General features: G+C 39.3%; 1 protein-coding gene and 1 pseudogene across 4 annotated transcripts; one reads left to right on the top strand and one right to left on the bottom strand.

The window, feature by feature from the left end:
- Positions 1-16,810: 16,810 nt before the first annotated feature.
- Positions 16,811-83,324, bottom strand: GUCY1A1 (guanylate cyclase 1 soluble subunit alpha 1). 4 transcript variants are annotated; one of them, XM_045798767.2, is made up of 10 exons: positions 83,041-83,324; positions 82,571-82,644; positions 50,562-50,930; positions 46,920-46,981; positions 43,438-43,496; positions 41,131-41,840; positions 39,089-39,574; positions 34,949-35,092; positions 31,175-31,329; positions 16,811-22,839 (listed from the first exon to the last, which is right to left on the bottom strand). In XM_045798767.2, the coding sequence occupies exons 3-10, from the start codon at positions 50,814-50,816 to the stop codon at positions 22,638-22,640; spliced, it is 2,073 nt and encodes a 690-aa protein (XP_045654723.1). In that variant the 5' UTR covers positions 50,817-50,930; positions 82,571-82,644; positions 83,041-83,324; the 3' UTR covers positions 16,811-22,637. The 4 variants fall into 4 exon arrangements, with proteins under 4 accessions (XP_045654723.1, XP_045654725.1, XP_045654724.1 ...); XM_045798769.2 differs by lacking the exon at positions 83,041-83,324 and adding an exon at positions 82,770-83,022; XM_045798768.2 differs by lacking the exon at positions 83,041-83,324 and adding an exon at positions 82,792-83,022.
- Positions 83,325-102,038: 18,714 nt separating this feature from the next.
- LOC123793084 (ragulator complex protein LAMTOR3 pseudogene) lies at positions 102,039-102,435 on the top strand (annotated as a pseudogene).
- The last annotated feature ends 11,426 nt before the right edge of the window (positions 102,436-113,861 follow it).

The raw sequence follows: 113,861 nt of genomic DNA, 5'->3' as shown, positions 1-113,861 counted from the left end.
AGTTTTGTTTTTGTTCTTTGAAACAAGACTTATTTTGCAAATAGTGTTAATTTGGCTATCTTTGGTAGAAATGGGAGCAATTATAGAGAGAAAATTTTTTTCAATAGTGCATTTTTTGTAGATATTCGATTTGGATACTATTCATTATAAACTGGACTAAATCCTGATTTATTCTAGTATCCTCCAATGCCTGGCTACAACTCTCTCAACTAACATTTGATTTTTTTCCCCCCATCTTTTTGACTTAGAATCATTTGAGAACTAAAACTATCCTTTTCCCTAAAGCCCTGCAAACTGAATATAAACAACTTGATGTAAACTTCAGAGAAATTGCCACAGTAGTTGATATACAGATGATCTTTGTGTCTATTGCTCTCTGGGCCACTCAGAAAGATCCCCAGACTTTTAAACTACAAACCAGGACAGTCGGTCAGATTGCCACTGCTTGCCCTCACTCTATCTGAAGATGCTTGGAGCCTGACATCTAGAAATCTTGACTGGCTACCTTTGAGAACTCAGAAGCCAGTTTATAATTTGATCCAATCACTAACTGTTGTTTTCTTTCGTTTCCATAGAAATACTTTTCATTTAATACCTGACTACTGGAACCAGAGGCCTAACTTTGAGAACACAATTGCATCACTCTCTTCTGAAATGAAGTGAAGTGACCTATTGTCAGGAGTAAGGGACTAGTTCAAGGACATGAAACAGTATACCAGATCACCTTCCCCGAAGCTTCAGAGGAGGGAACTGTCAGGGCCAAGGGCAGGTGGCCCCCAGATGAGCCACGTGGCATGCAGACTATTTGAGCTGAAGGCAGTTGAGACCCTACAGTTTCCTGAGAAAATTTCCTCCTCCCTTAACTGCATGGAAGAACCTAAATTGGGGACTTTTTCCAGATTAAGGGTTAATAGCAGACATAAATGTTATCTGAATGATCCATCTGTATGGCAGGGCAAACTTCTAATTATGAAACATCTGCTCTTCTTATTACCCTGTGAATTGTATTCCTTTCTTCTCAAGTTCCGACCAATACCCCCCTCTCCTTAGTTCAGGATGACAAATATGCCATATTCCTGTCTTTGGAATTCCTATGTCTGTGCAGATTCCCTGTACATATGCTGTTCAATTTAATTATCTCCTGTTAATCTGTCTCCTGTCAATTTGACTCTTGGTCCAGCTAGAAGTACCCTTGAAACGGAAAGGAATTCTTGCTCCCTGATGCCCTCTTCTCTGTATACCCCACGCTGAGACGAATTAGTTATGTAGGAACAGAAGGAGCTTAAGGAATTGCTTAGTCAGCCCTAAAGTTAACACTATTTAAACATCAGTTCAATGCATGAAAAATAAATAAATAAAAAGGCAATATGTGGCCTTCAGAAATATCAACTGAAATGACTCACAACAAATTAGTTGAGTAAGTTAAATATTTTTTTTTTTAAGATTTTATTTATTTATTCGACAGAGAGAGACAGCCAGCGAGAGAGGGAACACAAGCAGGGGGAGTGGGAGAGGAAGAAGCAGGCCCACAGCGGAAGAGCCTGATGTGGGACTCGATCCCGCAATGCCGGGATCACGCCCTGAGCCGAAGGCAGACGCTTAACCACTGTGCCACCCAGGCGCCCCGTGTAAGTTAAATATTAAATGTATTATAACTACTGTTTTCAAGCCTTTCCCAAAGATGTGACAATAATAAACCTTAGGCTGGTGATGAAAAGGAACACATTTTTGAAGGGTGTTCTCAGGTCTCTGCATGTGTTTTTCAAGGTTTTGGTGTTTCGCCAGTTTTTCCTACCATGGAATCAGGGCTTCTATTTTGGGATCATTTCATGGAGGAGAATGTTCTTTAATTTCAACAATTCCCATCTGATTTATATTTGTATGCTCCTTAATCTGCGTGGTTCAGAGCCCAATGAAGATTTCTTGGTGGAGCCGCCAGTACTTGAGTACACGTGTCTATTCTAAAACCGTTCACAATTCTTAAAAGCCTCTAGATATTTCATCAAAGTGTTGATCTTTCCTAGTCTATGTTCAGTTACATGACTATTACTGATACAAAAGGAAATAGGAGAGAATGAGCTGCTAATTCGCTCCTTTGAATACTTCTCTTTTTATCTTTTCTTTATTGAAAAGAAACCACAACAAAGAACAAAGTCAGCTCTGGGGACAATATGGTGTAGTAGTTCATTGCATACACTCTTCAGTCAGACTGCTTTTCTCCCCCACGGTTTAGTAGTGGTGTGAACATTGGACAAGTCACTTGAGTCCTTTGAATACAGTTTCATCACTTATAAAATGGGAAAAATACTAGGTCAATACACTCCAGGGTTGAGATGATTAAAAATAGTGCCCACCTCACAGGTTTATTGTGAAGAGCAAATCGTTAATACAAATGGGATGCTTAAAGCAAGAGTGGCACCCATCATGCACTGAGAAACCATCAGCTAATCTTATTTTTGAGGTTGTTGCTGTTATTGCTGTTTTTAAAATCAGCCATTAACATGACTAAACCCCATGAGTGCCCCCTACAGAAACCTAGGCCTGGCCAGCCCTAAAGTTCACTGGCCTCCACTGGCAATGGACGCATAGCAAAAAGAGCCAAAACACGGCAATTAGAAGATCTGGATCAGCCTTGTCAGTTACTGCTTGGCAAGTTAACCTGAATCCCAAATTCCCAGTTTCACAATGGTGGTAACACTGCCTGGCCCACTTTCTTAAACTAAGGTACTAGGAGAATCAAATGAGACATGTTGGAAGGCTTCTCATGAACCTCGAAGAGCTACACCACTCTGTTACTGATTGTATGGAATTAGTAGTTGAATGAACCAAAGACTCACATAAGAAAACACTGAATGACAAGTGACAACTAGACAATCTTTTGGCTGTGTAGCGGCCAAGGGCAGGCTCCCCCAGGATGGGCCACTTGGCTGTAAACATTGCGTTGAGTTAAAACCAAACAAAACCCAGCAGATTCAGAAAAAGGTTTTAAAGCCCCCTCTCAACTGCCTGCAGGTAACTGGAGGGGGAGAGCTGTGAGCAGAGATTCCTCTCTATCTAAGATACTTATTTGCATAATCGTATGCAAACTATTTCTTTGCTTTGTCTTCCAAACATCTCCTTTCACCTTCTTCCTAACGGTCTTCTCCTCTACATCCTCAGATTCTTACCCCTCTCCTTAGTTCATATAAGCCTCAGGTTGCCTCACTGTCTTTGGAATTTCTTGTCTATGTGGATTCCCCATGTGTATGAAATTCACTCTGATTTCCCCTGTTAATCTGTCTCATGTCAATTTGATTCTTGGTCCAACTAGAAGGATCTTGAGGGCATAAGAAATTCTTTCTTCCCAACAGCTGCATCTACCTTTGACATTCATATTGCTGTTCTTTTCTTTTTGGTTGAAAATAAAATCCAAACATAACTAAATGATACAATAATGTTATGCATTTTCTAACAAACACAACACGAGTAAAAATAATAAAAAGGAAAGAAATTGTCCATTGATCCATTTACCTAGAGCATGAGCTTTTTTTTCTGAATGGGAACTTTATCAGCAACATAAAAAGTTAAAATTAGCCCATGCCAATATGATAAAATAATACTCATTTCCATTGACATTTACAGCAAAACAATTTCATTGAATGTAATCATGAGTATGTTTACAAAACATAAGTATTTAATAAAATGTCACTTAGACTGCATTTTGAAGGATCTTTATGATTTCTGGTGTCTGTATATAATGGCTCCCCACATGGCAAAGAACGTCAAACTGGAATGCAGCAACAAAAAATCCTAAACTGGTTTAACCAGATTCAAAGAGCTGGTAATGAGGTTTCACTTGAGAAGCATCAATACCCTCTTGAAAAGATTAGAGTGTGAAACAACATTTGCTCTACTAGAATGATTTTAATGCTGTTTAGTAAAAAAAAAAAAAAAAAATCTTTCCTCTAAATAACTTTTGCAGTTTACCAAGCACTTTCATGCACATTATCCCCTTGTCTATGAGGGAGATGGTCTTGTTCATTTTAGATGTGAGGACCCATTAGCCCAGAGGAATAAGGGACACATATGATGATAAGGGCCACGGCTCTACTCATTGACCCCAAAGCAGATCATTAGATTCCAAACCTATAGCTCTTTCCTCATGACATCATTCTTTTCCTTTATGTGTCTGGAGAAATCAACAGTTGGTGTTCGTTTATTACAATGCATGATAGAATGAAAAGAAATCAAAAGAGAAGTTATTTGCAATGAGCTATGTAAATTGGAGGAACTTGTCATAAACCTCACTTTTCTTGTCTTTAAAACAAGACATTATAGTTAGTAACTTTTATACTTTCTGTAGGATTTTGGTAAGGATCAAATGAGTAGATACAGATTAATGCATTTTATGTATGGTACAACTTAGTGCACATTGGGTTTGCTATCTTTATTATATGATTTTCTGTCTGAATTAAATGAATTGTGAACATTCTTGTGAGAAAATACCACAAAGGAGATATGAGACTGCATAAGACTTCTGCATAAGACTTCTGGCCTTTGACCCTACTATGACAAGCTATTGAAATGGCTAAACCTGTGAAAATAAGGCAACCGTGAAGAAGAAATATGATAATGTATGTAAATGACATAGTACAGCGTTTGACACACAGTAAATACTCATCAAATGCGCATTTACAATCCATTTAAGAAATGTATTCATAAAAATGTATATAGTCCATTTTAACATGAAGTAAGATAACACTTGACTCTTAAATGACATCATAGAGAATAGAAGCCATGGTTTCCTGATCCCTTCCTGTCACTCCAACCCCACAGATAGGAGCCAAAGTCAGCAGAATAAAGCTGTTCTTCATTCTATTACCTTAAGGGAATGAAAATCAAACCACGCAGGACTATGTTTTTAAATTTTATCTGTCAAAATAATGTGCATTCATCTTATTGGCCTTTCCTTTCCTTTCCTTTCCTTTCCTTTCCTTTCCTTTCCTTTCCTTTCCTTTCATCTCTGCCAAGAGACCCATTTAAAAAAGGCCACAAATAAATGGCAATAATTTTCAAGATCACTCAGACCTACTTTCTTGGCCTGCTATGGAAATCTGTGGTTTCTCTAGTGTCACTTAGGTAAAGGTGATTTTAGTGAAGCCAAGAGTTATCCCATATGAAAAAGAAAAAAAAAAGTGGTACAGTAGAGAGAAATGTGAACTGAATAGGGAGTCCTGAGCTGTGATGTGGCTCTTCACACATATGTAACAATTGATATATTGTGGTAGGCAGAATCATACCCTCCCCTCCCCATCCTCTTCCTCTCCTTCAGATGTTCATGTCCTAATCCCCAGAGCCTGTGAATGTGTTACCTTATATGGCAAAAGGAACTTTGTACACATGATTAAGTTAAGGACATTGATATGTGCAGAGTAGCTTGGATTTTCTGAATGGGCTAATATAATCACAAAGGTTCTTATAAGAGAAAGACAAGAGTATCAAAGTCAGACAAGACGTAGTGATAGAGGCAGAGGTGGGAGTGATTCAAAGAAGGAGCCATGAGTCAAGGAATGCAGGTGGCCTCTAGCTACTGGAAGAGACAAGAAAATGGATTCTTCTCTAGAACCACTAGAAGGAATGCAGCCCTGCTGACGCCTTGATTGTAGGACTTTTGACCTTCAGAACTGTAAGGTAATAACCTTTGGTTTTAAGCCACTAAATTTTTGGTTACTTGTTATAGCAGCAATAAGATACTAATACAGTTTTCTCAGTATCTTCTGAATCAAATTCTGAGATCTCTTGAAGACCTTGTTAAGGACTGAAGATTTATGTCCCCTAAAATCCATATGTTGAAGCCTCTTCCAATTCCCAACGTGATGATATTAGGGCCCTTGGTAAGGGATTAGGTTTAGATGAAGTCATAAGGGTGGGGTCCCTGAAAGAGAATTAGTGTCCTTATAGGAAGAGGAAGAGGCCAGCCATGTGAGGACACAGCAAGAAGACAGACATCTACAAGCAAAGAAGAGGGCCCATTTCAGGAAATGAATTTGTCAGCACCTTAATCTTAGACTTCCTAGCCTTTAGAACTGTGAGAACTAGATTCTGATATTTAAGCCACCGGTCTATGTATTTTGTTATAATAGCCCAAGCTGACCAAGACAGACCTCTAAGTTATATTTCTTTTTTTTTCTTTTTAAATTTTTATTTAAATTCTAGCTAGTTAACATAGCGTACAATATTGGTTTCAGGGGTAGAATTCAGTGATTCATCACTTACATACAACACCCAGTGCTCACCATAAGAAGTGCCCTCCTTAATACTCGTCAACCAACTAATCCATCCCCCACTCACCTCCCTCCATCAACCCTTAGTTTGTTCTCTATTATTAAGAGTCTCTTATGAGTTTGTTCCCCCCGTCTTTTTTTATAAGTTATATTTCTATACTAATCTTTCAGAAATGTCAGTAAAAGTAGCAAATGTCCCACTCTATTCCATGTATATACTATTACTATGTGTATCGATCTCTTCTTCTCCTGTTGGCTATGTTGTGTTTCACTGAGAAAAGGATCATACTGATATAGCTTATATATACTTTAGGACCATGGGCCCCTCTTCCCATTGTTAGCCACATTCTTCTTTGAAAGAATGATCTTTCCCCAGAATTAATTGACATAGAAATTGTTAGTCTGGGGGCGCCTGGGTGGCACAGCAGTTAAGCGTCTGCCTTCGGCTCAGGGTGTGATCCTGGCGTTCTGGGATCGAGCCCCACATCAGGCTCCTCCACTGTGAGCCTGCTTCTTCCTCTCTCACTCCCCCTGCTTGTGTTCCCTCTCTCGCTGGCTGTCTCTATCTCTGTCGAATAAATAAATAAAATCTTTAAAAAAAAAAAAGAAATTGTTAGTCTGTCCATCAGTCAAAGTTCTGCATTGCAAGCAACAGAAACTAGCTATGGCTGACTTAAACACAAAAGGAAACATAGGAATACTGGGTAATTCACAGAATCACAAAGAAGACTGGAAAAATAGTGGGAAAAACATCAATTACATGTAATTCAATTCATTTCCTGCATGAAAAGTGATCCAAAAGGTATTGATTTGAGTCAGTTGTATATATTACATAAGTATGTAAATTTGGGGAGGTTTCCTTTTTATAAGAAGATAGATGGCATTATTTAATAGTTTTTGACTTGGAGAACTAAAAAATTATCTTTGCTCTTTGCACTGGTAGGTGCCCTCTAGGGTCTGTAGTTTTTTCCTGCCAGTCTTCTCAGAGCTAGAAGCCTTCCTTCCACCATTACCAAAATATTTGGTCTGTTTCCCAACACTAATTACTTTTTCTATTTTTTAAATTGCATTTGAACCTCAGAAATATGTAGAGGGATGTAGCTCATCCTGAGAGTTGAGAATGAGGTTTGAGAAAAAGCCAGTGGTGAAACTAGAAGGCTGGGAAAGGAAAAGGGAAGCAACATATGAAACTAATCATCTTGGGGGTAGGGAAAAATTCCAAAGGAGAAGATGAGTCACATTTCAGTGATGAGTGTGTGAATAAAAATCAAAAGATTATTTATCATGAATTACGCTAAAGATACGGACTATACATTTGAGAATAAATGCAGTGTAAACCAATTGGTTGGGCTTTTCTAGGTCTCAATTCTACCATTTTATCTTCTGATTCATGGCTTGCCTATTACTCCTTGGCACAGATTCTTAGTAACTGTCATTTAGTCTTGGTCCCAGATGTAACCCGATAGTGTATGGTCTGGCATTTTTTCGGGTCTCTTTTACTCTAGACTCTGTGTACTGGACAGTGCCTATCATCTCCCTAACCTACTGAGCCTTGGAGAGCTAGGAATAAGCAAGGTAGAAGGAATCTAAGGAAGCTGCATGTTCCTTGCCCCGGTATATATCACTATGGTCCAGGAAGTAGGGGAACTGTGGGTTGAAATGCTTACGAAGTAACCGATGTGGTTAGAGAAATATTAGTTGTTAGCACATCTTGCCACCCAGGGATAAACCCTAACAGTTATCCCAACCCTTTGGGAAGAACTATAATAGGTTACTGGGATTGAAAATGCTGATAAAAATTTCTTGAGAATTTTGTGTAAATGCAAATCCCTGGGCTCCAAACCTAATTGTTAAGTCTGTGATTGTTTCCCTGGGATTCTGCAATTTTAACAAGCATCTCTTTCCTCCAATGATTCTAAAGCAAGTGGTCCACGTTTGGAGGTCCACTGTCTGGTTCCCAGGTGAAGTCTAATGCATGGTACTCTTGGTCTGCTCTCACTTGGTATAAGGGTTGTAAAATGGCACCCAATGTGCAGGGAACACCCTGTAAAAAACTACAAGAGATTGTTACGCAGGTTGCGTCAGCGGCAAGAAAATTCTGTACAGACTATTTCCAGCTCTGGCAGTGATGAGCTCCTGTTAACAGTTGTTCTGCAAGATTTCTGCTCTTAGTGCAAAACTTGTCCTTGAAAAAAATTGCCCTCCGTGTGCAATTGGTTGGGGGGGGAGGGAACGAGCATGCAAGAACTGATTGGCCAGAGCATCTGATTAAAGGAGAATGAACCCCTCCAGAGTGCCTTCATAGCCCATACAGCAGCCAGAGAGATGTGGTTCATCTTTCCTGGAGATGAAGGGTTCTGGGCCCTGGTCCAGTGGGTTTAGCAGATGAAGGACAAATTCCAGAGAGCATCATCAATGGTTGTCCTGTTCTGGGAGAGGGAGAGGGGACATCATGCTCTTCCCCTGGAGGCTTAGATGCGTTGCCACATTAAGATTTTACCTTCATTGTCACCTACTCTCAGTGCTACATTGCTTCCAGACCTGAAGATGGGCCAGATGCGGCCAAAAACATTCATTCTCCTGGCTATGTGGAACTGCCAAGTAACGTGGGGCACAAAGTGCAGAACACTGCCCAGTACTAAGCATGTCCTCAATAAATCTTTACCCTGGGAACCACGCTGATCACACACGTGATCAATTTCTTCCCCTTCCTTGCAGTGAGGCTGGCCATGTCACTTAGTTTAAGCTAACAAAGTGTGAACAGAAGGGACACGTGTCACTTCCAAGCCCAAACATAACAACCTGCCACACAAACATTCCCATTTTCTTTCCCCAGCTGCTCAGTGGGTGTCTATGCTCAGGGTGTTGTGAAGATGAGAATTTTGTCTGTCCGGGCCCTGAATGACTAATGAAGCATCACCCTCCTACCCACCCCCCCATTTTTTTTTTTAAAGATTTTATTTATTTATTAGACAGAGATAGAGACAGCCAGTGAGAGAGGGAACACAAGCAGGGGGAGTGGGAGAGAAAGAAGCAGGCTCATAGCTGAGGAGCCCGATGTGGGGCTCTATCCCATAATGCTGGGATCACGCCCTGAGCTGAAGGCAGACGCTCAACCACTGTGCCACCCAGGCGCCCCCACCCCCCCCCCCATTTTGTAAGAGATAAACAGCTCATGTGGGCTACTAACATTCTGGGTTTTATTTATTTGAGGGTTAGCCTACCTTCAGTAACACAGCACTAGCTGAGGGTTTGCAGACTGGATCGCTCACCCTAGTAATACTTCTGCCTCCTGTACCATATGTAGCCTTCGCAGGACAGAAAGCTGAGGAAATTATTTGCCCTGTACTCTGTCCTTCCAAATGGGTGTGGGACTATGTCTTGCCCTGTGTTAAGAATCGAGATTCCAGTTAAGAGGATTACTTCTCCCGTAAACAGGAAGCAAAGGTGTAATCTGGGACTTTATCTGGTCTCAAAATCATCAGGCAGAAAGTTTATCATGAGTCATAATGTTCAAGTTATTGACACAACACCTCTCTGGGGACTGAACCTAAAACTATTAATATCTGTACTACTGGGCCAGCTCCAGGATGCAAACCTACCACCCTGTGCCATCTACAATTTAAGTAGAGACACAGAGTTATCTCATATCAGAACTAGGAGAGAACAGTACTAACATAAATCTCACTTTATAGAAACTGTGTTCTTGACAACTACATACAGTTCTGAAGACCATAAATCAAATCACATTTAGACGTATCAAGGGTAGATATTTAATGAAATCCTAATATGAGCTATGAGTTATGAAGGAAAGACTCTTTTGACATGGAGAACATTCAATTTTATGATAATTTTCATAGAGGAGGTTTGCTATCCTAGTGAAATATGCAAGACGCACAATCTCTAAAGCCCACTGGGTCGGGTAGGTAATATACACATGATGAGACAGATTGGGTACATTAAAGTCAAAAGGGAGTTTTGGGGAATGCAGTGAGCCAGTGAATATTTTTCCAACCCAAATGAGGCAGCTGCTACTCAGAAACAGCCTTTCATCGATAGGATAGATTGTGGGCCAGTAACACTAAGTACACTGAAATTCCTTAGTGAGATCTATGATCTAGATTTCTATGCAGAATCACCTAATTTTTAAATTTTGGCATTCTGTCCTAATCTTTTCCTACTTGCAAGCTAACAAGTTAGTCTGAGGCAGTTCCAAGGATGCTGGCAGAAAACGTCAGACTCTTGGGACGGTGACTAAGGACTGTATTACTCACAGCAATAGCAATAGCCAGTTTCCTGAGTCCCAGTTCCCCCCCGGGTGAAGCAAAGTGGGCCGGGAGGCACCTGTGCATGCAGTGGGCTATATTATAACCTAGGAACCTTGACTTTAGGGAACCTGAGTCTTTTATCCTGGACTGTAGTCATGCCTCCCTTTGATCCAGAGGGACCTACTATCTATATCTTCCCAGGTAGTTTGCTATACAAATAACCTTGAAAAAGACAGTGTGGAAAAAAGGCAGTCAGAGCCTCTAGTTTTAAGACATGCATAAATATGAGGTGTCCATGAAAAATTATCTCCCAGCAATATTCATGGCTAGTTTCTATGCCATGTTGGCTTCTGGTGGATTTTATAAGTATAGCACTCTGATTAATCTAATTGAAAGAACTGAGTCCAAATCTGTTCAATTTGGCTCATACAGCATTTAATTATAGCTAGTATTAACAGCACTCTGGGCAGCAGAATGAGGCCACGCTGAATACTGACCTCAACCTCGCCCTGGAATCCCAGACCCAAACAGCTGAACAAGCCCCATAAACCACCAGGTCTAATTTAGAAGGCCAGGTGGCTTTCTCCTCAAGTTTCTGTAGTGACCTCTCCACTTGGTCATGCTAGAGGTTGCATAGACTCCACGTTGACCTGCAAGGGCAAAAGCTAGGGCAATTTTATTATCCTTCATAATCACCCAGACCAGTGAACTGAGGTTGGGTGTGAAGCCTTCAATGGCCTATGTGGTGACTTTGACTTCAGCTAAAGTTGGGGGAAATTTTATTGCACCATTCTAACTGTATGACTCCCATCACAGGGACATCCACTTGCGGTGTATGCATAAATAATCAGTCAGTTATCCCTCCAGGAAGCCTCCCTGAGTAATCAAGGATGGTCCCACTTTGGAGAGATCTCTGTACTCCCCTGCAGGTGTCTACTCCTGGCATCGCATTAAACATTTGAAGGTGCCATATTCCTTCCTTCCTACTCTGCACCCTTACAGTGCAAGTCACTGTGTTTCCAGAATGAAGGAAAATTAATGCTGTGCTTCCACAAGACGAGTACAGTCCCAGGTGGCATGTGGTGCCCTGGAAAGAAGATGGTTTTATTCACCATTCTTGGGATCTCGCAAGTGGAACCTACTTTAGTCAGGGGAAACAGATTGGTAATGCCTCCTCTGTTGCTTCCCAGAAAGCTAGTAGACAGTGAGGTTCCCAGTTCAGTTTGAATACATGAGTCTAGTCTTTGTGGAAGCACTGAGTGCAATTGGCCCAACCTGTCCTATAGATCCGTGCCACCAGCCAATGGTATTCATTAGGTCCACGGAATGACTGAGCAACAACTACAGGAATGGGGTGGGAAAGACGGTCTGTGTAGGATATGCACGTGCTGGAGCCATCCCCTTGTCTGATGGGTTCAGTAAGGTTAAGGGAATGGTAATTAATTAATGTTCAGAGTTTTCTCATAGGAAATGGCGGGCCACTAGTCCGCAAAATTTAAGGCATTTAAAACAATTTGGAGTCAAACTAAAACATTTTCTTTTATGAGGAAGGATCCAGGGGTGGCTCTGGATGATAAAGATCATTAATACTCTTCTCTCTGCCACATCTCCTGGGGATCAATGCGTTTGCTCCCCACGGGTCAGGGTTATTGCTCCTCCCTCATTACCGTGAATCTAGATCCTATTTTAGGAGCTATAGCTTCAGCTTTTTGTAAATCTTCCCCTAATTTCACCCAGACCATTCACCTGGAAAGGCTAGATGGTGAAAGACAAGGGCATTTTTAAATAAAATTGAATGAATTTGAATGAATTCTCCCCCTTGGCCTATATGGGGACTCAGCAAATTTATACTCAATCAAGAGGTCATCCTATGATATAGGACCATGTTAACCCAACAAGGGAATCCAAGTGGTTAAAGCCAAATTAAGTCTGAATTTTCTAGGTCCCATGGTACCTGGGCCTCCAATCCAGAGGCCGGACAGCCATGCTGGCCTGGGATTTCTGTTAGGAACAGAAAGAAAATCATGCCCAGGAAAAGTCAGAGCCAAGTCCTGAATTTTTAAATTAGGTCTATTTGGCAGCTCCTTATGCCTTTCATTCTGTTCATTACCCAAGAAGCAGCCTAGAAGAGATGATTTCTTTCTTGAGACAACTGCATTCAGTAATCAAACTTCCTTATTAAGGTGTGTAAACCAAGAGGAGGTGATGAGAGTAGAGTCAAAAAATTTTTAGTCCATTTTTGAGAAGTTCATTCTAGTGGTCAATGATACAAGTACTTGTGGATGGTGGGAAGCATGGAGTTGAATAATTTGAATATCAGCACATGGTTGAGTAGCTTTTGCAACAAAAAGTACACCACTGTTAGACTGTCAATGTTCCAAGAAAGCTACAACAATACAGATCTTATTTTTAAGGGCTACAATAATGTAACTGCAGTTAGCTGGTCCAGCTGGAATGCAACACTGTGATCCAAAAACAGTGTCAACATCGGTGATGCACCACTGATAGCTTCAAGAAGGGGTCAAAGGTCTGAAACGGATTGTTGTGCCTGGCCTGTGATGGTGAGTGTGTTGTTATGTTCACTACAATGATCCAGGGTAGTGATGGTGGAAATGTGAATGGTGCAGTTTCATTCAGTCTCTGCATTCCATTCCCCATCTTTCGAGAACAGGTCCTTATCGCAGGCATTTACATGAATCATTCAGCAATTGTGTTTTGTTTTGACTGTTCATGGCCCCAGAGAGGGTATCTTTAGACTGCTAATATGTAGCAGTTCAAAGACTAGGACATTAGCAACAACCCAAGCTATACAAGGGCACCACTGGATTTTAGCGTAGCTGAACCATCAGTGAGCCAGGCCCGGACACGTAGGAAACCTCTGTGGACCAAGGGCTCGGCTGAGTCAGTAGCTGTGCTGTAAGCAGCAGAGTGGGATATGAAGTTTCTCCCACAATGACAGCTGCCACTCTTCCATGGAAAGCTGAGATGCCGCTGGGGTTAGGCTAGCTGCGTGCTTGAACACCCCGTTTCTATTTACCAAGTGAAGCTTGTGAGCCATTCCCACCTTGTTAGTCATTGAGTCTGAGTCAACCTACTCTGAAGTGGAAATATCAGGCCGGACAGTCTCAAGACCCTCATGGGTAAGGCACTCTGTTTTGACAAGAGCCTAGTGGCAAACTAACAGAGGTTTGATAGGAAGAGTTGTTTGGTAGCTCTTTCAGGGAAATAATGAGTCTAAACTTCAAAGAGGACTTCTGGGCAAGGCTGACTCCTCTTACCAGAGGCTGTAATCACCAAAACTATCAGAGGAGAGGCTTGTAGCTCAAAGATGTGGTTAAAGTTGCAGGGCACCAAAGTTACTAGCATTTATCTACATGCTGCGCTTAGCGATCAGAACTCCTTCTGGCATTTAGGAAACAAGGAAATATGTGCATATAACACACCAATTCCTAAAATTCATTCCGATATTGATGGGACAACAATGCACTGATTTAGCCTAAAAGGCCCCAAATGCAAGGCAATTTGCTTTCCTTCTCCACTATGATTCCTGCCTAAATTCCATTAATTGAATTCACTGCCCCATTCCAACAAGGCCAGGTAGGATGGTGACTTGTGTACAACACAGGTATAAAATTTTGATTTCCTTCCTTATTCTTCCCCAAAGGCCCCCAACCTTCAAATATTTAGATAGGTGCTTATGAACTTTGATTCTCCATGAGTGTAGGGAGACCCTGGTATCACCTGTAATTGTCTTTCTCCTCAAAGCTGCTGAGGTCAGAGTAGAAAAGAAAGGATGGGTAGGGTAAAGGGGTAAAGAGGGCGAGAGTGGCTCTAATCCACTAAGCAAGGAGCATTTGCTTTTAGTTTGGAGCACATAGCGGCAGCTCACGGCTTGACAAAATAAGCTTCCGAAGTCTGACCTGGGCAACATCAAACAGGTGGGGATCCCTTGACTCCGAAGGCACAGCTACACTGTATTCCAACTAGGGGCATGGGGTTTGCTCACTTTAGCTGACAAGCGATCGACTTGGACAGCAGCAACTTCTTTTTATGGAGATCACTTTAATCTGGGGCAATGGTTGCACCTTTACTAAGAAAATGTCCTTAAAACCTTGACCGATTTAAGTGCAAAGTCTAGAAGAGCTTTCTGGGACTGCATGTCTGACTTCAATAATTGATCTATGTCAGTCTCTCATTCTCCAGTGAGTCACTCTGATCAGGACTGTACATCTAATTTAGAGTATTAAAGGTCCAAAAATAAGCTAATGCCTGTATTAGTTGCTAAGATTGCTGAAACAAGTATCTGACTGGCTTAAAAAGCAGAAATTTATTGTCTCCCAATACAGAAGACTGGAAGTCCAAGATCAAGGTGTCAGCAGGGTTGGTTCCTCGTGAGACTGTGAGAAAGAATCTGTCCCATGGCCCTCACTTAGCTTCTGGTTTTTCTTGTCAATAACTCACATCCCTTGACTTGTAAAAGCATCACCTCAATTTCTGCCATCATCTTCATATGGCATTTTCCTTGTGTGTCTGTGTCCAAATTTCCCATTTTTATAAGGATATCAGTCATATTGAATTAGGGATCTATCTGTTCCAGTATGACCTCACTTTAATGAATTATATCTGCTCTGACCTTTTTCCTAAATAAGGTCACATTCTGATGTACTTGGGATTAGGACTTCAACAGATGAATTTGGGATAACACAATTCGACCCGTAACAATGCTTTACTGTGGTTTCCCATGGGAGTTTGTCTGTTTCAGGGAAATCTCCCCAAAAGAACTACGCTCCCCTATGGCAGTCAGGACTACTGAAAAGAACTTCAAGAACTTTGTCGTCTCTGAAAAGCTCTATTAGCATGAGACTGTAGGAAGGGCTAAGCTTTAGGACTTCCCAGTTGCTGTCATTCTTCCTTAACAAGCACTGTGCATCTAGCACGCTCGTCTCCCAAGTGAGCTAGCTGAAATTCTAATAATTCACTTGGTTCATGCTCATAGGGCATGCAGATTTCCTTCCTTTGCTCTGAATGTAAATGTACATCTCAGTAACTATTGTCTAAAGAAGGTTAAAAACTTCATTTAACCCAGGACTGATCTTTGCGTCAGTTCTGATAATGAGGTAGACTTGAGGCTGGCAGCCTGATTGGGAGGAAGTCTTCTCACTTGGAGGAGTACAAGCAACAACCAAGCCACTGTTCAGAAAACTGGCCTTGACCCTCCTTTAGGATACTTGACATGCAAACTCCTCCCTAATTCTCCCTCATTAGCGGACAACAAAATGGTGGACCATTTATCACCCTGCTGAACATACGATCTGGTCACCATGTTTGTCAGTGATTCCCACCAACTCTTCCCTCAAATCCTACTATCAGCTCATAAGACCTTCATACTCCGTCTTCCAGGAAGCCATGCCTCTGTCAGCATCCCATCCTCATTGCCAAAACTGTTGAATAACTATGAGGAGTGAGATTTTACTTCAGTTGCAAATTAACAAGTTAAACTGCCACAGTTTCATAGATGTTGGAAGAAGACACAAGATTCCTGGGTCAGAGATTAAAGACTTCATTTTTCACAACTATGATAGCAGACAGCATCAACTTTATCTTGCACTGGTTCCCTGGGCCCCAATTTCCACAGGACCATGTGAAGAGAACCAAGTGACCCCTGTACACACAATGGGTTGTGTTATAGGAAAGAAGCCCTGAGTTTAGGAACACAATTTTTTATAATGGTCACTAAATATGCCTGCCTTTTTGCTCAAGGGAAACATCATCTTGATTTTCTAAGGCGGTTTCCTATACAAACATCCTGAAAAGATAATGTAGGCCAAAGGCAGTCTGTCCTCCTGTTTCTCTACAAAATATAAAGGCAGTGATGAAAAATTGCTTTTTAGTAGAAAGTAGTTGAGACAAATTGTCCCCAGAGTGTGTGCTACTAACCATTACATTGGATAGGCGGAATACAGTTTTATTCTTAAGTTTAGGTTTTTAAAAAAATTTGACTTGATGGGTGATTTGAAAACTTGGATATGAGTTTTGTTGAAAATAGGAACTTCACGTATCTAAAGAAATGTATTTTGATTACGGTAGTACCGTATTTGACAGTAACTTTTTGCAAAGGGGTAATAGTTGTTGGTCCTGGTTTTCCACACTCTTGTGTTAGAGGTTTCTTACATCTGTAGCAGCAAGACCTACATCAGAACAAATGTGTTTGTATGACTTGAAACAACGTTGCTTTTACTTGACTCGACAGTTCATTTTTTTCTTTTTAAACAGCACTCATTTTAAATTTTAAAAAGGTTTTTATTCAACACTTTTATTACAATATTTATGTGGCAGCAATATCTAACAAGCTTCTGAGACACAGGAGAACTTTGCAACTCTGCCAGAAGCAGAACTCAAAATAAATGTGTTATTTAAAGGGACTGTGAAAGTAATAATAAAAGGAGTGTTGTTAGTATCAAGGAGGTTTTCAATGCAAGGTCCAACAGTTGATTCTATTTTACATAGAAGAAAAATGAAAAGAAATACTTAAATTAGAAAAAAATAATTGGGATATTTATAGCAATGGACATTGACCAAAAACTGGAGAAAAACAGGTTGATATGTTAAATATTTGCTGAAAAGAAAACTTTGGTTGCCTGTATGTGAAGCCCCATGAATCATTCCACAGAATAGGACAAATAAACTAATTCCCTTTATTCCTCAAAAATCAAAAGTGGTTTCACCTAAAGCAAAATTCACTGATTTCTCCTAGTTACACACTTCTCATTTCGAGTAGTATATACATTTTTTCCTCTCTTGATAATAAGTTCTTAAGTTTGAGGGTTATGCTACCCACTGGGGAGTTCTAGCAGTAGAATCCAGGGAGCCCCTGAAACTCTGGAAATACAGATAAGTCTTAGGGTATAGGGTCATATGTACATTTTAGAAAAGGTGGTGGTCTGTATCATTCATCTTTTATCCAGTTTTCATGGTGATATGTGACTCAGTGAGAATGAAGACCCACTAGCCTATTGCAACAGTTTGCAAAGTAAAATATAAAGATGATTCACTGGGGCTAAGTGAAGAAAATACTAGAATTTTTATTTATATTGCTCATTTAAAAAATAAAATAAGCTTTACCACTATATCATAGTATATCAGAATGAGGACAGCATAATTTATTTATAAATCATAAATCTTAGTAATATTTACACTTAGGCTTATATATTTATAATATATTGCCAGTGTGATAAAATATTTTACTGATGTAAAATGTACTTTTTTTTTTTACTAATGTAAATGTACATTTTACTAATGTACTGGTGCGCAGGAATCCAGAGATTGAAGAACATTGCTCTAGATGAGTGAATATCAAGTTGTCACAAAATTTTGCAAGACATCTTTAATTAACATGTGGGAGGAGGTGAAGGAACAGTACATTCTCAAATACGAATATATTTTTATTCACTTCGACTTTCCGAGACACAATTTATTTGGGAAGAAGACAGCTAATTGTGACTGAACAGTGCCTAGATGCTGTGTATCCCTGCTTCACTGGGCATCACTATCACCGAAGGCACAGAATTCCATGACCACTGTCACTATAACTTTCCAGAAGGCTTCAGTTTCACCTCTCTTATTCCCACGTGTAATACACTGGATCGTTCAACTGCTGTAGCAGCATTTCTGTTTCACTTAGTTTTAATTTTCTCTGAGACTAACCCAGAGTTCTTTCCTTAATACAAATGGATTTGGCAACATTTCAGACTAAACAACCATCTTAGCAGATACTTTAAGGTTTGGCCATTACGCAAAGTAATTTTTCTGCCAAGCCAATTTCTTCACAATCTGTAAGGTTTATTTGCAATGTAATATTTTGACAAAAAAAAAATGAAAGGCAGCACAACCCTATCCGAAATCTTCTACCAGAATATCTGAGAAATCCTAGATCTGCCATTTAAATTTTTTCCTGATTTCTATCCCAGTGTTTAAATCAAAAATATTAACCTTTTCCTGAAATGAAATTCATTATGGTGGGAAAAGAGTCTGCACTGATGATAAAAGAAGCCTGGCTTTTAGAATATCACCTTTTCCCTCCTTTTGCCTAGTTTATTTTTATTTTTTGAAATGAGAATCTATGCACTTATAATCCTATGCTATTTTCAAAATTTTTAAATTATTTATTTACTCATTTTTGCAGGCTCTGAGTAGAAGAAATGGGCATAGGTAGATGAAAAAGTGCGTAGATTGTGTGAGCTCGTCAAAACAGATGCAGGTGTCACAGGTTAACAAAGCTGCTTCGCAGGAAATATATAGACGGCAACAGAATGTTCGAAGTGGCTGAAAGTAAGAATACCAAATGGGTGCACATCATCGAAATAATAAAAGGAGCACTTAAAAGGAAGCTGCACTTTGTCTAAAATCTGGAAGCAAACATACGAAGAGCAGAAGGAAACTGAGGGCAACAAAGACGATGAAGGACTAATTACTTCCATAAGCTTATGCTTTTCAGGACAGGAGTGATTCTTCCCCGGCTCACTAGAGAATGCAAAGACTTCCCAGGCTTTGAGAAGAATCCCAACCACAAATGTACATTTTAACACTGTACACTTTGATTAAAGTACATTTTGGTATTCTTGGCTTAATAAAGGAAGCTGGCCCTGCTTTTAGCTTGTATGTAGACGAGGGAATTGTCTTTCTTTATGGTCTCTGCAGCATTGTGTTCTTGCTTTAAAGAAGATAAGTCCTTCAACATAGGAATTGTAACTCCCCGGGGCCTAGCTCCTTCCAGTGCGCACCCCTTCATCCCACACACCCGTCATATCCCCCAATCCTTCCCCCCTTCAAATCTGCCTTCATTTACCTGTCCAGGTGCAGCCGTCTAAAGAGTGAAGTAACACCAAAGTGTGCAGTCAGGCAAAACACACTTTACGCTTTATTGTTCAGTAACGGTTAATGATTGATCGAGCCACCCCAATGACTATGGTAGATTCCTTTTCACTTTTGAACAATGATTTATCCAGGTAAAATCAATGCACTTAAAACTACTGCAATAATTCATTAACCCATTCTTTTTGGGACCATTAACTGTTGTTTTAACAGCGATCTGAAAATTGCTTTAAAGCATTATATAGCCCCAGACTTCAGTGGGGCTTTGCATGCAAAGCTCCAGTTGGGCACTTCCCCAATTGGGGAGTCTCAGGGAGCTATGTTTAACCCCCAGACACTACATGGAGTGGACACTCCCCTTTGTTCACCTCATTCATTTGCTAGACCCGCCATGGAGACCTGTCCTAGTCTATGACTGCTTCTGACTTAACCATACGACATGCTTGGAAGGGTCTGCCTGGGTATGACTGGCAATATGAGGGAGAAGTAATTTGGAGGAAGGGGTAGTAAAATGTTAAAGCAACTTCTCCTTCCTTCCCATCAAAGGATCTGAAGGACTAATGGCCTTTAGGGTGATATGAAATTCTAATACCAGACACGCCAGCTTTATGTTCATACCTGTGTGTTCAAACCCAGGAAATAGCATGAATCATTTTCTTTTGAGCTATAGAAGGAACAAGAAGCCATGGATGGAAACAATAAGACCAGAACAGAAGGAACAGTTCCTGGAATTCCGGGAATTAGGAGAAACAGGTTGGTCGGGAAGCACTCTTGGGACCCACATTACTTTATAGGATAGTTAACCTGGCAACAATATTCAGAACCCTCAGCCCCCAACCCTGTCATAGACCCTCTCTGTCCCTTCTTTCCTCATCCTCAATTCCACTCCTAACTTCAGGGCTGCTAGTTTGATTCCTTGCTTTCCTTGAAAATTTACCCTTTAGGCTCTCTGTCCCTGGTTCCCAACAGTGGTCTGGATCTCAAAATGTACCCATAATTGCTACCTTCCAAAGTGGATAAGCTAGAGAGGAAAAAGGGATTCCTTAATTTTTCTTAGCAACCACACTGTGAATTTTGAATACAGTCTATTATGGAAATGTATGTTCATCGTAAGATCCATGAAGTATTCCATAATTTATGAGCTTTTGTAGGCTGGCCGAGGGTATCTATCACAGAAGATTTAATTTCTCTGTGAAATTATATTTTTGGTAACTTTTAATAAAAAGTTAATAATAAGATTTCAAACTTATGGAATAGTTACAGGAATAGTACAAGGAATTCCTATATAGCTTTTCTCGTATTGCTTACATTTTCTTCTATTGGTTTTGTATGTGTGTATACAGAGAAAATATTTTTTGAATTTTAATTAACTTACAAACTTAGAACACAAATTATTACCAGATTGGGGTCTGTTTAAAAATTGGATAAAGAAGACATTGTGTTTTATGCTTTTTAATTTCCTGTAATTTGTATCATTTTTGTTGTAATAAGGGTTCAGTTCCGGAAAGATGAATATATTTAAGTCTTTATTTTTCTTTAAAATGTTTTTATTAACTTCATACAATTGTGAGACTATAACTCTATTTTCCCATGGCCTATGGTACTTTCCAATAATAGGATTGGTATTTAACAAGATACAATCAGTGCTTCAAGATGCTGGGATATCATTTAGTAAATAAATTGTCGTGTCTGTCATAGTAAACTTGGGATACCAAAGGCCAATCAATAATAACTTTTTATTCCTGAGGTCACTAGTTTAGTGTATCTATGGCTCTGCTAATATTGATTTAAAAATTATGATGTTCATCTTTCTCCTGCTTTGAAATTGAGCTCTTTTTAAAATCAGATCCTTATCCCAAATCAAACAGTATAGATTATTTAGTTCTTCAGAGAGCTTAGACTAGTATCATTAAAAATAGAAGTTCCAGCTCTAGAAAAATGTTTAAGAATTTGCTTAATGAAATCATAGCATCATTTTCTTCATCGATACTAACATTCTCTTTAAAAAAAGTCATTGAGATCATTCAACTAGAATAAAAAAATTCACAAATGTGTTCTTAATTAGAGAAAAAAACTTGATGATTCTTAAGATATATATACACACATCAAAGTGTCCAATACAAATATTTAAAAATAAGCTATTAGCAAAAAGAACGAGTCTCATTTCCCACTTCTGAACTTAGATTTTCTCATTGGAACTTTATACGGCTCAGCATGGCAATGAAGAACATCTGCTGAAATAGATCCAAATTTCTGTGTGTGTGTGTGTGTGTGTGTGTGTGCGCGCGTGCGCATGTGTGCGCGTGTGTGTATGTTTAAATGTTTTACTTCTGGACATTATGGTATAGCCCCTGGATTCTCATTTTACTCTCATGTTGCTTCTAATTAAATTAAATTAGAATGATATTATTGCATTTTAATATAGGCTATAACCCTCTTTTATCTTGAATTTATGACACAAAAATGAATTAATAGGAATTAAATTGCTAATATGAATTAAAATAGCCTTTACCAAAGTGCGGAATAGAAAAATGTCAAACAAAAGGCGGTATTTATTGATATGACACATTATGTTATGGCAGATATTTCTATAAAACAATCCTTGATATTTATAGAACTATTTTATATTCATATTGCATCTAACCCTTAATTGTTTATTTTCTTTAAAAAAAAAAAGAAAAAGAAAAAGTGCGACAGAAAAAAATATTCAACCTATTTTGTTATATACACCAACAGTGAAATGAAGAAATGTGATAAAATGCAGAGCTGAAAGGTTCAAAGAGCTTACGGTATCAAAGACTCTAATTTCTATTTGGAAAGCTTTTTGGAGGCAACACTATCACAAATGCACTTTCACAACCACGGCATTCCAGGGCACAAGACTGCAGGTCACTCCGTAGCTTAAGCAGGTCAGGGCACTACAATTACCTGATAGCTGTACAATGTGCAGAATTTTGAGTACAGTTAACAAGTGATGGGTGTAGTAACAGAAATATCTCCCAAAGTGCCATTTTTGAGGTTTCTTTCCTTTTTTTTTCTTTTCCCCTCTGAAGACTTGAAGTATCGTAGTGAATACAATTTTGTCATGTTAAGTGGAAGAAAAAGTAGATCGTGACTTAGCTCCTGAAATTTTAATACTGTTCTTAGTCATCTGCAATCTTAACGTGCTTTCAGAGATTCCACACATGCTCATAGGAGTCAAAACCCGAAGACTACTAATCAGATATATATTTTGCTAATCTATTCCTGAGGCTTTGCCTAAGAAATTGGCATTGCCGTCTTCGACATCTTTCTTCTGGAACCATGGTTTTGAATTTGTTACTGGTTGATAAGCTTCCAGAAAATGACAGATTCCAGGAATTTCACTGGGGAAGTTTGGTGGAAGTTCCTCCCTTGATCGAGGGGTAAACACAAAACCAGGGCAGTCTTTGAGTAATCTGAAAAGATTAAAATAAAAATATTAATAAAGATTAAAATAAAATATTAATATTAAAATTTAATACTGATATAACTGTCTATGCAAGAAAAAGCAACCTGACTAAATCAATATTCCTGAGAATACAGATCCTCCTGGGTTTATGAAGGGGTTACATCTTGATAAGCTGAAATTATATCATAAATTGAAAATACCGTAAGTTGAAAATACATTTAATACACCTAACCTAGGAACGTCATAGTGGGGCTGCCTCAATGTGCTCCGAACACTCACAGTAGCCTGCAGCTTGGCAAAATCCTCTAACACACAGCCTACTTTACAAGAAAGCATTTAATATCTCATGTAATTTATTCAGTATTGTATTGAAAGTGAAAAACGGAATGGTTGTAACCGTAAAGGGATGTTTACTCCCGATTGTGAACGAGAGTGTCATGTGGCATATCGCTAGCTAGGGAAAAGATCAAAATTCAAACTACAGTTTCTACCGAATGCATATAGTTTCCCCACCATTGTAAAGTTGAAAAATCATTAAGTTGAACCACTGAAATCTGGAGACTGTATTAATAAACCAACCATTTTCAGTGTGATTGACAGAAAGATCCTAATGATTTTAAAAACATCTTCACAGAAGAACAATGAAGAATCAATGCACAATAACAAAAAAAAATTCTACCAAATAATGTATTTCACTCATATTAGGAAAAATAATTATAAAATATTTTTGTAAAGCTATAATCAATAATTCAAATAACAGTAAATTCAGAGTAATGGAAAAACATGCAAAACAATCCAAAAGTCTAATAATAGCAAAAAACCCCCAAACCCATGCATAAACATAGTGTTATAGAATAAAGCTTCCTAAATTGAAAGAGAAAAGACATTGTCCATTTATTGATTCATTTATGTGGTAACTATTATGGAGAAGTAACCAAGGGCAAGAAGTTGTGAAAGAAAAGTTCTATATAAGAACTTTCTATAAAAAGTTCTATAAATGCATACATATATATGATATAGATAATATGAAAATAAAATTTGAATCCCTCAATAGAATTTTTATGAATTCTAGGTTAGTAAGACTAAAAGGAGATTTAATTGGACGAATTGACACTCTTCTTACTATCCGGTATTTGAAATATTTCTTCTTAAATTTATCTGTTTACCACGTTTTATTATTTGCTACTAACTACTTGTCCATTGCGGTAAACTCATTTTATTGTATTCGTTTATTTTTAGTTTTTTAAAAAGTTTTTATGTATATCCCAGTTAGTTAACATACAGTGTAATCTTCGGTTCAGGTGTATAATATAGAGAGTCAACACATCCATACAACACCCACTGTTCATCACAAGTGCACTCCTTGATCCCCATCACCTATTTCACCCATCCCCTCACCCACGTCCTCTCTGGTAACCACCAGTTTGTTCTCTGTGGTTAAGGATCTGTGTCTTGGTTTGCCTGTCTCTCTCTCTCTCTTTTCCCCTTTGCTCGTTTATTTTGTTTCTTAAATTCCACATATGAGTTAAATTCATTTGAAGTTCCAATCCTACTGATGAAGTTACTGCCTTCTCTTTCTATTTGCTTCCCTAGCTTTCTGTCAAACGGAAACTTAATAAGCATCTCTCTAACCTCTTATTCAGGTATATGTATTCAGGATGGAAACTGTTGACAGTTCTGGGTCCTAAACCAGCTTCCACAGAAAAGGACTTATATCTGCCCAACCAGACCATGGCCTCCTACTCATCAGTTTGTGATGTCATGTCTAAATGTCACAGAATGATGGTGCCACATTACATTTGGTACTGTGACACCCTTCTATGTACTGAAGAAACCACCTGAAGAGAAATCTGGGTTTCAAAAATGGCAGACCTCCAGTAGACAAGACCATGTGAGTACTCAATTAGCTAATTTTTAAAAACTCATCAATAAATATGCAATCTGCAAAATAATTAATGAAATGATGCTTTAGTCATGTTCCACAAATATTTCAGTGCTTATTATTTATAAGGCATAATATCTGGTAATATATAATGAGAAGTTACAGAATTCCATAGTATTAAAAGTAGCAGCTTCAAAGTCTGGTAGATCTAGCCTGGAATAGCAGCAAAGACGTCAGTTTTCTAGCCTTTAAGATGGAGGAATAGTAGTACAGGTCTCTTAGGACAGCTGTGGAGATTAAATAAATAGATGAAACATGATCGGTTAAGCATCAATTATCAGTTAACACTCATCGTATTGGTAACACTTAGGGAATAGAAATCTTCATGTAGTGTTGGTGGGATGTAAATTGGTAAGCCCAGTTTGGACAGCTAATTGATGCTTAGTAAAGCTGAACTGAGAGAGCCTATGATCTGGGAATACCATTTGTAGGTATATTACAGATCTACATGGCTTATTCATACTCCAGAATACATATTATACCACAGGCACGTACAGTGACATGCTAGACCTGGCTCATACTGGCTGATGAGAGCCAGCTGCTAAACATTCAGGAATTTTACTGGCCAATTAAATCATCTGTAGCTGAAACCCGCTCCGGTGGGAGTACATACACCATAGAAATCGGTAAATGCTAAAAATCAAAGATTCTCCACTTTACTCCCAATGCTGGTTTGCCCGTACACCGCGGCATTAGGAATAGTTTAAATAAATGAACGAGGTTTACAATTCATCAAAAAAAGAAAAAAATCTCAAAAGCATAATATGCAGCAGATTTAAGGCAAGTCGTGAAAGGATATGGACAGGTTGAATGGGCTTCTAATTTTCTCGGGTTTTGTTTTTCGACCTGGAAGAACCTAAATGAGAGTTACACTCTTGGCCTCTCTCTGCCCGCTTTCTTTCCTGGCGGTGAGTTTGCGAAAAGCTGCTGAGCATACGCTTCTCAGTGCCTTCCTGCCTCTCTCTTTGGGAGTCCGCCTGTCTGCGGGAAACGTATGTTCTCAGCTGCTCCCACAAACCTTAAGGGGCACAGGGTCCAGCATGTCAGATAGCGGGGGAGGGGGGGCTAGAATATATTTTTTTAATAAAACAGGGATCTGAAGCAAAAATGGCAAAAGACTGACATTTATTAAATATTAGTATTATCCACATGGGGGTCATATTTTCTTTGATTTTTTTCTGTAGATTTAAAATGTTTAAAAATTAATTATAAAAATGCATAAAAACTATAAAGTTTTGATAAATAACAACATATAAAATTATAGGTAATCAAGAGCTTTCCTTTTTCTGTCCACATCAACCCAACATCTCCTATTGAATATGGTAATCACGATCATAACCTTACATTTAAGTTTATATAAAATATTCAGCACTTAGAAGTGGCCTTAAAATGCACCATTTGAATTTAAGTGCCTTGCTCACGAAGATACATCTGGAGAGCTCTGTGTTTAGGACTGTACGGCATGTCCTCTGAGTACAAATTCTATGCTTTTTAAAGAAACTTACAGATAAACACAATTAGAGCGTCAAGGAGTTAGAAATGTTCATTAAATCATCTTTAAGAGAAAAATCAGATTTTTTAAAAAAGATTTATTTATTTAGTTGTCAGAGACAGAGAGCGTGCAGGGAGGAGAGGCAGAGCGAGAAAAGATTCTTAGGAAGACTCCATGCTGAGTGTGGAGCCCGATGCAGGGCTCAATCTCAGGACCCTGAGATCACCACCTTGAGATCACAACCTGAGCTGAAACCAAGAGTCGGTCGCTTAACCAACTGTGCCACCCAGGTGCCCCCAAAAGATCAGAATTTTTAAGGAAAACAGGTTGGAAAAATAAAACCATTTAGGTGAAAGCCTGATGGAGGTCAGACCCAAGAAAAGCAACAACAGTCTCAGGGCAGATGTCCACATATGGTGGGAGATTTTCTTTACTCTCTCTCGACCAGATACCATTTTCCCCAAATTGCTGCATTAACTCTCCTATTTTCTGTCATCTCTTCCATATTCTCTTTCTTCTCTTTGTTCCTACCCATTGTAGAATTCAAGTCCTGTTCCTCTGTTATTAGGTTCTCAGATCTCTCTTGCAAACAGGAGTTCCTGGGTCTACTCCCCACCCACCCTGGGCAGTATCCATTTCTATCCCCTACCTGCCATTTTTTTCTTTGATGATCCCTGGATCACTGCGTAAACCCATCTCATTAATCCGCTGACCTGCAACTTGGACAGTATTTAGTCTCGTCTCAGTTTTCTGCACTTCAGTAAGATCAAGCAAGAATGCAGAAAATTGTCCCCGAAAATAAAATTCCTCATGACATTTAGAATAAAGGAATGAATAACTGTCATGACACAGCAACATTCTAAATTACTGATTAGAATTGGAAGTGAAAGGTAAGATTTGAAGTTAAGGATTTTTGTGCGTGTGGGGTATGTATTCCATGTCCTAAATTTACAAGTGTTTCATAAGTATATCAAGGAAGGTACATTTGATATTATTTTATTGTTTGAGAAATGTCACCCCAGAATTCAATGTATTACCAGTAAAGTTCTCCAAGAAATAATTAGGTTTTATATTTGTACACCTGCCAGTAGAGTCTACTGTTTGTCCCGAACTTCGATAGAACTGAAATTATGTCTCTATTTTACAATCCAATTATTAAATTTCACAAAGCACGGACTTTTGATTGAAATTTAAAGTATCAATTCTCTTTTAAATATGTCTATCATTTGGAAAAAATGAAGTAGCTTTTAAAAGAAAGCATTTCACAATGTGGTTAAACGTATTTCACATTACTTCCTTCTTGCCTAAATAAAGCATTTTAACTAACACTTGCCCTTTAGAGACGATATAAGTATTTCCTATATGAGAGTAAGAGGTTAAGTAAATTGAAAAAGGAAAACAATAAACCATACGATATTTGTCTACAGAAGGAAGAAATAAATTTAGCAAATGCATTGATGTTCAGTATTGATTAAATTTTCATTATCATTTATATATGTGCATAAAAACACATACTAAGAAATAATAAAAAAAGACACAAATGTCAATAGTTACTGTCTCTGGATAATGAAATTATGAATTATTTTTATTTCCTTTTTAACGTTCTGATATTGTAAATTTTCTAAAATGAGCATATATTACTATTATAATCAAAAAATAATTCATTAAAAAAAAGGTGACATGATGCATGGTGTCAAATCCTGTATGTGCATGTCTAGTAACGTTGCGTATCGATGAACCTAAGGATTAAGCTACGAGCCTTCTCCTGTGGCTGAAAATGTGTATCAAATTGTCATGATCCTCTGCTGGAAGACACGAGATCCCAAATTACATTTTGGGAGTAAAATGAGTAGCTGATATCAGTGTCTCCTATCAAGATTTAAGACAACCAGACTGAGATAGAAACAAAGGAAGAATTTGAAAAAGTTTTGTCTTATACTGCTTAAAAACAATTAAAAGAGAAGAAACAGAAAATACACTTTTTTCTATGCAAAGGTTTGGTTTCAAGGCTAGATATACACCCAAGGACTCCCCATGGTGCCCATGCATATATATTAGTTACTGAACACTCAACAGCAGTGAATGGACTGGCAACTACTCCTATGCTATCACAGGATTATTACCCACAAATTCTCCAGAAAGCAGAGTCCTATCCTCTAAGGACTTGAGTTCTTATCCCTACCTGGCCTATCAGGGAAGACTCTAGGTCTATTACCATTACAATGATGGTCTCTGTGGACTTTTCCAATGCTCATGCTATAATGACTCATTTTCACATCAAAGAGTGGACTGTCAATCAAGAAATACTTGCTGTCCTACTGTGTGCCAGGCACTGATCTGGGAACTGGGGGTATAAAATGCAGACCACGGGAGGCTGACACTCTACAAGGGGATGCGGGCACTAAACACATAAAGAAAACACCGTTTCAGACACAGGTATGAGCTAAGATGAAAAAATAAAACAAGGTGAGGCGTGTGAGATGAAAGCTGTTCCTCTAGCTATGGCAGTTAACTAACCAGTGTCACTTTGAAGAGGTGACATTTGTCTTAAGGTCTAATTATGACGAAGAGGAAGAAGCAGGATGATCCAGGGAAGAAGTGAAAAGCAGAGGAACAGCCAGTATCCTTGATTCTGGAATGGGTTTAGCAAGTCTGATGGAAAAAAGGGAAGGCCAGGGTGGCAGGGTATCAGTGAGCGAAGGAGAAAGTGGAAGAAAATAAAGTGACACAGGCTGGCAGGACATTGATCAAAGAGGACACTTTAGTCTGTGTAACATACTTAAATTTTATTTTGGCTGCAATGGGAAGCCATTGGAGGAGTTTAATGTAGGAGTGACGAGATCGGGTTTATACTTCAGAGAGACAGCCTGGCTACTGTGTGGCGGGTGGACTGTGGGGAGGAGATGTACAAGAAAGCTGGCAGAAGAGTGAGGCTGATCCTGGGTTGGCTCAGGTGGGACAGAGGAGGGAGGCTTGCCTTGGGGTGCAGTCCTGATGGAAGTGAGAAAAGACGTATTCAGGATATAATTTGTAGATGGACGTGGTAAGCTGTGAGGGGGAGAAAGCAACGATCACTCTGAGATTTAGAGTCTAGGGAACGCGGTAGATGGTGCTGCCATTTTAAGGACATTGATAAAGCGAGGCTCGGGGGGAAGTGGATTTCATCAGGCTGAGGTAGGTGGGAAATCACTTGTTCCAAGATGATCATGTTAATTTTAATTTGTCAATTAGTCATCCGAGCAGAAATTTAGAATAGGCTATACAAGTCTGTAGCTCAGTGGGGAGTTGTGGGATGGGCTAGCGATTAAAAAAAATAAAGGTGAGTCAATAAAGTTCAGACACAGAGGACATTGTGGGCAGAGCTCTGGGCACTTCGAAGGTTTGGTGGGGAAAGTGGAACAACACAAAACACTGAGGCGGTGAAGTCACGGGGTAATGAGAAAACCAGGTGAGGGTGGTGTCACAAAAGCCTGAAGAAGAAAACGTTCAACAGACGGAGTGCTCAGTCTATTCAGTTGCCATTGGATGTTGAGGAAGATAAGGGGAGAGAACTGACCATGATTTTAGCAAGGGACACCGATGACCCCGATAGGAACCATTTCAGTGGGGTGCAAGGGACACATGCTGATCGGTGTGAGTCAGAGAGCCAACGGGAGGTAAAAAAACAAAAACACCCGAAAAAACCAGAGACGGTGAGCACGAACAACTTTTGCAACGAGTTTTGCTGGAAGAAGGAACAGAAATATAGTGGGGTAGTTGAGATACACTTGGGAACAAGGAAGATACTATTTTAAGAGGTTTGGTAGTAAGATATGTCTGTATTCTGATGGGAATAATCGTTTCACCAGAGAAATTAATCACAGAGAGAAAGCAGGTATTTTCAGGAGATAAGTTTTTGAGGAAGTGAGATGCGGCAGCACTCATAGCAGACCTGGTGGAATCTTCTGGAAGAGGAGCAGGCCAGCTGGTGGCACTGTCACCTCAAGAGCCCAAGAACAGGGCTCCGGGGGGGCGGGGGGGGGGAGCTAGGTGGATGGGATTGGCTCCAGGAAGGTGGTGCCGTGCTTATCTGATGCATTTTTGTGTTCTCCTGTGAAATATGAAGCGAAGTTATTGACTTAGAGCCAGGGCTGGAAAGGAAAGGCTGTGGGGTTTTAAGGTCTCTGGAGTTTAAGGTCTCTGGAGTTTAGCTGTTTCTGAGAACGGGAGTGATAACTTGTTTGGTATAGTTTGGTACGGAAGCTACCACACATATCTGGAAAACGTTTTGTTATTCACGTGTTTCCGTTATAATTGGATTCTTAAAATAGCACCTGAGTTAAGGGCATGTTGAGGACCCTGTCCTACAACTTGTGGGGACCATGCTAAATCTGGGTGCCCTAGTGCCAGGATGGTACTGCTGTCGGAACAGGCATCAAAGTATGGAGAGCACTGAGGCACCTGGGTGGCTCAGTCATTAAGCGTCTGCCTTTGGCTCAGGTCATGATCCCAGCGTTCTGGGATCGAGCCCCGCTTCGGGCTCCCTGCTCAGCGGGAAGCCTGCTTCTCCCTCTCCCACTCCCTCTGTTTGTGTTCCCTCTCTCACTGCCTCTCTCTCTGTCAAATAAATAAAATCTTTTTTTTAAAAAAAGTATGGAGAGCATTAATATGCGCTTTGAGAAGAATAATAGTGGGGGAAGATAGGACATGTGTCAAGGATTACCCTTGGGTTACAAATATCTCAGAGTTGTTCTCATGATGTGGAGTAATTTTTAAAAGGGTGAGGATGATAAAGTTATTGCTTTTCTCTTTCTTGTCAGATTATCTAAGCAAGAAAATGTTATGGAGGATAATATAAACCAACGGGGAAAAACGACAGCTGTGTATAAATGAAAAGAATAGATTTCAGGCATTCAATGCAAACCATACCTGTACGTTGTTGGGCTGACATTGATTTTTCGGGGTACACTGCAGGACTCAAATTTGTTCGCCAAGGTGACGTTGTTTCCAAAAAGACAGTAACGAGGCATTTTAACGCCAACGACTCCAGCAAACACTGACCCAGAGTGCAGCCCAATTCGCATCTGAAAGCCAAAAGTAACACAATGTCCCTGTCATTGGTAAAACACTTCGCGCTCGCTTTTCAGTACTGGATGAATGCCCTTTACACAATTTTACCCTTCACTGTCACTACACCATCCCACTCTTCCACACGGCCTCCTGACAGCTTTCCTCTACTCGCATCCAATTAAAAATTACTGGTACAAAATCAGTCGCACCTCTGAACCCTTCTCCGCTACGTACTTGTCTGTTACACAAAGCGTCTTTGTTTCAGCTGCCGTCAACGCCTGAAACACATTTCCATGCGTACGCATCACAGTCACCAGAGTGACAAGGCGAAGCATCTGTGGGCTGTTTACAGGAAACTGCTCTGCCCATCAAGGGAGACAGACAGAATTCCTAGCCCCCAGGTGTTGTTTCCCAATGCACTGTCAGAGAAGGGCAAGAGACCCCGGCTCTTAGAATATAAAGAATAAAAAGAACTTTATGGCAAACACTGCCCCGCTCTTTAATGACAAACGTCAAAGGAGAAAGGCATTGCGATGTTTAAGTAGAACAAGACAGGCAGCACAGTGCTTAGACCGCATCACAATGACTACATGGACACTTTCGTTAAACCCACTTGGATGCATGGAAAACCCGGGTTGTGCCATCTCTTGATATAAGGTGCGGTCTGGGAGTTGTTGGGGTAAAAGTTTAGGAGTTTTTAAGTTACCGGTGATTTCGAGAACAATTAAAACAATATCTTAAACTGACATCTTCTATAAGATCTGAATTCTTGATGATCTCAGGGGATGTACAAATTCTGAAATTGCTGCTATGATACAGTAAGTTAAAATCGAGATATTTTATATGACAATTGGTCACCATGTTCATCTTTTTCAAGTCCTCTGTTCAGCTGACCGTTTAAAAAAAGTTTCATTAGATACATGCACTTTATTTATTTTTTTTTTAAGATTTTATTTATTTATTTGACAGAGAGAGAGACAGCCAGCGAGAGAGGGAACACAAGCAGGGGGAGTGGGAGAGGAAGAAGCAGGCTCCCAGTGGTGAAGCCTGATGTGGGGATCAATCCCACAACGCCGGGATCACGCCCTGAGCCAAAGGCAGATGCTTAACGACTGAACCACCCAGGCGCCCCAGATACATGCACTTTAAACAAAGGCCAAGTACTCAATGATTTAATGTTATTCAGAATTCAGAAGACTCTAGATTTGCCTGGTTTTGGGTATCTGCTAATTTTAGGTATCTGCTAACAATGTTCCAGAATCATTTGCCTATAAGACGTCAAATCACGAACTCTGCACAATTTTCAAACAGAAGCACTATATTATAAATCAGAGACCTGCATTCACAACCGAACTCTGCTAACGATGCATAGTCTGACTTTCTGTGAGTCTTTTTATGTCCCGCTCATTATTTCCTCAACTATAAAATACAGGATTGAATTAGTTTTAGAGTCCCTTCTTTGTCACAATTTCATTTTAATTAGCAAAGCTTAGATATCTGTTACGTCTGGTATTTTCCTCTTTAGGAGAATACGGTTTTACACATATACCAACTGAACAATATGAACAAGTCTATTTTCTGTGTATAAATATGAAACACAATTTAAGCACATAATTTAGATTAGGCTGCTCTCTTTGGGCACACTCCTGGTTCAAGCAGTTTCTCTCTCTGTGCTTAGTTATTCTAGACTTGTCTATGATAAATTTATCATAAAACTTTTTTCTATTTCATAATCAATCAATTAACCCAAACAAAGCAGATAAAGTAAATGCCCCTTGGTTTCTCCCATGCTGCTCTCCCTCCCTCTTTCCCCTTCTCCAGTTCTGAATTTCACTAATTTCGTTCTCAATGCTGCAGCGTTTTTATCAGGGAACTCTTCAAATTCACAAGCAATTCCCCAATTTCATTTCAAATTCACAAGAGAATGATTCAAAGTGTAAGATGCACATCCCATCCTGAATGGAAACCTGCTGGGGGAGCCTTCCATTTGGGGGCCACGTTGGACACAGCACATGTCTCATCATAGATGTCTCGGGAATAGGGAGGGTAACAGGAGTCTGTTTCCAAGTTCACTTTGCACTTACTGACTTTCCCTGCCACGTTCAGCCCTCTGGTTTCTATCAACACTCCACCTGCAGCTTTCTAAGCTGGAGTGGGTGGATGTTAGTAAGGAAATCAGCAGTGATAGATGATTTATACATATGGCATGTTGGAGAAACACATAGAGCTTGAAAAAAAAAGGAGATATTTCCTATTCTTTCAGTTTGATTCCATTCCATCGGGTAGCAGGGTACGAAGGAGAAAAATGCTGGGCTCAACATATGGCTTCTATTACGAAGAGAGCCAAGGCTACGCTTCTAATTATTATAGTTTTGTATTTTACATTTTTTTCTTTCTTTTCTCTATTATTAGCATGCCAGATAGGATTCTATATGACCTCAAAGTCCCGTTTCTTTTTCCCTCTTTCTTTCTTTCTTTCTTTCTTTCTTTCTTTCTTTCTTTCTTTCTTTCTTTCTTTCTTTCCTTCCTTCCTTCCTTCCTTCCTTCCTTCCTTCCTTCCTTCCTTCCTTCAATTTTATTTATTTAGTTGAGAGAAAGTAAGAGAGAGACCATGAGCAGGTGAGAAAGGAAGAAACAGGCTTCCTGCTGAGCAGGGAGCTGGACAATGTGGGGCTCCATCCCAGGACCCTGGGATCATGACCTGAGCCAAAGGCAGATGCCCAACGGACTGAGCCACCCAGGCGCCCCTTAAAGTCCCATTTCTGAGGGTCATCAATTGAGGACTGTTTTATGAAACTTAAGTGGCAGATTCACTACAAGTAGGACAAATAAATGTAATCTTCTTATATTTTATTAAATTAATGCCTAGCATGGTAATTTCATCTTCTCATCTGCAATAAGACATTATTCTGAGATAATCTAGAAGTTTTAGAGTGTTATGTGCTTTGGAAAATATTGGAGTGGATTAGCAGTCAATTTTCATTATAGTGTAACATCCTCCCCTGCAGGGATTGGAAAACTAAAAATGACATGTTCCCAACTCCCTTGCGTTTTCAAGATGCGTTTCGGTTTAGTGCATCAGATACACCTGCAAGAGACTTAGAAGCCGGGATTTCTGCTGTGACCGCACCCCTGCTGCTTCTAAGAGCAAGCACAGTGGTGGCAGCCTTTGGGTTTTCTATGGCATGAGTAGCAGAGAGCCCAGGTTCCAGTCACTCATCTGGTGAGGGTCAGGATGCAGGATTTCCATGTTACTGATTCAAACTGTAGTAAGTGCAGTTCTGTTCTGCAGCCAGTAACAGACGCAGCAGCTTTCCGAACACCGCGGTTTCCTGACTGCGGCTGGGGTGGGATAGCTCTGGAGCCAACTTCTTGATCTTGGAAAAAGCAAGGACTCTGAAGCACCGCGTTGGGAGCCCTGTTTTGAAGGTTTCATTCATAGATGGCTTCTTTAGTCCTCTGGGTGATTCTGTAAGCCACTTGATACCCTATCATAAATATCTTCCAGCTTCAACAACTGAAGAGGTTTTGCTCTCTGCCACCAAACCCCGGCTGATGCACTCTTCTTTGGATAACTAATTAATAAGCACGTGCTCTCCATGACATTGCTGGGCAATATAGGATCTGCCTTACCTTGATGGGTTCTCCGTGGGGAGACATCACTTCGTCAGAGAGCTCCATCATCTTCAGGGCCATCAGCGCTATCTGAACGGCATGGGTGTCGCTTTCTTTGTGCAATCCCCCGGCCACACAGTATGCATCACCAATGGTCTCCACCTACACGTAACAGATTTTCCGTATTACAAATGCAAGTTCGGAAAGAATGATAGTGCATGTCATAGAGCAGAAACCGCAGTGTTCAGGCCCCCTGGAAAATCAGAGTCAATCAGACCCTCTCAGAAATGGCTTTCCCTTTCAGGAAATTCATCAGGTTTAGACGCCTTACATCAGGCGCTGCTCTGGAGTGCAGTGTGGTCCTGTGAGCACGTCAGGAGGCGGCTTCTACTCCCAGACTAGCGGCTGACGCAACACATCATTTCACCCGTTTTCCCCCTCACCACCATGTAAAATGCTCTGTAGAGGCAAATGATGTAATGTAAATGATATTTTGTGTTTATAACAAATTGCTTAAAGATCCTGGAATCACTTGATTTGATATGCTCTTAGCGTAGAGTGTTTGGACAGTCACTGCTCAATTAATGTCATATGAATTTAGTAAGAATGTGTGGTATAAAACTAAAACAATATACTTTTTCAAAAGGATTTGAGGATTCTCATAGCAACTATAATTGGGTCTACATGACTATCAATCACTAAGTATAGAAATCAAGATGTCAAACAATGGTGTTTGGAAGGCTGTTGAAAATCAAGCTGCTATATAAATTCCAAGTGTTATCATTGTCATTGCTGTTGCTGTAACAGGGTATTTTCATCTGCCCGTGATGCTGATGGCGAAGCTACGGGTTAATTTCAATCCACAAATAATCCACCAAATCATAATCATTGCATTTTTCTTCTCCTCTAAATATTTACTGTAACTTAATAGATCATATCACTCCTCTTACCCAAACCTTCTAGAATGGAGGGATGGAGATGAGAAAGGAAAAAAGAAAGGGAGACAAACCTTCAGTGATTCTCCATTTCACTCAGAATCAATGCCGAAACTCTTTAAATGCCTCCAAAGTTCTTCTGACCTTTCTGTTAATCTCTGATTTTATTTCTTCATCCACCCTCTTGCTCATTTTGTCCCAGTGCCATTGGCCTCCTGTTATCCCTCAAACATACCAAACATGTTCCCACTTGCTACTCCTTTGCCTGGGACAATCTCCTGCAGACGGCCACTTGGCAGGACCCTCATTTCCTCCAGTGCCTGCTAAAACATCGCCACAGGAGAAATGCCTATCGCAGCTGCCTTCTAGAAAACGGCAATCACCCTTACCTTCTGCACTTCTCCTCCTTAACTTCATCCAGAATAGCACACCAATTGGAATGCTATCAATGTACTCATCTGTTCATTTTTCCTTCTTTCCCCCAGTAGAATGGTAGCTGTCTTGGTTTGTCTGTTTTATTAACTCCTAAATTACCAGTGCCCAGTATATTTGCTAACGAATGAATCAGGCAGCCATGCCTCTTTTAAGATTTTCCTCAGCAATGAATATAAGAAGTGCCTAAAATAATGGCTAACGTATCTCAGGTGCCCAATAAGCGTTACCTCATCAGAAGAAGTGGTGCCTCGCTCCTACTTGGTGTTAGGTGCCTATTCTCTATGCTATCATAGCACCTCCCATGCATGAGTTCCTAATCGGGCATTCTCCTTGTCACATGGAAATCTGGCATTGGTCAGCCCTGCCCTCCTCTCGCCACCCCCCCCCCCCCATATGAGATCTTCTCACTCAGGTTGGTCAATCCTGGATGACAGTAAATATCTGCTAAAACAATCAATAAATGAATACTGAATACATTGAAATATGAACAAAAGACTAAAGACAACAAGAAAATGAAATTAAATAAAGTCCTGGTACAAACAGGTCCTGGGCGTGGCGGGGTGGGGGTGAGGGGGAAGCTAGACTATTCCTTGGAAGCCACCACACTCACAGGTGAGCATATGATGACATATTCTGTGCATCTTACATTTATCTCCTGGCGAAGACCCTTCCTGATCTATTCAGAGCTGTCTCCAGGTATTTTCACGCAAAATCAGAAGTGAAGAGAAGGTGGAAATAAGGACAGAGCTGATAATTCACTATCTAGTTTGGGTTGTGGTTGGATTAACCACGGAACTCTGTGGCTACTATCCCCGCGGTGAGGGGCACAGATTCTGAATACTTGATTGGAATAACTGAACCGTTTTAGTTTCAACAAGTCGACATTTGTAGAAGAGGGCTACTGCCTCTGCTAGCAATCGCAGCAGCTGCCAGGGAGAGCGAGACTTTCTTCTTAACAGTTCTGAGAGGAGACAATGTCAAGACAGAAACTATCTACAAATAAATAGAGTAAATTCCACAAGAGGCCATCAAGCTTAGCCTAACTAAAGCCAATTATTTTATCAGTAATTATACACGGACCTCTTTTTTTTTTTTTTTTCCCAAGGGGATCATGGCTCTGTCTGGAATTTCCTGCTGGAAATTTTTTAAAGGAAGGTTTTATTTCGAGCATCTAGATTGGAACAAAGCAGAGGCTTATGTATTCCCATAAGTAATATTTGTTTTCTCCTCAATAATGTACTTATTTTGGGGTGCCTGCGTAGCTCAGTAGTTAAGTGTCTGCCTTCGGCTCAGGTCATGATCCCAGCGTTCTGGGATCGAGCCCCCCATCGGGCTCCCTACTCAGTGGGAAGCCTGCTTCTCCCTCTCCCACTCCCCCTGCTTGTGTTCCCTCTCTCGCTACCTCTCTCTCTGTCAAATAAATAAATAAAATCTTAAAAAAATAATGTATTTATTTCATGTTGGGGGAATCTCCAAAATGCCAGATCGTATATGGCAAACTAAAAGGTGATCCAAGCCACACAAACGAGAAGGATGCTTTATTCTTAATGCGAGTGGCTAAAATAATGCAAAAGACTTAAAATTAATAAAAAATAGATTTTAATTCTAGAAACACAGAATCACTTCATTAGTTCTCTTATGGCTGATCAAGTTACATTAAAAAAAAAAAAAGCTAGCGCACGTTAGGGATAATTACTGAGCCTCCCCATGCCTTGAATGATGCCCAGTATGTGGCAGGTGTTCAATAAATCTGCTGCATCATGAATAACAGATACTATTTACCATCATCTTTGCAACAGGCCTGTTCATGAAGCTTATGGGACATAATGTATGTTATTCATGCATATAAACTCTGTAAGTGGATATTACTTCCTCTGTTTTAGAAATGTGAAAGGCGGGGCACCTGGGTGGCACAGCGGTTAAGCGTCTGCCTTCGGCTCAGGGCGTGATCCCGGCGTTATGGGATCGAGCCCCACATCAGGCTCTTCTGCTATGAGCCTGCTTCTTCCTCTCCCACTCCCCCTGCTTGTGTTCCCTCTCTGGCTGGCTGTCTCTATCTCTGTCGAATAAATAAATAAAATCTTTAAAAAAAAACAAACAAAAGAAATGCGGAAGGCTTTCACTTTTCCAGTTTACAAAGCAAGTAGAGAACAAGATCTGAAGACAGGCCTCTGTTTGCACCAACGTCTCTGCCCTCTGGCCTCTCTTCAATAATGCCTTATAAGTCAGTGTTCTTTCCTCTTAGCCATGCAAAGTACCATGTCAACTCTATATTGAGTTAATCTATTTGAAGATAGTTCGTATACTACTCATGTTTCTTCTGTACTTTTACAGAGGCTAATTTTTCCCAATACAATTATCTCATTAATAAGTGAGACCATTAATTAATTAATATGGAATCATCTCATGCTTGCTAATTCAACTCAGTTGCCACAGTCAAGTGTCACGTTCACTGATTTTTAAACTGTATCTGTTCCCATTTACTGACTTTCAAACTGTATCCATTCCCGGGTCCTACACCCCATCCTCCACTCAGCCTATCACCCCTCCATTCTATGCTTATTCTTTGAGAAGACAATGGGGCAGTCCTTTCATGGAATAATTATCTCCCTTTCGGAGCTATTTCTGGCTGGAGCACACCCACGTGATTAACACACAATGCCTGCTCCCAGGATGCGGCTTGCAGAGAAAGCCTTTCATCTGCAAGGTAACTCGGGGGTCCTGGCTGCAACACTTTGTCTCAGTGACTTCTGCCTGTCCAACGGGCCTGGCCCTCCTCCACCCCTACCTTGTAGACATCCAACTCGCCGCACTGCCGGTCAAAGCGAGTGTAAAGCGCATTGAGCATGGTGATGACCTGCAGGGGTGAGCACTGGGAGCAAATGGCTGTGAACCCCACGATGTCTGAGAAGAGCATGGTGACGTCACTGAACTTCTTGGCTTGCACAACTTGCCCTTGCCACAGCTGCTGCGCGACCTCGCAGGGAAATATGGAGCACAGGAGATCCACCGTCTTCTTCTTCTCCTCCTCCAAGGCTTGGTGGGCTTGCTCAAGGGTGGCCTTCAGCTTGCCCAGCCTCTTCTTCAGGCCATCTTGCGCTCTGGCCTGCTCCCCTATCAAGACGACATCCCTCAGTGCATTGTGAATCGGGATGTCCGAGAGGTAGAGCCCTCGTCCCGTAAAATCTTCTAATCTGTCCACACAGGGTGACCCCAGGAACAAGATGGCACTGGATTCGACAATGTAGATCATTTGGCCTTTGAGGTCCATAACCTGGGAAGCAAAGGCAAACCCATTGTCGTGGTTATTTCAGTTTCCAACACCTTTCTGAGACAAAAGAAAAGGCAGAAGATACAGTGAGGATCCCATTATGTTTAAACTCGATTTTTTCCCTACCTGCTGAAAAGGAACAGTATGCTTTCTTATAGTTCTGATTTACTGTGCATTCTAAAATGCATGTGGACATTTGAGGAACGGCTAGATTGGAATAACTACATAGAGATCATGATTTTCAATAAACCATGCAAAAAAATCCTTGCTTCGAGGCTTTCTCACTAGGGGGAATGCTGATGCTTCTGCTATTATTTTCTTTTTTTTTTTTTTTTTAAAGATTTTACTTATTTATTTGACAGAGATAGAGACAGCCAGCGAGAGAGGGAACACAAGCAGGGGGAGTGGGAGAGGAAGAAGCAGGCTCCCAGCAGAGGAGCCCGATGTGGGGCTTGATCCCAGAAAACCGGGATCACGCCCTGAGCCAAAGGCAGATGCTAAACGACTGAGCCACCCAGGCGCCCCTCCTATTATTTTCTTTTAATAGTAGCAGATAGTGTAAAGGATTGTACCGGGGAAGCCTTGAGAGATGTGAGTGGCCGATCATCCTGGTTTACTGTATGAGTGAGAACAAATATGTCTAAGTGTGTTCACCGCAGCAGAGTCAAAATCAACCAAAATATCCTTCAGTAGGGGGCAGGTTAAATTAAGTAGAGGACAACCATATAGTGGGATTCCATACAGCCTTTGGAAAAGGGAAATGGGACTTCATGACATAGAAGAATGTCTGAAATGGGTTGTTTAGTGAGAAAAAGGAAGTGGCAAGCAGTATTTTGTTTTGTTTCACACAAAAAATGAACATCTTTAAGTATTACCTATTTTGAGCCTTTAGCTACATTGCTTTTATGATAAAAAGTGGTAAAACTGTTTTCATTTGGGGAACAAACTGCCCATCTCGGAATTATGCACGTTTAAAAGTTAGATGCACGTAAGCCTGAATATGACCTTTGCTTGTACCATCAACTATGATTTTGCAAACTCTTTCCTTGGACTAAATGATTCTCCCAATTCTCTACCATGAGAAGAACCCCCCACAACATTCTCTAACAATTAAAAAAGTTATTGCTTTTCCATGTCTTTTAAATATTGATTAAAAAATCCGTTTAGTTGTCTCCTCTAAGAAATAGTCGTTTTTGTTCATTTGTTGCAGAATAATGCCTCTTGTTACCCCAAACTGCCAGCTATTTGATGATGATTGAAAACATATTTTTATATAAATATTTATCTAATTCGGTTTATGAAATACTCTGAGAGGATTTTAAAAGGTAGACCACATCCAATAAATATTTGTAAAGTAATGAATCAAAGCAGAAAGCAAATGAATGAAGAAAGAATTTTGTTTCAAATTTATAATTTGAAGTCTTAAAATTAAATTAGAATTGTCTTAAACAAATGTTTTATCAAAACATTTGAAGTGATGCCTATCTTTTTACCTCTTTGTTTCTAGTCCTTAAGGAATGATTTCTCTCATACTCCAGCTACCGTGACATTTTCCTTACCCTTGAAGATTTCTTCACAGAGTTGTCCCACCGCCGCACGCGGACGACAAACTGCATGTTCAACATAGCCATGATTCCACTAAACGTCTGGTTGACTTTGGGAGTCAGAATTTCAAAGTACTCTTCAAAATTCGGCTTTCCTTGAAAGTCCCTCCGGTTCATCAGCCTTCTAATGCCATTGCCGAATTGCAGGATTGTCAGGTCTTTGTCAAACATGAAATGGAAAGGAAACGTCTTACAGAAGAGGGAAGCGGGAATCACCAGCGAGGACTGGGGTTTGCCCGGAGACAGGGATGGTTTGGTGCTTTTGATATGAAGGGAGTACAACAAATAGGGCTGATTGGCGAACTCGCTGCAGTCATTTCGGAAGCAGGGAGGCAGGAGTGACACTTCGACTTCGGTTTCGTACAACACGCGAGCAGCGGCCTTAATGATGCCAGGAAGAATCAGGGATGTGATTCTCTTCGGGAAAAAATAGTACACGTTCAAGAAATCATGATCTTTATCCAGGCACAGAATGGAAGCGTCCTCAAACCTGCCTCTCTTTTCTGCTTCTTGGCAGTGGCTGCTCTGTTTCAGAAGGGTGCTGAAGCTATTTAAAAAATCTTTCAGAGTTCCTCCAACCACACCTAGGATGTGTTCATCTTCCTCATAACATATTTTGAAAAGCTCTTCCCCAAGAGATTCTTTGACGATTTCCACTGGAACTCCTGAAAGCAAAGAACACATTTCTCTGCCACATCAACTCTATCATTCTTGGAAGAGCTGTACAGTTACTACTATTTTTTTTAAAAATTTAAAAAATACTTATTTATTTATTTGACAGAGAGAGAGAGCGAGCGAGCACACAAGCAGGTGGAGTGGGAGAGGGAGAAGCAGGATCCCCACTGAGCAGGGAGACCGACGTGGGGCTTGATCCCAGGACCCTGGGATCATGACCTGAGCCAAAGGCAGACACTTAACTGACTGAGCTGCCCAGGGGCCCCAATGGTTACTACTATTTTTAACACGATTTGACTTGAAGATTTAGCTCCCTTTATGGCTGGTAAAAAGAGTTTCAACCAAAATTAACCATCTATATTCAGATTATCTACATCGATGAGTTTCTACAACTCTGGAGACTCCAAACATAAATTCCCCATCAGGTAATTACAAAAGAATGATAAATTAAGTATAATACACAATTTTTAATCTCCCTGAACAGACTGATCTTACAAAAGAACAATCAGTATTACAGAATCAGGTTCATTTCAGAAAAAGCTCTCCCATCATTATGTTAATGACAAACAGTACATCTTGACAAGGGGGCACTGTCCCACCTGGAGGGCCTCCAGCTGTAGGAATGTCAGATAAGAATGAATTTAAAATCACCGGTCATGAAACTCAATTTTGTCATTTTTCTCTAGAGATGATATAAAGTCATTTTTAAGTTGTTTTTTTTTTGTTTGCTTGTTTTTTTGCTTTTTTGGGTTTTTTTTGGCAAAACAAAATTCTTGTTGCTTAACGTTACCTGAATGAATATTTGTTTGGTATTTATTTACTTCCTATAACTTCTCCTTCCCTAATCTCCTTTATTCTTTAAATTCTGTGTATCATTTTTTTTTCTCATCTGCAATTTGGAAAAACAATAGCGCCCTTTTCATAGCACTGTTGTGATGTGGAGAGACTATGTTTAGAATAGTGCCGGGCTCCCAGGAAGGGCTCCGTATGTCAGTCAGCACTGTCATCGTCATCACTAAATTCTTAATAACTTGTACCTGTAGAAAGATTTAACCCATTGGTCCATGTCCTTCAACTTTGAAAAGGACAGTATGACAAAGTTATTCATCTACTTGCTTCCCTCAAACTAATTATTAATATGAGAACAATGTTAATCCTTTTTCCCAGGATTGCTTCCAACCTTTAAAAAAATTCTTTATTTTACTTTGTTGAGTAAAATTTTTCATGCATAAGTGAGGAATACTTAGCTAAGTTCAAGGCCAAAGCATGTAAATGTCTGTGAGTCAGCTTCCCATATGCAGCTTTATCTATGTCTCAGCAAGTAAACATTATAAAGAAGAGGAAATGTTTTCGGTCAAACAAAAATACACTGCATGAAAAAGAATTATTCTTTATATTAACACAATACATAATACTGAATACTGCCCATTGGAAGTCACCAAAAAATAAATATGAATATTTTAGGAGAAAATTTTAGTTCTACAGATAACTATTTTTTACTAATAGAAAATATTAGTTCGTAGGAAAAATATTAATTTTGTAGGTATAATTACTCCCTAATTACATATACTTAAGCAATTCTATTACCTGCTGCAATTGCTTGGTCTGTAATTATTTTTTCCAAGTCTTCTCTTTCCAAAGATTTCCTGAAAATATATCAATATCTTCAATTATAAACTGACAAATGAATGCTACAACTTCTAATCAGAAGATGTCCACACAGACATGACGACAGAAAATAGTCTGAGCTGCCTTTTCTGTGGAGGCAAATATTGACTATCAAGTTTACAAGAAAGGAGCAGTGACATGTGCAACCCCAAAATATACCTGATTTGGAGTGTTTCATCATTTTTTGAAGCATATTTACCTTTTAAGTTAACTTTACTTGGGCTAATACTATTGAGGTTTACACTGGCAGGGGACCAGAAGTATGAAATGGCCAAGTGGGGGATGGTAATAAATCCACCAGGTTTTTTCTGGTAACACAAGGAAGAGGAAAAATTTACTCATTGATGGATTTCACTTTTTATATTTCACTGTCTTTTTCCTTTTCTTTTCTTTTTAAAGATTTTATTCATTTATTTATTTGACAGAGAGAGAGAGAGAGAGTATAAGCAGAGGGAGCAGCAGGCAGAAGGAGAGGGAGAAGTGGGCAGAGGGAAAAGCAGACTCCCCACTGAACAGAGAATCCAACTCAGGACTCCATCCCAGGACCCTGGGATCATGACCTGAGCTGAAGGCAGATAGATGCTTAACCGACTGAGCCACCCAGGCACCCCCACTATCTTTTTTCTAAAGCAAATACCTAGCATATCTTGCTTCTGAGTTTAAGGTTCTATATATTTATCTCGCAGGCATTATTATAGTGAGCTATGTGTACAAAATTAGTAATTAAAGAAATCTATTCTTTATTCAATTACTGTGTGGTTTCTGTAGCATAGAAGTTGATAATATTTTGACTGATAAAAAGTTTTGGTTATTTCCACTGGATGACTTATTGATTCATGTTTGCCTTATTTTTTTTTTTTTTATGATTTCTAATACCGATGACTTATTATGACCAAATTGGCCAAATTACTAACACAAGTTAAAAGACACCTAAGGTTCTATTTGTAGTTCAATTTGCCATTAGATAAGCCAAGTTTACAAGCAGGCAAAAATCTAAATTTTAAACAGATCTCAATGAAACACAATACATGTAGAGAAGTTTCAAAAGGAAATATTTTCAAGAAGGAAAACTGCTCAGTCCACTACTTTACCACATAAAGGTACATTGCTTGTAATTTTTTAAAATGCTAGGTAGAAATACTTTCTTATCTAAATTGGTTGAGGCTCACTATATAATTTTATGTTTAGTTTGAGTCTAGATATCCCCAAACCTCTTGTTATACATTATTTTATATTAATCATCTTCAGATTTGCTTATTTTTCTCATTTAAGCAATTTCTATTTTGTTTTGTTTTACCAAAGAATGAGAAAATTTCTGCTCAGGGAACCCTAATTCTGCCAATTCCTTGCACCTGTGATATGAGATGTGTGCAAAACTTAGTCCAAACAGCACATAATGCAATTAAAAATAAGTCCCCTATCTTTACCTTCAAAAAAACAAAAGGACTAAGCTTGCATATGTGCCAGCAGATGTGTGTGTGCTTGTAGACACACACACACACACACACACACACACACACACACACACACACACCAGCCATGCACAGATATAATGATGTGATCAAAAGATCCTAGGAATAGAAACAAAGCAAAAGCGCTCTGTGAAACCAACCCAAAAAGATATCACAATGACTGTATTGAAATTCATTCACTTAAAAGGTGGGGAGCAGGGGGCTCCAGTCTTCATTTGGGGACAGTTTATTGTTTAATATATTGATTTTTTTTGCTTTTCAAATCATATAAGATAATAAACAGTCAAAAAAAAAAAAGTTATGTTCAGTGGTTGGCAGGCTGAGAGCAGTGGAAATGGCAGCTGACTTTCCAAAATGAAGATGGGGGAGAAAAGGAAATGAAAAATATATCCAAGAACTAAAAAAGCAAAGCAGAGAGAAGCCATTTAGCATATCAGCAGGCAGTCATGAGAAAAAAGGTTTGTCATCTTATTTCAACAACTGAATAATTATCATTAGCACAATTTAAAAGTATGATCAGCTCTTTAAGAAATCAAGGAAGTGGTAAAAAAAAACTTTTCAGAATTAAAAAAAAATTTTTTTTCTTTTCTTTTTTTTTAGTTTTGAGGTATTTTTAAAGAGATACACTCCTGGGAATACAACCTAACTGAACCCCCGCAGCATCTAGCTTAGGAACATTTCAGAACACGAAGCCCTGAGAATCAATTTTGAGCCAACTGGCTGCCAAGGTCTTAAGCAGACAGACACAGAAGCGTAGCTACAATGACTTCTGGCTATCTTATCAGCTTGACTGAGAATTAAGGTCAGAGGCATTCTGGAATGCTTTTCATATCACTTGTGTAAACAAAGCTTCTGTCAGACACATAGATTCACACTCTCTCCTTCTGGACTCTTCCTGACCCCTTCTTGGCTTGCCTGCTGCCTGCAGTCTTGGACCAGTTAGTCAACAGGGAAAATTAAGGACAGATAATCCACTCATGAGAAATAGATGAATGAATGTCTAAAATATTCCTCACTATGGTGTGGGTTTGCAAAGCTGCCGTGTTCAATTCTGCACATTTGAACCCAAGTATTTATTCTATTATTTACAAATGAAATAATCCTTGAGAATTCCAAGGAATCAAAAACAAGGCCAATCAAATTATCCGCCAGCAGTAAATGTGCCAAGATATATTTGAAAAATGAACTCTATAAAGCAGATTTTTAAAAAAATCTTATATACTAACGCTTTATAGAAAGCTTTCCTTAAAAATGTTCAAAGACAGAGTGCAAGAAAAAGGTATAAATGGAACTGATTCTGTCAGTGCGCACAAATATAACCAGCTGGTTATGAAAATGCAGAAACACGTCCTCCCCCAGGATTGATAAACAGCTGCTGCCTCAAGCCCCCTGAGTCAACCCCTCCCTTTTGACCACCCTCCCTACTTCGATTCTTCTTCAATCTCCTGATGCAGCCGCTGAAACTTTAACGCGTGCGGGAGTTGCTGCAGCCCCCGCGCTGAGACCCTGCTCCACCTTCTGGCAGGAGTCTGTACTGATCACCCGGGATCCCTGCCTTACCTGTGAAGTATTGACATTACCTCTTTGTAGGAAATAGGCCTTATGGCTTGTTCAAAGCTGCCCTATACTATACGGCAACATGGTTAAAATCATGGGCTCCCGAAAAACCCAGGCTTGAGACTCAGTTCTACCTTTTCCTAAAAAGCTGTAAGTCCTGAACATTTTATATAAATCTAAGTTCAGGGATGTATTCAATGTGAAAAATAAATGCACTTACTTTCAGATTAGTGGCAATTAAAAACCCTTAGTCCAGTTCCTCGCACACCACAGTGATTTGAAACGGGTCAATGCATTCACTAAGTGGTGGCTGTTTGCAGGGAATCAGTAAGTGGAACGGGAGGTTCACACAACTCAAGTGGTTCGATTTACCTGCTTTCTTTTAGTTGGTGTTTCGCCAATGTCCTCTGAAGTGCAAGGTGCAGCCGCTCCAACTAAAAATGGAAAAGAAAAGTTGTAAACATTCCCTTAAACAATAATTTACTTGAAGACAGGTATTTTTTTTTTTTAAGATTTTATTTATTTATTCGACAGAGATAGAGACAGCCAGGGAGAGCGGGAACACAAGCAGGGGGAGTGGAGAGGAAGAAGCAGGCTCATAGCAGAAGAGCCTGATGTGGGGCTCGATCCCATAACACCAGGATCACGCCCTGAGCCGAAGGCAGACGCTTAACCGCTGTGCCACCCAGGCGCCCTGAAGATAGGTATTTTAAACATTTGTCCTGGAAGTTTCTGTCAAGCAGACACGTGATGAATTTACTGATGAGTGTGGTGAATTTATGCTTTGGAAACAGACTGGTTTCCTATAAGTTTCTCAACTCTGGGAAGAAACAATGAGCTTTGACTAATTTGAGTCTGGATGATGTGGGCTGTGGCTCACTGGCTTTGCCCTTTGTGGGTGGTCTCGCTGAGAGCCACAAATAGGGTCAAGCTGAGTTGGAACCCAATTAGAAGACTCCAGTTTGATAATGCAAGGTCTTCCACGAAGAATTGTGGGCACCACTTCCTCTGGGTCAGGAAATCCTCTTGGATGTGCTGCCAATGCTTCAATCTTAGCAGGGCTCAAGCCAAGCCAATTCCTGTTCTCTTCACAAACCCTACACTCTGCCCCTCCTGCTGATTTTCTCAACCACAAATGGGAATTTATGTTTCATATTTCATTTACATGTCCTGGTCTGGAAAACTCTGGAGCTATCTCTGTCTTTCCCCTTTCTCTAATCCCTTAAACCCAAGCTTTCACCAAGGTCAACTGATTGTTGATTTGAAACAAATCTTGCATTTACCTTAACTTATACTAATCTCCTTTCTTTGAACTAATCATTTTCATCAAATACTTATACTTTTACTTTCGTTTATTGATTTCTGAGTATTTCAGGAGTTTCCCCACATTGTAAGTTATTTGTGTGTAAGCCTCCATATACTTTATGAATACCTGAAGATATATTAATCTCTCTTAACGGCTTGTTTTCTCTAGCTAGTTGGTAAGTAGGACGTAGATAGAGCATTGGTGAACAGGTCTGCCAATGTTTTGCATTCCCTATAAAAACCATATGTATCTATATGTGTATATATATATATATATATATATATATATATATATATATATATATATATAACTGTTGATTCTTTCTGTAGTTTGCCCAGAGGAAAGTGGAGAATTTTCTGGTTACATTCCAAGTTGGGAAATTCCTTTTTCCCTAAGAACTATTTATATCTCTCTTAACAGTTTCCACTGGTCAAGTGAGGTAACAGAGTTAAGCAAAATAGAGCAAGCTTCTGTTTTAATAAAGTGAGTTATGGAAAGGACTTTCAGTTTTAAAGTGCATATAGACCTTACAGAAAAAAAATTTAGGATTTCTTGAAAAAAACAGAAATGAACAGTTTGCATTGGATGAGCAATAACACCTTTTCAGGCCCTTCTATTCGACTACTCTGGAATGACATCTCCCCACTCTAAGTCTGCTAAGGATACTTGCCCCCTCCCCCGCCAAAAAACCCTCAAACAAACCCAAAACACCACGACTATGGAGTTAAATCTAATTATCTAAAACAAGAACTATAATGCTGTCAAGTGCTGTTTTGAGCCTCTTCTTTAGGTTGCTGATAGAATTGAAACATTAAATCTGTTCACATAAAAAAAATCAGTAAAAAAAAAATTTGTATTTGATCAAAGATGCTGACATTTGGACAGCTGAGGAAGTAAGCTACACTGATTGCCACACAGTCCAAACACGTCAAGCACTGGGACATCTACTGTTATGATGCAAATACCCTCAGTTGTCAGAATTCTAGTCATTAATGCCAAATGTACGCCTTTACCCCCTAGAGTTCCTATAGCTTTGTCTTCCCTTCCATATGATGCTCTAGTCAAATTATGATGTTTATTCCTATGAGTTCACAAACAACACAGATTATTCTAAGTAAAGAAAAAAGGTAAAATATAATTTAGAATTGGTATTTAGAATGTTTTTAAAAGAGATTCCAACATGTGTCTGACTTCAATGGCAGGAATTCAGAATTTATCCAACAAGATAATGAAGCCAACATGGTAATGACAGGACCCAGGGAAGGCATGGAAGCTTTCCAGCTTTCCTATCCTCACCATCTGTTCGTCTCTGTGCGTCTCACTCTGTTCTTGGAAATGAGAGTCCCAACCACTTCCCAGACGATGATGCCAAACAACTCCCTGAGAAGGACGACATCGCTCATCCCAGCCAAAGCTGGCTGTCTAGTAACTGGGGTGGGGTGAGAATAATGAAATATTTCCATTTCAAAGGCCATTAACCAAAGCACTATTGTGCTAATGTTGTATTGGAAGTAAGTTCCCTCAACTTTCTGTTGATTCTAATTTCTCCATCTTCAAGCTTCAATGCTAGTCTCTTCTTTCTCAGTCACTCTAGCCATACTGCTGACAGCAGTAATGCTCTACCCTTGGAAAGCTGTGTGACTTTAGTCAGGTCGTTTAACTTCCCTAAGTCCCTCCTGGGAATGAACCAAGATTACCTCTGAAGTTCCTTTAAGTTTTAAAAGTCAGCAGTCTGCGCTTCTTCAGTGCTCCGGACAAAGCAGAGAGGTGGTGGTGGGTGAATTAAAAATGTTCAGTGGATTATTATAGCTGGAGTCGGATTAGATCAACATCCAACCTCCCAGATTAAGTGAGTTTATTTAAAACTGTGAACGCCGCCAGAGGGAGGAAGACATCATGAAAACTTGTCAGCTACTCTTCTCATTAGCCCTGCAGCGGAAGAGGAGCTCTCCACATACCCCTCTATTCCTAAAATATGTGACCTCATTAGGTACGTGCCCAGTCCTCAAGGTTCTCTTATAGGTGGATTAACAGAAGGTGCTCCAAATCTCGAAGTGCCATGAGGCTACGCAGCTCACAGAGCTATATCATGAAGTGTCCGAGCTAATTTGCAAGCACACGGCCATGACTCTGACTCATGGAAGCAGGTCAAGTCTGGCTTGCGCAGAGACTTCAGACGCAGAACCGGAGGAGGAAAAGGGAGATTTTCCCATCTCAACAAATTGGCAGGGAACATATGATGCTCTTTGGAATTAGAAGAAAACGGACAGAAAATAAGTTATTCTTCAAGGAACTTAATTTTAAGAGAATAGCTAACATCTACCAGGCACTTATGGTATGGCAAGAGCCATACATTAATTCCCTTCATGCTCATTGAAACTCTAGGGAGTAGGGCCTGTTATTACTACCATTTCACAGACAAGGAAGCTGAGGATAAGAGGGGCTAAAGAGTTGCTCAAAGTCATAAAGTTCATCAGAATGCACAATCCTGTTAAAAAAGAATTCAAGATCTTAAATATTTGAAGGTTACATACAATTTAAGAACGTGATCACTTTCAAGAAGTGTTTTTATACCTTTCCAGGAAATAGTCTACATCTATTATAGCCTTGCAGGTGAGAAAGCAAGTGTTTACATTTTCTTTTCCTTAAAAAATATTATTTTACGATTTTCAAAATATCAGTAAAATCTCAAAAGGGTAAGTACTCACCTCAGGAAAAATCAGTTTGCAAATACTCTCCGCTAACGTGTGTAGATAGACTCGGCTCCTACTGGTCTTTCTTTGAGGAAGACTTCTTGGTACATTCTTCTCGGGGACATCCTGACAGATTGCCAGAGTTGCTTTGCCACTCTCTGAGCTTCCTGCTACCTCTTCTCCTGGCTCCTTGGGAACCTGCCCAGGTGCCAGTAAGGACAAAGGGCACTCCCCTGTGATCTTGAGATCCTTCAGCTTCGTGCAGAACATGGTGTTCGGTGCCCCTCGCCCTGCCACGGAGCACCCCTGGGTGAGCTGTTCTTCTTGTGTGGGACTGACAAAGGGAAGCCACTAGCAGATCAAGGATACTGGGGACTGGCGTGTCTACGGGTAGTAGGAAGTCAAAACAGAAAGAGAAGTGATGTTGTATACTTATGAAAACCAGAAAAGCACAGGTGTAAAAAAGCAAAGACCATACATTTATATGTCATTTTCAAGTAAAAAGAAAACTCTTGTGGACACGTCAGTTACAAAATGGATGAACCATTTGGTAAAGATCTTTTTTTAATAGGTGTGCATTTTAGTATATAAGTAAAATACTTGGTTTTAGTATTTTTCAAATGGAACATAATTTTCTCCCAAATGTCCCTACCACAAACTATTGGCTTCCATTTTTATAGCCCATTTGGTCTAGTTTGATTCCACAAGAGTGGAACTTTATGGTTTTATGACAAAAGCCAAGAATAAATCTATGTCTTAGAGCTAAGTACTACATTCTCATTATGCTGTCCTTTCTGAAAAATCAGGATAGCAGAAACCAGTGTCTCACAATATTTAAAGGAAAAAAAAAATATGTAGTGATGCTTAAGTATAGGATCTGAAATACTGAGTTTCAGATGAAAAAGGATTAATTGAAATGATTACTGCCAAAGCAGATACCCATTTCTATAAATAACAAAGTAATTTTAAAATATCATCCAAATGAAAAACAATAGTATTTCTTCAAAGAATTCCTGATCCCTAAGATCATGCCTTTGGATTTGCAGGTGTCTCTGGATCTGAATGTAGATGACACTGGAGTAAACCAAGAAGGCATCTCCTCCCAGAGGCCCACTGAAATCATACACATAGGAATTCCGGCATATTTCCCTCATACTTTTGTTTGTGTTAATGTTGTGACCGTGAATCCCCACGCACAATCCACAACCCATTGATAGTCATTTGTCACTGAAGCTGTCTGGTTGGGAATTCACAGTGTTAACAACACTAATGATCTTGATTAACTGGGATCACCAACTGTTTCCATTCTTTGAAAATCAAAAAACACAAAAAGAGTGCAAAAGAGCCCAAGTTTACTTACTTCCAATGATGTGCCTGGCCCAGTGCTGGGGATTCTGTATTTACAGTTAAGCCTCACAGCAACCATATGACACATTATTATTATCCCCAATGTGCCAGAGGCTCAACAGTTGAGGTTATTTTCCTTCATTTGATGGGCTTCAAAGTGACAGAGCTAGGCTTGAAATGTAGGTCCATGTGATAGCAGAGCCGATGTATTTTCTATGAACCCAAACTCCTAGACCAGTTTCTACATAATCAGGCTTAGTTCATAAACTAGGATTCACTTAAAGATATGGCTTACAAGTTTCTATTAAAAAGCAAAAAAGACCATAATTCTCCTGCTCAGAGGCTGGGGGGTAGTAGTTGAATTATCCAGGTTAAAGCCTTACATTTCAGTCTTTAGAACTGGAGTTCAATTATTTCTTTTCTGTGTGCCTCAATGCTCTTAATATGTTCTTAATGTGTATAAACAACAGCTTGTAATTTGTCACAGATAAGTTCTCTAGTAAGTTTAGGACAACGGACAATTCGTTTTCTGAACTGCGACAAATAAGGTAGCCAAACTCGTCGTCTGATGGCCTTTGGGGAGTGTCATGGGTTATTAGGTATGGGGGAAGATTACAGATGCTGACAGGCCAGTCGAAGCTGCTGCTACTCTCTGTTACTTAAAGTCTTTCCCCAAATCTGTGATCACATGTAATTTATGAATCTTCGAGGAGACACAAGGAAGACCCTATCTATTCACGAGCAGAAGCCTTTTTTTTTTTTTTTAAAGATTTCATTTATCTATTTGACAGAGATAGAGACAGCCAGCGAGAGAGGGAACACAAGCAGGGGGAGTGGGAGAGGAAGAAGCAGGCTCATAGCGGAGGAGCCTGATGTGGGGCTCGATCCCATAACGCCGGGATCACGCCCTGAGCTGAAGGCAGACGCCCAACGACTGAGCCACCCAGGCGCCCCACAACGTTTTTTGCCAGAAAAGAATAGGGAGTTCTCTTAGCAGGCTACTGAGTGACCCAAAGGTAATTTGGTAATAGGGGGAATGGTTACTCAGAGTCTGAAAGACCTAAAAATCCCAGGCTCTCAACCACATTTATTTTCAGATTCAATTCTGAGAAAAGATATGTTTCTCAGTCTTTACTGCATCTGAATGTAACTATTACTATTCACTAACTCCCATCCTCATACATGCTTTAGATCAGTGGACAGTGGCTCTTTCTGTAAAGGGCCAGAGAGTAGACAATTTCAGCTAATTTGTGGGTTTCAGATAATTTGTGGGTTTCTATCAGCGACTTAACTCCTGCCATTGCAGCATGAAAGCAACCACAGCTGATATACCAAAGTATGGTATGGATGTGTTCCAATAAAACTTTATTTGCAAAAACAGGCTGTGGATTTGGCCCTCAAATTAGCCCTATCGATTTGGATCAAGCCATAGCTTGCGGATCGCTGGTTACAGAAAGATGAGCAGGTTAACTGAAGCATTTTAATCCAAATATAATTCTGCCTATGGGACCAGAGTTACTTCCTCATCTCCTCTACCCACCCGCCCTCAAAATATAGCAGCCTATGGGGATCCAGTTTTGTACAACCTGAAAGTAAAAAAAACCAGCATACTAGATAATATTAAACAACTATAAAAATCATAATACCATTATTTTATATTAATTTTCAGGAAGAAGAGCTATATTAACTGAATGCCATGATTTCAATTATATCAAAAGATAACTATAATAACTAGAAGAAGAGAGCTCAAAAAAAAAATAGAAGATTTTAGATTGGATCCGATGAAGGTATAGAACTGCTCCCTAAAATAAGTTATTCCGGTACATAGCAGAATTTTAGTTTGGGACTTAAAGATTTGACATAATACTGTTTATGATAAAACCTCCCACTAAGTTTAACCTTCTCATTAATGTTGGATTTCACCCCTTGTCCCCAAACCCAATATTTTGATTCTCAGCCTCCTATTCAATCTCACTGCGGAAAAATAAAACAGACCACTCAACCCTGAAAATCTTTCTTTTCTTATATTGCACAGCACTGTAATTTCCAGAAAATGTGTCTAACACTGTTTTTTATTAAGTAAAAACAGCAACAGGAAACAAGTTGTGCTTACTTTAAGATCAGTTAAGTGTTTAGTCTCATTAAATCACATATGTATAAACAAGCTAATTAGCATTCTTCATCGGCTCAACTGATGAAATTACATTACGAAGCAGATGCACTCAGTGCTGATACCTTGGAAACCTATGTTTGTCTTGTGTTTGCCTGCTAGGAATACAAAATACGTTCTTCAGCTAAACGAATGATGATTTTCATGTGTGACATTAGTAGTGACTCTGGAAATGGTTTCGTCAGTGGCTGAACTCGGTACACAGCTGGTTGTAGAAATGGGAGTAACACCGTAAGGGAAAAACAAATTAATTAAAGTAATAAACTTGGTGACAAGGCCTTGGCGAGCAGTGGGATATATGTTCTCAGAAACTCGGAGAGGTATTTGCCATCCCCAAGGTTGATGATTAAACAGCCTTCCAATGTATCGAATGCTCTCTCCCTTTTACTAGTAAGTGATTAACTCTGCTATGGTGAGAATAATGACCCAGCGATGGGCCTCTTATTAATAGGCAGGATGCATGATTGTTCAAGTAAGGGGGCTGTCTGTCATTTCAACTCCAGAGTTACACACAAAAATCTTGTTTTACTTATAAAAAGACCTGAGAGAAAACAACTTATAAGGACTCTGACACAAAAAATCTCTTTTACAACAGCAGGTCTTAAAGAGCAGATTTCAAATTAGAAATTGGGGTAGGGGGAGCAGTCTAAGAACTAAGTCTGCATAGTAGAAACAAATAGTTATATCCAATGTCCAATTTCAGGCCTAGCACCTAGCCAGGCCAAAATCTGTGGTGAAAGAGATATAAGTGTGGTAAGATCAAATTCCAAAGTCTTGGGGCGCCTGGGTGGCACAGCGGTTAAGCGTCTGCCTTCGGCTCAGGGCGTGATCCCGGAGTTATGGGATCGAGCCCCACATCAGGCTCCTCCACTGTGAGCCTGCTTCTTCCTCTCCCACTACCCCTGCTTGTGTTCCCTCTCTTGCTGGCTGTCTCTATCTCTGTCAAATAAATAAATAAAATCTTTAAAAAAAAAAAATTCCAAAGTCTTAATTTTTAAGAGTAGCTGAAAGGAGAAGAGAGCTTGGAAGCAAAAAGTGCCTTAGTGAGGATAAAGTTTGCATACAGCAGCACAATTCATCACCATTTTCGTAAACTGGTGTCAACCTTAATTTTCAGGTAGACCAGAAATCTAAAAAGTTCTTATTCTTTAAAAATTTAAAAAAATTAAACTCCATAAGTCAGCCTTTTACAATGTGTTTTTCATTTTGCAGTGGGAAATATTTATAGAACTTTCCCCTGTGATATATCAGGAAAGCAGGACAAAGTACTAGAAAAACTGGTAAGAATGTCCAAGTCACTCCAGGACTAAGTTAAAAAAAAAAAAAAAGCCAGCCAATGTCAGACTCTTTCACCTCATGATGGCTCCCTAGCTTTACCATTATCCCTGATCCCTCTATGGTCACACTTCTTTTTTTTTTTAAGATTGTATTTATTTATTTGACAGAGAGAGAGGGAGCCAGCAAGAGAGGGAACACAAGCAGGGGAAGTGGGAGAGGAAGAAGCAGGCTCCCAGCAGAGCAGGGAGCCTGATGTGGGGCTCAGTCCCAGGACCCTGGGATCATACCCTGAGCCGAAGGAAGACGCTCAACGACTGAGCCACCCAGGTGCCCCTATGGTCACACTTCTTGAAAGATCAGGCCTTAGGTGCTGTGTTCACTTTCTTAAAAAATAATTTATTCCTAAGTCTACAGTTCCCTGGCTTTTGCTTCCACTGCGTTATTGACACCGTGACACGATGACCTCTGAAAAGTTAAAGCTCACGAACTTTTGGCTTTTAACATACTTGACGAATTCTCTCAAGTACCATCTGCTCTTCCTTTTTCATAATCTCCACTCCCACAGATTCTTTGATACTTCTACTTCATTCACTTTTCATTCTATTCAACAGGTATTTGCAGTGGGGCCTACTACGTGTCAGGCATTCTTCCAGGCACAGGGACAGAGCAGTGAATAAAGGACATCGCCTGCTCTCTTGGAGTTCACAGTCTGGCAGGAGAACTACTTCTGACACATCAGTTCCATGTGTGACGCGTGCTGCAGAAGGGGAAGGGCATAGTGAGTGCTCTTGGAGTGTAAATCAGGGATCCAAACCCAGTCCCGGGAGGAAGAGACATCTGAGTTGAGCTGTGACCCTTACCCAGGTAAAGAGAGTCCCAAACAGAACAGCATGCTTCGGGGCCAACACAGACCTAGCCATGTTCTAGGAACTGAAATAATTCCAGCATGGCTAGAGCATGGGGTCAGGGAAGAGCAAGGTGATGGTGGAGGGAGCTGAGACAAGCAGAGGTCAGGATTGTGGAGGGCTCTCTAAACCTTGTTGAACAAAGAAAAACTATTCTAAGAGCAACAACCTGAAAGACCTATATGTAAGAATGTGAATAGATCAGATTGTATTTTTAAAGGATTATTTGGAACGGAGAATGAGAAACGTGTCAGAGTTGGACAGGTGGCTGATCTGGATTGCACTAAAATAATGACCTTAGCATGAAAACGTGGGTCAATTCCAGAAGTATTTCAGATAAAGAATCTACAGCCTTTAGCTACGGACTGGATATGGGGGTTGAAGGACAGCAAGGGCATATTCCTCTGACTTTAATTCTCAATACCACAGCCAAGAAAAGACTCTAGGGCCCATGGAGAGCAATCAAAAGAGTCATAGTCCATTTCCCACGACTTTGGTTATTCAATCATAACTGGGCCCAGAATTTGGGTTTTCACTATTACATAACACCTTGTGGGAGTCCGCGTGCTCCAACTCTCTTGCTAAAATCTCCTTTTGGAAAGTAATTTCTCCTTCTTCAAAAGCCCAGATGTGGGAAAGCTGACTCCAGTTCATGTTACAGAACAGAGCGTTCACCTTCCAAGACCACATCTGCATGCAAGTATAAGATGTTTCCAACTATATTTAAGAGTGAAGGGTACTTACCTTGAATTTTTGTAACTAGAGAGCCCATACTGTCAACCTTCCCAAAACAAAGAAGTTAACTCTAAGGGCAATGGCAACCTCAGTTCTAGGGACCAAAATGCCAGAAATCCCCTCTCCCCTGATGGCAACTGCCTCACCAAACAATTATGTTTAATAATACAACTTATGTTTAATAATAATTATAAAATTAATTATATTTAATACTGATAATTATAGTTTAACAAACTGTATTTTTTTATGATTTATTTATTTATTTGAGAGAGAGAGAGAGGAAGTGTGAGGGGAGGGGCAGAGAGAGAGAGGGATAGAAGCAGACTCCACTGAGCATGGAGACCCACATGGGGCTCAATCCCAAGATCCCGAGATCACAACCTGAGTCGAAATCAAGAGTCAGAGGCTCAATCGACTGAGCCACCCAGGTGCCCTAAACTGTATTAATTCTCTGTTAAAAATAAGGTGAATATGATTCACAATCTTTTTTTCATTGGAACTGGGAGCAATTCTCTGACATCTTTGAAGTAATAGCAGAGTTTAGTATAGTCCATAGCAGGGAGATTTTAACTCTAAGATTCTCAGTTTTTATATCAAAATGTTCACAGAATGTTTTATAACTAAAGAGCTAAACCTTTGGGACTATAATCCTAAATCTCTACGTTTAAGACTTTCTAGTGTGATTATCACTCAAATTTGAATACATGCAGTTAATGTCTTCAAATTAAATATCATTACCACTTACAGTAGGTCATAAGGAAATCTGATAAACATGTCAATATTCTGTTCCTGAAATATATAAAACAATTTCTTGCAGCTATTTCTGTGATTCCCATCATTGTTTTATTACTCCAATAGTTCCTTAGAGACTTAGTCATTTAAAAATATATTTACTGAAAACATAACAATTAGTATGAAAGGAGTTAAATGGGAAATGGAATTCCTTTTTACACCATAAAAAGCCATTTTGTTTTTTATCTATTTTCAGACAATACTGTGTATTTCTGTGAGGTGAACTGGCTCATACGCAGTCGGGATGGGGAGATAATGTCCGTAGAAAGCGGCAGTTATGCTGCAGCTTCGACCACCCGCGTTCCTTCCTCGCAGCTCAATTTGACCACACCTCCCTCTTGGAAGTACTTATTACAGTTCTCCTCTATTTTCTTCTTGTCTCGTCTCCATAGCTCAGTAGGCTCAGCACTTTCTTAGAGCTCCTGCCCATCAAACTACTTTCACCTTCTCCCCTCCTGTCAGGCTTATTGTTAATTGCAATAGTGCAGGATTCCTTCGAATTCCTTAGAAGGCAACCGGTCTTTTTACCTAAGCTGGTAGAGCTTTTATGATTGTTCCTGCTTTTGTTGGTGCTCCTAGTGCCAACTGGTTTCACCTTAACACATTTTCTTCCCACAAGCCCTTTTATTTTTAGCGCAGTTTTGAAGCATACAAGGTTTTTCAGGAACACATATATGGTGTTGTTTTAGAAATGCCGGTACGCTCAACAATGTTTGATTTACATTTGCACGTAAGGCGAAAAGCTGACTTAACTACCTAGGAAAAACACTCAATAAGGTTTCATTCTTGAAGAGTCTACCGAATCCATTATGGCATAGGTCATAGAGCCTGATGAAACTTTTAAAATGAAAACAAGTCCATGATGATTCAAGAATTGGGCTGATTGATGAATTTCATTTAAGTGGCAAAATAAAACTAATGAACATCTCATATCAGAACTACTCCATTTTCTTTTCTTTATAATTTTGGCCGGTCAGGAAGACCTGGAAACACGTCTTCGATTTCATATACATGCAGACATACACATACACACTTATTGTCCCTCTTGCTCAATGATGACTTTTTCAAGGGTCTGATATTATATATTTATATCTATATCTCTGAAGATGATTAGCAAGAGAGAGTCTTCATGATTGGAGAGATCAGTTCACACAAATGGTGGGGCCCGTGCACAGCTGCGCCCTCAGGTAATAGAGTTAGTGTAGTAGTGACCGCGATGTGACACAGATGGTCTGCCTCTGCTCCTTGCCTCTACTATCTATCAGCTCTGTGACCTTAGTAAAGTTCTTAACTTCACCTCTGCTTCCTCCATCTGGAAAACGGGGATGCTAAGAGCGACTATCTTATAAATGTGTTGTGAAAGTAAGCAAATTGATAAATGTAAAGCACTTAGAAAAGTAGCTGGTGCCCAGCATGTAATGGTTGACTATCCCAATCCCTCCTCGGCAATAGTGCAACACTGGACAGGTTTCTTAATTTCACTGAGCTTCTGTTACCTCAACTGTAAAATGGTAAAATGGTGATGAAACAGGGATGTATGAAGGATTAGAAAAAATCTATGCAAAGGCATTGTACAAGAGAATCGTGCTAAAAGAAGGCACTAAATAAAAGATGGACAAATTTATTCTATTTCCTCACAAAGATACAGTCATGTTTTATGCCTACGACACCATTCCTATTACCTATCAAAGCCATTTTAAGGGAACCCTAATATATAGCAGGTGCTTGGAACTCTACAAATTTGGAAAACAGTCTCCATTTGAAGAACATTAATGCATACCAAGAAAATATTATCTATGTCAGTAATTATGGTTTCTTTTATTGGATTACAAAGTAATAGAGTTTACAGCATAGCCCAGAAGAGTAACATTCTAATTTGGTTTTATCTTATATAATTCCATTAGCTAATAAGTTACATGCCAAATTTCTTGAATAAAATATTAGAATAAAAATTGATGGGCTATGCTAGATTTTAAATCTGTTTTTCCACTCACGAAACCAAACCTGTAATATAAATCAAGCAAGCCTTACGTCACTGAAGTACATACTATTTTCCGTAAATCCGCATTATTCCCGATGTGGAAAAAATTTTTGAAAAAATAATCCTGTAACAACCAAGCTGAAATAGAAATTCTGTGGTATCTGATTTTCTTTTCCTAGAATGCTAGGTTGACAAATGATTTGTATTGTTATACAAACAATCTTGCCTTCAGTCACTGTTTTCATAAGCTAACTGTTCTCAATATTGATTCAGTGTTAACCCTTTTATGTACTTAACTTCTCAATGTACACTTACTTTGTAGAAAGGTTTAAGAGGGGCACCTGGGTGGCTCAGCCGTTAAGCGTCTGCCTTCAGCTCAGGTCATGATCCCAGGGTTCTGGGATTGAGCCCCACATGGAGCACTGCATCGAGCCCTGCATAGAGCCCCTCATCGAGCCACGCATTGGGCTCCCTGCTGGGCAGGAAGCCTGCTTCTCCCTCTCACACTCCCCTTGCTTGTGTGCCCTCTCTCGCTGTCTCTCTCTGTCAAATAAATAAATAAAATCGTAAAAAAAAAAAAAAAAAAGAAAGGTTTAAGAGATTAACTAACACGTTAATTTTAGGATATTTGTGAAATCAAGTTAAGTTACCCAGAGTGTTTGAAATAAGAGGTGCTGTGGTTTCTAACAAGAGTAAAGTGGATTCTGGTTTTGACTGTCACACCTGAGGAACATTTGAATTAGCATTTTAACAAAGAGGAGATATCAAAGTGGCCTCATCTTTGATGGGAAGAAAGGGGTGACTGGACTAGCTCAGAATTCACCCTATGGTAGAGGAAAATAGAATTATCTGGGCTTTAACCTGTCATATTTGGAAAGAATATTCTGGCAGAAGACACAATAGTGACCCTCATGAGTCTTCCAACCCAGCCCTTGAAACTTTTCTCAAGATCCTTGAGAAGAAGGGCTCGAAACTATAAAGCCATGAAAACTTAAGACTTGTAAGCTCCTTCTCTCAACAAAGAGAAAAACAACAACAGGAACAAATATATCAATAGTAGCAGCACAGGCAGGAAGGAGATGCCTACACCAGACCAGGACTAGGAAAGTCAGGTAACACTAAACCACCGCTCAGGAAAACACTGGACTTTCAGGAACCTCCCCTCTCCCCCCCTGTTTTTAAGAGAAAGAGAGTGTGCAAGAGTGGGCACGGGCAGGCTGGGCACAGAGGATCTTAAGCAGGCTCCATACCAGCGTGGAGCCCGATGGGGGGGACTCAATCTCACAACCCTGAGATCATGACCTGAGCTGAAATCAAGACTCAGATGCTCAACTGACTGAGCCACCCAGGCATCCCTTCTGGGGCCTTTTAAAGCAGGTGTTGGCAAACAATGGCAAAATCCAACCTGCTGCCTGTTCTTGTTCTGCCCTAGAGTTAAGAATGGTCTTTATGTTACTAAATGGTTGAATAAATCCAAAGAATACTTCATGATACATGTACACGATATGAGATTCAGATTTCAGTGTCCATAAATAAAGTTTCATTGGAACACAGCCACGCTGTAACAGAATAAGAAATATATATTTGGCTTCTGCCTGTTGTTTCCTGGCACACGACTGCTAAAACCCAAGGAATCTCCAAAGTGATAAGGCTCCTGGATAGCTTCAGGATGGGGCTTGGTTGCCGGGGGAACCAACCATGTGATTGGAGGATTGGAATTCTCTATCCCAGCCTGGTCTCTGGAGAAAGGAGAAAGACTGAAGGTAGAGTTAATCACTAATGGTGATTTTATCAATCGTGCCTACCTAATACAGCCTCCATAAAAAATTCTAACCAAAGGGGTTATGGAGAGCTTCTGGGATAGTGAACACATGAAGGTGCTCAGTGGGTAACATGCCTGGAGAAGGTATATAAAGGTGTTTTCAAAAAGACCTCCCTCTTCTACAATTTACAATTCATCCAAAAATCCCACCCCGGAGACCCCAGGAAAGTTGTTTCTCTGGAAGCGCCCGGAGGCATGATGGGTAGTCAGGGGCCTTCTTGAGTCCTTGGTTCAACAGCAGAGCTCTTCTGATTCACGAGACAGAAAACGACCTTCTGTCACCAACAGTGGGATACAGATCCTTGATGCTCGAGCTGGAACCAGGCCAGCAAAAGAAATGCAGCAGAGTCCAACACAAATTCCATTCCGTCTGAACTTTTACATAATGATTAAATTAAAAGAAATCATTACCAGAAATAAATTTTGGCTTCTGAACGTGTCCTTTGCAGGTATATATTTGGATACTCACAAAGTTACATGTTGAGAAAGGCCAAGTTCTTTCCCATTAAATCCCAAACCACAACCATATTATTTTAATGCCTTTTTACATCTAATTGATTCAAACTGGGAAAAGTTAAAGGAAGCGTCCTCTTCATAGTAAACCCCAAGAAATTTCTCTTCTCCATTTCAGTATCTCCTACATAGAAGTGAACATAAAGACACAGGCATTTACATAATAGAAGCTTAGAACTAGAAAAGATATTAGAGACTATGTATTGCAACCCTTCCTACTTGCAGATGGCAGAACAGAAGTCAGATTTCAATGACTTGGACCAAACCCCAAAGTTACTGAGCTATAGAGTCAGACGGGAACTGGCAGATGGACTACGAGCCCAGAATTTACTCCAATATACAAGTGAACTTTGAAAAACATGAATTTGAACTGCACTGGTCCACTTATCCACAGATATGTTTTTCAATAAATACAGTATGGTACTGTCCATGTATTTTCCTTATGATTTTCTTAATAACATTTCCTTTTCTCTAACGTAGTTATTGTAAAAATACAGTCTATAATACGTATGACACACAAAATAGGTGTTAACTGTTTATGCTATTGCTAAGGCTTCAGGTCAACAGTATGTTATTAGTAGCTACGTTTGGGGGGTCAAAGGTCATGTGAATTTTCAACCATGAGGGGGTCAGTGCCCTTAACCCCCACATTGTTCAAGGATCAAGTATTCTCTGATCACCCCTTCAACTGAAATGCAGAAAAGTTCTCCTTTTGTGGACCTCCAACAACTGCAGGGACTGCTTTGAGAAAAATTTAACACTTAGTCATTTTATTTTTCATTTATTTTTATTTTTTTGACAGCAATTTTTTAAAAAGATTTTATTTATTTATTTGAGAGAGAGAGAGAGCACAAGCAGGGGGAACTGCAGAGAGAGAGGGAGAAGCAGACTTCCAGCTGAGCAGGGAGCTGGACGTGGGACTCGATCCCAGGACCCTGAGATCATGACCTGACCTGAAGGCAGACGCTTAACCAACTGAGCCACCCAGGCATCTCTTTTTAACAGTAATTTTAGTTCAAGTTCCACTCTTAATAATTTGAGAGTTAAAAATACTTCAGCTCAAAAAAATACTTTAGCTTAGTCCAATCAGAGGCTTACATCATCATTAATAATAATAATGAATTAATATTAATATATACCATAAGATTGCTTTGGCTGTCTGTTGTTTCTACAATATTTCCCCAGACTCTTTTTCATGATTTTCTCATCACCTTTTGCAATTTCTCAAGAAGCTATCATTAGTCTTTTTTCAATTCCCTAAAAATATTTTCTAAATAACCTTACTCATGATCCAATTTTTGTCGTTTAATTGAAAGTTGGTATGGGGGCACAGGGGTGGCTCAGTCAGTTGAGCATCCAACTCTTATTTTCAGCTCAGGTTGTGATCTCAGAGTTGTTATGTCAAGCCCCACCTCGCTTCTCACTCAGCATGGAGTCTGCTTGAGATCCTCTCCCCTACTCACTGCTCTATCTCTCTCTAAAATAAATATACACATAAAATCCTTTAAAAAAATACAAAGAAAGTAGGTATGTTTCCAGACTTAATTTAACTAGCCAATGTAGATCGCAATTTATTCAATTTTGGACTTCCAATGAGTTATTTTATTTTTTTAAATTATTTTTTTAAAGACTTTATTTGTCAGAGAGAGAGCGAGAGCACAAGCAGGGGGAAGCAGCAGGCAGAGGGAGAAGTAGGCTCCCCACTGAGCAAGGAGCCCAATGTGGGACTTGATCCCAGGACCACAAGATCATGACCTGAGCCGAAGGCAGATCCTTAATAGACTGAGCCACCCAGGCGTCCCTCCAATGAGTTATTTTATGCTGTAATTAAATGACAGAATGACTGGCTTGAAGTCATCTGTTATAAACATGGAAAGAGTTCGAAAGCTTAAATCCTTATTATCAAATTCACTCCATCTTTTCATTTTAGTTTCACTGGATCTTGTGTATGTAGAGGCACAGATACATAATATATATAATGGCACACAATTTGAGAAGAAAAGTGTTTCAAAATGTTTTCCTTTATATTTTTCTTTTCTATTTTATTATTCTGTATTCACCATCTTATTTATTTTTATTATTTCTTTTCTCTTTTCTCATTTATTGTTTACCCTTTTTGGAAGGGAGAAATCTTGTTATTGATAGAAATTTATGAAGTTTACTTAAGTGTGACAAAGAAGCCCCTTTTCCCACTTCTCTGTGAAATTAGCTAAGTAAACAACCATACATGCTTCCTACAGTTCATTGCTTTGTCAGAAGCACTGAGCACAGCATCAGTATTTGGTATTCAATAGTATTTGGTATTCAATAAATATGAATTAATTCAATAAATATGAATTAGTATATTTTATTAATATACTAATATTAGGCTATTTTTATAATGAATATAAAAGACAAAACAGGCAAAAAAGTATAAAATAGAAGTAAAACAAGGCTGAATTGGAGCCTACAAACCATGTTTCTTCTTGAAAAAAAGTTTTATAATGAGTTATTAATAAATGAACTTACAATGCAATCAATAGTTACTGAGTTTCTGAAAAAGATGAAATTATTCCTTTCTTTAACCTTCTTCAAAGTCTAGTATGGGTGATACACATTTTCATAAATGGCTATAATAAAAAGTGGAGGATAGGTAGAGACAGAAAATTAATGATGTTTATAAGAAAAATTGCTTTTAGGCAGTGGCAGCAACAAGATGATCAGAGATAGCTTCTTGGAATGCATGGAATTTGAGCTCAGTTTTGAAAATGACTAGGGTTTGGTCATAAAGTCATTAGCAAAAACTCATGCCAGAGAGGGAGACAGTGTAAGTGAATGTGAGGAGTGAAGGAAGCTGTGGGAAGGGGCAGGAAAGGATGGGTGCTAGAGATATTATAAAATTAAAGTTGGATCATGTCGCAAATGACTAGATCTGAGGAACAAGATGACTTTGAGGTTTTGTCTGGAAAGATAATGGTGCCATTAATAGAAAGAGGCAACAGAAGTAGGCTTGAAGAAAGGGATACTGAATTTCATTTTGTACACACGGATCTTGAACTTTTAGCAGGACATGTAGGTAGTGATACACTTGAAAATTGGAATTTTTCATTAAGCATTAGAGACATGAGTGTGTGGTCCTCCACACGGAGGAAACTCTTAAAGTTGACTTTAATTCAAACTGTTTAATGTCAAAGGGCTGCAAGTAGAGAAAGAAAATAGTCAAATTCATTACTCTGGGGGAATATTCATATTTAAGAGTTGGAGAAGGATTGTTATGACTAAGAGGGAGAAGCAGCAATTGGAAAACTATGATGAGAATGGAAACAGAAGAGGTCACATGTTCAAAAAGAAGTATATTTTGCAAGTCTGAAGAAGGCAAGGGGGTCTATTAGTCAGCTCAGGCCAATGTAACAAAATACTATAGACTGGGGGGCTTAAACAGTAAACATTCATTTTTCACAGTTCTCGAAGCTGAAAGTTCAAGATCAGGTACCAGCATGGCTGGGTTTGGTAAAAGCTCTCTTCCTGGCTTGTAGATGGCTACTTTCTCACTGTATTCCAACATGGTGCAAGAAGAGAAAAAGCAAGTTCTCGGGGTGCCTGGGTAGCGCAGTCGATAAGCGTCTGCCTTCGGCTCAGGGCATGATCCCGGCATTATGGGATCGAGCCTCACATCAGGCTCCTCCGCTATGAGCCTGCTTCTTCCTCTCCCACTCCCCCTGCTTGTATTCCCTCTCTCGCTGGCTGTGTCTATCTCTGTCAAATAAATAAATAAAATCTTAAAAAAAAAAAGAAAGAAAGAAAGAAAGAAGGGGCACCTGGGTGGCACAGCGGTTAAGCGTCTGCCTTCGGCTCAGGGCGTGATCCCGGCGTTATGGGATCGAGCCCCACATCAGGCTCCTCTGCTATGAGCCTGCTTCTTCCTCTCCCACTCCCCCTGCTTGTGTTCCCTCTCTCGCTGGCTGTCTCTATCTATGTCAAATAAATAAATAAAATCTTTAAAAAAAAAAAAAAAGAAAGAAAGAAAAAGCAAGTTCTCTGCTGTCTCTCCTTGTAGGGGCACTAATCCCATCATGAGGGTCTCACCTTCATGACCTCATCTAATGCCCAATTATCTACCAAAGGCCCCTGCCCCAAATACGTTGGAGATTTTTAGAGCTTCAAAACATGAATTTGGGTGGGAACACAACTCAGTCCATAGCAGGAGAACTGAGAAAATATCTGATTTTTAGATTAAAAAGGCATTTATAGCTTTTATGAGACAAATTTCAATAAGAATAGTAGAGCAAAAGTGAAAGGAAGCAGGAGTTATGGTGAGGAAATGCTACAGTGTGATTGATTACAGATCACATTGAGAAGTAGCAAGTTTGAAGGAAGGATTTTGAGAATGGGAAATCTCTTGTTCTTTAGTTATGTATATTGGTAGTTTTCTATAAATAGAAATACTTAACCACATCTGTATCAAGTTACTTAAAGTCAAAGTACGGAGTCTTCACTTCCCATTAGATTGTAGAAAATCACAAGAGACTCCTACTCCAGCCCCAAGAATGAGAACTAGCTAGATAAAATACATAATCATAGTTTTAAAAAAAAATCTATCAGAGGGCATCTATATAAACTACAGTAAAAGTCATAACCAAAATTAAAGACTTAACACTTTCTACTATGATCAGAAATAAGGCAAAGATGCCTCCTCTCACTACACCTAATCAATTCCATTGACATTAGATCCTAATTATTGCAATAAGAAAGAGAAATAAAAGACACAAAGATTAGAAAGAAAGAAGTGAAACTATCTCTGTTTGTTGCACGTATATATAATTGTTCATGCAGGAGTTCCCGAGGGATCTACCAAATGTAAGCATATCTCAGAGATATTGCAAGTTTGGTTCCAAACAGTGGCAATAAAGTGAAATTACAATAAAGTGAGTTAAGTGAATTTTAGGTTTCCCAGTGCAAATAGAAGTCATGTTTACGCCATACTGTATTAAATGTACAATAGCATTATGTCTAAAATATGTATATATCTTAATTAAAAAGTATTTTATTTAAAAAAGATTTATTTATTTATTTGAGAGACAGAGAGGAAGCGAGAGGGTGGGGGCGAGGAGGGGTGGAAGGAGAGGGAGAGAGAGAATCCCAAGCAGACTCCCTGCTGAGCACAGAGCCCAACCCAGGGCCTGATCCACCACCCCAAGATCATGATCTGAGCTGAAATCAAGAGTCGGCAGCCTAACCAACTCAGCTACCCAGGTGCCCTTAAAAAGTACTTTATTGCTAAAAAATGCTAACCATCATCTGAGCTTTCAGTGACTTGTAACCATTAATCACAGATCACCATAACAAATATAAAATGAAAACCTTTGGAATACCATGATCATTCCAAATTGTGACATAGAGACACAAAGTGAGCAAATGCTGTCGGAAAAATGGCACTAGGAGACTTGCTGGATTCGGGGTTGCCACAAACTTTCAATTTGTAAAAACACAGTATCTGTGAAGCATAATAAAGTGAAACATGCCTGTAACAGCAAGAACTAAGACATGAATTTAGCAAGGTTGCAGACACAACTATGTATGTATGTTTGTATGCTAATCTACAAAAATCTGTTGCAATTTCTGTACTAACAGTAAACAACTGGGAAATAATATTTTCAAAAATCCGTATATAATAATATCAATAATATGAAATACTTAGAAATAAATCTAACCAAAGGTTTGCAAGACCTCTACACTGAAAACTACAAACACTGCTAAGATAAAATAAGGAAGGCCAAAGAAATGCAGAGGTATATCATGCTTAATATTGTTAATGCACCAAATTTTCCTAACTAGTCTATAAATTCAAAGCGATCCCAATTAAAATCCTAGCTATCATTTTAGGAAATATTGAAAAAATGATACAAAGATTTACTGGAAGACATAGAATAGCTAAATCAATACTAAAGAAGAAAAACAACACTGAAAGATTGATACACCTTATTTAAAAATTATTATAGGGGCGCCTGGGTGGCACAGCGGTTAAGCGTCTGCCTTCAGCTCAGGGCGTGATCCCAGCGTGATGGGATCGAGCCCCGCATCAGGCTCCTCCGCTATGAGCCTGCTTCTTCCTCTCCCACTCCCCCTGCTTGTGTTCCCTCTCTCGCTGGCTGTCTCTATCTCTGTCGAATAAATAAATAAAATCTTTAAAAAAAAATTATTATAAAGATAAAGTAATCAAAAGAATTTGATATTGGTTTGAAAGGAGTAAGATAGAGATCAATGGACTAGCGAGCCCCAAAACAGATCCAGATTTGTGTATTCAATTTTACAGCCAACATATCGAGGCAATTCAATGAGGGGGAAAAAAAAGGTTTTTCAATAAATGATGTTGGAACAACCGGATATGCATATGGAACAAAGTGAACACTGATCCATATTTCACACCACATACAAAAATGTATTCTACGTGGATCACAGCCATAAACGTAGATGTTAAAATAATACTTATAGGAAAAAACAGGAGAAAATCTTTGTCACTTTGTACGTAGCAAAGATGTTTAAAGAGAAAAAACAAATCATGAAACATCAAAGAAAATAATAAATTAGACTTCATCAAAATTTTAAATCTTTTACTCTTCAAAAGATGTCATTAAATAAACAGAAAGATAATTCACACACTGGGAGAAAACATTTGCCACACATATATCAGCAAAGTAATAAAATTCAGAATATATAAATTTTACCTCTAAATAAGAAAGCAAGCAATTCTATTAAAAAGGGGCAAGAGATCTGAACAGATATTTCACTAAAAATATATATATGAATAGCCCACAAATATCTCTTCCTATGTCCAATAATATTAATTATGAGGCAAAAACCCATTGGAATGTCTAAAATTTAAAACTTTGACAATGCCAAGACTTAGTGATGATGTGGGATAACTGGAATTTTTTATATGCTGCTGGTGGGAATGTAAAAAGGAACAACTACTTTGTAAAACAGTTTGGTGGTTTCTTAAAATGTTAAACATGCCTTCTCATACCACCCAGCTATTCCATTTCTAAGTATTTACCCAAAAAGAAAGGTACACATATTTTCAAACAAAGACTTGAATGCAAATGTTCACAGCAGTTTGTGTGTGTGTGTGTGTGTGTGTTTTGTAATAGTCAACATCTGGAGAAAATTTAAATGTCTCTGATCATGGGAACAAATAAAAAGAGATGTTGTATAGCTACACACGTAAAGGACTATTACTCAGCAGATACACGCAACAAGGAAGATAAATTTCAAACTGTGTGAATGAAACCACATTCAAGAGACCACAATATAAGAATACATTACTTCCCCATAAAACCTAGATACTGCAAATAAATCTGTAAGTACAGAAAGCAGATCAACTATTGCCTGGGGGACAAAGGAGAAGTGGGGAATTGATGGGCAAAAGACACAAGAAAACTTTCAAGGGGTGATGGGAATCGTTTTTATGTTGATGATCGTGGTGGTTTCACAGGTGTATACATCTGTCAAATCATATCTAACTGTGTATTTTATATACGTGAGATTTATTGTACATAAGTTACACAATGTCTAAGTTGTTTTTTTAAAAAAAAAAAACTCAGTGGAGAACTCAAAGAAACCTAAATGAAATAGATTCCAAAATAAATTTTAAAAATTACAGGCCTTGGAAGGGATGAGACTCATGGCTATTTTCATCCCAGATGAAGTGGTGGAAGGTGACAGAATCTCCCCCAGGCAGGGGTCAAGAAAAGCTGGTTAAATGTTTATCAACCTTTTAACTGCTGAAAGATAGATTAGAACTCAGCGATGTCCCACAATTTATATTGACTCAGTCTTCCATACTTGCAGCTTAATATATATGTGTGCATGTGTAAACAGAGTATCCACTGAGAAATGGCAAGCAAAGAAAATGAAACAATTGGAAATGCTAAAAATGAAAAGCACAATATCAGCAATAAAGAATTCCATTTAACTGGCTTAACATCAGAGGAAAGGATCAGTGAACTTGAAGTCAGGTTAATAGAAACAACCCCAACAGAATCACAAAGAGAATACACATCAAAAAAGAAGAAGGAGAAGAAGAAGAAGAAGAAGAAGAAGAAGAAGAAGAAGAAGAAGAAGAAGAACAACAACAACAACAACAACAACAACAACAACAACAACACTTGAAATCTATGGAACAATACCACAAGGTCTAATGTCCATGTATTTAGAGTCCCCGGGGTGGGGGGGAGAAGAGAGAGGGATGTAGGAAGATATATTTGAAATGGCTGGGACTAGTCCATATATGATAATAGCATTAACTCACAGATCCAAGAAGTTCAGCAAATCCCCATGCATGATAAATACAAAGAAAATCACATCTAAGCATTTAGTCACCAAAATTCTGAAATTAAAAGATAAAAAGAAAAAAAAAAACAGCCAAAGAATCATGGAAATTAGCAAATAATGAAACAAAAAAATTTAAGGACTGAAGAAAGGAAACAAATCTGTTTCCCTTAAATCATATATATCCAACAAAATATTCTTAAAGAGTTAATACATAGGAAGAAAAGAGTTACCTAAACATTACAATTATAACAACTTTAGACTGGTGGGAAATTTAAAGATACTGTATTTTAATTTAACTGAATTTCTATCAAAAGTCTTTCAAATGCCTTCTTATTTCATGCATCTAATTTGGAAGTTCACAGGTCTTTGAAACTTAACTCTAGAGTCTAAGTTGACTACTGTGTAAGCAAATATGCTATTGATCATATGCAAAATCATTTAGAAACCACGATAAAGCTTTTCTATAGCCAGGAAAGGTGGTAAAACATGGTATTTAAGAGGATGGACGCTGCCTAGCTACAAACACTGGTTCCACCATTAACAGAAGGTATGACACTAAGGCAAGTTACTTTTCTGCTCTTGACTCCCTTTCCTCATTTGTACATTAAGCGATAAGGTTGAACATTTCTCAAAGGGCTCAATAAAACTTTAATTTTAACTCAGTTTTAACAATGCTTGGAATATGATATGTGCTTAATAAATGTTGACTCCTAGTTTTTGAAATTAGGTATAAAATTATTCTAGCACGTGTATGTGTTACATTGTTCCAGGCTCGGTTGACCTAAAGCAGTAGTCCTCAAAGTGTCACTTGCAAATCCTTGGGGATGCCCTGAGGCCCTTTGAAGGATATGCAACATCACAACTATTTTCTTAACATTACTGAGATAGGAGGTGCTCTCTTCACTCTCATTCTCTCAAAGGTATTGAGTGCAGCTTTCCAGAAGCTATATGACATCTAATAATGTCCTCATTTTATCAGCTAATAGAATGTGTGCTTGCGTAGAACTTTCTATGGCAGTAGATTAAGTGTATAAATGTATGTTCACGGATTAACTCAGTTTATTCTCAGAACTTCTGTTATGCTCTTCCCAGAAATCACTGGTTAAAATCGCTATTATCTCTGTAACCTCATCATTGTTCAATAAATCATTACTTTGGAATTCCTCAGTTTTTCTTACACGTTCATGTAAACACAAAAAATGACTACATTTTGCTGTTTTGCAGTAATATTAAATTATGTTAAGTTTTCTAAACTGCAAATTTTCACTTAAGCTGCTATGTTAGAATTTAGTAATATTTATTCCAATTGAAAGGAAAATTTATTTGTATTTTTCATATACTTATCAATGGATTCTTGGCTTGAAAAGATGAGACTGGAAGACCTTCTCAGCCATCACACCACACCACAGGTGTACCTTCTACATCTGCCATGGTGAATTTGACAGCTTCGCAATACTAAAAATTTTTCCAGATGGGATCCATGGTGATATTGATGAATGTGATGTTTTGATACTATACGATAAAATGTAAAATGTATCAACATTTGTTAAACCTGGCAAAGCTCAACGAACCAGTATTTTCCAATGACCATGGTGTTACAAAATCATGCAGTAATAAGGAACCATTCACAGAACATAGATTTTAATGGTTTCATGTCCCATATTGCAAGTAACCTTTAAGTTATGATCATGTTTCAATTTTTGAAATTTTTATACCCAAAAAATCTATAATTATCTGAAAACACTATTAAATCACTCCTCCCTTTTCAACTGTGTATCAGTGTAAGGCTGGAATTTTTTCATATACTTCAACCAAAAGAACTCGAATTTCTTAAATGTTAAAAAAAAATATTACTTTTGGGGTGCCTGGGTGGTTCAGTTGGTTAAGTGCCCAGACTTGATTTTCACTCAGGTCATGATCTCAGGGTCCTGGGATAGAGTCCTGCGTTGGTCTCATGCTCAGGGAGCCTGCTTAAGATTCTCTTTCCCTCTCCCGCTGTCCCTCCCCCCACTCACGCTCTTTTACTTTCTCTAAAATAAATAAATAACTAGGTAGATAGATAGATAAAGTCTTTGAAAAAAGAAGAAAAGGGGGCGCCTGGGTGGCTCAGTGGGTTAAACTTCTGCCTTCGGCTCAGGTCATAATCCCAGGGTCCTGGGATTAAGTCCTGCATGGGGCTGTCTGCTCAGTGGGGAGCCTGATTCTCCCTCTGCCCCTCCCCACCTTTCTGGCTTGGCTTGCGTTGCACTCACTCTCTCTCTCTCTCTCACAAAAATAAATAAATGAAATCTTAAAAAAAAAGATTACTTTTTATTTCAAACAATTATATAATAATTGTGGGTTCTTTTGCCAAATGCACAGTTAATGCTTACAGATAATACACTTCAGGTTTATATCTCACAAATCATTTGGGTAACACCACTTTGCTTTTCCACAGCATTTATCTTAATGTCACACTAATTTTGTATCCACTCATGTATCCTTCTCTCTGATGTTGGACAAGACAATGTACTTCCTCTTCAAAGTCTATATACCGCTCTAGACTCCATCACAACATGCTTTCTCCAGGACCTTTCTTTATAATTACTCTACCTAATCTTCCCTTAAAATCTTCCCTCTTTCTTCTACCTGAATTCCTCCATTTATCCATTCATCCAATCATTCATTCATTTGTTCATATATCCCAGAAATATTTATTAAGCATCTATGACTAATTTCTAACAGATGAGGTTTCAGAAACCCAAAACAAAAAGAAATAACAAACCAACACTAGACCCTTAAGGAATGTTTCATGTAGGGAATGGGGTGTGGACAGACTTAAAGCACACAATTCAGTTAAAATGTGATCTCTCATGACATGTGATGGGAAGACAGAAAATCTGCATCTAAACCCAACACAGTACACTGGTAAATGCTTCCTCAAAAAAAGACTTCAGCTGAATCTTCTAGAATAAGTAAGAAATAACAAGGCATAGAAAACAAGAAAGGTATTCCAAGGAGTAGAAAAAGATGTGCAAAAGACAATGACAGTAACAAACAAACAAAAAAGAGCTTGGTGACCAATTACAGTAAAGACAATATGTCCATAACACAGAACTCAAGTAAGAGAATAACCAAGACATTGACCAGCAGAGTTAGACAGTAAAATAAGGCTGGCAGACTCTTTGAAATTATGAACACCGCATGATCTCTACACCCCTTAAAATGGGTTTTCACACACTGCATGCAGCAACTTCTTGATACTCACACCATGACAAGTGATTATTTATCAAGGACAATTAATGTAAGGAAACATAGCCAAACACCATTTTACCGTGTGTAAAACAGACTATGACAACCTACAGCTACCAATTTCCACTATGTACTGAAACAGATTCAATATTAAGCTAAACATAACTAAACTGATGTCACTCTGGTTAGATTTAGATAGATAATCAAGGCCACAACATGCTGGTGAAGAAAGTGTTCTAACCACCCTCAGGACGGGGAACAAACGTGTGAAGAAAGAACTCTTTTCAGGACCTTGAATTTTTTTTAACCTTCCTCTTCCTGTTTGAACACTATATTGTCACCCAATGGACCCTACTTGTATCTACCTTTCTCATTTATGCCCTACATGCTAGGTCTTTCAGTTTTCTTTTTCTCTTACATTTAAAGGTCTACGGTCCAAAAAAACCACACTTTTGCTTGAAGGTAGAAGGCAACATAATAAATGTGACTTTTGCTATTGGGCAAACAAGGTTATGCTCTTCTTCCAAGTAAAACAGTTATTCCAGGGGCTCCTAGACATAAAATCCAAAGGCCTACATTAATCCAAAGGAGTGGTCCCTAGGAGAGGACTGGTGGAAGAAAAACTTTTATGGTAGATGGACTTATGATACCCTTCTTGCCCTTGGCCAAGCCATCAGGTGAGTAGCGGGTGGTGGTAACCCAGTCTAAATTAGGATAAATTCTTATAACTTCAAAGGGTGGCAGAGAAAGAGGAGATGGGGAAAGCTGGCAAATTCAGTTCAGATAATTTGCTATCTACCCAAGGAACAGACTCTCAAGAAATATCGAGCTCTCCTATATACCACCACTGATTTTTTAAGCATAAGACAACACAACACAAGCTTAAGAATTACTCTAAGCCAATCACTAGAGAAAAGAACCAGAAATAGATGCAGGGTGTATTAAATTGTTATTTGGTGGACAAAGAGGAATGTTACTTACAATTAACAATGGCGAATATTTTAAAACACTTAAAAAATGGAATTTTACCCAAAGACTGTTCACTGGGAAAAGTGTCTTTTCCTAATCACATTTACAAATGAATACTAATCCACTGTAAGAATATCTTGTTTCAAATACTGACCTATCAAGTACTGACAATGTTAATGTGTTTATCCAAATCTCTTCCATGTTACAGTGCTATATCTTCATTAAACTTTATGCTCACAAATATACGACTTAAAAGTTTTGGGGCGCCTGGGTGGCACAGCGGTTAAGGTCTGCCTTCGGCTCAGGGCGTGATCCCGGAGTTCTGGGATTGAGCCCCACATCAGGCTCTTCCGCTATGAGCCTGCTTCTTCCTCTCCCACTCCCCCTGCTTGTGTTCCCGCTCTCGCTGGCTGTCTCTCTCTCTGTCGAATAAATAAATAAAATCTTTAAAAAAAAAAAAAAGTTTATGTTATACCAATGGAACATATATAAACCACATAACGTTTAACTACTTATAATAGAGAGTATCTGAAGCGGCAAAATCATTGAAAATTGAGAACAATCAGCAGCTAATAATTCAATATCCTACAAATAAACTTAGACTAGTAAAACAACAAAACTTCTCTAATAAAACGAATGGCATTAGAATTATAGGGGCCTCTCAACCTCACAGATGGAAACACCTTTTCCAAGGTAAGGAGCCAAATAATTTCCTCGTTAAATCTAGAAAAGCATATCGAATTTTGAATAGTTTGAATTGATTTACGAAGGTCAAATTAAAAGTCATGCATGTGCCGTATCCTGTCCCCAAACTCAAAAAACAAGGTAGTTCTACATTACCTAATAAAGCAAAAACTCAGCCTGGCATCCTGGTCTTTTGTAATCTAACCTCTCTTTACCTTAAATCTTTTTATAAATACGCCCCAACGTAGCCTCATCGCTCCAGCAGGCCTGTATCATATCACACATTTTTACTGAGTGCTTACGATCCATGGGACCTTCTACTGGGTGTCTGTGAATAAAATGAGAACTAGACAGAAATGGTACCTCCTGCCACCGAGGAGTGTACTGGTGAAAGCAGACAACTCAGCAGGCAATTATGGGGAAGTATAATAATATGATGGGGAAGCACAGAGCATTGAAGGAAAACATAACAAAGCACTTAACTCAGGCTGGGAAGGTCAGGGAAAGTTTCTGAGAAGTATAGCCCAGTTTGAGATTAAAAGTTTGAGTAGGTATGGGCCTCGGGAAAACCGAGCAAAGGGAAAAGAAATCTAGAAACGGAGGGAGAGATAACAGAATGTTCCAGAAAGGAATACTTCAAAGGTGTGCTTGAGAAGACCTGCCGTTACCCCTTCTCCCTCATACTCTGGTTCCTCACGGACATGCAAGCACGTGGATGCACACACGCACACCCCACGCTCTGCCCACTCACCTGCTCTCTGCTCTGCGCCTTTCCTATTCTCTGCCCAGAACACCCTTCCCACTCTTCTCTAAATTTAAATCCTACAGGTCCCGCAAAGTCCCACATCAGTCCTCTTTTAAAATCTCAATTCAGAGCCAGATCTTCTCTAGCGAGCCTTCAGTATTTCCATTCTGCAAAGTTCTTCAGACCTTACTAGAAAGGCACCACTAATACTAAGCTCATCGTGTGTAATTCTGAGACTATTTCTGGGTTCCGTTAACTCTACATGCAGACTTTAAATTCCCTCAAGTCAGGGGCTGTGTCATAAACTGTGCGTGTATGTCGCTCAGTGACGAACATAACCCATAACAAACCTTGTTACAAGAAGTACAAAAAAGCGACAGCCTCTGAGAGGAATGTCATAAAATATAAAATAGGCTGGAGGTTTCAAAAATTACAAATTCAAAAAAAAGTTCTTTTAATTCTAATTTATCTTTCCAGTAAAGTGGAGATAATGGCATTTATATTGGGTATAGGAAGAGTTCAACGGCTTGCCAGGGATGTGAGGAAATTCAAATGATGGCACAGGACTGGTCAAGCAGAACTACTCTTTGTTTTGTTTCATCTCCGTTCCTCAAGAAAATAATATTCGTGCTGGCAAAGCTAAGACCAAAATCAAAATAACAAATTTAAAGCCCAAGGTATAAAATGGTATTAAATATTCCAAATGAGTTTAAATCCATTCATGTGAAGAAACCGCGTTACAAAGAACTGAAAACATTTGCGGATGAAATAAGGGGATAGTTAAAATCATCTTTAAAAATATTACAGTGGGGAGAAGGGTTGAAAGAGAAGGAAGAATCCAGCCATTGTCTCACTTTTCAAAATAGAGAAGGTGATTCCACCAACTCTAGCCTAGAGGGCTTGACGTTCATTTCAGGCATGATTCCCAAGAGAACTGTAAAACTATGGTATGTGAGTATTCAAAATGTGAGGTGCTGTTACCTACAAGCTAGTGAAGGGTGGCAGGGAACATATCATTATATAAAAATAATAACTTGGTATCTATTCTGCAGAAAGTGGAAATGCATTTTCCCAAGGCCTTTGCCCAAGTCTGTCACAGTATACTCCTGGGCCACACAAAGGAATGTCAACTCCAAAGAAAGAGAGTTAATTGATGATATAATTGGCTGGACATCCGCATAAAGAGGACTACTAATTCATAGACTGATGTAAAGCAAGAAGAAGGTGTCTAGGATCTAGGATCGTACCAGATGTCCTTCCAGTTCAACTTTTTACAGTTACTTAGATGAAGATCTTAATTGTATCCTAATCAAATCTATTAATGCCATCAAATTGGGAAAGAATGGCTAAACTTTATCAAGGAATCAGAATCCAAAAATACCTTGACCTTCTGAAACTACAGACTAAATGTAGAGATTAAATTAAATTGCAGTAAGTATTTTTAAAAGTCCCAACTCACATGTACAACTGGGGAGAAGTATATCTGCAGAAGAGTATGGATAAAAAGATGCATAATTAAACAGTGTAGTGTGGATGCAAAAAAAGTGGGGGAAAGACAGATTAGATTTTAGGGTGATTTACTATACAGTATCCAGGGGACGTAACCAGATATATTCAATGATACCAGTCCATTCATTGATATTCAGCTCCAGGGACCACACTTTAAGAAAAACAGGAGTGCATCCAAAAGAGAAATACCCTGATGATAATGAGACTTTCAGGGCATGTCAATTAAGGATGAGGTGAAGGAACTGGATAGTACCAGTAGAGACACAAGAGTAGTCATATATAAAAGCATTTTGTGTAAGTACTCTAAGAGGTAATAATCAGCATACGAATATTATGGAGATAAATAGTTCAATATAAGAAAAGAGTTCTTATGCTCAGGACGGGTTAAGTAAAGAAATGCCTCCTAAGTTCCAGATGAATCTTGAGAAATGATTTGCCTAAATTGATCTTAATAGTCTCTGTGAATATGGAAATAAGGTCATCTGCTAAGAATGAAAAGAGTAAGGCTAATGTGGGCAGATTGGAAAACCTGGAAAAATCTGGAACAAGTACTATGGAGAATTTGATATGAAATTATCCAAGACAGAATAAAATAACTTCCTAGCACTGTTAACCATCTCTTAAGCTGAAGTTAGAGGGAATCAGATTCTGGCAGGTCTAGTGGCAAGAAATCTGAAGTCTGAAGCAGAGTTGACATTGCTGTTCAAGATGAGTGTGGTAAGTAAAGAGAGGAAAATATGAGAAAGGTGGGGGTGGCCAACGAACAGTAACGGAAGAGAAGGGTGTTGGGTAGTGATGAGTGAGTGGAATTAGTGGAAGGTTAAGAGGTTAAGAATATGAAATTCTTAGCTTTTCATTCAGCAGGGGCCATCCTGAGTGATGAGAAGGCCTGAGGGGGTGAATACCAGTGGACTCCCAGAGGGAGGTCGAGCAGGTTCGGTAGGGTCCTGTGAAAGCCGGATCCGTAGATGTTGAATGAAGCCCTGAACAATGACAGCTGATGAAAAACCTCCATTATTTTAGATTCCCAAGGAAAGTAGAATGTTCGGGAGGTCAAAAAGCACTGGTACTGGGGACAGGGTAACACAAGTGAAAGATGTAAATTTAAAAAAACAAAGGGTAATTGGACGATGGTAAAAGAAATAACAGTTTACAAGCAGTTCTGAACAGGCTGAAAGCCACATGAGAGAAGAGCACAAAAGTGTCTCTCGGTGATCAAGACCATAATATTCCATGGAGCGTCAGTGCAAAACAAATATCTCTTTAAAAAACTGTATTCTTGAACTGAATACTGTATAGCATCAAGGCATTAAAAAGCCTTAATTCAAGAATTAGACACAACACAATTAATCTCATTAGACATCTACTATGTGCCAGGCACTAGGGATCCAGTGATGAGTATCCCGAAAGAGATCTGAGTTTGGTAGGCAATATAGACATTTTTACAGGTATTTCTAATATAATGCCACATAGAAAAAGGAGACGTGTAGATAGGTCAGACCTGGAAAAAAATTCAGGATTAAGAAGTTTTTTTTGGTCTGCCCAACTTCCTTTCCCCAGGGTGTTCACTCCCGAAGCCATTGTCTTCTGTTGGCTTCTTGCTAATTCCTACTGTGGGGAGGAGGAGGTGGTGGTATGTAAGTTAATTAAATTGAGTTGCCTTTGATTTCTGAAAGGGAGGGTTCGTATTATAAAACAAGTATTAATTGCCATAAAGCATTTCGGGTAAGTGATATGAGTAATTACAAGCAGTGAATATCACATTTTTATCCCAAGGGGTAATCATGCCCCAGAGACCCTCAAGTTTTATAAGATAACCATTCTTTCCTCCTGTAGGCTGAGGAGGGAGCTTACCTAAAGCTCTTCACTCCTTGCAAATAATTCTATTCCTACTCTATAACCCTCATGACTAGAAGAAGATAAAATCTGTTGGCCCGAACCCAGAAGAGAGAAAAAAATATGAAATAGGTCAGACACTTCTAAATTGTTTGAGGGAAATAAAAATAAGCAAATGTGATTCAGGATAGCCAGAACATTATTACAACTCCAAATAAGTCAACTCGTCTATGGACAACCAAATTTGTTCACATAAAGACCTAAAAATTGTCAAAAACTCTTTTTGTATCGGGTCAAGGTAGAAATACTCAAAACTATCACATAGGCACCTAATAAGTAATTTATATTGATATTTTACGAAGAAAAATATCTCTTTCTACAAATACGCAGAAAAGTAATTAGTAGTATTTAAGAAAAGTAGCTTGGGTGAATATCTATAATTAAATGATATAAAAATCAGTGCCATAAAAGTTATGTATCCCAGCAAAAGAAAAAAAAAAAGCTAAGCAACTTCCTGGCAAATCTGACAAATAGAAAATATTCTCAATAAGTAATTTCCTCCAAAAAATTTTCCCTTCAGTAGCATACTTTTTGGTTTATTCAAATACTGGTTTAGCTTTCTACTTCTCCTTACCTGGAGAAATTAATTCTTAAGGCTCATTTGATTTTGAACTAGAGATTTTTTGGGTACTGATACTATTTTAAAAATCAATATTCTCCCCCCTACAGTCATTATTAATTGTTAGCAAATGTAATCTACAAATATAAATACAGGATTTAATTTCCCTGATATGCTTTTTGACAAAATTCAAGGTTATCTAATCTTAATTTATAAAAAACACCAAACAAACCTGGTATTAACTAAAGATTTAAGTCTTTTTGTTTGAAAAGTATCTATGACACAACGGTTGACATCTAGGCATGGGAATATTTTATTGACGTATTCATAATAGAAGTAATTTAATTTTAGTTATCACTTCTTTAATTTTTAGTGCAATGTTAAAAGTTTTTCAATATAATGCCTTAAAATAAGATTGTTTCATAAACCATAGTTATAAGAAATATAAGGACTAAGGCTTACGAAGCTTCCCACATTTCTTTTTCCATTGGTGCTACCAAATATAAGTCAAATACCTTTACATTTTCTCCTGCATTCTCTAAATGACAGAAAACTATCTTACATAAATTATACCTGGACATCTAAAAACAGGGTCTTTAAGGGATTATTCATATTCCTACACTTCGAAACACCACAGCAAGTTTAAGTACTTTATATTTCTGTTGGGGTTCAAATAGAGAAAAATATAATTTTTATTTTCTGCGTCATACTAGAAAGAGATCTTACAGTACAGGAAGAAACAGAATATACCTATCTATTCATCACAAATTTCTACTACATAAAGTTTACCTACCAAGTTTCCTGACACATTTAAAAACATACAAGTGGGCCTATCTTACATGAAATGTTTAATTATCGTAACATAAGTTATTCTAGAATATTTCCAGCCATTTTATGTCTGCAGGCTTTATGTAGAAAGCCTACTGTGTGGACAAGAAAAAGTAAACCTTATATATTTTAACTTCGTGGCTATTTTTCTATTTTCTATCTCTATCTTGTAAATGTAACATCCTTGTAGATATCTGAGGACTCTGGACTATCAACCCAAAAATGCAGCAACTCAAATGTTTAAATACAATATCCGGGGCTTCACGACTCCTTGAAGGACATCTACAGACTCAGCTGTGTAAGAACTTAACAGAACACAGACTACACAATCTCGCTCAAAGAGTAATAAAGCTTATACGGTTTTTTGCCAAATTAAAGTTTGGTTTGGAATTTTAGATTTTCATATTGTTGTTATATTTTTATTGTTACTGACTTTTTACCACTCTTCATAGTAGAGCACCTGATGTGACCACTCCTGAAGAGAAATATAGCCATTTTAGGAAAGGCAACAGATTACTTCCACACTATGAACCAAGATCTAAAAATCTCGATCATTAAGTGCTTCAACGTTTATGTATGTAACCCAGAGCGTTAATGATTTTCCCACTAAGACTACTTCAAGTAAGTAGGTAGACATTTAATGATATCACCATCGGAAGACTGACCCTGAAAAATCACTATTGATACATAAGAAATGCACGCACACACACACACACACACACACTATGGCCTGTTGTATTTAAAACTCAGACGGGTTTTCAGTATGTTGGAAACCAGGTGCCTCTGACCCGTTACCATTAAGGGAGAGGTTCAACCTGCATTACTTCAGAAGATACAAACTGTTCATCGAGTGCAAAACGAAGAACCGTAGGAAATAAGTGAGCAAAAGAAAGACGCACGAAATCCATAGCCTGAAATCACATGACCACGATGCCTGCAGCCCCTCACACAAACGCCACTGTGAGGCTGCTCGGCTCAGCAAGGACAGGCTGCAGGCACGGACCCGACGCGCAGAGACGGTTGTGATCCCCTGCTCACCATTTCCCCAAGTGCTGCAGTAGTAATGCAAGCAGAAAATTGGACTGCCAAATTAGACCGCGCGCGTGCATACACACACACACACACACACACACACACACACACACACACACACACACACTTACTCTTCCGTCCAGCCCCGAGCAGCCCCGCTGGAAGTTTGCTGGATGCTTTTTCTAAGCAATCGGGCGACCGTAGCTGTTTGCTTTCCCCAAGGGCGAACGGCTCGCTCACCCAGCAGCCGGCGGGGTGAAGTTGCGGTAAAGCCGGGGCGCGGCCTCGAGCGCCGGCCGGCTCTAAGGTCCCGGCGGCCCTTTGCTGCCGCAGCTGGCCCTCGCGTGAGCCCGCGGCCCCGGCGCCCTGGCCGTGGGAGAGCAGCGGCCCCAGCGCGCCCCGCGCGTTCTCACGCCCCGGCTCTCCGAGCGCCGCCGCTGGCGCTGCGCGGCCCGGCGCCCACCCCCGTCAGTCCTCTTCCCTCGGGCCCCGCAGCTCCCCCGGGCCCTGAGCCGGGCCCCCGGGCGCCGTCTCCTTTGCTCCCTCGCTCCTCCCCAGCGTGGGAACCCGGCCCCGGCCCTCCAGGGGCTGAGCAGCTGGGAGCGCGCGGAAGTCTTCCCAGGGAGGGGAAGGGGGATGAGCCCAGGCCAGGGGCCCGGGGAGAGGGACTGCCTCTCTGGGGAGCCCCGAGCCGCGCGGGCACGCAGAGACCACTTACCCGGTGGCTTGCCAGACCTCGCGGCTGCGTTTCCGGATCGCCGGCTGCTCCTGGGCGCGCCTGGCAAATCCCCACTGCGAACGCAGAAAGAGAGTGGGCGTCAGGGACAGGAGAGGGTGAGCGGGAGAGGGGACCCTGCAGTCGCACCTGTCAGTCCGGGCGCAAGTGCATCCAACAAACACGCGACCGCGGTACTCACACTTGGGCTCACTCCTGCCTACCTGCTCAACAGGCAGGGCGGGACGCGACGTGCCTCGCAAACCGCATTCCCCGCTCTGCTCCCAAATACTCTATCAGCTCTGGCTGTGGTCCCTCCCTGTCTCTGTATCTCTCTCTCTCTCTCTTTCTCTCTCTGATGACTCCAAAGGATCCCTTATAATCCCTTTCCCTACTGCATTCAAGTTCTTTTCAGAATCCTTCCACTTCCCTACACCGAAAGACTGAAAAAGAAAGTAGCGACTAAAACGCACCATGGTGAGGTCACTCCGGGTCTCGGTCCCGCCGATGCTCGTGACGTTCCCCGCCCCCTCTCCCCCCGCAGGTGTCGGTCGTCTGGGGCGGCTCCCCGGCTGCTCTTTGCCTTTTGCCTCGGGCTTAGCGCAGCCAAAGTGTCGGAAAACTGCGAAGAAACCTGCTTTGGAAAATCAGCTCTGTGCTGGAGTCCCACCCACTACGCCCAGACTAGGGCAGGCGAACTGAGTCCTGGCCTCTCCAGCCGCCCAATCGCCATCCCAGCAGTTACTGTGTGGAGAAAGAAGGGACAGGGACAAAGGAAGAGACACACAAAAAGGGAGGGAACTCAAGGAAAATTTGGCTCGCTTAGAAAAAAAAAAAATCTTCACTACGCACTGGTCCAGATAAAATGTTGTTTACAGTAGTTAAAACCTCCAACATGAGAGAAGTGAATACCGCCCGGACGCTTTTCTTGTCCTGGTTTACAGGTTTAAAACTATTCTAAGCCTTTGCAAATGCAATTCTGCGGTTGCAAATCTTACACATCTTCCCAGTAAAGTCCTGATTCTGCTTGGTTCGGTGCATTTAATTCTGCTGGTGTGTGTGTGTGTGTGTGTGTGTGTGTGTGTGTGTGTGTGAGAGAGAGAGAGAGAGAGAGAGAGAGTATTCCAGCACAGAAAAATAAGTTCTGACACTGATTTTGAGTCAGTTTTCTGACTTTAAAAAAAATCTCATTATGCTGTTTCATTGTGAATTCATAATTAATCCTAATTATTATGTGATCCTTCTTCAAACCCAGGAACTCTGAAACAAATCGTTCATGGTTTATCTGCAGTTCTTATATTTCTCCCAACATCCACCACATAATCTGGTCTCATGTCAGACTCACCACATTTGCAAAATTTTCTCCCAGCCTCGTCTACTGGGTTCTCCTCATGGCAAACATTAGTGAGAATAAGCTAAGGGGGGGACGCCTGGGTGGCAGAGGTTAAGCGTCTGCCTTCGGCTCAGGGCGTGATCCCGGCGTTGTGGGATCGAGCCCCACATCAGGCTCCTCCGCTATGAGCCTGCTTCTTCCTCTCCCACTCCCCCTGCTTGTGTTCCCTCTCTCGCTGGCTGTCTCTATCTCTGTCGAATGAATAAATAAATAAAATCTTTAAAAAAAAAAAGAATAAGCTAAGAGGGGAAAAAAGACATTTAAATTTAAAAAAACGTTTAAGTAAACTTTGCCTTAGTATCAGGCAAAGTTCAGAGCTATAAATTGGCATTTTTTGGTTCTGCCATCTCTGAAACCTTCCCCTCCTCTACACCCAACCCATGATAATGTCTTAAGTCAGTAGGGCTTTTGTCCTCAGAGCTTTTAGAATTCAAGACCTAGAATAAAAAGTAAAAATAAATTCCCAGTGATGTACTGTGCACTAAAACTGCAGTAGGTGACTATGTCAGCCTTGTGCTATCGTCTCAGGTGACCGCAAGGAGAAATCAAGAGCAGGAAGAACTGGGAAACCAGTTAAGTAGAGGCATGCAAGCGATATTTTTAAACAATCAGATATGATAGAAACATAATGTATTAAGATGACCTAAGGGTCTTTCTTGTGTCTATGTAGAAAGCAGAAAAACCTTAATTGTTACAACTGTATTATATTTACAACTGAATTGTATTTTACAACTGTATATATATATTTACAACTGAGTTATACCTTGTGATGTGCAAGTATTTGAGAACTACTTGTAAGCAGGTATGTACCACTTCCCTTTTGTATCTATAATCCCCTGTAGCTCACGAGCTTTGAAGCAGTTCTTCAGAACAATCTGAAATGCTGTGTCCCAGACTATAGTCTTCAGGGAGACAGCGAATAAGGCATAGACTAACCTACAGTGAGGTTGGCTTTCTTTCCGTGGACACCATCATTGAAAGAGGATCTCTTACTATTTTTTAAAAATAAATTCAGCAGTATGAAAGCTCAGGGGAAGAAGAGATATCTTCTGATAGGAGAAATCCTTCATAATGGACCAGCATTAGAGCTAGGCCTTAAAAATTTGGTGATGGCGAAAAGACGAAATAGAGGAGCTTTGTTTTGTTTTGTTTTTTGTTTTTAGGCAGAGGGAAGCTTGTGAACAAGGGCATGGAGGTGAGAAGGCATGAAGACCAATATTGAAGAAACAGAGAGTAATGCCAATAGACAGAACTACGTAGTTAATGAAAAACAAAACAAGTCTAGGAAGATAAAGTGGAAAGACCAGCTGGAACCAAATGGTCCCATTGGCCTGTCTTCCAGTTCGTGCCCGGTAGGCTCGTGTAAAATCTGTGTTTTTGTTTTTGTGTTCCTTACTCTTGTCAATAATCCCTTCATCCTGGACATGACTCACTTAACCCATTCATTTCTACCTGCATATCTCATAGCACACCAAAGTCCTTCGCACACACTACATTTAACCTCAGTCATCTCTGCCCTGGGCTACTCGGTTTTACCAAGGGTAGACTCTCCGCTGGAGAGTGCTTATATTCTCCTTTTCCCCTCCTTTGTCACTCTCAGGCAATGCAGCACGTGGGGAAAGTAACCAATCTAGGGTGTCAGGTGATGGTGAAGTCCATGTCCTACTCTGAATGTGGGATAAGCCCTGAAAAAGTGCTAAGGGTTCCTTGATGTTAGGGAAGTAAGCTTTGCAGCCTAAGTGCCTAGCAATTACCTTGGCTCCTAAGAGGGGTTCAGTAAAATAACGATCGAGTGGATGAATGAATATATGAGTATTTCATCACCTTCCAGGTCCATTCTGCTGTCTTACAGATAATGTGTAGGTTAAAACCCACTTGCCTCCACTTTATTGAGAAAAGGAAATCCGTCATAACAACTGAATAAAAATGCTAACAAGGACAAGTATTTGGTTTAAAGCAATCCTTGGTAGCCCTGTCAGCTTTGGCAGAAAAGCTCCAGTTTCTCTTCTCAAAATGCTTTGTTTTTTCCTGTGCCCACAATTGACAATAGCACAAAAGCATTCAAATGTGTATTTTTTTCACACTCACAAATGACGATGGCAACCAGCGATGGGATGTAAGGCCTTGCTACTCAGAGTGTGGCCTGCGTGAGTATCAGCAACATCAGCATGACCTGTCCTCTGCCGGAACTACAGAGTTATGAACCTCACTCCACACCTGGAATCAGAATATTCGCCTGACAAAATCATCCCTTGATTCTAATGCATATTAAAGTTTCAGATGCCCTGATCTAATATCAATGCATTAAGTATGCTAGAGTTGGAAACAGGTTGTAAGCATCTGTTTAAGCCTAGAGAATTTTAGGACCAGCATCTTTTTTTTTTTTTTTCCTGTGATGTTATTACCAAATCAGTTTATATAAAGATATGGGACTAATTGATTAATCTCTACTGGCTTCTTGGTCTAGTTCATAAAGCAAACACAAATTCATAAACCAAAGGGAATTGAGAGAGAAACAAGGATGGGAACAATGCATCAATAGGGAAGATATGAAAAACAGTGAGCAGTATTGGATACTTTTTTAATATGTCAGGGGCAGAACTTCACTTATTTTTTAGCAAATGGATAAACCACTTGATTGTACTGTTTATCAAATCAGGATAACCTGTCAAACACAAGAAAGATAACTTCATTATCTTTTTCCTCTTTATGACTCTTGTTTCCCCTCCTTTTCTTCTTAAGATGATTTACTTTTAATTTGTTTTAGATACAACTAGTTAGATAAACTTTACATTGGTAACTGGTCATTACTGGGACTGTGTTTAGTACTCCAAAATGTCTCTTTTAGAATGTGAAGTTTGGGGATGCCTGGGTGGCTCAGTCGGTTAAGAAGTTAAGCATCTGCCTTTGGCTCAGGTCATGATCCCAGGGTCTTGAGATCCAGTCCCACATCGGGCTCCCTGCTCAGCAGGGAGCCTGCTTCTCCCTCTGCCTGCCACTCCCCCTTCTTGTGCTGTCTCTCTCTCTCTCTCTGATAAATAAAGAAATAAAATCTGAAAAAAGAATATAAAGTTTCAATTAGGAAAAGCAGACCATGTAGGGTTGGGGTCCCTAAATTTTTTGTCTTGGTATCAACATTCATGAAGCAGTTAAGACTCTAAGAGATTCTAATGATGACAGAAATGTTCATACTTTTTCTCAAACCGATGGTGTTTGTTACCAGTAAATAGAGTGGTAGGCAGAATAATGTGCCCTCCCTACCCCAAAGTGCCCATGCCACCCCTGAAAACTATGATGATGTTATGTTACGAGGCATATGGTGAGGGGAAGTTAAGGTTGCACATAGAATTAGGATTCCTAATCAACTGACCTTGAGATGGGGGAGATTATCCCAGATTATCCATATGGGCACTCTGTAATCGCAAGAGCCCTTATAAATGAAAAATGGAGGCAAGAGAGTCAGGGTCAGAGTCATGTCATGCCATGTGAGAAAGACTTGACCAGGAATTGCTGGCTTGAATGATGCAAGAGGGTTATTACCAAGGCATGAGTGCAGTCTCTAGAAACTGGATAAGGCTGGAAAACCTATTCTCCCTGAGAGCCTCCAGAAAAGAAGCAGCCCTGCCAACACTTTGATTCTAATCTGGTGAGACTCATTTCAGAGTCTCAATTTGTGTTGCTTTAAGCACCTAGGGTTGCGGGTGTTTGTTACAACAGCAATGGGAAATGAATACAGATTTTGGTACTGGAGCATGGGGTGCTATTGTAATAAATACCTAGAAATGTGAAAGTAGCTTTGAAATGGGGCAATGGCCAAGCCTGGAAGAATTTTGTGGAACCCGATTTTTAAAAAGCCTAGCTTGCTTTGAATGCACTGTTGGTGAACATATGTATGTTAACTCTGCAAGCGAGGACTCCAAAATGTGGTGGAGAAGAGGATGCATGGTAGAGAGAGCCTGTGTCATTCTAGAGAATACTTAATATGGCACGATCTGACTGCTGGTTGAATTATGATGTTAAAAATGTTGCCAGTGAGGACATAGCTGGAAGTGACGAATTTGTTCCTGGAAACTGGAGGAAAAGCAATATGGCAGGAAACTTAGCTGAATTATAGTCTGCAGTACCAGAAAGGAGGAATCTGGATATTTAGCAGAGGAGATTTCTAAGCAAAGTGTTGGAAGGCATGGCTTGGGTTTTCTTGCTGCTTACTCTAAAATGTGAGAGGAAAGAGAAATTAAAAGGAAGAACCATTAAACGAACACAGAACCAGGATTGGTGATTTAGGAAATCTTCAGTTTATCTAGACAGTGAAAGATGCCATGCCATCCCTTTCCAGGGAAATGTAATGTCCTTGTACTTCGGTGATAATGGAGAGGCTTATCAATTCTCATATTTGAAAAATTTGCTGGATATACTGATATGGCAGATCCCCATATTTTAATTTTATGTCTAAAAGTACTTGTGATATTGACTCTTTTAGCCCTGATATCATTGCACAGCACCAGTAGTATTCCAAGAATTGTGCTTCGAATGGAGGCCAAAGTGGTAGTCCATAGACCTCAATATATTTACTGCTGCTGACTACAGGAAATCGAAAAGAAAATGTAGAATGGGGACGTTGACATAGAAGTCCCTAACATGAATGGGTTAATGAATCCTGTAAAAGAAAGACTTGAAAAACTCACTCAAAGGTATTTCTTAAGTGTAACTCTGCCTAGTAAAAAATATTTCCCATGAGTAAAAATTGACACATTGAAAAGGAACAGTTCAGCCTTACAAAGATATGATGTCTATAAAAACAAAACGATAAGTCCGTAGCTATGGTTAATTTCTCATCCTAACTTAGTTCAAAACACACTTAGTTTTCTTTTCTTTCTTTTTTTTTTTTAATGATTTTTTATTATATTATGTTAGTCACCGTACAGTACATCCCCGGTTTCCGATGTAAGGCTCAGTGATTCATTAGTTCTGTATAACACCCAGTGCACCATGCAATACGTGCCCTCTTTACTACCCATCACCGGTCTATCCCATTCCCCCACCCCCATCCCCTCTGAAGTCCTCAGTTTGTTTCTCATAGTCCATAGTCTCTCATGTTTCATTCCCCCTTCTGATTACCCCCCCTTTCTTTATCCCTTTCTTCCCCTACTGATCATCCTAGTTCTTATGTTCCATAGATGAGAGAAATCATATGATAGTTGTCTTTCTCTGCTTGACTTATTTCACTTAGCATTATCTCCTCCAGTGCTGTCCATCTTGTAGCAAATGTGGAGAACTCGTTCTTTCTGATAGCTGAGTAATATTCCATCGTATATATGGACCACAACTTCTTAATCCAGTCATCTGTTGAAGGGCATCTCGGCTCCTTCCACGATTTAGCTATTGTGGACATTGCTGCTATGAACATTGGGGCGCATATGGCCCTTCTCTTCACTACGTCTGTATCTTTGGGGTAAACACCCAGTAGTGCAATGGCTGGATCATAGGGTAGCTCAATTTTTAACTTTTTAAGGGACCTCCACACGGTTTTCCAGAGTGGCTGTACCAACTTGCATTCCCACCAACAATGTAGGAGGGATCCCCTTTCTCCACATCCTCTCCAACAATTGTTGTTTCTTGCCTTGTCTATTTTTGCCATTCTAACTGGCGTAAGGTGGTATCTCAGTGTGGTTTTGATTTGAATTTCCTTGATGGCTAATGATTTTGAACATTTTTTCATGTGTCTGTTAGCCATTTGTATGTCTTCATTGGAAAAGTGTCTGTTCATTTCTTCTGCCCATTTTTTGATTTGTTTATTTGTTTCTCGTGTATTGAGTTTGAGAAGTTCTTTGTAGATCTTGGATACCAGTCCTTTATGTGTCATTTGCAAATATATTCTCCCATTCCGTGGGCTGCCTCTTAGTTTTTCTGACTGTTTCCTTGGCTGTGCAGAAACTTTTAATCTTGATGAAGTCCCATAAATTCATTTTATCTTTTGTTTCTCTTGCCTTTGGGGATGTGTCATGAAAAAGGTTGCTTTGGCCGATGTCGTAGAGGTTGTTGCCTATGTTCTCCTCTAGAATTTTGATGGATTCCTGTCTCACATCGAGGTCTTTCATCCATTTGGAGTTTATTTTTGTGTATGGTGTGAGATAGTGGTCAAGTTTCATTCTCTTGCATGTAGCTGTCCAATTTTCCCAGCACCATTTATTGAAGAGACTGTCTTTTTCCCACCGGATGTTTTTTCCTGCTTTATCAAATATTAGTTGCCCAAAGAGCTGAGGGTCCATTTCTGGGCTCTCTATTCTGTTCCATTGGTCTATGTGTCTGTTTTTGTGCCAGTACCATGCTGTCTTTGTGATCACAGCTTTGTAGTACAGCTCGAAATCCGGCATTGTGATGCCCCCAGCTTTGTTTTTCCTTTTCAACAGTTCCTTGGAGATTCGGGGCCTTTTCTGTTTCCATACAAATTTAAGGACTGTTTGTTCCAGTTCTTTGAAAAATGTCCTTGGTATTTTGATCGGGATAGCATTGAAAGTGTAGATTGCTCTGGGTAGCATGGACATTTTAACTATGTTAATTCTCCCGATCCATGAGCATGGAATATCTTTCCATCTTTTTATGTCTTCCTCAATGTCTTTCAAGAGTGATTTATAGTTTCTAGAATATAGGTCCTTTACGTCTCTGGTTAAGTTAATTCCAAGGTAACGTATGGTTTTTGGTGCTATTGTAAATGGGATGGATTCCCTAATTTCTCTTTCTTCGGTCTCGTTATTCGTGTATAGAAATGCAACTGATTTCTGAGCATTGATTTTGTATCCTGCCACGTTACTGAATTGCTCTATAACTTCTAATAGTTTGGGAGTGGCTTCTTTTGGGTTTTCCATATAGAGTATCATGTCATCTGCGAAGAGAGACATTTTGACTTCTTCTTTGCCAATTTGAATACCTTTGATCCCTTTTTGTCGTCTGATTGCTGTTGCAAGGACTTCTAGTACTATGTTGAATAATAGTGGCGAGAGTGGGCATCCTTGTCGTGCTCCTGATCTTAAGGGAAAGGCTTCCAGCTTTTCCCCATTGAGAATAATATTTGCAGTAGGCTTTTCATAGATGGCTTTTATGAGATTGAGAAATGTACCTTCTATTCCTACACTCTGAAGGGTTTTAATCAGGAAAGGATGCTGTATTTTGTCAATGCTTTTTCAGCATCGATTGAGAGGATCATATGGTTCCTGAGTCTTTTCTTGTTGATATGATGTATCACGCTGATTGATTTGCGAATATTGAACCACGCTTGCATCCCAGGTATGAATCCCACTTGATCGTGATGGATAATCCTTTTAATGTATTGTTGGATTCTATTAGCAAGTATCTTGTTGAGGATTTTGGCGTCCATATTCATTAGGGAAATCGGTCTGTAATTCTCCTTTTTGATGGGGTCTTTGCCTGGTTTGGGGATCAAGGTAATATTGGCCTCATAGAATGAGTTTGGTAGCTTTCCTTCTGTTTCTATTTTTTGAAATAGCTTTAGGAGAATAGGTATTATTTCTTCTTTGAATGTTTGGTAGAATTCCCCAGGAAAACCGTCCGGGCCTGGAGTTTTGTTATTTGGAATGTTGTTTATCACTGACTCAATTTCTTCATAATTAATTGGCCTGTTTAAGGAATCAATTTCTTCCCGTTTCAATCTTGGTAGTTTATAGGTTTCCAGGAAGGATTCCATCTCTTCCAGATTGCTTAGTTTATTGGCATATAGCTGTTGATAAAAATTTCTAATAATCCTTCCAATTTCAATGGTGCTCGTCGTGACCTCTCCTTTTTCATTCATAATTTTAATAATCTGGGTCCTTTCTCTTTTCTTTTGGATAAGTCTTACCAGTGGTCTGTCAATTTTATTGATTCTCTCAAAGAACCAGCTTCTAGTCCTGTTGATCTGCTCTACTGTACTTCTGGTTTCTGCTTGATTGATTTCAGCTCTAATTTTGGTCAACTGCTTCCTCGTGCGTGGATTAGGCCTGTCCCTCTGTTGCTGTTCCAGCTTCTTGAGGTGAGAATATAAAAACTGCATTTTAGATTTTTCTATTCTTTTGAGTGAGGCTTGGATGGCTATGTATTTCCCCCTTAGGACTGCCTTTGCAGTATCCCATAGGTTTTGGACTGTTGTATTTTCATTCTCATTGGTCTCCATAAATTGTTTGATTTGATTTTTGATTTCCTGGTTTATCGAGTCATTCCTGAGCAGGATGGTTCTTAGTCTCCAAGTGTTTGAGTTTCTTCCAAATTTTTCCTTGTGGTTGAGTTCCAATTTCAGAGCGTTGTGGTCTGAGAATATGCAGGGGATAATTCCAATCTTTTGGTATCGGTTAAGACCTGTTTTGTGTCCCAGAACATGGTCTATTCTTGAGAATGTTCCATGGGCATTAGAATAGAATGAGTATTCTTTGGTTCTGGGGTGTAGTGTTCTATATATATCTATGAGGTCCAACTCGTCGAGTATGGCATTCAAAGCCTTTGATTCTTTGCTTAGTTTTTGCCAGGGTGTTCTGTCTATTTCTGATAGTGGAGTGTTGAGGTCCCCTACTATTAATGTATTTTTATCTATGTGTCTCTTTATTCTGGTTAAGAGTTGGCTTGTGTATCTTGCTGCTCCCCTGTTGGGGGCATATATATTTATAATTGTCATATCCACTTGTTGAATACTTCCCTTAAGAATAATATAGTGCCCTTCTGCATCTCTAACTATAGTCTGTAGTTTAAAATCCAATTTATCTGATATGAGAATTGCTACCCCAGCTTTCTTTTGAGGTCCATTTGCGTGAAAGATGGTACTCCATCCCCTTACTCTCAGTCTGAATGCATCTTTGGGTTTGAAATGAGTCTCTTGTAGACAGCAAATGGATGGGTCATTTCTTTTTATCCAATCTACAACCCTGTGGCGTTTTATGGGATGGTTCAAACCATTTACATTAAGACTGATTACTGAGAGATATGATTTTAATGATGCCATGTTGCCAGTAAAGTCTTTGTTTGTATTGGCTGTGACTTTCTGTTCTGTATCACTCTTGGGGCCTTTTTACTTTTATAGAACCCCCCGTAATATCTCCTGTAGGGCTGGTTTCGTGGTTACAAAATTGGTTAGTGACTGGCGATTCTGAAATGTCTTTATTTCTCCATCAATTCTGAATGACAGCCTTGCTGGATAAAGGATCCTTGGCTGCATGTTTTTCTCTGAAAGAGCTGGCAACCCTTTCTCTCATTCCAGGTCTGTGTAGACAGGTCTGACGTAATTCTGATGCTTTTGCCTTGGTACGTGAGAAATTTCTTTGCCCTGGCCGCTTTCAATACTGTATCCTTGCATCTAATATTTGCGAATTTCACTATGACGTGACGTGGCGTAGGTTTGTCATGGTTGAGCTTGGGAGGGGTCCTCTCTGCCTCTTGGACACGAATGTTTGTTTCCCTTGCTAGATTAGGGAAGTTTTCAGCTACAATTTGTTCAAATATCTCTTCTAGACCTCTGTTTTTCTCCACCCCCTCGGGGATGCCGATGATTCTAACATTGGATCGTTTCATTGAGTCAGTAATCTCCCGTAACCTACATTCGTGGGCGTGGATTTTTTTAAGACCATCTTCTATTTTCATTTTTTCCTCTATTAACCCATCCTCCAATTCACTAACCCGTTCCTCTGCTTCTGCGACCCTGGCCGTCAGAGCCTCTAGTTTTGCCTGCATTTGGCTCATAGAATTTTTAATTTCTGTCAGATTCGCTCTCATTTCTGTCCTTAAGGATTCTATATTCTCAGTAACCTTTTCGTTAATAGTTTTTTCAATTCTACTCATCATTTTGACCATCGTTACTCTGAATTCCATTTCTGATAATTTGGTTACATCCATATCCATTATTTCTGTGGCAGAGGCCACAGACTCACTGTCTTTTCTTTGCTGGGGGGGGGCTTCTCCTTCTTGTCATTCTGATGAAGAGAGGTTGCGGGGTTTCCAGAGCCCAAATTATTGACTGGGTCCAAGGCCGTGCCCCTTGTTTTATAGGGATCTTAGGGATGTGGGCTTCTTCTTTAAAGATTTTATTTATTTATTTATGTGGCAGCCAACCAGCGAGAGAGGGAACAGAAGCAGGGGAGTGGGAGAGGAAGAAGCAGGCTCCCAGCGGAGGAGCCCGATGAGGGACTCCTTTCCGGAACGCCGGGATCACGCCCTAAGCCGAAGACAGGCGCTCAATGACTGCGCCACCCAGGCGCCCGGGTTGTGGGCTTCTTGATTTTTCAGCCTGCCTTCTGGGGGAGGGGCCTGCCGCGCCGATACTCAGGCAGCCCTGTTTGGGTAGAGTCTCGGCATCCCCTGCGAGGGGGGATGGGGTTGGGCACTCCCTGAGCCGGTATTTCCAGGCTTTTGTTCTCTGGCGGCTTTCCCTGGCGGTTTGCTGTGCCTCTTCTGAGAATCAGAGCAGCAGCGGCCGAATTTCAGCCTCTGTCACAGAACAGAGGGATTGCGGCCCGTTCTCTACTAATGTTCTGGCCACTTTAACTCTGTTTCTGTTGGTGCTGCTCAACCCTGCAGCGTCCCGGGATGTGCGCCCCACACCCGGCGTCCCAGCCCTCACTTCCAGGGCCGGTGTCTCTGTCCTTTGTGTTTCTAATGCCGCCAGCCGCCCCGCGCGCTCCCGGATCTCCCGGTCTCAGTCTGGATCCAGTAAGCGCACCGGGATTCCGGGGTTCCGCGAGATGCCTGGTGGCGCGCGCTCCCGGCTCACGGTCTCAGTCTGCTGTTTTGCAGGTGCCGACCTCGAGCCCGCCCGCTCCCCCGTGCAAGTGGCTGCCGCTTCCCGGCGCCAGAACGCGGCGGCTCCCTCCCCCTTCCGTTTATCTTCCGATATCTGTGCACAGTTTCATGGCTCCCCGCTTCGTACCTCAATACTCAGCGCTGGAGATGTTCATTTGTAGAGATCCAGATGCGTCTTCCTGCGTCTCAGGCTGGTTCCGTGGTTGTTTAGGCTGGTCTGGTACCGATCCAGCTCGACTCGGAGGACCGGCTGAAAACGGTGTCTCCTACTGCTCTGCCATCTTAACTTCCCATCACACTTAGTTTTCAATATTGCAATTTCTACTCTAGCTTAGTCCTCACTCCCTACCCTGCTTTTACAAGATTTCAGGGCTTTCCAAAATAATTGACCATATAGAGACAGATTCTGTTTTCTGAGTCCTTTATTTTTCTATTTTTTAAATAGGAAAACTAATGCCAGCTTCCAGCAAACGTTATTTGGACTATTGTAATAGTCTTATACTGGAAACAACTCAAATATCCAGCAACAGGTGAATGGATGAGCAAATTATGGTATATTCGTATAATGGAATACCACTCAGCAATAGAAAAGAAGAAACTGCTAATATGCGGAATCACAAGGATGAATCTCAAAAGCATTGTGCTGGGGGGATAAAAAGACATAAAAGTATACATACTGCATGATTCCATTTATACGCAATTCGAGAAAGGGCAAAGCGAATCTGTAATGGTAGAGAGAAGATTAGCAGTTGCCGAGAGTCAGGATAGGAATATGCCAGCAAAGGAGCACAAGTGACTTTTTGGGTGATAAAAATGTTCTACATCATGCTTGTGGTGGTGGTGATGAGGGTATATACATGTATTAAAACTCATTGAACTACATACATAAAATGAGTGTATTTTATTGTATGTAAATTTATCTCAATGAAGTTGATTTGAAAACAACATCAGCCACAACCAAAGTCATTGAAAGAAGGATGAAGGACTTCTTCTCTGGGATTCTAACATTTTAATTGTCAAGAAGAATCATAATAGTTGGCATGGTAGGATATTAAATATAAGCCAAACAGTTCTAAGTACTACGTGCATTAGGTCATTCGTTTCTTCCAGTAATCCTTTGAGGTAAGCACGGTTATTGTATTTGCTTAACACATGAAAAAATGGAGGTATAAGAAGATTAAGTAACTTTCCCAAAAGCACACAGCTAACAAGTGGCAAAAGCAGGACTCAGGCTCAGGCCATCTGGCTTGTAATCCTGAAGTATGAATCATTCTGGTTATCCTGCAAAGAGCTTCTTGACTATGAGAAATAAAGAGTCCTAGTTCAAACATATTAAATCAGACTCTTTGGGTACTGGTAGGTTCCAGGAACCTGCATTTTAACAAGCACCTGTAGATCATTCTGATGGTTGAGTATGAGAAACAGATATTTCAAGGTAATAAAGTTGTCTTATTGAGAATTCCTTGGATGGGTACCTATTCCTGACACAATTATGTAATAGGCTTAGGTTTTCAACACTTGCACTTCAAACTGTTTATATAGTCTCTTAAATTCTTTGCTTGACATGAGCTTAAGCTGCCAAGGAGCGGAGAACATGAGTTTCAATCGCTTTAGTTTTTAATAGAATGGTTAACTAAATAGGGGTAGTATGTTTCCATTTAATTATGTGTTTATAGAAAGGAAAAGAGAGAGAGAGACGGAAGGAAGGGAAGGACAAAACTAGGCAGATTACTGAAGAGGTAGGCAAAGCATGGGAAGTCTATTCAACAAAGCACCTTACAGAAGAAACTATCAAGGAAAATACACTCAGGTAATTTTCTACCAATTCTTCAAACGTCATGCAGGTTGAGCTGTCCCTGCTTCCTTTCATGGCAGGGCATGTTAAAAAGTAATCATTGATTAAACGAATGCCTTATACAAAGAAAGAGCTGGAAATTCTTTAACGCTTTTTATCTCTAGGCATCAAACGCAGAAAAGACCCCAGAGCTCCTGTGGTTGAAGCTACCAAGAATCTTCCTCGACAGGATGATAATACTATTTCAGGGGGTTCCTACAGAGCTGAGTTAAAATAGAATTTAAAAATATCACTGTCTTAATAGAATATTACTTGTAAAGGAAAGGATTTAATCAAAATGAGAATTTTTACATGCGAATATAAATACGTGAACATCTAGCAGCCCTTAAATTTTAAGAGAACTATTCCAAGGCAGCATAACCTACTGCCCTATAGAAAAGAGAGCTCCCTGCGTATAAAGCCATGTTTGTAATTTCTCAAATAATGGCAAATGAAATGAAAAGTATACTTCAGTCAGTAAAGCACCTTCTCCCCTTTTAAATATCGTAACAAATAAAATCTTGTCTTGCTTCCTCTGTTACTTTTTTATAATTTACAGCTGCAAACTATGGTTTCAGAAAAATAATATGCCTCTCGACTACGCAGCCCGGGGGGAGCATGGCCCGTAGTGTTCCTTAGTCTAACACAGGCCACTCACCAACCGGGGACGTGTTATGCTAATGAGCTAATGAGTGTGTTTGTCAGAGACACCTAATGAATGGGTATCAATTTTGCTTTTGGTTTTCAATTTACTTCCCAAGCCAAGATGTTTTCTTCGAGCTTTGCTTATAAGAATGCTTTGTGTATACTTCTCCTTCTGGGAAAAGTGAAGCACATAGATCTTGAAAGTGGAAAAAGCAGCCAGAGAGCCTGAGATGCTCTTAAATGACAGTCCCCCCAAGACGGGGCCAAAAGGCACATATTGTGCTATGGATTAAAATAAGAAACTGATTCCAGATTCAAAGTAAAGAGAACTCTGTTTTGACATTAAAAAAAAAAATAGGCAAATTATGCAGAGGCAGACTTGTTGAAATCTCATTTGATGAAAATGACAGTTATGGCTGCTGCTTTTATATTTATAAAATACTTTGTTTAAACAGTTGGCAATATTACCTAAGGGAAAGAGTGCCTTACCAAGTCTCTTTCTTCTTACATTTTAAAGTATTCTATTGTGGTCGGATTATAAAAGTAATGCAAGTAATAAAAGAGGCCTTCCGTTTCCAACACCCTGGTAGATAGAAACACTTCCCGTAACAGAACACTGACAATGCTGGAGAAAAAAATTCAACATGTGTTTTAGGTTTAACCAGGCTGGATGTCTGGAAAGGGTGACAAGCTGAAATCAGACACAGTGAGAAAGAAAGATTTCCCTGGTAGACAAACACGGTAGTTGGCGATTGTTTTGAGGTCAATGCCTATTCACGGTAGGCCAGACCCTGGCTTATGGGGCAACAGATGCAGGGCACTGAGAAGCCAAACCCAAATGCAAATAGGAAATGATAACACAAGGAATAGGAATCTTGGAGGTGGTGTTTTCACAAGGTACTTTTTCTCTTATTAGATATTGACTTAGAGTGGAGCAGGGGGCAGAAAACAAGTCTCTCCTAAAGACTCCTGATCCCAAGCCTCAACTTCCAGTTTAGGATTGGAAATGAATACAAATTCGGTGGCTTGAAAATCTGCAGGCAGAACCTCTAGTTTAAAGTGGTGGTGCATTGGGAAGACTGCAGGGGCCCGGCAGAGGCAAGTGCAAACCCTCACTGGGGGGAATCCACTTTAAAGAAAGTCTTCAAATAATTTCTACAGATATAGTCCCAGGAAAAAATGAGCCCTTAATAAGGAAGTCACCAGGGGGACCTGGGTGGCTCAGTTGTTAAGCGTCTGCCTTCGGCTTAGGGCATAATCCCCGTGTTCTGGGATGAGCCCTGCATCGGGCTCCTCTGCTGGGAGCCTGCTTCTTCCTCTCCCACTCCCCCTACTTGTGTTCCCTCTCTCGCTGGCTGTCTTTCTCTCTGTTAAATAAATAAAATATTTAAAAAAAAAATAAGGAAGTCACCAAATGCATGGGGAAAAATGCAATCATAAATGATGGAGAGAACTCAATAAATTAGAAGTCAGACCTAAAAGGACTACAAAAGTAGAAATTATTCAAAGAAGAATATAAAATAAGCATGTTTAATATATATATTTTTAGATTTTATTTATTTATTTCAGAGACAGAGAGAGAGAACAAGTGGGGGAAGGGGCAAAGGTAGAGGGAGAAACAGGCTCTCCGCTGAACAGGGAGCCAGACCCAGGGCTCAATCCCAGGACCCTGAGATCAGGACCAGAGTAGAAGGCAGACGCTTAACCGACTGAGTCACCCAGGCGCCCCTGATTAATATATTTTATATAATAAAATATAGTCATTATGTAAGAAAGGAACCAGAATATAAAACTTAACCAGTTTGAAACTAGAATCAAAAGGAACTTCCAGAAATACAAATATAATGATTGAAAATGACCCTTCTGTTAGAAGAGTTAAATAGCAGATTAGGTAAAAGTGAAGAGAATATTAATAAACTAAAATATAGATCTAAAGAAATAACCACAACTTAAAAAACGAGTTGGATGAAAATAGGAAAGTCAGGTGAAGATTTATGAAATATACTACCAAGAAGGAGCAGAGATTTAGGAGGAAGGTGACAACTGCTAAGGTTTTCCAGAATTTAATTCAGTCATTCATCTTCTTCTTAGCCCAACAATTAAGGATAAATACAATTTTAAAAACTCCGTTCATAAAGCATTTGATGACATGACCAAGCCAAAGATAAAGAGATCTTCAAAGTGACCAGAAAAAAATTCAGATCATTCACAATAGAGTGACAATTAGGTTCACTGCCAATTTTGCTAGCTTCTTAATGGAAACAATTGAGGGTAAAAGAAAATTAGTTATTACCTTCAAGGTGCTAGAAAGTCCTGAGAGAAAAAGAGCAGTCCATTCAGAATTGTATATTCAACAAATTCGTCTTGCTGGAACCGGCAGGTAAGGTGAGAAGAGGATGATTTTACAGTCATCATTTTATCAGTAAAAGAATTTCTAAAGGTGTACTCCATTCTAAAAATTAATTTATTCATTTGTTTGTTTGGGCGTGGAGCCCGACAGGATGCTTGATCTCACGACCCTAACATCAAGACCTGAGCTGAGCTCTAGAGTATAACAAACCAACTGAGTCACCTAGGCACCCCTGGTATACTCCATTTTTAATAGAAAACATTTTGGAGAAAAATAGTATTTCCAGTCAGATGATCTGAAAGCAAGACAGAAGAGTGAGCAAAAGAAAAATAGTAAACATGTAATATGTTTAAGGTAAATGTGAACAAAGAAATTGATTGCTAAACTCTATTTTTAAGAACTTCCTTTCATCAAAGACACTATAAAGAGAGTAAAGAGACAAGATATAAATAAACTGAAGTTATTTGCAACACAATTAAAAATGGATGAATAACTTTGTAAATAGAAATTCTTTGCTCACATGCCTTATATTTTTCTTTATTCGTTCCCAGGATTTTGGGTCCTAGAAAATGAGTTGTTTTATGCTTATTAATGCTACTTATCAGATCATTTCATAAGTTTTAATCGGTTTATAATATGAATTTTATATAAAGGATGTTCCATCTGCTTGTTATTATTTTAATTAGAGATTTCTTTTATGATAAACATTTTCATGCAGAGTGAATCTCAGGTCATATTAGTTTCCTAAATGATTTTAAATATCCTATGTATTCATTTGGTCATTATTACTACCACCATCCCTTATTTTTTGAAATGTCATTTTATGCCCTTTACCTTTGGTTAAGGTGATGAGATTTGTGTCATTTTTTCCTAATTCATTTGAAGGAACTGCTTATATATTTAGACTATTTAGCAGAAATATCAAAATTATCAACCCCCCAATTGAATTCTTCTCGATTAAAATTACAAGCAACTATAGATCATAATGGAATTTGATGATGAATCATGAGACAGAATATTATTCAATGCTGGGCTGATTTTTACATTTTCAAGTTAGCTAAAACTTATGGTGCCCATAGTAGGACAACGAAGGAGGAACACAGCTGGAGGACTAGTCAAATAGGACAAAGACTTATTTAAAATTAAATATGCATGCTCTGTTTCTTCTTACTGTAATTAGAGCCTGCCCTTTTTTTCTGCTTAATGACATTCAGGAAAAACAAAAAAACATTTTCTCAGATTCATTCATTCATTAAAATATTTTTATTGAATAACAATCACACAACAGTCACTGCTCTAGAAACTGGGGACTCCACAGTATGATAAACAAGGATCCTTATTGTCACGGCACTTTTACTATGATGAACAATTAAAAAGATTAACAAGGGCGCCTGGTTGGCTCAATTGGTTAAGCGCCCAGCTCTTGATTTCAGCTCAGGTCATGATTCAGGGTCATGAGATGGAGCGGGCTCCATGCTGGGTGTGGAGGCGCTTAACATACTCTCTCTCTCCCTCTCCTTCTGCCCCTCCCCAGCCCCAAAAGAGAGAGAGAAAAAGAAAAAAAAAAAGATTAACAAAATATATAAGGTGTCAGACAGTGATTTGTGCTGTAGGGAAAAATAGAGAAGGATGATGGAAGTGAGGAGGTCCAACTGTTCAAATTCAACCGATAAGGTTTTTTTTTTTTTTAATTTTCATATCTTGGCTATCAAATATTTAAGTTTTATTATGACCACAATATCAGAATCTTTTTCTTCAGGGAAACAGAAATCACTTTATGCATTTCAAACAGAAAGAGGTGCTAAAAGAACTATTGGAAGGTCTTGATGAGGAATGTACGGATCAGAGGAAGATACCGCTGACGATGTTGGCTGCCTTTAGCGAGCAGCTGGCTGACACAAATCTCATGAGTCCTTTCATCAGTGCCTGCTGCTGCCAGAGGGAAAGAGCACTTCTCTTTTTCTCTGTTATCTGAAGCTCACACGTTCAAACTAAATCCTGTTGGTGAGGGATTCTGGGAAATGTAGTTTCCATGCTCTGGCTTGTATTCCAAGAATATAGGGAGGGGCCGGGCTGGTGCTCAGTGTTCAAGACTATCTGGTATAGCAACAGAGTTTGAAATAAATTTTATTATTGCAAATACTGAATAAGTGTGTTTTTGATCAATCAGCCCATATAAAATATTTGCTATAGGATATTGAATTTACTCATCTAAGGGGTAAATAAACCCACCAGTTTTGAGTTAATTAGCCAGAAGTTCAGAGCACAGAGGTGGTAATAGAAAAAGAGCACGTCACTCGTGTCTCAGAGGCATAGGAAGGGCTTCCTGGAGCACAGAGGAGATACAGATCATGCAAGGATGGCTTTCCGAGGAGACTGTCTTTGAAGCTGTCCCTGAATTGACCGGTGAGAGAACATGGCAGCCCAGAAAACCAAGCGTGGAGATTGATTCTGCAGGAGAAAGTGGTTCATCATGGCGGATGACCTAAATCGATTCCTGTATAGAATATTACCAAGTGTTGAAGGGCTGCATGCTATTGTTGTGTCAGATGGAGGTGGAATGCCTATAATTAAAGTGGTCAATGGTGATGCTCCAGACCTGATTTCTTGGATGCCTTTCTGATGCCTTGGACCTGATTTCTTATCCTCCTTTGCCTTTGCTACAGAACAGGAGAGCAAACTTGGACTTGCAAAACAATAAAAGTATCATCTGTTCTTGTAACAACTACCAGGTTGTTCAATTTGATTGTTTACCTCTGGTGGTGAGTTTCATAGCCAGCAGCAATGCCAGTACAGGACTCATTGTCAGTCTAGAAAAGGAACTTGCTCCATTATTTGAAGAACTGAGACCAGTTGTGGAAGTTTCTTAATCTGGCAGTGGTTTTGATGTACAGCCTATTTTCATTATAACAGACACAATATCAATCCGGCAATCTTCAGGCCACAATCATTCTTGTACCCATGTACTCAAGAAAGGGCCCCTTTTTCCACCTTAAAGAACCTGTAGATATAATTTATGGACAGATTGATCGTTATGTTGTCTTGTGTAGGGTCTTTTCTTATGTAGGGAGATCTTGGGATACCACAGAAATGGTTCAGTACATCACAGTTCCCATGAAGTTAGCCCAGTCACCAAATATGCATGCGATTCTATTCAGTGGGTCAGAATCAAAATGGTGCTTTGATCCACTTGAGCCATTATGTGTTCCTTAATATATAATATGCCCAGGATTGCGGAATGGTAGCAGATCCTTTTCATTGCAAATAATGAGGACATATTTTTCTTTATATTGTTTTATTTCTTTGCATTGAATCTGAGGAAGATAAAAAGGCTTCGTAAAAGTCATAAAATCAGTACATCCAGTAAAAAAAAAAAAAAAGGAAGGAAAAAAAGTAAAAGGTCAGAGGAGAACCTTGTGGAGAGGTGGAGTTGAGGCTGAGAGGAAACACAGCTCTGTTGCCACGCCCTTATGAGCTATTTGGTGTATCAAGAAAGTTTAAAGCATCAAGAGCAATAGGAACATTAATTCAAACAACTGTATTTCAGATTTATTCATTAAGTTCACATATTGAAACATTCTACCATTTTAGGAGATAAACTAATGCTATTAACGATAATGCTTCAACTAATTGATTGATTCTTTCACTCGATTCAATAATATGTCATTAGTTGCCTATTAACCTAACTGTTGGGAATTACAAAAAAAAAAAAAAAAAGGTGATCTAATTATGGCCCTCCAGGAGTTCACAGTTTAAACATGGAAAGGAAAATTGAAAAATAATTGTAATACAGGAATGCAAATGCTATGATAGAAATGCTAGAGGGTGCTTTAATAACCCATAAAGGGTGATGAACAATTTCAAAGAGTTGATGATGTTTGAATCTAGGAATTCAGGGCTGTCTAGTAATTTTCTTTTTTTTTTTTCTTAAAGATTTTATTTATTTATTTGACAGAGATAGAGATAGCCAGCGAGAGAGGGAACACAAGCAGGGGGAGTGGGAGAGGAAGAAGCAGGCTCATAGCGGAGGAGCCTGACGTGGGGCTCGATCCCATAACGCCGGGATCACGCCCTGAGCCGAAGGCAGACGCTTAACCGCTGTGCCACCCAGGCGCCCCTGTCTAGTAATTTTCTAAGTGGAAGTGCCAATTATTATTCCACTTTTACAGACCAGGAATTGAAGCTCAGAGAGGTTAAGTAACTTTGTGAAGTCATACGGTGTCTAGCATAGTGCCTGACAGAGTAGGGACTCCTAATATCAATATTTATTGAATGGATGGAAGGATGAAGGGTGATTCAGTGTCCAGAGAAATGGGGATACAGATATTATTGTATTTACTGAAGTTTTTTAAGGTTTGTATTTTCAAATTTCAGAAACTGTTTCATGCTTGATTCAGATTCTTTTTAAAAAATTCATGATGTATTTTTTTAAAAGACAAAATTCTTGATGTGATAATAACCCCCCAAACAATACCAATAATAAAAGAAAGAACAAAGAAATCGAACCAGCTTAAAGGGCATACATAATTATGTTAGATGATCATAACAAAGGGAACCAAGGAGGCAAGGAAAAGCCATTAAGCAAATTCGCAAATATATTCATACATTTAAATTATGGATTTATATAATTCAACAAATACTATTAAGAATTTCCAAGTACTTTCTATCTGCTTCCTCCATAAATTTGTAATCTAGATAGAGATCAAATATATAAGAACCAGGGGGGCCTGGGTGGCTCAGTCGGTTGAGCATCTGCCTTCAGCTCAGGTCATGATCCCATGGTCCTGGGATCGAGCCCCAGGCCATGCTCCCTGCTCAGCGGGGAGTCTGCTTCTTCCTCTCCCTCTCCCTCTGCTTGTGCTTGCTCTCTCACTGTGAAATAAATAAATAAAACTTTAAAAAATAAAAAAATAAAAGGAAAGTAAACAAATATATAAGAACCAACTGAGACCGTTGCTTTTACAGAATAATTGTTTTATCCTAGAGGCCAAGGAAAGTAAAAAGACAGTGTCCAGGCAGTTTTGATGAGTTATCACATAAAATTAATTGTTTTAATCAGAGTGGAGCAGCAAAAGCATTTTTATCCCATTCCTTATATGCTTTTCTTCTACAAATAATGACTATTTTCTTTTGGGTGTTAAAATGGATAAATCAAAGTAACTAGAAATTTGATATGTTAAAGAACAATTGTTGCTAGATAGAAAAACATAATAGTAGTAAAATTGTTATGTCTTAATTTTTCCCTTCTAGAATTATTTTTCAGTTCTTTAAAACCATCACTTGAAATATTGAAATAATTTATAATGCAAAATAACATATTTGGTAATAAACTTTAACTGGTATTTCTGTATGGAAAGCAAGTAAAATAGGCAGTTATAATTATCAAATAAAAAATCTTGGCTATATCAAATTATTCAAAAATCAGAACTGGTGATAGGTCCTAGGTTGGCAAGATGACTTGTCTAAACGGAGTCATTTATGAGAATGAAGAGGTTACTAACAATTATTATGTGAGGATGGTAGACATAAAACAAGAATTTCCCTGGGCCAATTGTCCCTATCTCCTCTGCCCATCAATACTCCCGGGCCCCATCTCCCACCCCCCACAGTGTGGTGGGATTGTTAGAGGATACATTTTACTGACCACAAACCGTCTGCTCATGTGCTCTTCTAGACTGCTGGATGTTGCAAATTTGGAATCCCTTCTTAATTTGCCATCTCTCCAGTCTTATCACGGGGTGTTCTCTCATCTCCTATCCCACTCAGGACGTCTTCCTCCATCCCTATGACATCCCTACATGTCAAAATCGTCATGTACCAGTTGGCCATATTAATCTTGGCTATGGTTTCTGCTGTCAGATGAAGTAAGGAGATTAGCAGAGCTCCATATACTACATAAATGTGGCGCATGGAGATTTGGGACTTTGTGGTCAATGGATCTGAGGAAAAGGAGGGTGGAGGAACAGGGAACAATGGTCTCCGGAGAATGGGATTTTCTGTATTTGAAGTCATAGTTGTGGGTCACGGAGAGAGAGAAAAATTGGAAGGAGATTGGTTTTTTTTTATTGTTTTTGGTAGTATTAAGAAAGGAAAGGTATCAATATTAATTACTTTTATAGATGCCAGAAAAACGATTAAAGAGAGTGAAAAACTAATAAGGTTTTGTGGTTATGCAAATGAAACAGATGATATAATCTGATGTGAGGACTTCCTTCCAGTTTTGGTAAATCACAATGCGGTAGATCAACTGTTAGCATATTATTAATATTACCATTTTACTTATTTGATTGTAACATTTATTTTCAGTTGCTTCAATAATAAGACTACTGCAATTTGGAATGCTGCTGGCTATTAACCCTTCTCAGATATTCATTAATTTCCAGTAAATTATTTGTGTTTTACACTGAGCTGCTTGGTTACTTTTCAAAAATTTTAAATTATTCTTGTGAGTTCTTATTTATAACTATTTCATGGTTAGCAACTTGACATAGGGCAGACACACCAATTTTTTAATGAGACTATTAGCAAAGTTAAGCTTTTCGGCATGTAGTGTTTTTCACTTTCCTTTGGGGTGGGGTGAGGGTGTGGTTGAATCATTTCCATAGCTTCTCCTGGTTACAAGTATTTTTTATCATATGAGTATTGAGAAGACATTTAAGGAGTTGGGATAAAAAACAGAAAAAGTATATTCTTTTTCATTTCTCTCATATGTGTTGGAAATAGGCATGCGTAAACCTAAAGAAGAAATCTTCCATTAAGTATAAAGTAAACATCATGACTTCAAATGCCTGTAATTTAACCTTGGGTAAAATAAGGCAAGAGAGAGTAAAGCTTCAAAAACGAACACCTTTAACAGAAGTAAAATAGTTACTGATGCTAATTCTTTGAGAACACATAAAGCAAAGTCCTGTATAAACATTGCCCTTTTTTTTAGGCTAGAAAATATTTGTATGCCTGCGTTCACATAACAAGTATAATTTATATCTGCTCTGAATTTTATGTCCAAAAGCCGTTTCATTTTAATTGTATTCCATAAAAGAAGTAAAGAATGGTCCTAGTATATGAAGTATTGGTTTCAATACTTTCAAGAAAATTGAGCTATAATTTTGAGAATATGAATTTTTATATAGAAAACTGTACTTGTTTGCTTAGTTATAAACCACGTTCATCTTATGGACATTTTACTCACCAACTCTATGACAATTAATATGTTGATTATTAACTCATCAATCTCCTTTTGATTAACTCAACCAAGATAAAAGACCGTGCAGTGTCTTTTAAAAATAGGAAATACTTAACAGTGATTCTCCTTGCTAAAAGGGAGTTTTGTAAGAAAATAAATGTGACTCTATTAGCTGAATATTATAACAGAGTATGGGATCTCCAGTTCCATGACAGTTTGGAAGCATGATTTGGGGACAGTTAAGGGTGATGGAATAAAACTTGCTCACAATCCAATCTTTTTTCAGGTGTAGGTAATTCTTCTCCCACCAGATTTCCTTTCAACAGGGCAGGATAACACTTTGTATACCTTCTCTAATGCTTGCTTCTCTTTCAGAGAGGAAAGAGCCGTTCAAGTAACAGTGGTTATTATGACCATTAAATAATTCAAGAAGAGGCATGTTTTAAACTTTCTAGAACAGTCTAAATCTGCAGTAAATATTGCCCTGAATTAGTAAAACACTAATTGACATCAGATTCTTAATTTAGTCTAAATTTTCTCTTCTGTCTTACAGTATAAACTTTATTTTTAGAGCTTGCTTAATTTAATCTTGATTTTATTCCATAACTAAATGGAATGAAACTTTCTAAGGCAACATACTTCTTATACCTGGATTCTCTCAAGAATTATTTAAATTTCTTGGCAAATGGAATAGTTACACGAAGTGCTAAAGTTCGTCTTCTACTTATGTCTTAACTGTTGTAAAGAAAGAAAGAAGTTTTTCTGCTCTTTTCAGGAAAGAACGTAGCTCAGCTCTTCCAGTGTTTTCCTCTTCATTTCAGGTGTCCCCCCACCCTTCCTCTCACTGGCACAATTCATAGTGAAAATATAAAAAATATTTGTATAAATGCTTATTTTTATTATGGACGTTTGGGGTGAGTACTTAGCAGAGAACATACTTTTGTGGTGATGAAAAAATTATCAAAATGCTTTAACTCTTTCTTTAGGTCAGAGGACATGAATTTCACCATATTGAAAAGCAAAGTTTACTCATAACAGAAGAAGGAAGATATCACAATTATCCAAAAGTTTAGACTGTCCAGAGAACAAAACTAATTCACTCAAAATCCCGACATTCATCTTAGTTAACCAAATTTAATCAGTGTTGAATCATCGATTGTACGCCTGAAACTAATATAACACTCTATACTAACTATATTAGAATTATAATTTAAAATTTTTAAAAAAATTAAATAAGTTTAATCAAATGAACATTAGTCTTAAGATAATTTGAGATCTCCTTTAGAACTTATCCTTGTTTTAGATATTTAAAAAAAGAACAATGTGGGACGTGGCTCAGTAGTTAAGCATCTGCCTTCAGCTCAGGTCATGATCCCAGGGTCCTAGGATCGAGTCCCACATTGGGCTCCTTGCTCAGCGGGGAGTCTGCTTCTCTCTCTGCCTGCTGCTCTCCCTGCTTGTGCTCTCTCTCTTTCTGACAAAAAAAATAAATAAATAAAAACTTAAAAAAAGAGAGAGAGAACAAGCTAAATGTTATTGATGCTAGTTGTTCCATTATTCATTTTATTATTATTCAGCCACACTCATATTCCTGCAACCTAAGGATAGGGCTCTAGAATCCCAAATCTGTAGACCATCTTTCCTTTGTCCATATTCTGTGAATAACCACATGAATTAGTTTCACAGAGCTACCATAACACATGATCACAAACCAGGCAGCTTGTGACAACAGAAATTTCTTCTCCCTCAGTTCAAGAAGCCAAGAGTCTGAAGTCACAGTGTTGGCGGGGAGAGCCCCTTCCAAGCCTCCCTCAGAGCGTCTCCTTGCTGAGAAGGAGCAACGCTCAGCCTTCCTTGGCTTGTTGCTGCATCACTTCAGTCACTGTCCCCATCTTCATGACTCCCCCCTCTGTGTCTCCATGTCTTCTCCTTTTCTGTTGCTGATAAAGACACTTGTCATTGGATTTAGGGCCCATCCTATTCCAGGAAGATCTCTTCTTGAGATCCATATTGTAATGACATCTGCAAAGAGCCTTATTCCAAATAAGGTCACCTCCTGAGGTTGCAGGTAGACCTATCTTTGGGGGGCTACAATTCAACCCGCTATGCCAGAGTTACCAACAATTGGAAAGTTTTCATGTAAACGATAGTTTGCCTGAAGGTGTGGTGAAGGATTTCAGAACTATCTTGTTATAAACACAAGAAACCAGGAATTTAGGAAAGGTGATATCTAACTATATCCCATTCATCTCTAAGATTCTGTAATTGTGATAAGGTGATAATAGTTACAGTATGCATTTGCAATATTGATGGTCTTACAAATTATCACTTCATTCTGGGCTATATACCAACAATAGAAATAAAACCTATACTTTACCTTTTCTTTTTCAATGGATTTAGTTTATTATTCTATTGGAAAGTTAATGCCATTCTAAGAGATACTCTCACAAAGTATCATAATTTTAAAGAAATTAATCAGCTTCGAATAAACAAGGGTTACAAAATTAAAAATGAGGAAAAGACCAATTTTTACTTAAAATGATTATGTTAATTATTAAAATAGATTTCTTATTAAAAAGACATAGTCAAGGTGAAAAATGGACTATAACTTTAGTTTTATTAAAATGTAAAAAAAAATATGACAATGTCAAATCTCGGGCCTGAGCTTTATTTTGTTTTTTATATACAATTTTCTTGTATATTTCTTTTAGGAATAAAGTTCTTGCTTTAAAGATCCCTAAAATTCTATTTAACCAGACTGAACCAGGGAAATCTTGGCAAAGGAATTTGTCTGCAACAAAGTTCGGTTTCTTCTTAGGCGTCCACTTATACTGATGTGTTTCTTTGTGCGTCAGGATAGGTCTATATCTATATCTAGATCTGTATCTATTTATAATATCTATACTTGGCCACATTTGCTGATTTTTAAATAGTATAAACAAATCAACTAGTGATACTATGTTCACCATAGACCGGTATTTTTTTTTCGAACCACTTCTTATTAATCTCCTTTTGGACTCACAGCTCACTCTGAGTGTGTGTCTCTACCTGTCTGTCTCTCTTTCTCTTTCTACCTCTATTTCTCTCCCTCTCTCCACATAGTATATAAAGAACATATTACATGTAGTTATGTAATTTAATATATGTTGATATATATAACTTTTTATGTTAATATGTATATAACTCCATTATCTATAACATACATGTACATTTATATATACACACACATGTATATGTCTGTCTATTTAATTAATATTTTCTCCAGGAAAACATTAAACTTCACTAAAGTTTTGCCGGAATGGTTTTTAGCTACTTATTTCTTAAAGGTATTTCTGCAATTATCTTTGAAGTAAGCTTTTCATTTTTTTCCTGGTTACAATTTTTTTCTTAATAGTTCTTGTTTAAAAGCATATTCCCTTAATGTATTACCAGAGAGCCAGATTAACGATTTATCTCTTCCACATTGTTTTCTTTTAGACTGCTAGCATTTTTCTCTGCACTTTTAACAGCAGGCATGGTCAAACAGTTGATTTTATCATCTGAGTTGTGGTAAATTGGTTACTTCTATTAAAGTGAATTTTTGAAACTTCTCTTGTTCAACTTTTAATTACTTATATTAACCTTTTTAAATATCAGGCAACTTTATTTGCCAATGAAAGATTAAATTTGATGGAAAAGCCAAAAGCCAGTTACTTAAATTGTTTTTCATCATTTTACTATCTTTTGTTCTATACAAAAGCATTCCAACTTAAATTCTAATTATTTTTATTGGGATAATTAGTTTTCAAGATCCTCTCTAGACAAAGTGGTTCCTACTAAAGTGAAAAATCTCTCATATAGTAAATCATAACCCAAAATCAAAATCCAAGAGCACAGAGCCTGAGCTCTTTCATGGAAGGAATACCAACAGATGTTGGCTTGCCCTCTGTCAGGGGTGCAGGGTTGTACTGGGAAGGTACTTAGGAAAGGTGACATCTAACTGTACCCCATCCATCTCTGAGATTCTGTAACTGTGATAATATATTTTGGTTATGTCAGCATTTCAATATCACCTTGAGTTTCAATGTAACATTCATTTTTTATTATTTAATAATAATGCAAAACAAATTTATTGGAGAAAAAATGATCAATATAGAGAAACTTAAAAATAAAAGTTAAAATCTCATGTAACATTCACCGTTCAGAACAAACCTGTATCATATTTTGGCAGCTATATCCTAGCTATTTAATTCTTTCATATGCCTACCATAAAACTTCAAACAATGCAGAAATCAAACCATATTTCCCTTCTTAAACTGAGATTACATTCTCCTTACTATTAATTACTCTAAATACTTCTAGGGGCGCCTGGGTGGCACGAAGGTTAAGCATCTGCCTTTGGCTCAGGGCGTGATCCTGGCGTTATGGGATCGAGCCCCACATCAGGCTCCTCCGCTATGAGCCTGCTTCTTCCATTCCCACTCCCCCTGCTTGTGTTCCCTCTCTCGCTGGCTGTCTCTGTCTCTGTCAAATAAATAAATAAAATGTTTTAAAAAAAAAGTAAATATTTCTAAACACTCATAAGTAATTACTGCAGATAGATTCCCAGGAATATAACTGCTGGGTCAAAGATCGTTATTGCTTTTAAGCCACAGTTGTTTTTCAAACAACTTACACGTTTTGAAGGAACTATTTCTTCTGGCATTAGTCATAGTCCTCATGGGGAAATGGAAGCACAGTTATCAGGTATAATAATGTTGTCATGATAGATATAGAATTAATTATTTAGACAGGTTTTTGGAATAAAAGCAAAGCAAGAAGTCTGTGGACAGCAGTTGTTCGGAACCCAGGCTGTGTAAAGTGCCACAGTATGTTTCTGCATATGCCTTCAGAGAGCAGAGAGAATGCAACAAGTTCCAGCTTATGGGGGTTTCAATATTCTTGGAATAAAACATAGTCTGTGCAATGCTTTTGGAGCACTTAAAAGATAAGATGTATGACACATGATAACTAAAAAGGAAATGAACAGATTTGTAAAATTCCCTGGACATATGCATTTCCTTCACGTGAGCCTTGCCATTTCAAAATCATGTCAAGTTTTCTAAAAATTTGTAATCTTGTGTGTGTGTGTGTGCTTATCCTAATATGTACAAATTTAAAAAAATAGTAAAAAAAAAAGCCCAAGCTTGTCTTGACACCACTTTACCTAAAGAACAGAGAATCTACACTGGCTCTTCTCAATTGGAGTTAGGACAGAATTAAGCTGTTAAGGCCCAACTTATCCATTGTATGTAATGAATGATCTCTCCTAGTCACAGAGAATGATATAAGTTATAGAACATTCATTGAAGAATAGGGCTTACATGAAATATTGGTGGAGAAAGGCTATCTTATGAGATTCGTGTGCCTATGTGATCCAAGCATAGGACTAAGGCATGAAAATAGGATGACTACATGGAAACGATGAAGTCACCACGTTAGCCCTGCAGACACCAGCGTACTGGGTGGTGAGTGAAGGAGCAAGCATGCTCTGGCAGCCTGGCCTGGTTATCACCAAAGGAACTGGTATTATTTCGACTTATACATGGCCTGCCCCTGGCTTGCCCCAGCCCCATATAAAGAATATCCTTAATTGTGGGATGGAGAGACATAGATTGTGAAAGGGTCAAGTAGCATGTCTTGTGTATCCCTAGAGTTGGGACACTGTAAGGGTACACCCCTGGAGCTCAGGAAATGTGGTGTGGAGGACAATAAACTATCAAACACCTTAATTCTGTGGTTTCCACGAACTGGTCACCATTTGAGCCTCTGTTTCTCCATGTATAAAGTGGAGAACATGATAACATCTACTCCAAAAGATTGCCCCAAGGATAAAATCAAATAATGCCAGTAAAGATATTTTCGTGAACTTCAGAATTCTAAATAAGAGATTTATTAGGAAACAGCTTCCATGGGAGCCAATTCTCAAAAAGAGAATAAGTTAACATTTTGTTGCCTGGCTAAATTGCAGTATGCATTTCCTCACTAACATGCTGTTGTGTAGTCAAGTACAAGTAATCTGTACCCTTAGAATATAATTTCCCCCATGAGTTTCAAAAATATTTTGATCTTAAATGGAAAAATATGAATCCCATAAAAAACTTATTTTCCAAGAATAAACTTTGTTCCAAATAGGTTGTCTTCAGGGGCACGTGGATGGCTCAGTCGATTAGGCGTCTGCCTTCAGCTCAGGTCATGATATCCTGGGATCCAGCCCTGCGGCGGGCTCCCTGCTCAGCGGGGAGCCTGCTTCTCCCTCTCCCTCTGCCTCCTCCCCTCCACTCGTGTTCTCGCTCACTCTGCTCTCTCTTCCTCTCAAATAAATAAATAATCTTAAAAAAAAAAAAACCTTTGATTAGGTTGTCTTCTGTTGGCTTAAACAATCTAAAATTGACTGGTTTTATGCTGTTGGAAGAATTTTAAATGGATTTATGACAAATCCCCCAACAATTGGTAGTCATATTCATAGATGAAAGCAGGCATTTTGGATGTGAAGGGAACGTCACTCTTGCAAAAGTATAGCTTCAGAGATTATATATATCACTAGATCCAAAAACTGTCTTCCACAGACATACCCTTTCAAATTCAGTCTTTAAAATGTAAATAATTGTTTTCTGAGTAATAAATTGCTTTATCTCATATATTTAGTTTTGACTGAAGATTTAAACAAAGAAGACATTTACGTTTAGCAACATCATCTAACCTATACTTGTTCAGCTAAACATTGTGATCTTTTATGAAAATTTTAATATTTTAGAATTTGAATGTAATAATTTTTTAAATTAATTTTTTAAAGACTTAATTTTTTAGAACAGTTTTAGGCTCACATCAAAGTTGAAAGGAAGCTACAGAGATTTTTTTTTTAAGATTTTATTTATTTATTCGACAGAGATAGAGACAGCCAGCGAGAGAGGGAACACAAGCAGGGGGAGTGGGAGAGGAAGAAGCAGGCTCATAGCGGAAGAGCCTGATGTGGGGCTTGATCCCATAACGCCGGGATCACGCCCTGAGCAGAAGGCAGGCGCTTAACCACTGTGCCACCCAGGCGCCCCTGAGATTTTGTTTTTTAAGACTTATTTATTTGAGAGAGAGAGC

The sequence above is a fragment of the Ursus americanus genome, chromosome 13 (genome assembly GCF_024610735.1).
Source record: "Ursus americanus isolate L20-20 chromosome 13, mUrsAme1.1.p, whole genome shotgun sequence".
Classification (NCBI taxonomy): domain Eukaryota; kingdom Metazoa; phylum Chordata; class Mammalia; order Carnivora; family Ursidae; genus Ursus; species Ursus americanus.
This window is presented reverse-complemented; position numbering and strand designations above follow the sequence as displayed.

Coding starts and splice junctions, on each gene's coding strand:
- GUCY1A1 (XM_045798767.2), bottom strand. CDS start 50,816: ATGTTCTGCACGAAGCTGAAGGATCTCAAGATCACAGGGGAGTGCCCT. Junction 43,497..46,919: donor CACCAACTAAAAGAAAGCAG/GTAAATCGAACC, acceptor ATATATTTTCAG/GAAATCTTTGGAAAGAGAAG. Junction 31,330..34,948: donor CCCACGGAGAACCCATCAAG/GTAAGGCAGATC, acceptor TTTGGCTTTCAG/ATGCGAATTGGGCTGCACTC.